Source organism: Rhododendron vialii, chromosome 8a (assembly GCF_030253575.1).
Source record: "Rhododendron vialii isolate Sample 1 chromosome 8a, ASM3025357v1".
NCBI classification, from domain to species: domain Eukaryota; kingdom Viridiplantae; phylum Streptophyta; class Magnoliopsida; order Ericales; family Ericaceae; genus Rhododendron; species Rhododendron vialii.
This window is the reverse complement of record NC_080564.1, coordinates 467548-594717: the sequence shown is the minus strand read 5'-3', so window position 1 is coordinate 594717 and position 127170 is coordinate 467548. Positions and strand designations below refer to the sequence as shown.

The window sequence follows — 127170 nt, the reverse complement described above, 5'->3', positions numbered from 1 at the left end:
GGTCTCTGAAACATCACGTGACAGTCTACACGAGTGCAGAATAATCATTTGCCCTACCAATCGATCTGAATTCGAAAACCATGGAGATTGTTATGTAGTAAATGGTTTGAGAGAGGTTATTGGAATAATAAGCAGAGAGAGATGAATAGATAAAAGTAACGGTGAGAAAAAATCATATTGAAAACCATGGAGTGGTTTTGGAAACTCTCAAGTGAACAAAACCCATTACTGATGGGTCTCCATAGGCCCATTACTCCAACTCCAACAAGGACGGGAACCAAGTTGTTTGGGCTTGTTCTCAAGAGGAAGCAGTCCTAAGGTGTAGAAAAGCCCAACCCAGCCATCTTTCAAATTTGGACCAACTTTAGAAGTGTGCGAGTTTTGGAAAAATGACGGCCAATGACGTGTTTTGATAATTAATATATGCCAATGACATTTTCAGCATTAACAAATGTTCTCAGCATGTCATTGGCGGGTATTAATTATCAAAACACGTCATAGGCCATCATTTTCCGTAGAGTTTTTGCTCCAACTCAAGAAAAGAAATTGATATTGATTGATATCTACATATTTAGGGCAGATTGGAAGTTTTAACTTTTAAATTTTTTTTTTACAAAGATTAAAAAGATCCAATGCATGAGAGCATCTTCAACCCAACATCCTTTATTGCTCCATTTGAGAGGATGAAATTAATATTTTTCAATAAAAAAATGGATATAGAAAAGTTTACTATTCATACAAACTCCTATCACAAATCTCTATATCTCTATATCTCTATATTCATCTATATTTCAAAAACTTCCTTACTTTTCCTACGATCATTATTCAATCTCAATGAAAATCTAATACTTTTTGCATTTTCTATTCAAAAAGTGGTTTTGGAGGATCTTCTATTTCTTTTTTCCATACTCTATATATGGAGTATCAAATTTTATCCTCCAAAATAAAGGAGGAAATTAAATAGAGGATGGGTTAGAATGGGGATTTGCTCCAAAATAGAGAAATAGTGAAAAAAATATAGAAATAGAAGATGGATTAGAGATGCTCTTAGATAGCATCACAACGGAGAGGACACATTCGATCCAACAAGATTGACACCCGCACACTCCGACACTCATTGCCCAAGACCGAATAGACCAAAAAACCAAGTTGACAAGAAACCAGCTAGAGTTTGGTGATAAAGCAAAGAAATCTGGCGAACAGATACTTTATCACAGAGATTTGAAAAAAAAAAGAAAAAGAAATTCATCAAAACAGACTCTAGCATCGATCACAAGATACAACACTGCTAGCTTTGTTGGAGTTGGTAAACGGAGCAGATTCAACAGCAACAGTAGTAGCAGCAATTCAAAGGCACCTTTCCATCCGGAACATCTCCACTTCTAGCAAACTGGAAGCAGACAGCTTTGATCAATACCCAGAAGCAAACATTAGCAGCTTTAGGCCCCATTTCGCTACGGTTCTCATTTTTTAAGTAGATATTTTCCATTTTACGAGACAAGTTATTCTTTCATTATACATCACCTTTAATTCAAAAAATAAACACTTATTTAAGTTAGCGGGAACAGGGCCTTAGTCCTAGAAACGTTTCCAAAACATTGTCCCATGACCATTGCTTGTCCTGAAACCAAATAGACCGTAAAAACATAGAATTCACAGCTCCCAACAATATCAAAAAGAATACATGAACACAAACCAGTAGCAACAAAATGCAGATGAATCACATGATCACTTATTCTTTGCTTGTGAGTTTTCTAGTGCGGTATGGGATATTCTCTTGCAACGGAACAATGTTAGCTGGAGGAGCTCTGGGTTGGCTGTAGAGATGGCTTGGGTTATGAATCATAGGTCTGACAACTCGTATTCCAGTAGAGTATACAAGCTTTCATTGGCTGCAACTATCTACTGGATTTGGGGAGAATGAAATAAGAGAATCTTTCAGGGTCGTGGTGTTTCTACTTCAGTTTTGGGTGGGCTGATTATTGAGGAAGTCAGTGCTTGTTTATGCTCGTGGAGAGGCTTGAGGCTATGTGATGGGACAAGGTTGTCAGCTCGGTCTTGGAGCCTTAGTTCTCGCATATTATCTCTGTGAATCTGTTCTTTGTTGGGTTTTGTTTTTCTGGTTTTCCAGCTAGGAATGTGTTAGTTCTGTCTGGATGCCCGTTGTATGTTGGGATTTCCCTTTGTTCTTGGTTGGTTTGCTTTATAAAATGATTTAATTACCCAAAAAAAAAAAAACCAGCAGCAACATATTAGTGTTGGGCTTGTGTAGCCAAACTCGATTTGGGTCGCGCTTCACTACGGTTCGGCGTTCGACCTGCCATACACTCGGATATTACATAGGTTAATTATAAATACTTGGCGATGTAAACCATAGATTATAAATACTTGTTATGCGCAGTAGCCGATATATTGTACTACTCTTTTCATTCGAATTACATAGTGAAACTGGTGTGAGCCGTAAGTGTACTCAACTATATTGTTGGGAAATCGCGTAAAAATCTCATGTGTTGTGTTCTTGTTCTCTGTTCTGGATTATTCTTTATGCGCTGTGTGTTTGTTGGTTTAGCTCAACGATTAATAGCTCGATATCACAAAGTTATCAGTCTGATCGATCAGAATCTCAAATCCATCTTTCCAAAGCATATTTGCTTGCAAATGCCATGATCTGACAATGATGTACATGCGAGAAAGAGTTTGGTAATTAAGATGGCGCAACAGTACAGTATGTGATTAGACAATACCAAAACAACTATTAGACATTAATTAAATGAGGTTACAAACTGATCATGCATGCAAGAAAATGCATGTTTCACAAGCATTAATTAATCAAATCGGTGCCTGCTTTTGAATGAAAAAGTTGCAGATCGATGGAACTAAATTATTTTGTTAAAAAAGTATCTTCACGTGTTGTATATAAGAGGGTATATACAACAAAGTACTTTCCTATGGGCCAACCTTCTTATTTCTTAAGTTGGCAAGGCAATGGACTGACTATAGCCTTATCGATTCACATGGAAGTGCATATGCATGTATGCTTTTGGGTTTCTTCTTTGCAGTACTCCATCTCTGACTAATGCATCTGCATGAATTTCTAACATTCACAACACATGTACTATATATCTTTCAAAAGCGCTTTTTCAAAACACTTCTTGATCACTTTCAGTGCTTGTGAAAATAACTCAAACCGGTATGCTTAATTATTAAGTTCACATGTGCGTGTTTGTGTGTTTGGGGTGGGATCGATCAAATCCTTTGTACCGTTTTTTCTCTGTACCTTCGTTCTCATGCATTTTTAGCCATTAATTACAAGGCAGTATTTATTTTATTTTTTTTTGTAAAAGTTTACGATGCAGTTTTTAAAACGCTGGAATTTTAAGACAGAATCTAACAACTCAAAACACATGGATATATACAGTACATGGGAACTGGTACTGTACGTACGTGGTTGATGGGGCGGCACTAGGAGACATGATGCATGAGTTATCACCACTCCTTTTTCTTCCAAAATTAAAGCTGTTTTGTAACCATCAAAGCAAAGCAAAGCAAAGCCCTGCAGGACCATAAAGACAATCAAACCAAAAGCAATGAGTTTACATAAATATAGTGCCTGTTTTTTTAAAAAAGCGAAAAAAGAAAAGAAAGCATACGGCCCCCCCGCCCGCCTTTAATTTTGAGACTCAACAACTCAACATTTGTATGCTATCTATCTACCTCATGGGAAGTTTATTAATCCTGACTAAATTGATCATAAGCCAAGCCCACATATTTTGACTACATTAATTAAATCTTTGAAATTTGTTTTACATTTAACCCCAAAAAATTTGGTATGGCCTTGTTGAATTGTTTAAAACACCAATGAGCTCTTAATGCCTCCTTCAGTGGAGGCATGACTCGCTGATGTATACAATATTGGTAAAAAAAAAAAATGGTTAAAACGTCCATTTATTGTACTAATATTTATCTTGCCATGCAAATCTTGCAACCTTTTTTTCCCCTGGGTTTTAGTTTCAAAATATCTTTGAGGACTATTTGGGCAACCCATGATAGTTCGTGGATAATGACTAGTTGAAAATATTATACTTTATCGCCGTTTTCACAGCAAACAATCGTACGTAACTAGTAACCTTAAAGTTTCCTTTCTAAAAGCAATTACGACAAATAAGTATTGTTTTACATTCTGCTTTGCTGATCAATTTCACGTACGGCTGCACAAACACCGAGGGCAAAGTTCGGGCCGGGCATATACTAGATAATAATAACAAGACTTATGCATGTCCAAGTCCGACTCATTAATAATCGGACTTCATTTAATATTCTCAAGCAAGAACCTCTTAAACTTTCATTTCCTAAAGCCCGTCCAATAAGCCCATTTATTTTTGTGAACTATAGCATCCAAGTAAAAATTAATTATCCCCCCTATAATAAATTGAAGTTTGCAATCATAATAATTATATTAATACGAAGACTAAGGATTGTATATGTATATGTATGCATTAAAAGAAGGGTGTTGTGTATATATAGGTATAGTAGTAGCTTTTATTTTCGTTCTTAATACTTTTTGAAAGTATAATTATATAATGCACATTATTGTCATTATTTTATCGGACCGGGCAGAGCCAGGCTTTATTTTAAGAGATATTCCCAAGCACATATTGTTAACTAAGCAGGCTTAAAAACTCAACCCAACCAAATCCGATAAACTTAAATACATATCTTAAGCCCTTAAAAAAACGAGCTAGGTTGAGCGGAATGAGTAATTCACCAACCATAAACTTTAAACCCGATAAGCATACACATCCCAAGCCCTTAAAAAAATGAGCTGGGTTGGGCCGGATGAGTAATTCACCAACCATAAACTTTCTTAAAAGCTAGACTTGAATTTTTATTACTAATAATAATAATAATAAAGTGTGGTTCTTTATGTGCTTATCTTTCCTTCTTTATTGGTGCTTATCTTTCCTTCTTTAGTAGTAGGAGTAGCTTTTATTTTCGTTCTTAATATTTTTTGATAGTATAATTACACAATGCACATTATTGTCATTATTATATCGGGTCGGGCTGAGCTGGAGTAAGAGATATTCTCAAGCGCATCCCGTTAACTAAGCAGGCTTAAAAATTCAATCTAACCAAACCCAATAAGCTTAAATACACATCACAAGGCCTTAAAAAAACGAGTTGGGTTGGGCGGGCTAATAGGCAGGTGTGCACCCCTACAGTTTCATTTGATGAGTAATTCACCAACCATAAACTTTCTTAAAAGCTAGACTGACTTGGATTTTTATTATTTCTAAAAAAGTGTGGTTCTTTATGTGCTTATCTTTCCTTCTTTATTGGTGTGATTTGGCAGCTGCATGGCTAGGGTCGTAAACGAACCGAATCGAGCCGAACCCAATTAAGTTCAGCTTGGATTCGTTAAGATACTAGTCTGGCTCGAGTTCGATTCGAGCTTAAACAACTTGGCTCGAGTTCGGCTAGTTAAAATTTTTCAAAGCTCGGGTTCGGCTCGGTTGGGTTCGTTAAGGTACTAGGCTGGCTCGAGTTCGACTCGGGTTCGATTTCGAACCTGAACGTCTTGGCTCGAGTTCGGCTTGTTAAACTCAAACGAACCGAGCCGAGCCAAATCTAAGCTCGAATTGAACTCGTCAAGACTCTGGTTTGGGTCGGCTCGGCTTATTAAACTCAAGAGAACCCAAACCCTCTCATTGATCGTATGGAATTTGGGAGAAAAATAAGTATTGAATTATATATACAACCTTAAAATTTTTTAATTTTACAAATAGACCCTTATTGAATTATTAATTTAATTTAATTATAGGTTCGCGAGCCTAACAGAGCCGAATACCGTTAGGCTCAGGTTCGGCTCATTTACGGAACGAGATTAGAATGAAGGTTCAGGTTCAGTTCGTTTAACAGACGAATCGAACTTGAACAAGCTCTTGCTGAACCGAGCCTCGAACAATTCAACAACTCAGTTCATTACAGCTCTATAGCATGCCTAAGAAAAGGACTCTCTCTCTGTGTTTTATTTAATTATTTTTTGCGTGAGAAGAGCAAGAAGGCCTTTGCTGAATTCTAAAAGGGACAAATAAAAAGAGGAAGATGATCCGTCATTGCATCATTTGAGAAAAGGGTGGGTGAGCTTCAATCGAAGTTATTTTCGTTCCATTTCTACTTCTTTTTCTTTTCTTTTTTTCCTTTTTTTCCTCGGCAAAGCGAAACTTTTTATAAAACGTCTCGAAGGGTATATCGAGGGGGAAACATAGATGAGCTTATACTTTCTCATCCACAAAAACGAAATACAAAGTAGCATAAAGGAGCATCCAACCGAAAGTTGGATGTTACAACACCTCGAATCCAGAATAAAGTTTCAGCTTTCGAATTCCATCTAGAATTAAAGCCCTTAAAATCCTCCACAGAGTACAACTTGATTTCGAACTTTGTTTTCATCCACATAGCCACCCTGGTTTTTATCAGATCCCCTACCTCACTGTCATTGTCAGGTTGTTGAAGATATATATTAGTCGTTCCTTGCCAGCCATAATGACCAAAGAGAGTGACATAGATCGAATGTCGCCTCCCGAATGTGTCTTTCCAAATTTCGAAACCTATTACCAAATCACCAAGTTGTTAAGTCTGCCAAAAAAGGACATACCTAGAACAAAAATGCTACTTGCACAACCGCTGTGTTGGTTGTGTGTGTAATTCTGACCGTCCAGATGTATTTGGACGGTCTAGATTTTAAAAAAACTCTTCCACACTTCTACTGTTTTGGTAACTGCTATAATAGGTGTTTAAGGCCTGACTTGGAAAAAAAAAAAAAAAAATTGGGGTTTTGGAGACTAAAGCTTTAGTTTAATTTTGCATCTAATTTATTGACAGTGAATATTTTGTTCGGAACGAACTACGTGCTGGAGTACTTTTCATTTTACATCTACTACGTACAACAATAACTTAAACATACCCTACGGTATACATATCAAAATCCAAAATACGTACTGTCCAAACCATATGGCCCAAACCAAGAAATAAGAATCTTTGATCAATCATAATAAACAAAGAGCCTCAAATAGTCAATAAAGTACAACTTAAACCGAATCAAGCTTCACAAAACTCAATAAATATAATCACGACTAGGGTTTTTGTTTTGCCGATTGAGTGTTTTGAGAGAAGGATGTTTCCATTTTGTAAAAGGCGCAGGGATACATAGATCGTGCTTTTGTGCTATGCCTTAGATATCATGAGTGTAACTTTTGAATTTTAGTACTCCAATATTCTTTATCGCCATTAAAGAGCCTTTGATAGGAATATGCGGCCGGGTACCTTTCGACAAAGACTGAAAATGTTGTGCCAAATTTGAGCACCTGAAGGACAAAGCCGGCTTTCTAGAGCCGAGTCAAATCTGATGTTGCTTTAGCTCCAGAGTTAGTTCGGTTAGTTGGTGAGTTTGCTACATACACAATTAAATTAGAGTTTGATTCATGGTGTCAGGTTTCGAGAAATAAATTTCTTGTGAATCCTCTAGTCCTAACTTGAATGTCTTGCCTTTGACCAGAACATGGAGGGGTTAGTCGAGGTGCGTGTAAGTCGGCTTGACACCCCTAACTCTTGAAAAAAAAAGAAATGAATCATGCATGTTGCTTTCTTGTAGCAGTAAACCTTTTTTTTTCCTTTTTTGTTTTGTATGTGTTGTTCGTATTTTCTGAATTTTTATTAGATTCGCGTCATATTTTTTGGATTAATTATCCATATCGATGAGAGGAATTTAAAAAGTTAAAAATTATGACCAAAAATAAAAAAAAGTTCATTAAAGATGAAAAAATACCAAACAATTGTATTCTTTTTATTTTATTTTATCTAAAGCTTCGTCTTATATGAACTTTTTTTTAACATCAGTCCACGTTCTTATACTTTTTTGATTCTTCTCGTCGAGAATAATGATTTACCTCAAAAATTACAGCAAAAAGCTCAACAAAAAGTTGCGAAAAATAAAAAATACAGATATAAGTTTTAAACAAAAAAGTTTAATTAGGAGAACACAGGTGTGAGAAGTTTCTGAAGACTTAAAATAATTTTCTGCTGCCTTCTTTTCTGCTATTGCTCTTGCTGTTTTGTTTCATCCAATAGTGTTCTTGGATGTTGTTTCTTTGGATTGTTTAGTTGTTATTTGCCTTTCATGCCAACATTTGTTGGGATGGTTACTTTAAAAAAGAGAGTAAAGAAATCATTCCTGGTTCGGTGCAGAGCCGGCTGAGAGGGGAAGCGGAGGGGAAGTGGGGCCCCAAATTTTAGAACAAACAAATTTGGGGCCCCACTTTGATATAAATTATCTATAAGTATTTGAAAGATTCCATAGGTAACATTTCTCTCTGACAATTGTATACTTTTAGGTCAAATTTTTCGTAACTTTTAGTAGTTTTATTGTGCTGTTAAAATAAATTTTTGTAGATGTAGGGGGGCCAAATATTGAGAGTTCGCTTCCAGCCCCTACCCATTATCAGAATCTAATAAGCTCATCTATTTTGCCCAGACGAAAGTTAAAAAAACTGTAAAGGCAAGAACACTACATGCATGCATCTGAAACATATATTTAAGGAAAATGCAAGCTAATTAAACCAATTGTCTGTCGCTATATATAAATCTTGGATTTGTTGACTAAAAATAAAAGACCCAAAAGGATAAGCTATTAAGTGAACAAATTCCAACGCCGATCAAAAAAAAAAAAAAAAAAAAAGTGAACAAATTCTAACGTTATATTAAGTGAAAGAGGATATATAGTTGAGAGAGAAAATGGAATCTCAATCCTGTTACTCATTGAACACATGCTTAAACAGCCATAAGCGTACGTTACAATCACGCACACATCCTAACAAGCACTAACTAGCATTACACCAAGATTATGATCCAGTGCCATTGCATGTGCACACCAGTGATACTGGACAGGACAGGCTACCAAAAGAAACATACGTACAGAAAATAAATCAACAATATTGAAAGAAACCAGTACACATTTATGCAAAAATTTCAATCAAAAAAACATTTTTATAAAACTGTTATGGATAGCTGCGTGGCGGTTATCAAGGCCTTGTTCATTTGCTAGTTTTGGTAGTGGATAGAGAGAGAAATAAGATAATGATTGGAGAGAGAGGTAATACATAAAGAGGGAGAGAGAGAGAGATAGAGAAAGAGATAAATTAAAATAATAATTGAAGAAATAGAATAATAATTGAAGAGAGAAATATGTTAATGATTAGAAAATAAAACTAAAACAAAGTTAAACCTACAAATGAACAAAGCCCAAGTGTTTCTACCCATTACTTATGGGAAAAAAAAGTGTTACTACATACCCATATATAACAACTAGTTCATGCATGCTACTTTAAAAGTAATTGCGAAAATCACTATTGCGACACAGCTTCACAAATACGTTTACACGAAAAGCACTTTCTCTTTTTTAAATCTATTTCCGAATCCAACATGATATCCATTTTTTATTTCTTTTGTGCATCTGTTACGCCATGCATCGTAAATAAAATTCTAAAAAAAACACGCTTTTCATTGATGTCGAGAGTTGCTTTTAGAAAAGCAATTTATTCTTCCCTAGAAAATAAATTGAATATTGCAATTTTTTCACATGTTGCTGTACTGTTTGGAATCTATGTATATGACCTCAAAAAGATGATAGTAGCCCAATAGCACCACTAGCAATTATAATGTCTCAATTATTGAGGAATTTGCATGATTCACAAACAGTATCCCCCCTCTCTCTCTCTCCAACCATAAAGAAGCCGCCGCCCCCATCTCCCTCCTTCCCCTCCCTCCCAGGGTTTTACGCCCCAATGGGTGACGAGAAGGGAGGGATTTCTCCCGATCCTAGATCTTGGAGGTTTCCTCTTCTTCCCCTTTCACCTTCATCTTCCTCCTCCCCAAACCAACATCAGCCGCCCCTCCTCTGCCTCTTCTGTCGTGTAGTCTAACGGCTTTTAGAGGTAGTGCCTTACAGATCGTGGTTGCCGAAGGGGGTGATCTAGGTTGGTAAATGAAATCTGCTCCGGTACGGCGGACTCCGTCCAGTTTCATTACTGTTTTTTTTTCTTCTGTTTTTTCTAGTTCTTTTCTTTGGTGCCTCCTGTGTGGGATTTCTCCCCGTTTATGGGGCTTTTATCACTCTTGTGGGTGTTTTTGGTTGTTTTCTGCAGTGCTCCGTTTGTTTGGAGCGATGGGTTTAGTTGGAGTTGGGAGTAGTCTTTGGACTGAGTCCCCTCCTGTTTGGTTTCTTGATCCCTTGTTTAGGGATGGAGTTTCCTCTTGATGTATGTAGACACCCCATTCTGGACTGTTCAGATAATGTTATTTGTCGATCTTTTGTCCCCCCAATGATGATTATGGTCAAAAACAGTCTAAGGACGAGGGTGTGTTTGAGCTTTGAGCGTCCCAAACCCCTTTTGAACCCATTTTAAACCCTTCAAACCAGGGCCAAACAGCCCCAGCAAAACCCAACTGGCCTACGCCAGTGCCTTGGAGGCGTACGCCAGTTATCTGCCACGTGTCAGTCATTGACCGTTGACCCAGTTAAAAGTGGCGCACGCCAGTCAAACCCAGTCAAATCAACTTTATTCAGCCACATGGACGAGACTTTTGTGCCACCCTGACGTCGGCCACAGTAGCCCCTGATGATTATATCGGCCAGGCCCGCTCCCCCTCTCTCCTACACTCCCCATCAACTAGTCCCATGCATTTAATGCATGGGAAGACTCCCTTCTTGACCCAAGCCAGCCAAACAAGCCTTAAACCAGACTGATCTCAGTCACTCCCCCTCTATAAATACCCCCCTTGCATTCATTTGCAAGGGGTTAGCCTCATTAAGAAGAAAAATCTCTCTTCCTCATTTCTTCTTGCTCTTCATCTCCTTTTCTTCCATTGAAAGAGGAAAGCAAGCAATCCACTTCCATACACCCTACTGGTACCCAGTCTCTACCTTTGCTTCCATCTCCAAGCCTTAAGCTCAAATACCACCTTCAATCCTCAAACAAAAAGGTATACCACCTTTGTGTTCTTTACTGTTTTCAACCCCTGAGGGGAACCAGTAAGGCCCAGACTGGTAAATAATACTAGTCCTGGCCTTAAACTGGTAAAATATAACAATCGTATGAGATGGAACATGGCGCACGCCAGTACTCCCATGCCGTACGCCAGTCATGGCAGTATGAGCACTACTGACGTGGGGATCATAGATCATCATTTCTGTCATTTTATCATTCTGTCAATCACCCTTGCATGCTAAATAACCAGTTTACCTCTTTCTGTATATTTAGAGCTGTTTAGATGTAGAAGTTATTGCTTACTTTTTTACCTGTTTAAAATGGCCTCTGGGATCCTTCTGGTCATGTTCCAGAGCCCAGATGATGCAAAGCCATGCACTGGATAATGGTCACACCTGCGTACGGCATTGTATGACTGGCGTACGACAGTTGTCCCACGACCCAGTGGCTGGCCCTTGCATCTTAGTGTGATCTTGGCCTGCTTCATGTCCCCACTCTGTTTAGGGGGTTTTCTATCTATTTTTATGGCTTCAAGCCATTTCATCAGTCTGTAAGTATATATTCTGCTTTATTTAACTGCATGGTTTGTCCTGGGTGTGCGCTGGTCCCTTTCCAGAGCCCAGAGGGTTGAAAACAAAAACTGAGTAAATAAAAAAGTGGAGTACGCCACTTATGTTGTGGCGTGCGCATGTTGTATCAGCATGCAGTGGCTCGGCCAGTGCATGCTGACACAGAATCTGCTCGCGCCCCTGCAAGGCAGCGTACTTTAAGTTATCCAATTTGCTCAGTACTTGTTCTCAATCTATATTTAGCATTGCAATCAAGTCATCCATAAACCATTTTGTCACATAAATCACAACTTGTTACAGCTTTTATCCCCATTAACTGTTCCCCCGCCCTAGCTGGCTAAAAAAATGATCAAAAGAGAGAAAAATACAAATGTTTTACAAAATGCCCGAGTAGAGACCGATCTCCGAATTGGAAGAGAGGGGTGCCATAAAACCCTTCCCCTCTCGTAACCTGGCTCCCGAACCTCAGATATCGAAGGTGACGATGGACCGGTCTACAAGCCTTTTTCAAATCAAACAAACGTGGCAAACGTTTTTCGAGTTCGGTTCCTTGGGTATTCTCACCGCTAAAACCCGAGTGGCGACTCTGAATCGAGGCGTTTCGCCACGTTTTTCCAACAAAAAGGGCCGCACCCAATTTTACAAATAAAAATTTCCGGGTAGCGTGCCCACAATGTACTGTTTCTTGGATCTATAATATCACATGTTATCGTTTTGGCAAAGAAATTAAAGGACTATCAGAATCGAGATCGAAATTAATATCGAAAAAATTAACTAGTTACTTTTTGCACCTTTTTAGCTTAAAAATGGATATTTTCAAAAATATTCGGATAAAAGTAAAAAAAAAATTTACTTTTTTCTAATTCCTCTCTTTGGGATAAATCAATAATTCACAAAAAATTAGCGCAAAACGCACGAACGCAATTTTTTTTTTGAATAATGACAACTTTCAAAATATCCTAAAAGTTAAAGCGGAACTCAACCTTGAGTAGGGGTGTGTGAAGTCCCATATCGGGAAAAGGTAGAAACATCAAGTGGTATATATATAGTAATGACCACTAGCTACTATTAACCTGTGCTATGACTTTTAAGCAACGTGATGCAGGTTAGCAGGTCAGTTGAGGCGGGTCATTACAGAATGCTAATAAGCTAAACCAGCCAAACACAGTATTGCTGAGGCTTTGCTCAACTATTTGTTACACATGATCAAGTATGCAAAGTAGCGGTGATTTGAGATTTTGAGGCATACAAAATCAAACAGGGCTTTTACCGTCCGGACGGGGTTTACGGAGCACCGAGAAATCGGGCCGAAACCAACAGAATCAACATGGAATTGAAGGTGCATGGACAAGAATATAGAAAGTTTTTTCAAAATGTACGTTTGATTGACCTTTCTCTGGTCAAGAAATAATACATAAGTCTAAAGTTTGTCCACAAGTGGTTGTTTCATTAATGGAGTAGTAAAGAAAGGGGAGATATCGATGAAAAGGGATATGAAGAATGTCATTCTTTGCTTTATCGAAGATCATGGATGCATGGATGGGAAGCATTTATAAAATATTCGCCAAATTGAAAAACTATAAATTCATGAAAGTAAGATAAAAAAAAGATGAACCAATGATTGATAATTAATTAATGTTGTACGACCTTATATAGAGAACTGGAAACAAGGATCATCATTATAATAAAACAATAGTAGCTTATGCTAAATTAATCCTCCTGATCAGGTGAAATGTTGGAAGAGATACCCCTTTTTAGGTAGACTGGTGAAAGAGCAGTTGTACGTGATGCAAATTCAAGAACAGAACCATGGATGATATATCTATCATCTTTCACTTCCAAGCACTAAAAATGGTGATATGAATTTACAAAGGGAATATTTGATGTTCACGAAAAGAGTTTACAAGGATATTAATTGGTCCTGATTTAAGTCACATAATGCACGTGCGGATGCGAGAGCGCGAAAGTGAAAACGTTTTTCAAAAACATCCCAACCCCCACTACTATTCGCGAGTGCGAGGATTGAGAGTGCAAACGCATAGCGAGGATTGAGAGCTGGTGCGAAGGCTATTTTAAAGGATTATGTAACTAATTAAGGTCTTGATGGCAGGTGGCAAGGGTATGGTTCAGGAGATGCAAGTGCTGGAACTGAGATGGGATTTTGCAGGGTTATATATATATACACGATGGATTGGCGATGCTGAAATATTTCTGGTATGGCGCCCTTCTGGTTGCAAAATGATTCAATATTTCTGGCATGGATTGGTGATCAAGATGTTTTGCTGGAAACAGATTGCAAAAGTACATCTAATGCTGCAGCTGTGTTTGGTTATCAGGTGGATCGGTTAATTAATGGTGAAACATTTTTGTGCCAACCATGCAGCGTTTGATGTTTATTTTGGTTTCTAGCTAGGTAAATCTAGGTTGCATATGATTGTCGGTGTGTGGGGCCAACATACGCTTGTCACTCGAAGTGATGCTGTAATACTTAGGGTCCTTATAATCCGTTTACAAAGATTAACAAATTCCTTTTTTCTAGTGAAAAAAAGAAATTGATATTCGTGCTCCACTTTTTACTGACGGCGCTCCACTTTGTTCATGAAGTTATTAGTAACTTCACGTTAAAATTGGAACACCATCAGTAAAAAGTGGAACGCGAAAATTAGTTTCCATGAAAAAATTAAGGTCATGGTTCTAAATAGCATGATTTGGAGACAAATCGGTGTTGACAGTTTCAAGCGATCGATTTGTAAATTGGGATTCACAAGTGTCTTATCAACCATATCTGGCTTGGGCACATACCATATTTTTCTACCAATATTCAAATTTTATAAGTTCAATTCGTGAGATAATTAAAAAATAAATGCTACATCAAACATTTGTACGTGGCAGGCACGATTCCCCATCTGTAATCGCTACCAATGGTGGTCATTCAAAGCCTTTTTTGTTTTTTTATAACCGAATGTCCAGACTAGCTTGCGGACACCTCGACTAATTCGAAGACCTTATAGTTAACGATCAGACAAACCCTACAATCACCTAAAGATTTAATTTGGATGTTTCCGTCTTTTATTGTACCCCTTATTGGACTGCCTGTATAATGCAAAACCAACTACATGAAAGTGATAGGATCCTAATTTGATCCACTTCCAAGCCAAATTGATGTAAATAATTCCAAGCTCATGCCGCAAATACTTTTCAATCCAAAAATTATTACTATTGCGAATGTGATCGAGACATGAGCTAACCATCTCCTCAGGATCCGGATCCTCTCTCCGGTTATATATGGACCGGAAGAGACAATCCTGATTTTGACTTTCCATTGGTAGATTTAATGTTTCAGATTTTCTCATAAAGTCTTACTGTAGAGAATTAACTATTATCGGTAAAAATTTAAAAATGCATTCAAACCATTGCTTGCCGCAAATGAACGGTTCCGTTCGGGACTATCTCCTCCAATAAAAAACATGGACGATAGATGATCGAGTTTCATTTTTTCCGCATGATATCTGTACTTTCCCTCCGTGGTGTATCACTTTCTGTTTTGGGAATACGAATAAATATGTAGACAGGCAAATCCATATATCCCCTTGTATATTTAGGTATTCCACGAGTACCTCGATAGTTTATGATATTTTTCATTTATCCCCCTAAAGAATTGCGCTATTGCCCCTTATTTGTCCCAATCACTATTGCTTCACTATTTTCTCTCTTTTAACACATCTTTCTGTGATAGTTGTATGTCAAAATTGAAAATTTTCATTGTGAATAACAAACCCATCTCAAAAATATGTTTTACTGACTGAAAATAGCATTATGCTTGATTGTGAAGAAAAAATTTCAAAATAATTAACATATGCCCCTTTTAATTGTCCTCACCACAATATATATGACTATCGATCTGTAGGAAACTCCAATTATGCATGCACCTATCTAGTCAACATATAATGATTCCTTATTTTAATGATACTTAACAAAAGAGTTGTGACAACATTAATATACATCTGTGAATTTAATGACACTAAACAAAAGTTCATATAAGATGCTCAAATTTTTGAGTCTTGACTTTTTCGACAGCTTAAACTTTGGTATATGTTTTTATACTTTTCCGATTACTCTTATATGTCGTGACGGAAAATAAGGTATAATAATTTGATACGAACCAATCTTGTAAAAATGAGGAGAAAATAACCAAAAACCACGTGCAAATTAAAAAGCCTAGAAACGTTATAGCTAGAGAAGAGAATCCCAATTTTGGGCACAGTGTATGCCACATATATCTGACCCTGTAGATCCGTCTAAAAGTGGGCATCTAGCGACTGTGGCCATGATCAAGGCTGGCTAGATATATATATATCGTATAAATGGAATGAATGCGTAGCGAATAGAGACACCACTAATTTAATTATTTAACGACTGCCTAGCTTTTCTGTGGTCCTTCACTTTCCCAATCAGCTTATATATATACACGTCTCGTCTCGTCTCTTCTCATTACACACAATAACAGGAGAGAGAGAGAGAGAGAGGCATGCAATTTTCCTTTCAACTTTGTCTTCATTGTTAGCTAGCTGCTATAGTTTCTGGTTCTTAGCTAGCTAGAGAGTTAGAAGAAAAACAGATGAAAATTATGGAAGCAAATAAAGCATATTTGGCTGTTATTCTCATACAGTCCATATATGCAGGCATGTTTTTGCTTTCAAAAGCCGCATTTGACCTGGGTATGAACACCTTCGTTTTCGTTTTCTATCGACAAGCTGCTGCTGCTGTTTTCTTGATTCCTCTGGCTGCTGCCTTCGAATGGTATTACTCATTTTCTTCGATCTCCAACATTGATGATATGATCTACTCTAGGAGCTGTTTAACAACTTAATTTCTTTTTAACGCTGGCCGGACAGAAACATGTTGTGTGTGTGTGTGTCTATATATATATATGTGTATATATATATATTTCACTGGTAATTTTTTGTCACCATTTTAATTATTTCACTGCTTACATACATGCAAGTCATGGCTTGTAACTAGTTTTTGTTTGGAAAGGAAAGACATTGAATAAATAGGGAGGACATATAAATAATTGCCACATGATTCAAGAATATATATATATATATATATATATATATATATATATATATATATATATATATATATATATATATAAAAGGGACCGATGATAATTATTGTACAAAATTTATCTTATTTAGCTTGCTTTTGTTGCAGGAAAAATGCACCACCTCTATCATTCGTAACCTTGTGCAAGATCTTTTTTCTTTCTCTTTTCGGGTACAATTTTAATTTCCCCATTTATATGATTTGTTGCGAAAAAACTTATAATGATGATGCCTTCATTAATTTGTGATTATTATTAAATTTCAGGATTACGTTCAGCTTGAACATATATGGTGTTGCATTGATATATACATCTGCAAGCTTGGCTGCCGCAACTACAAACTGCATTCCGATCATTACTTTCTTCATCGCACTTTTATTCGGGTGGGGATTTCGCTTCAATATTGTTTTTCATTTCAAATTATTATCGATCCGTATATTCAAATTCTGCTAACATATCTTTTTCAATTGATGGGACAACGCACATCGATCATTTGCTTAGTCTTAGTGAAGTTGGTGATGAGTTTCGAGAGAATAAGGGATGTGTATTTAGAACCTTATTATATATCATCGTTGGATTAATTATACACTTTTAAAATGTCCTCTATCGCCCACTACTTTCCCATGCTTTAATTATCGAGAATTTATCTTCAAAGAAATTGCTTCTTCTTTTTTTTTCAATAATAAAATAATACTGGGCTCCCTTTTTAAGAAGATTTTGGGCCTTGTTTCCTACGAGATGGAGCCTCCTTACCTTAGAAAAAATTAAGTGGGTCTTGAAAAATTGAGAGCCTTCCAATATTACAGGACTGGCGAAAGCTGTAAAGGCAGTGGCTTAGGTTCAGCTGAAGCTGCAGAGCTGCTAATTAAATGTCTTCATATCTATTGCTGCTTTGCTTAGCTTTCAATTGGATTCCGACCACAAAACGAAATGGAACAAGTCATATCGAGAAAATATATATTGGTGTATCTAGAATATTTATTTTGATAAACTGGAGTTCGAGCCAATTTACACATACCCTGAGCATACCTGCATGCGAACTTGATGGATCGGAAGGTCCCTTACTCGATATCGTGCTCCCTTGCACTCGACCAACCCATTGGAATTAAGAAGAAAAAAAAGAAAAAAACTTTATTGTTCTTATCTTACTGTCTCCCTAACATGTGGGCCCAAAATCATTTCCAAGTGGAGAAATACTTTGAGATGACTATAGATTGATATATAACTAACAGTCAACCACAAGAATTTGCAAAAGAGATTAAAAAAAAAAAAATCATTAACATTTGAGATCGATCACAGAAAGGGCGAGGCTCTAGAACGAGCAAGCTAGCTAGTAGTGGTGCCATATCATCTGTACTCTTAAATGCGCATGTCTTCACTTGGGTGCAATGTGACGTCGTTGGACCCCATGCTGTTGGGGGATCAATTTCCGACCCCACCCGCAACCTATGGAAGCGCAACACAAAATAAATAAACACATGCACAAATTAAAGACGCACAATAATTACACGGTTCGGCCCTAATGCCTACTCCACAGGAGGGAGAGAGAGAGAGAGAGAGAGATCATAAATTCCACTGTATGAAAAATAGAAGATTAGAATGTGAGATGAAAAGCCCTCCCCGAACTCATAACACCATGGCTCACACAATATTTTTTACTCACCTTCACATCTCTATTTTTTTCTCACATCTACTCTCCCCTCACATTATGACCGATGTATCCAGCAACCCCCTAAGGGGCTGCCTCCTCACACAGTTATACTTTAAAGCACACGACACCTTCTGGACTTGATCCTATGCCATGTATATAGATAGCCCTTGCTTAGGAAGAGATAAGAGCACAGAGTAAATGAGGAAGAAGTTTCTGAACCCAAGCAATGGTGGAGATTGTGTTTGCTTGGATCCAGAAACTTCTCCTCATTAATTTGTTGGGATCCATGCACCCCTCTCACTGCTGAAAAGTAATTGAGACTACTTAAGACTCTCTGTAAATGGACAGTAAGATTAAGCCCTAGATTACTTGAGGTACGCATAAACTCATGATCCGAACGATTGAGTTATCAAAATATATACTCCGTATTATAACTTGTATGGGTTTTGGCCATCTGCCACTGCTCGGGGACTACTAAATAGTTCTCAATTATGGGGTAGGAATGCGAAAGTAAATGTTTCACCTTATTAAATAGCCATGGTATACAATATTTTAGCACATAAATTTATTGGAGCCAAGCAGATAATTAGGTAAAAAATTACGTCCTTCCAATTATCGGGCCTAGCTTGCACGGGTTGATGCTAGTTTTGGATGAATGCAGGATGGAAATGGTGCGGCTGAGGACAAGTGGTGGGATAGCGAAGGTTGCAGGGTTAGCAATATGCCTTGTTGGTGTCACAATAATTGCCTTCTATAGAGGCCCCACCTTGAAACTCTTGGTGCATCATCACCTCTTGGGATCCTACCATAATACTATACAACAACATGGCCAGGTTGCAAGTAATTCTCACACAACATGGATTAAAGGGTGCTTCCTCATGCTCATGGCCAATATTTTCTGGGGCCTATGGCTTGTATTACAGGTACTTAATTTCTTTTTTTGTTATTTAAGCATCTGTTCGCAAATTTATATGGAAGAAAAAGAACAGAAAGAGTATATAAGCATGTTATTAATTATTATTAGTTTTGGGTTGAAATTATATATACAGGTTCCGGTGATAAAAAGTTACCCTTCAAAGCTAGTTCTCACGGCTCTGCAGTGCTTGTTTAGTGCAATTCAGTCTTTCTTGATTGCCGTTGCTTTGGAAAGAGACCCAAATCAGTGGAAGCTGGAATGGAATGTTCGACTCCTGGCTGTGGTTTACTGTGTAAGCGAAATCGCAAAACCATAAATTCCCATTTCATGTATTTTCTTAATTACATGGTTCCATATTAGATAACTTAAAAGTGCATTACTAATTAATAATATCTTGATCGATCATAGGGAGTAGTGGTGACTGGAGTGACATTTTACTTACAAGCATGGGTGATTGAGAAGAAGGGTCCTGTCTTCTTAGCCATGTCCCAACCATTGGCCTTCGCCTTTACTATCTTCAGTTCTGCTTTCCTCTTTGGGGAGACAATTAGTTTGGGAAGGTAATATTTTGATTTGATTTTCCATAGTCAATCCCCAATTGAAATTTATTTATTTTATCAGGATCAAACATTTGGACCATTTGGTGAAACAGTAACACTACCTCGCTAGTACCTACCATAGTGTTTCCGAAAACTCCAACATTCACACACACCACGTAGGATACATCGTATCGAGTTGTTGTTGTTGGCACACTAGTGTGTATCTTTAGGGAGAGTGGGGAACATCTTGAGGACCTGAGCCAATAAATTGATCAGAAAAGATCATATTTTAGGTTGGGTTCATCGATTCTATATAATTCATGCAAAAATAAAGTAGAACAAACATCTGAATCATTGTGATTGGATGACATTGAAATCATCCTAGTCGTTCATTTATTTTTTTCAAAACAAATATAGCCCTATCATGCATGGAGTGATCGATCCCGTATTAGGTTGATTTGTGTCACTGGACTATCCACTCGACTAGCTTACATATATGAATGGATGGTTCTGATCAACTCACTGAGGCCGGGGTGGACCACACTGATCTCCCTCACACTCAAGGCACAACAAATGCCCCACTCTGAAGCTAGCGTTGTGCTGCGTGTTGAATGATTTTAATCAGTAGCAATTTAATTTCCTCTCATTACTTTTTATTACTGATCAATTGTGTTCAATTCACTAATTAAATTTATCTTGAATGTTTTTTCCTCTGTTCTGTGCAGTGTTTTAGGAGCAATGGTGTTGGTTGGAGGGCTCTACAGTGTGTTGTGGGGAAAGAATAGAGAGCATAAGGTGGAAGATGGGATTTGTTTAACAACCAAAACCCCTGCTGCGGAGATAGAAAGCTCGGGGTCAAACTCAAAAGAAGCAATAGTAGAGGCGACCAAAACTGTCCCAGTTTGTATTATGGTGTAAGTAAGTATAGGCTTGTCAATTGACTGGATTCGAGCCTCGAATCCGATAAGATCCGAATCCGGCCAAATAGCTAGGTACACATTCTATATATGAATGGTTGAGCAGTCCCCCTCTTTGCCTGTGTCCGTTAAAAGCCATGGGTACCCAATCAGAGATATATAGGGCTGAATACTTTCTCTTTTTTTTTTTTTTGTATTTCTTCTTGTTAGAATAATTAATATTAGGAAATATTATGTTACCATGTTTTCGAAACTTTATTATTATGTTAACTGTTTAGGCAGATTGTTATTTAATGTTTCCTAGCTAGTCTAGGTTTTCTTGTTATGTGTATTTCCTTTAATTATTGGTTTAGGCATTTTGATTACCAAGTCTTTGTAGCCTATATAAAGACATGTTAGGGTTATGTTTTAGTTTTTTTAGACACAATAAATATAATAATAAATCATTTCGCTACACTTCTCGTGTTCTCAGAAACTGAGAAGGAAAAGTAAAAATGATGGAAAGTTGGAAAAATATTTGCCATTCTGGAATCATGTTCCGCTTAGAAATGAAACAGCGCGCTTTCTGAAAAACAGAAAAGGAGTTCCAGTAAATTCCATTATCTACTTTATCAGGCAGGACCTTGGACTATTGCAAATGCTTAAAGATTAGATACCGTACGTTGCGCCCAAGATCAACCCCCACTCATGAAACAAAGACAAGTGATTTTCTTGTGAGTCCCCCCCAATTGGGAGGATCGGAGAGTACTGTTACACTAAATGAGAAATACAAGATTTTACGTCGTGTATCTCTCTCTCTCTCTCTCTCTCTCTCTCTCTCTCTCTCCTTCCTGCCTTCACCTCACACTTCCCTCTCTCTGGCTGGAGCCTCGCCGGAGGAGCTTGACTACCTCCCGTCGAGTAGGTCTTGACTTTTTAGAAGCTTAAAGCAAAAAATAAAAAAATAAAGCCTTTTTGCTGAACTATTGTAAAGGGTTAAAAAAAAAGAAACAAGGAGAGCCTCATGAAATTCAAAAAATTTGAAAGACCTTAAGCGACCACAACATAAGTTTTAGCGTAGGACCGGCTCTGCACGGGCGCTGCTGGAGGAGGAGCCCAGCCCGCACTCCTCGACACACTCACAGATTTTGTCCCCACCCAGGATGCTGAGATAACAAGAGTATTCAATATTCATGGGCTTCTTGGGCCCACGGCTGGGCCTAACTTGTTGGGCTTAGAGATAATGTAAAGCCTAAATTATTCAACAGGAACCGAAAACATACATCAAACCTCTATTTTAATAAGAGAGCCTTGGAAAGTTTCCGTCCAACCAATTTGTATTGTTATTCGTTAATCGATTATATATTTTGTATTTCTATTACCGATATGCAACAATGGTCTGATATTAAAGGTATATGTAGAGTCATCATTTCATTTGATTCCAGCAATTTTAAGTCCCATAAAACAATGAATATGAATGCTCGAAGTTATATATATGTTTGTTAAAAAAATAATGAAAAGTAGTAAAAGGGGCATGCATGGCTTCTATTAAGATGAAAAAAAAAACTATACTCTATACATGTGGGGATTAAAACTAATCAATCTCCCAAAGAGACAATGAAATAATACTACTAGGTTTTATTCGTATTTTCATAATAAAGGACATGTTAGAATTCCCGTTTTTCACCAAACCATATTTATTATATACTGAAAACTTTCATTGTGGTGATGAGGTACCACTATGTGATGTCGCAGATCTCATTGTAAAAGGGTTCGTATACTTTGTTTACGATTCAAAGAGAATTTGAAATACCATTAATCGACAATGACAAAGGCACACTGTATAATCACTTGAGAAAGAATAGCTACAGTAAAGAGATTGCATTTCCTTTATTTGACCAATTAAGATGGCTCAATCCCAGCCAACTTGACGAGATGGGGCCCACGGAAATCAACTTCAGAACCTTTAGGTTGGATATACTCCATACTTCGTACTTGGGATGTCACATATTGGTAATTGAGAGTCTTTTTCACAGGACTCCGTGAACGGAATGTTCACAGAACTGTTTAATCTCGCGCGTTTATTTAGGTTTTGAACGGTTTAGATTTTAATAAAAAAATTTCTAAAAAAAAGTTAATCACAATCAATTATTATCGGTCACAATTGATTTTCAATCCAAATCGTTTAAAAACACTTTGGACGATCGCGATTGAACTCTATAACATCTTCTCTACGGAACCGCCCATAAAGGAGAGATTTTCTCTTGGTAATTAACGTTGTTGTCACGACGACTTGATGAGTATAATAGTAAAGCCGGCCAATTCTAGTTTCTAGAAAGAAAGGGTAGGGTTCACGTGACACGTTTGATTACTAGAACACAATTGTGGCCCTGGATGGTCTGAGTACATGGGAGGAGAGAGAGAGAGTGTGTGTGTGTGTGAAACTATGAGATTAATATCTAAGCAAGTTGACGTCCCAGATAATACGTCAAGCATATATGTACACCAAAATCTACACAGCACATATCCCGTTGAGTGTTTCAACAATTAGATCTATCAAGGAAACGGATAAGAAAAAATGAAAAAAAAAAGAAAAGAAAAGAAAAGAAAAGAAGAGAAACTTTAAGAGAATACTTAAGACAATTGAATTTCATTTCTTGAGAAAAAGATGAGAAATTTTTACCAGAACAGGAGAGAAAGTTGCAGTGAAGTGATGTCGATGATAGGATTCAGATGAATACCTAAGAATTTCTAGTACTCCTAAGGGCATAATAGTCATTTTACGTGGCCCTTCCCATGTATTCGGAATTTGTTTACCTCCATCTCATGTCTAGATGAATTCCACAAAAAATACTCAATAGCTTGAATAAAATGTCCCTCTTTCCACTGAACGCGAATTCCCCCCCTTCAACAAGGAGATACCTCGCCGTTAGTCTGGAATTTGTTGGTGGGTTTGCTCGTCAGATAATTGATCAAGGTTCAATTCTTAATGTCAAGCTGTGAGAAAGCAATTTTTTATGAATTTTTTAATTTCGGCATAAATAGCTTTTCTTTAACTAGATCGGAGAGAAGATTTGTTGACATGCGTATAAATTGCTCCGTACAGTGGTCCTCATTGACGAAAATTTGGACCCGTTTTTCTAAGATTCGATTATGCAACTTGGAGAAAATTACGTCACTAGGAGCAACTAAGGGTAAATTTCACTGACCTCCCCTCAGGTTTCTGACAAAGACAAAAACCTTCTTTGTGGTTTCTGAAATGTCACTGACCTCCCTTGCTTTACCTAACAATGTTCAATTACCCCCTTCTATTAGTTAGACTTCAAACGGTGTCTAATTTGGGGTTTGAATGACTTAAATAACCCCCCTTCTATTAGTTGGCTTTTTCTGGGAAAATATATGTAAACCATATTAGCACCTAAGTCCAACTCAATTGTTTTCCCGTACACTCTATATATTATTGATTGACAAAAATAAAAACCTCTACTTTTTTCCGTATAGTCTATATATCAAGCTCCATTGTCACCCATTGGATTGTCAACAACTAACCAACAATACAAGTCATCTCGTACTCACCCATTTATGAAGGGTATTTATCCAAAAGAATAACAAATTAATGAAAAAGAATTCAAAACGTAAAAAACAAAAAAAAAGGGTATTTACCCAAAATCAACTATAAACCAAAGTAATCAATCCCATACCGACAAATGTACCATTTTCTCTATTGGAATGGTACGTACTAGTATCGGTATATATCTCGGTACCGTTCCGGATTAACGATAATATATATTTTATATATTTAAATATATGTACAAAAAAAACTCCAAGTGAAGGTGTAAAATAAATTCTAAACTTTGTCATACCTTAAAATTAGTTCTAATAACAAATTAAGATAATTAACATATTATAGACTGTAAATTTTGTTGAATTGCCTTAAAATTTAAGCATATTTTAAACAAAAGAACAAAATACACAAAAAAAAATTGTCCAACTGGTGCGCCTGGTATAAACCCAATATCGTATGGTACAGGTCAGTGCCCAGTATCGACCGTTACAGGCCGATATTTGGGACAGTACAGAACACCTATTTTTATGTACCAGTTTATGTCTGGTACGAAACGTACCAGCCCGTACCGGTTGGAGATGCTCTAACATGAAATCTGTGTTTATTTATATTATCTTAGTCAAATATAATGGCATCGTGCATTTATTATGTAGAGACCCGTAAATTCATTTTATAATTTTATTGTTTTATAAATGAAAAAGTGATGGATTAATGAAAATATTAGAGTTGGGGGTCAAAATGTGAGAAGTTAAAAGCCATGGGTGTTCGTGTGATTAGTGCATGTGTGTGCCGTGTATACCAGGAGAAATCCTTTTCTTTTTTTTTCATTTTCATCTCATCACTCTCTCGTCTCTCGATCTCTCTCACTCTCTCACCCAATCACTCAAAGCTCACAACAATCAAGCTTAATTCCATCGTCTACTAGTATATTCAAGCTTGTATCGTGTTGGACAAAGCTTGGTTCGGCGTATTGTTGCTTGATTTGGACTCCGAAAGCTAGGGTTTGCATAATCTTCTTGATTTCGGTTTGGATACTTGAGGTAGAGAATTCTACCTCTCTTTATATGTTATTTGGGTTCTACTAAGTCTTATTTGAGTATTTCCATGCTTTGTTTGAGCTTGTATTGGTTGTTGTTTGGTCTGGATCAAAATCTGTTATCTGATGAAAAATCGTCAAATTCTGGATTCCTACCGGTAGGATATTTTCCTCTACCGGTAGAACTTTGTTGTCGTGAAAATGTGTACTCACTGTTTTGATTTTGTACCGGTAGAAGCTATTTCCTACCGGTAGAATTACTAATTTTTCTCGGACTCCTACCGGTACCATTTTTCCTCCTACCGGTTGAATTCTTGTGGACCAAAAGTTTGTTTCTTCTATTTCCGGTTTGTACCGGTAGTCCTCCATTCCCTACCGGTAGACCACTAGTAAAATGTTCAACTTTCCTGTGTCGTTGCAATTCCACCTTTCCAAAGCCTTATGCCATTTCAATGAGTTATTATGATTATTTTATCATATATAATAAGAATATTGGGCAATCATGCGTGTTCTTTGATCAATGGGAAATATCTAATGAATTTGTTCAAATAAGTGGAACTATGACATGATAAGTATGGGCTTCTTGCACGACATTTGTACGAACGATACACTTGAACTTGCAAATGACGCGCGAACATTCAGGGCCCATCGACGGGTGGGTGTCTGGCAGGGGATATCAGGGTCCCATAATTAGCCTGGCAGGAGCTAATGCTCAAAATAATTACTCAAGGCCTAACCTTCAAGGTGGGTGCTTGGCAGGGGATATCGGGGTCCCAAAATTAGCCCGGCAGGAGCTTCGGCTCAGACACATAAACGACACGACATGTTGAGACATGAATTGAACGGGTGTGATTTATGGATTGAATAAAAGAAAAATTGGAGATTTTGGGACACTTGTTCATGAAAATTGTGCTTCCTCCGTTGTCTTGTGATCTTTTATCATTCGTTCATTCGTCTCGCTCATTTGCATATAGAGTTTGCGTAGACTTTTCTACTGGGCTAGTGTAGTTCAAGCCTTATATTATTTTCAGGTGCTAACCCGGGACCATAGCTTGCATTGCTTGGCGTGCTTGGAGTGTGGACATTATTTTTGAAAGCTAACCGAAGGAGTTACTTATTCATCTTTGTAAACTTATTTTGAAAGATGTATTTGTAACTTAAATTGTAATTCTTTTGACTCGGGATATTGTAACCATTGATTCTCTTTCGAACTTCACTACTTATGTTAAATTTGGGGCCGTCGAGCCAATGTTGTAATATTTTGGAACCTTATGGATTTGGAAGCGTAATTAAGGGAATGAGAACACAGTGATCTTTTGGGTACCGTACGGATATTTGTGAGTATTTTTATTATGTAAATCACTTATAATTATGTTTAAAATCGAGTATGTGACAACTTGGTATCAGAGCATAGGTTTAGAACACCTAGAGACCGTGGGGAGATGTTTTGTCTCATGGGTTCAAAATGTCGCGCCTTCTAACATAATTTGTGCATGCTTGTGTGACTAACATTCATGTGATTACTTGGCATTGCATTTTCGTTATCGTAGAGTGTCGTAGAGTTATTAACCCGTGTTAGGAAGTTGAGGGCTTCGACCTCATAGTAATAATGTTGTGGTTAATGGTTTCTTTTCTTATATCGTGTAGTAAGATGCCTCCGAAGACCCGTGTCAGACGAGTTGGGGCTGGAACCCGGGGTGGTCGAGGCCGTGGTCGTGGCCGTGGGGTACCTCTTGAGGACGAGGTTAGTCAGCATGGGGAGAACCCAGGTGGGAACCCGGGGGCTGGGGCCGGTCGAGGTGCAGGTGTACCTCCTGCTCAGAACCAATTCGCTAGGGACCTCGTCGCAGCACTTACAGCTGCAAATCTTTTAAACCAAGCACCTAGAGAGAATGTCGAGGATCGAGCTATGGTGGCGATGCGAGAGTTTAGCCGTAGGAATCCACCGGTGTTTGATGGAACCAGTAGCGACCCTTTGGTGGCTGACCATTGGCTAGCCCAAATCCGTAAGCTTTTTAGAGCTCTCAATATCACCGAAGATAACATTAGGGTAGGTATCGTGGCGGTGCAACTAGTTGGGGAGGCCGGTGAATGGTGGGAATCCGTTCTTGAAAGCAAGAAAGACGCAAGGAGAGCGGCAAGGACCGCGGCTCAAGTAGATGAGCCAGACATTGAGAATTTGACATGGGCTGAATTTGAGGCGTTATTTGAGGAGCGGTATTTTCCAGAAACTAGCCGTGAGCAATTGAGGGACCAATTCGAAAAGTTAGAGCAAGGAAGCATGACCGTGTCGGAGTACGCACAAAAATTCCAATCTTTATCTCGCTTTGCGCCAGAGTTGGTGGCGACGGAAGAGAGGAAATGTAGACGCTTTGAGAAAGGACTGCACAACACCGTAAGGAGGATGGTAATGGTACAACGCAAGACAAAATACGCCGAGGTAGTTGAGTGTGCGAGGAGCATTGAGATACCGAAAGAGGCGCAACGTAATAGAGGGGTTTGGGAACCACGACAACCAACCGTGAACACGAGTTCTTCATCGGGGAGCTTTGGAAGCCAAGGGAGGAAAAGGACAAGGGAACCATCTCAGACACCGCAGAGTAGTTCGTCGAACTTTAGGTCGCAACCTTCTTCTTTGGGGACTCGGGCTGCTTTGTCTAGACCTTCGTCCGTGTGTTACAAGTGTAATCAACCTGGACACGTTCGTGCTCAGTGTCCACGCCTCGGGGAAACTTGTTATATTTGTGGTAAAACGGATCATTTCGCAAGGAGTTGTCCTCAGGGGTCGGGAGCGCGCAGTGAGTCAGGTTCTGTGCAGCAGCCGGGAACGGGGCGTAATGTGGGCCAGCCGTTTAGGGGTACTCAGAGGCAGCAGCAGCCTTACTTTCATCAGACTACGTCAGCTCAGAGTTCCGGGGTTGATAAGGGAGCGAGTTCTTCCGCGCCTGCTCAGGGTTCTGGTCAGAGAGGGGGTTTTATGCAGGGTCAGGGTACCCAGGGGCGAGTTTTCAACATCACTTCTGCTATCCCACCTACCACTTCTCAGGTTCCGGAAACTTCTGTTGTGAGGGGTACTTTTCTTTTGTTCAACTCATTTGCTAAAGTACTCTTTGATTCTGGAGCATCGCATTCTTTCATTGCTGCATCATTTGTGTGTACTTTGGAATTGGAATCGGAAACTATTAGTCCTCCTTTGTTTGTCGAAACACCTCTAGGGGGTAGAACACCTCTTGACCGTATTTGTCGAGATTGTGAGTTGGTTATCCGTGATTGTCGTTTCATGTTCGACTTCATCGTTTTAGGAATGTCGGGGTTTGATCTTATCTTGGGAATGGATTGGCTATCCAAATTTCATGCTACCATCGATTGTTTTAAGCGTCGAGTTCGTATTTGTCCACCCGAAGGTCCTTGTTTTGAATTCTTTGGGGAGCGTCGAGAACCATTGGAACCTTATTTATGTGGGCCTCGTGAGCTAGGGTCGGTTTATTCATTGTTGGCGAGTTTGACGTTAGATGAGGATGCCTTCATGCGTGGGGAGTTACCCTTAGTGGTTTGCGACTTTCCGGATGTATTCCCGGAAGAGTTACCTGGTTTACCTCCCAAGCGAGAGATTGAGTTCACCATTGATCTACTTCCCGGTACCGCTCCTATCTCCGTACCTCCGTATCGTTTCGCACCCGCCGAATTGAGAGAGCTAAAGACTCAGTTACAAGAACTGGAGAACCTAGGATTCATTCGTCCAAGTACGTCTCCGTGGGGAGCACCGGCTCTTTTTGCGCAAAAGAAGGATGGTTCACTCCGTTTGTGTATTGACTACCGTAAGCTAAACTGAGTCACCATTAAGAACAAGTATCCCATGCCTAGAATCGATGATTTGTTCGACCAACTTCGGGGTGCCACTTGTTTTTCTAAAATCGACTTAAGGTCCGGTTATCACCAATTGAGGGTTCGTAGAGAGGACATCCCTAAAACCGCTTTCCGCACTCGTTATGGCCATTATGAGTTCGTTGTTATGCCTTTCAGACTAACAAACGCTCCAGCTACATTCATGGACTTGATGAATCGTATTTTCCGTGCTTATCTTGATCGCTTCGTCGTCGTCTTTGTGGACGATATTTTGATCTATTCGCCTACGGAGGAGGAACACCAAGCCCATCTCACCATCGTTCTTGAACTCTTGAGAGAGCACCAGCTATACGCTAAACTTAGTAAGTGTGAGTTTTGGTTATCCGAAGTTAAATTCTTAGGCCACGTGGTTTCGAAGGGTGGAGTGTCTGTTGATCCCGGAAAGATAGAGTCGATTATGAATTGGCAGCGACCAAAGAACGTATTCGAGATTCGAAGCTTCTTGGGTTTGGCTGGGTACTACCGCCGTTTCGTTTTAGACTTCTCTCGTTTAGCGGCACCAATGACTAGATTGACACGTAAGGGGACCCGATTCGTTTGGAGTGACTCGTGTGAGACAGCCTTTGAGGAGTTAAAGAAGCGATTGACTACCGCGCCGGTTTTGATTGTGCCCGACCGTGGAGTTGGCTACTCTGTGTATTGTGACGCGTCTAAGGAAGGGTTGGGATGCGTGTTGATGCAGGCGGGACGAGTGGTAGCGTATGGGTCACGACAGTTGAAAACACATGAGCGGAATTACCCGACACACGATCTAGAACTTGCAGCCGTCGTATTTGCTTTGAAAAGTTGGCGTCATTACTTGTATGGTGAGAAGTTTGAAGTCTTTTCCGATCATAAAAGTTTGAAATACTTATTCTCTCAAAAGGAACTTAACCTTCGTCAACGCCGTTGGATGGAGCATTTGGAGGATTATGACTTCGAATTACAATACCACCCGGGGAAAGCGAACGTTGTGGCTGACGCATTGAGTAGAAAACCGACACATCTAGCGAGCCTAGCGATTCATGAGTGGAAAGCAATGAACGACTTGGGCTCCTACGCCATGCACTTTGAGGAAGTTCGGGAAGGGGTCACGTTATGCAACTTGACGGTACAATCGACTTTATCGACGAGAGTGATTGAGGCCCAGCAACATGATGAGGAAGCAGAGGAACTCCGTACTAGATTCCTTAGTGGAAACGCTCAAGAAGGGTGGATGATTCACGCCGACCGAAGCTTGCGCTATCAAGGAAAGTTGTTCGTACCCATTTCGTGTCGGGAAGAAATCTTACGAGAGTTTCATCATTCTCCGTTAGCCGTTCACCCGGGAGGAACGAAAATGTATCATGATTTGCGTAGACAATTTTGGTGGTCCGGAATGAAGAGGGACGTTGTGATTTTCGTGTCCAAGTGTCTCACGTGCCAACAAGTGAAAGCCGAACATCAACGACCCGCGGGGGAATTGCAACCATTACCAGTGGCCGAGTGGAAGTGGGAGCATGTGACCATGGATTTCGTTACGGGTTTACCGAGATCGCCAAGGGGGCATGATGCTGTTTGGGTAGTTGTGGACCATTTGACTAAAACCGCTCATTTCCTACCCATTCAAGTCACCGATTCCGTTGATGCGCTTAGCCGTTTGTATATTCGAGAGATCATTCGACTTCATGGGATTCCCGTGTCCATCGTGTCCGATCGAGATCCGAGATTTACCGCACGTTTTTGGCAGAGTTTACAAGCTGCTTTGGGCACTAATCTTCTATTTAGTACCGCGTATCATCCTCAAACCGATGGGCAATCCGAGAGAACGATTCAGATTTTGGAAGACATGCTTCGGGCTTGCGTGATGGATTTCCGGGGTAGTTGGGAGGACCACTTGCCATTAGTTGAGTTCGCGTACAACAATAGCTATCAATCTAGTATTGAAATGGCACCGTATGAGGCTTTGTATGGAAGACCGTGTCGATCGCCTGTGTGTTGGACCGAATTGGGAGAGGCTACGTTTGTAGGACCGGACATGATTAAGGAGACCTCCGAGAGCTTGAAAGTAATTCGTCAACGCCTTAAGGAAGCTCAAGAGAGAACGACCGAACAAGTGAAGGTGATTCGCCAAAGATTGTTAACCGCGCAAAGTCGACAAAAGAATTATGCCGATCGTCGTCGTCGCCCGTTGTCATTTGAAGAAGGGGATCATGTATTCCTCAAAGTATCGCCGCGTAGAGGTTTGTCTCGTTTCGGGAAAAAGGGAAAGCTATCGCCGCGTTATATCGGGCCGTTCGACATCATTGAGAAAATTGGGGAGGTTGCGTATCGTTTGGCTTTGCCACCAAGGCTATCGGGTGTTCATGATGTGTTTCACGTGTCTATGTTGAGGAAATACGAACCGGATCCGTCGCATGTGTTAGAATGGTCCGAACTCGAGTTAGAGGCCGATGCGTCTTATGGGGAAGAACCGGTCCGTATCTTAGATTCGCGCGATCAAGTGTTGAGGGGTAAGACGATACCGTTAGTGCGAGTCTTATGGAGAAGTCAGGGTAACGAGGATCAAACTTGGGAACGAGAAGATGAGGTTAGAGAGAAGTATCCGCACTTGTTTCAGGCATAAATACCGACGTGAGTATCCGAGATTGAAGTATTTTAATGTTTAACATGTTGCATAATATTGGTGATTGAGGTTTTGCATGCATAGGTGATATGTGTGTTAACTAGTTTTGGCATGAAAAATTTCGAGGACGAAATTTCTTTAAGGAGGGTAGGATGTAGAGACCCGTAAATTCATTTTATAATTTTATTGTTTTATAAATGAAAAAGTGATGGATTAATGAAAATATTAGAGTTGGGGGTCAAAATGTGAGAAGTTAAAAGCCATGGGTGTTCGTGTGATTAGTGCATGTGTGTGCCGTGTATACCAGGAGAAATCCTTTTCTTTTTTTTTCATTTTCATCTCATCACTCTCTCGTCTCTCGATCTCTCTCACTCTCTCACCCAATCACTCAAAGCTCACAACAATCAAGCTTAATTCCATCGTCTACTAGTATATTCAAGCTTGTATCGTGTTGGACAAAGCTTGGTTCGGCGTATTGTTGCTTGATTTGGACTCCGAAAGCTAGGGTTTGCATAATCTTCTTGATTTCGGTTTGGATACTTGAGGTAGAGAATTCTACCTCTCTTTATATGTTATTTGGGTTCTACTAAGTCTTATTTGAGTATTTCCATGCTTTGTTTGAGCTTGTATTGGTTGTTGTTTGGTCTGGATCAAAATCTGTTATCTGATGAAAAATCGTCAAATTCTGGATTCCTACCGGTAGGATATTTTCCTCTACCGGTAGAACTTTGTTGTCGTGAAAATGTGTACTCACTGTTTTGATTTTGTACCGGTAGAAGCTATTTCCTACCGGTAGAATTACTAATTTTTCTCGGACTCCTACCGGTACCATTTTTCCTCCTACCGGTTGAATTCTTGTGGACCAAAAGTTTGTTTCTTCTATTTCCGGTTTGTACCGGTAGTCCTCCATTCCCTACCGGTAGACCACTAGTAAAATGTTCAACTTTCCTGTGTCGTTGCAATTCCACCTTTCCAAAGCCTTATGCCATTTCAATGAGTTATTATGATTATTTTATCATATATAATAAGAATATTGGGCAATCATGCGTGTTCTTTGATCAATGGGAAATATCTAATGAATTTGTTCAAATAAGTGGAACTATGACATGATAAGTATGGGCTTCTTGCACGACATTTGTACGAACGATACACTTGAACTTGCAAATGACGCGCGAACATTCAGGGCCCATCGACGGGTGGGTGTCTGGCAGGGGATATCAGGGTCCCATAATTAGCCTGGCAGGAGCTAATGCTCAAAATAATTACTCAAGGCCTAACCTTCAAGGTGGGTGCTTGGCAGGGGATATCGGGGTCCCAAAATTAGCCCGGCAGGAGCTTCGGCTCAGACACATAAACGACACGACATGTTGAGACATGAATTGAACGGGTGTGATTTATGGATTGAATAAAAGAAAAATTGGAGATTTTGGGACACTTGTTCATGAAAATTGTGCTTCCTCCGTTGTCTTGTGATCTTTTATCATTCGTTCATTCGTCTCGCTCATTTGCATATAGAGTTTGCGTAGACTTTTCTACTGGGCTAGTGTAGCTCAAGCCTTATATTATTTTCAGGTGCTAACCCGGGACCATAGCTTGCATTGCTTGGCGTGCTTGGAGTGTGGACATTATTTTTGAAAGCTAACCGAAGGAGTTACTTATTCATCTTTGTAAACTTATTTTGAAAGATGTATTTGTAACTTAAATTGTAATTCTTTTGACTCGGGATATTGTAACCATTGATTCTCTTTCGAACTTCACTACTTATGTTAAATTTGGGGCCGTCGAGCCAATGTTGTAATATTTTGGAACCTTATGGATTTGGAAGCGTAATTAAGGGAATGAGAACACAGTGATCTTTTGGGTACCGTACGGATATTTGTGAGTATTTTTATTATGTAAATCACTTATAATTATGTTTAAAATCGAGTATGTGACATATTATTTATATGCAGACACATCTATTATATCAATTATTTTATAATTACACATATACACAAACACTTTACACATATACTCGCATCTTTTGGTAAGTCCCACACACACTGAAGGTGTAGGTGATGTGGGACCCAATGTGAATATGAGTGGATTTGTATAAGTGTTTGTGGTTGTAGAATGATTATTAGTATTATATATATAGTATGTGCAATTAACACAAAAGAAGATGAGGATTTAGAGTATCCACAATGGCATAACCAAAAGTGCTAGGTTTTTAAAGTTAACAATATTTGTGCAAAATATGGCTCAAAATATTATAATCAAACTTAGTAACCTCTTTAGAATAATCAAATTTTGGATTTTGGATAACCAAAACTAACAACCATTTGCAAATAATCAAATTTAATGAACCTTATATTCTCAATCAAATGCACACATCATTACAAAAAAAAAAAAAAATGTTCTATTTTTTCCCTTTTCCCCTCTCTTTTTCTTTTTCAACAATGTTTTAAAAAAAATTTCTTAAAACTTTTTTTAAAAAACAGTTTTCCCCCAAAAATTGTTTTTTTACTGTTTTTAAAAAACATTTTTACACAAAAAGATTTGTTATCTTTTTTTGAAAAATTGTTTTGTATAAGAAAATATTTTTTTCAAAACCTTTTCTTATATTAAAACTATTTTTTCCAAAACCATAATTACACAAAAGCTGTTTTTCTTAAAATTGTTTTTCTTTTTTTAAAAAATTCAAAAAAGGTTCAAAAATGTTACCCAAATTATGCAACCTAGAGGGGGGGTGAATAGGATTGCTAGTAATAATTACCAATAAAAATTTATCTCTAACAATATATGCAAACAATAAGTATGCAATCAAAATAGAGAGATAGAGAGATAGAACCCGTTTATAGTGGTTCGGTCCGGATTTGTCCACGGTCCGGCCCTACTCCACTTCTCCTCAAGCAATTACTTGAAGGTTAGACTAATCTTTAAAAGATTACAACTTGTAAGTCTTGCGGGTGCTTACAAGAACCGAATGCCTCTAGCTTTCCCGAGGAGCTAGCACAACCGCAAGAATTTTCTCCGAAAACTTCTCAAAAATAATAACACCCAAATTCCAACCCGAATTGTCTTCTAAGCTTTCAAGTGTTTGACTCAAACACTCACTTAGGAAATACAAGTATGTGAAGAAGGTATGAAAATTATCGCTCACGACTTGTACAAATTTTCTCTCAAGAATAATATGAAAGTGGAAGAACAATGAGAATTTTTGGCTTTGATCTTTTGAGAATTTGCTCTTGCAATAATATGGAATGTTGTAGCTTGTGTATGTACTCATTAATGAGTTCTTGATGCCTTATATAGCCATCCATATGCTTCCTAGCCGTTGGAAACTAGCCGTTGGAACTAGCCGTTGGAAACTAGCCGTTTGAAACTAGCCGTTGGAAACTAGCCGTTTGAAATTAGCCGTTGGAAACTAGCCGTTTGAAACTAGCCGTTTGATAGAGTGGTCATCCGGGTGGTCGTCCGGTTGTCACAGCTTTCTGTTCAGACAGCCGGCTTGTCAGCCGGTTCGTCAACCTGTGGCTCACAATTTCATCTAAATAAACCGTTAAAGCATGTATTGAGCTCAATAAAGTCTTTGTAAATATAAATCATGAATCCAAGAGACTTTATGCTATATTTCAAGGTCACGAAAATATTTAATTCGGGAATCGACTTTTCGATAATTTTGTATTTGCCGAATAAAAATATCATTGAATTAATCATCAAAATAATTAATAGAGATGCATATAAATTTTCACAAATTATAATGCATACATTTTTCAACAAAAAATTATTGACTATTTCTAATAAATAGCTTTATTAGTCTCAAAATTATTTTTAGAAAAACTATTTCTATGTTCACAGTTATTAATTTTTTTTGTAATTTAAAAAGGTAATGTGACAATTTTCGATTATTCAATTTTGATTATGCCATTGTGAACCTTTACATTACTTACCTTAACAATCTCTTAAATGGATATCAAAAACTGATGTGACAACTTTTAATTATTTATTTTTGATTATAGCATTGTGGATACCCTTATGATGGAGGTAGAGTGTTGTCATGGAGTGAAGCTACACGTGGTTCACTGTGAAAGTGGTGTTTGGTTATAGTGGGGATAGGTTGTGGGAAGGGTAATCTTATCATCTAACCATTAAAAGATGCTAACATCATTGCTTTCCGTAAAATATCTAACAGAAAGTTAAGTGAATGGGATATTTGCACATTGTCAGGTAAAGTAAGGAAGGTTAGTGACATTTTAGAAATCTCAGAGGAGGCTTTTGTCTTTGTCAGAAACCTCAAAGGAGGTCAGTGAAATTTGCCCAAGAAACTAATCTTAAACAGTATGTGGAATTAAATTGATATCCTAAATGTGAAATCAAACAAAACGATCAATTAACATGCATGTAAACGGTCATATCTGAACATAATTTGCTAGGATAGTAGCAATATTAATTCCCTGATAACAGTGGTTCTTATATATATATATATATATATATATATATATATATATATATATATATAGACATATATATATAGACATGATCGATCGATGTTGGAGGCTGTCATGTTGATGTAGACACCTCCCGAACAGGGCATCGCCGTACAGATATTCTATTTCCTTAATTCCACTTCATAAATCAGGATCGTGGATATTCTCATGGCTAGGAATATATACACACGATAGTGGTTGTCATCAAAATAGAGTCGCCACTTAGTTTATAAAAACTAGGAAAAATAGGTAGATATTTCGGGTACGAGAGCCAATGGTACAATAAGAGAAAGGTGTTAGGCACCCATCGTTACCCAGTAATGAGACCGGCCCATAATCATTCAAAATAAAAATTAATGTTTGCTTTATTTAATTCTAAACAAGTAATCTGATTTTAGCATTTAAACAGTTAATATAGTGAGTCAGGATAGTAAGTAAAGCATGTATCATAGACAAACAAGAAACAATAGGTTGTCCCAGTAAATGGATTCCACGGCCGGTGAATTGATCTCACGGCCATGGGATCCCACTGGTTCAATGTATCGGCCGCGGAAATGATGTCCCAGCCGATGTTCTTCCTCATACCAGAACACGAACAGTTTAAACAGAAATCGATCAAAATTTTAACACTACGATTAAAAATACATAAGGATAAGCAAACCATAAGCCTATGAGCCTCACCATCTTGATCCCTTAGTAGCTTGATTGCTTCGAATTGAGGGTGATTGACTGACTTCATTCTCAAAACCTTAGGATTAGGGTTTGTACTTCGGGGGTTTGATCGTCGGGGTGCAGCTACTCACGGGAAGTTAGGGCTTTTGTAAGAAAGGTATGAAAGAATATTTTTGCAGAGATTCGTAGCTAGAGAAGATGAATTGTATTGTTAATTTCGAAACCCTAAGGCCTCTTTATATAGTCGTGAAATGACTCACTCCGGCCAATCAAATGGAGTGAGTCGAAATGGAATTATAGGTTAACAAGATCTCTATTCCGAATCTCTTTCATAGCCTTAAAGAATCGGAGAATGACCGCTAGAGTTTTGAGCACGGATCAAACGATGACAGAACATTCCATAATTCTGGAAAAAGACTATCTGGCGGCCGCCAGAAATGTATCTCGCGGGCGAGGGATCGATCTTTCTTGGAGATTTTCAAACACCATATTCCACGGGTGAAAGAAAGAAGTGGGGGCCATGAGATAGATCTTGCGGCCGACAGATGGATTTTTCTAGGATGCTGTATTTCTGTCTGAAAAGCTATTTGGCTCTGAATTGGGTCCTCTAAGTGGCTAAAAATACTCACCAAAGTCCTCAGGTTTACGAGAATTCAATCATCAATTATTGTATTCATTCATCATCGGGATAGTCCCCAGGGTGGGACTTGAAATAATCGTTAAGCTAAATTGGGATGTCTATAGTTGACATATCCACACTCAATTATCGGTATTTGGAATTTTACGAAATTTGTTTTGACTTTTGTTTCCACGTACGTACTAATACTAAAATAATGAACCAAATTAAGTCGATATCGTAAATGTGAAATCAAACAAAACGGTCAATCAGCATGTAATAGATGGCTATGATTTCTTAGAAGTGCTAATATAAGATTCCAAAACAATATTGTACTCAAGTACTTAAAAAAATACCTATATTTAAAAAAAAATCAAAGATGCACTAAGAAATTAATTCTATCCATTATCAGCTAAACCACAACACACAATCTACGAATAGCTTCCAATCAAGAAAATATATAATGCAAATAAAAAAGATAGGGTGTGTTTACGTACGTGGTTTTCTAATTGTAGGGAACTGATGAGTACGTCCACAATTTACACTAGCTAGCTAGTTAGTTATATGTATCGAATGCAGAAGAATACATATTATAACATCGATCGACTCCACATAGCGTGTATATATTTTTGGGGCGCTGCAAAATCAGCAAAATGGCGACGCACGCAATCCTAAATTAATGTTGAATCAAAGCTTCCTAAGTCCAACAGTAGAAATAGCATTTGTCCACGTTTTCCATCAAACACATAAGAGACAGTTAACTAGTGAGATTTGGCGTTCTGATTTGTATCCACTTACTCTTTTGAAGGGATCAGACAAAAAAGACTTAAAGAAAGTCAATCTAGAAGGTCGGCCACATCGAGGTTAGCGATTGAGTGTGAACTCCATTCGTGATGCCCAAGGCACCGTTGGAGCTAGCAACCATATCACTTCCTTAATTCTTTCTTTCTATTTAAGGGTGTGGTGGTCTATGTTTAACTAGAGAGAGAGAGAGAGAGAGAGAGAGAGATCTAAATTTCTACACAATTTTACCAGCATCAGCACCAACACCAACACCAACACCAACACCACGTTTGAATATATATGTTTCCTACTGTGGCAATGGATTCTTCTTCTGATCAGAACTGCCACTTCTCCCTCAGCCGGCCGAAACCTGTACTTGTCATGATTGTTGCACAGATAATCACTGTTGCAAATAACATATTCTACAAGCTGGCTATAATCGATTCTATGCCATCTTCCATTCTTGTTGCTTACCGATTCATCTTTGGCACCCTCTCTCTCGCTCCGTTCGCACTTTATAATTCAAGGTTGTAAAGTATATATATTCATCTTAATTAATTGCTTGAATACTGCATGCATGCCACTTGAATATTTATTCTTTTTTTTTTTTGATCAGCAACTTAAATTTTTCTTGATCGGCAATGATTTCACTATCTTAAAGATAAGAAACAAAATCATTACATTAATATGCGTAAGAAAATACAGTGAGAGAGCTTAATTCTAAGAGTAAGTAACTCTTCCAAAGCTATCTAGCTAGCTGCAACTCGCAAAAACCTCATACTGGACTGCAGCTTAATTATATGCCACATACACCATGATATATATATATATATATATATATATATATAGACACACACACGCACATACGTACATACCTGAATATGTTAAACCTAAAAGTCGAAGATATGAACTAGAGTACGTAAAATCTAGCCAGCCAAATCTCCATTTATTTTCTGAAGGACGACAAGAATATTAATTCACTTATTAATTTATCTGCAATGGTTTGGTCGATGCATGGGTGGATATCATGTAATTAATCTCTTGAAATTCGATCTCTAAGTATGCCAGGAAATTAAGCTAGTTAGCTAGCTATCTATCTATCTACCCTTCAACCAAGTCAACAATCTTTAACGTACAGTTGCATGAATATTATGTCTGCTTCCAAAATCCAAGAGGCCAGACTGCAGTACTCATTTTCTAGTACGTGCGTCGTTTTTAAAAGTACATCATGTCTCTCTCTCTCTCTCTCTCTTCTAAAGTGGAGATAACAAATGAATGGCTGCAGCTGTAGAAATCAAGCTATAATTGTGTGAAATTGGGGACTTCGATTGACCTAATTTTTCTTTTGATTTCTTTAATTTTCTCAGGAAACAAACACTAGTCTAGCTAGTTTTTGTTGCATGCATATGATCTTATCTTATATATGTAGTAGTGATTTCTTTTGCAGGACAAAACCAACATGGAAGCAAGCATACCTTACGTTTGTCTATGGATTACTTGGGTAAGTACGTACATGAACCAACAACATTCATTCATTCATTCATTTCAAGGACGGACTTAATTAGTTCCAAAACCTAGCTACCATGCAAACTACTCCATCTGTCCTTTTACAAGTTAATTTTCTTCATATGATTCAGTCAAAAATTTTGGGAAAAATTATTCATCAGCTATGTCAATTGTCATAATGTTTTTTTTTGCTCGGCAAACGAAATTTTTTATTAAATTCGACGGGGTACATCGATCAAAAACAGTAACTATTACATGAAACTACAGAGCTATATCCAACCAAGATTGGATAGGAACACCTCACTGACTACCCTCCTTGTCTACCTCACCCTACAATTTCACTTTTCGGATCCCATCCAAATATCCTTTGAAGTCCTCTACCGTGTAGAGCTTGATGTCAAATTTGGCCTTCGTCCACATGGCTACCTTAGTTTTAATTAGGTCCGCCACCTCCACAGCCTCAGTTGTTACCCTGTTAAAGATATACCCATTCCTTGTTAACCAAATTGACCATAACGTTGCAAAAAAACACACTTCCCAAATATTTTTCTCCAAGTTTCGGAATCTATTCCCAAACCACCAACTTGCTAACTCTTCCAATGAGGCTGGACAAACCCACTGGATGTGCCACCAATTCAGAATTTCGGACCATACCACCCACGAAAATCGACAATGTAATAGCAAGTGTTGAGGAGTTTCCACATGAAGGGCACACAAGGGGCATGCAGCCAAGTGAACCTCGGGGATTAGATTCCTATCAAGAAGAATCGACCGTGTTGCAATTCTATTCTGAATGGCCATCCATGAGAAGATTTCCACTTTAGGAGGGCTCAAATTTCTCCACACCGATCCCAGAGTAGTATGGCGTGATTGCGACTGCATTTCCCACTTCTGATAGACCGACTTAACAGAGAAAATTTTGTTTGCCGTCCAGTTCCACTGCATCAAGTCAGATTTTGAAGGATCTAAGGTCACCCCATTCAATCTTTGTTTCAACTCCTCAAATTGGTGATGCTCCCGTACACGCAAAGATCCCCTAAACAACAGATTCCAGTCACCATGACTCCCTCCTCCACAAATATTACTTAGTACCTCATTCTGTTGGGTAGAACGACCATATAGTCTTGGGAATTCATCCTTAATCGCAGTATTGCCCAACCACATATGCTCCCAGAATAGTGTATCGCAGCCAGAGTTTACTTGCACCTTGAACCCCTCCCGAATAGAAAACCCAAGAACCGAGTCATTTTCCCCAACTGAGCATATGTCCTTCCATATATTAGAAACTGATCCAGAGAGTGGAGTATATGGGAGCCAACTCCTCCGATCCAGATTATATTTCCCACGAATAACCTTTACCCACAAGGAATTTTTATCGTTACTAAATCGCCACCACCACTTAGCAAGTAGAGCCAAGTTCTGTTGAAGCAATCTTTTAATCCCTAATCCCCCATTTTCCTTCTTCAGAGTAATCCTCTCCCAATGGACCAGGTGCATTTTCTTTTTATCCGGTGTATCTCCCCAAAAAAATTGCCTTTGTAACTTCTCCAGCATTTTTGCAACTGCCACTGGCATTTTGAAGAGGGACATGAAATAAATAGGCAGAGTGCTAGAGTTGTGGTTGATAAGCGTAAGCCTGCCCCCTGTAGAGATGGTTCTCGTTCTCCAAATACTTAGCCGCTTTTGAGTTCGTTCTAGAACAGGCTCCCACGTTTTGATTCTCCTCGGATTAGCACCCAACGGAAGCCCAAGGTATTTAATTGGCAAAGATTCCACCCTACACCCCATCACTCGTGCAAGTGCTTGAACATCCTCCCGTTGAATCTTTACACCACAAACGGAGCTTTTAGAATAGTTGATCTTCAAACCGGACATTAACTGAAAGCACCTGAGAATTCTCTTAATGTTCCCCATCTCCTCCAAATCATTGTTGCAAAAAAGGATTGTGTCATCGGCAAACTGAAGGTGAGAAATAGTCACTCCATTACTCCCTAGCTTGACGCCTTTAATTATGTTTTTCTCTCGAGCTCTTTCCAACAAAATATTGAGTGCTTCAGCTACTACGTTAAACAAAAAAGGAGATAAGGGGTCCCCCTGCCTCAATCCTTTCTGAGTTTGGAACTCCTGTGTAGCTGACCCATTAATCAAAACAGACATAGAAACTGTGGAACAACACTCTCTGATCCACCCACACCACTTATCCCCAAAACCTGCCTTCTTAAGCATATAAAGTAGAAAACCCCAATTTACACAGTCATATGCTTTTTCAAAATCCAATTTAAGAATGAGACCTCCTTGAACAGAGTGTTTCCAACTATGAATAGCTTCATTGGCAATCAAGACCCCATCCAATATTTGTTTACCCCCAACAAACGCAGCTTGAGCCTCACCAATGATAGTAGATAGCGGTTCTTTAAGCCTATTAGCTAACACTTTGGATAGGATCTTGTAAATGCTTCCCACCATACTTATAGGCCTAAAATCCTTAAAGGTAGTGGGACAATCAATCTTAGGAATCAAAGCTACAAAAGTAGAGTTAATACCTTTCGTGAGCTTTCCATTCTGATGGAATTCTGAGAAGAATTGAGTTATGAGGTCCTTCATGAATTCCCACCCTTTCTTGATAAACGAGAAGTTGAAACCATCCGGACCTGGAGCCTTTAGACTGTTACACCCTTTTAGAGCCGCCACAATTTCCCTTTCCTCAAACGGTCTTTCCAACTGTAATGATACATCACCGGGCAAATGTCTCTGAAACTGTCCCCCTAACGTTGGCCTCACCTTCCTTGCTTCTGCGAAGTTATTTTGGAAATGGACTACGGCAGCTTCCTTAATTTCCATTGGGTCCTCCATTACTCTACCATCAAATTTGATGGACCCAACCAAATTCCTCTTAAATCTGTTATTTGCCATAATCTGGAAGTATCTTGTATTCTTATCCCCCAATTTGAGCCACCTAACTCGTGATTTCTGCCTCCATAATGATTCAGAAAGTTTATAGAGTCTCCAATATTCTGCTTTGGTTTTGCATCTCAATGCCTTTTCCTCTGGATCAAGTGGTCTGCCTTCAGCCACAATATCAAGCTGATGGAGTTTAGCTTCATTGTCCTGAAGGGCAGAGTTGACATCCCCAAATTCCTCTTTGTTCCAGACTCGCAGCCTAGCTTTCATGGCCTTCAATTTCTGGACGAGAACAAATCCAGCCCACCCTACCACTTGTACCTCATTCCATGTTTCTTTGGCCAAACTCATACATTTCGGGTTGGAGAGCCAAATATCCATAAACTTAAAAGGCTTAGGACCCCAATCCCTACTATCATCTCTAATTGTAACCGGGCAATGATCAGAGATTGGCCTCGGCAAGCCCCATTGCAGAATATTAAACTTTTCAAGCCACTGTTGAGAAACCAAGAATCTGTCCAGCCGGCTATGAATAGCATGGTTTTGATAATTGGTCCAGGTGTATTTTCTGCCAAGCATGGGAATGTCTATCAGCTCCATGCCATTGCAAAAATCTATGAACTCCCTCATACCCCTATCGAGACGTGAGCATCCCACCCTTTCAGAAATCGCCCTTATCTCATTGAAATCCCCTCCTACGCACCATGGGACATTTGAACCAGCCTTAAGCTCTACCAATTCCCCCCAGAGTACCCTTCTAGCCACAGAATCACTAGGAGCGTACACATTTACAATCGAACACGGAAATTCATTGTATAGCAGTCCAGTCATGAGAATAAATGATCTTTGGACCACAACATTCGAAGCAATAAAGAAATCCTTACTCCAAATAATTAGCAAACCCCCCGACGCACCCACCGAGTTGGAACACACAAACTCCATATTGGCATTACCCCAGATTTTTTGAATAGCCAAACTCTCCACTACCTCCAATTTGGTCTCTTGGACGAACATCATATCCGGTTTCCGTCTCTTAATAAGCTTAGCCAAAAAACGTTTTTTAACAATACTCCCTAACCCTCTAATATTCCAAGTTATAATCTGCATTTAAAACAAATAATACCTTTCTTACAGCTCCACAAATTAGTTACACAGATAACTAATTCCCTTCCGCCCTCTCCTTCACTAGAGAGTATTCCTTAATCTCCATTTCTATCATTCTTTTTAAAGTTTCAGAATCATCAGGTAAGAAATTGATATCCAACTCACCTCCAATGGCCATAGTAGCTCTGACCTCGTTAACAATTGTCGGGCTTACTTCGCTGAAATCCTCTGAAGACGAATGAGACCTTTCCTCCGAGCTAGGATCTCGATCCAAATCCTCACGGATCCTTAGCAGATTCTTCAGCTGTCTTCGCCTTCTTTTCCTGCATTCCATATTGTTGAGGTCCACCAGGAGGTTAATGCCAGGAATTTGAGAAGCTCTCACCGCCAACTGGTTCGAAGAGCTGCCCTCTATTGACTTCAAGACTGGAGACAACATGCCCAACTGAGGGCTAGCAGTTCGAAGCCCTAAAGGAGAGCATCCCCTCTGACTACAATCCAGCTCTTCATCCACTCCTAAATGACCCGCTGGCCCCTCAGTTGGTTTAATAGAAGTCTGAATTTTGTTTTGGACTTTGGATGGAGGAATTAAGTCTAAGTGGGCCAGGAGGCCCAATTCAGTTTCTTGGACCACTGAGATGCCCAATTCCGATTCTTGACCAACCGAGAGGCCCACCTTAGATTCTTGACCAACTGACTCCTCTGCCAGCAATTCAAAATCTTCTGAAACCAACTCCATGTCCCCTTTGTCAACCATTAAATGCCCATCTGTTGCCACATGCTTAGGGCCACCAACCCTATGACCTTTTTCCTCCCCTTGAACCGTAGCATAGTCAGAGTCCCCTGCACCCTCACCTACCCCTTCTATATCATTGGTTCTACCCTTTGGAAGTATTGCCATGTCATCATCTTCTTCCACCACCCTTTTTGCAACAGAGCCATTGCCAACCTGCTCCTGGGTTTTGAAACTCGATTTGTGAGCAAGATGAATCACCTGACTTGGGAGTTCAACGTCATCTGGGTTAACAAACGAAGAGATTTCCTTAACCAAAATGTCATACTGAACTCCTTGAACCACCAGTTGGATCCACCGTTCTATCTTGGAAACTTCTTCCGTTGCTATTAAAATTTTCCCTTGTGCAAAAGACAAACTTCTCAATGTATCCTCATGCACTGAGATAAAATGACCCCAAATTTCACCAATTCTCTGAAAAGTGGTGTTGTCCCATGCATTGAGAGGAATCCCATGACAGCCTAACCAAACAAACCGTTCATGGCTAGCTGGTTCTCCACTCCATGGTTTCACCACCTCGAACCATCTTTTCATCCACGGCCCTTTAATAAGATCGTCCCTAACTTCTTGGCTTTGGAAAGTTATTAGAACAGACCTCCCTCCTAGAGCTCTGAAATCAGCAACCTTATCCGTTTCCAATCCGAAACTTACCTTTAAAGTCATCAATGGAACCACTCTGTGCATAACCGCCACCGCGCTCCGGAAAAGCCACCCATTCCCGACGGGATTGATCTTAATCGAGACATTAGTGCTGGGTTGTTTAGAGGACTCGCCATTTACCACATCGGCAAAAGACAAGCCAGTAGGCTTACAAAACCCCACTGGCCCCAATTGGCCAGCCTTCTTAATCATCCCTTGATTAGCCGTTTGGTTTGGTCCGCCCCTGTTCCTGTAAGCCAGCTCTCTGCTTTCAGGAACCATAGATTCCTTCATCTTAGCAATCCGACCGAAGCTTGCCTCCTTGACAAATAGCTTTTTGTCCTCCACCCATAACCCATTCAATCTAGACACTGCCATGGAAGCTGAAACATGACAATGAAACCTGACAAACCCAAATCTATTCCCCGTACGTTTGCTTCTCTTCCATGGGATAAAAGCATCCTTAACTACTCCGAACTTGTTGAATGTTCGTTGTAACCACTGTACATCTTTGTTGTCCGGAATATTGTCGACAAACAGCGTAAAGATCTCCGGAGCCCCGCCTCCATTGGTAGTTTGAACCCTGTGGCTCTTGATCACAGGGATCCATCCACCTCCATCTCTGGCCTGTCCTCTCTCTCTCTCTCTCTCTCTCTCTCTAGACATTTTTCCCTAACTAGTGAGAAATTACAACTTACAGCTCCCACCGTCAATTGTCATAATGTTAATATAGCTTACTGGGCTGATACTTTCAATGGGGGATACTGTCACGGCAGCGTACGACGGCGGCATCACTGGGCGTTCTTGAGGAGGGTATGACTCCTCCTTGGCGGTGGGAGAACTTGTGGTGTTCGGTGTTTGTGTCTTCGTTGTTGTCAATGTCCGGATCTCACAATTGGCCATGATGGGTTCTATGGTGGTGGTTTGGGTGAAGGCAGGATGGTACTCGCGGCGGCTAGGGGTTGGTTTTGGGTTATTGGATGGATTTGGGCCTTTCGGCTCTTATCTTGTGTTTAAGGTTTTGGGTCCTTTTGACCCTTGGATGTGTCCAACTTTTTGTTGGTTTTCCCCTCCCCATTTTCCGGGTCTTTTGAGACTTTTGAATGTCGAGAACCAGGACTAACTAAGGTTGTTGGTTTTTTCTCGTTGTGAAGCCACCACTCTTTGGCTCCATTTAATTGTTGTGACTCATTTCAATGATTAAAAAAAAAAAAAATCTTTTGCTGATAAAAAAAAATGTTAATATAGCTCAAGTGGTAATTACAGGGATTCATTATACCACAATTTGTGCCTGGCAAGCTTGTTGTGACTCATTTCAATGATTAATAAAAAAATTCTTTTGCTGATAAAAAAAAAATGTTAATATAGCTCGAGTGGTAATTACAGGGGTTCATTATATCACAATTTGTGCCTGGCAAGCTTGAATTCTGCTTCAGCAACATTCGTCACAGGCATCATCAACGTTACTCCAATAATCACTCTGGTCCTTGGGCTCATTGTTAGGCGTAATTCAAAATCGTGAGCTCTTTTTTCATTTTCCGCTTAATTTTGATCAGCCAAGAACAGTGATGACTCCATAATGAAGTTTTCATATGAAATATTTTCCTCAACAGGGGCAAAAAGAGAGAGAGAGAGAGAGAGAAGAAGAAGAAGCTACCCTAGACTAAATGAATTTAATTTTCGTTACATAATTTATTTGATATAATTTTGTTTAATATGTGTTGTCATATATATATAATATTGGCGCGCAGGTTAGAGAGCTTGGCTTATGGAACATGTGCAGGGAAAATAAAATTGGTAGGGATAATGTTGAGCATTAGTGGAGTGATGCTACTTGCGTTCTTCAAACGCGTTGAGATCAACATTAATGTTTCCCCAACCAAATTTAGCCTTCTTCCCCAACATTATCACAGGAGTACTCGAGACCATAACGATCAAGTTCTTGGCTTAGTTCTCGCGATCATTGCTGCTTTTAGTAATGCCTGCTTTCTAACCATTCAGGTGAGACTTTTGCAAATATATATATATGTGTACGTATTGTTGTTGTATATATACTCCTATTTAATTATATAGTTAGTAGACCCATATGTATTTTGTCTGGTATTTTGTCTGGTATATATATATATTGATGCTTGCAGTACATGATCAAACAGTACCATAAGTTATTTTCTCGATCGGACATTAATTAATTAATTAATTTGTTCCTGGTTGCTTATTTTAATTTGCAGGCGAAGTTCAAAGAGGATACCCAAAACATTTACTTGATTCCATTTATGATGAATCTCATGGGTGCAATTCAGGGAGTTGTTTATGCACTAGGCGTTGAGAGGGACTGGGAGCAGTGGAAGCTTGGTTGGAATATAAGGTTTTGGGCTTCATCATTTGGGGTAATTAACCCCATTTTGCACTACATATATAATCAGCTGTGGAGAGAGAGAGAGAGAGAGAGAGAGAGAGAGAGAACATGATAGGGTTCAAAAAAAACTTGGGCTTTATTTATCGTCCAAGCAATTTGATCTTCAAGGGGTTTCAACCAACTAGAAACCTAGTGCAAAATTACCAGTGGCAAATTATATTGAAGTTTGCCTTAAACTAGCATAATAAATCTATTTTGATGGCTCGCTTGGAGTGCCTATTGTTGACACGATACTTCAAATATGGTTATTATTATTATTTTTTTAATTTTGCTACCTTCTTCGGAGATGCTCTAACGTGTCTTTTCTTTTCTTTTCTTTTTTTTATCTTTTTTCTAGGGAGTGTTCGGTTCTGGATTGACTACGACTCTGATTACATGGTGCATTTCAAAAACGGGCCCACTATTTGTATCCACTTTCAACCCAATTGGGCTCATTCTTATGGCCCTGGTTGGGTCCTTGGTTCTCCAGGAGACATTATACTTAACAAGGTAAACACGGCTTGTTTGAATTTAACTTTTCTCGATTTTAAAGGGATTTTTTGAGATTGTTATCACGTGCCTTGTCGCAATTTCGGAATCAGATCTTTTCCGGTCCATTGATAGGCCTACTTGTTAGAGAGCCATGTGCAGTTAGCTAGCGATAATTGTTTTCTTTAATCGAAATGTTGTTCTTTAAATTTCTCTTAATTTCATTTTTTTCCTACAGCGTGGCAGCAATAGTGTTGATAATTGCAGAAACATTATTGGTGCTTTATGGAAAACTCAAAGAAATGGAGAATGAAGATGAGGTTGTGGACTAGTCATCATCATAGAAAAGAAAATTGGTGTTCATACGTACATATGGGGGCTTTCCAACATGGCATGTATATATAATAATATGGGCCATGAGAATTAATGTCCCGTGCAACCACTTGTAATATAGATTGTAATTCAATTCCTGATGATGCAGAAGATGTATGTATATATATATATATGTACATATACATGTGGGAACATGCAAGATCTGTAAAATAGATTGACCATGATCAGAATGTCCCATGCAATTAACCACTTGTAAAATATTGCCATGCTATACATACTATACTAGTTTTTATAATCTAGGATGTCTGAACCAGTTTATGCATCTTCATCTAATTCATGAAGAACTTTCACTGTCTACTAGAGATGGCTTCGATAAAAGCTAGAACATTATTCTTCATGAACTGAACTAACAATAATTGATAACATCTAAGATGTTTCAAAGCCGATAAATTTCCGAATGCTGGGCGCTGACCATTCGGAAATTTATCACCAATAGTACTGTGATACTACAATATTGGGGTTTTCAAATATTCTGGAGAGACTCATAAATATGATGGAGTACGTACTGTATTAATTAGTGTCCGTTGTTCAGAGTGCCCATAAAATAACTCAATTCAAAACATAGCTTTAAATCTATATTAAACTGTAAAGATCCGGATTTTTTTTTTTTTTTTTACAAATTTTTAATATTAAATTTTTAATTCAATAACTAATTAGATTGAATTATTAATTATACATTATTATGTATATAATTGATATTATTTTCACACTTATATATGATATATTTATATTTTAGATATATAAGTATCCATACTCATCTCTTATCCTATCTAACCAAAATTCTATCAAAATCAATCTTCCACTCCCCTTCAAACTATCCCTAAAATATCTCTCTCTCCTTCCGCATTCCATCACATCCATATTTATCCCCAATCCCCACTCCTCTCTCACAATACAACACTCCTAGTCCACTACATAAACAGAAACAAAAAAAGAGGGATCACACCCTTTTAATTTTCGTTCATATCACGTCCCTTTGTTCACGGCTTGTTTCTTCCTAATTGCTATCTTTTTTAGACCTAAGTTTCTTCACGAATGTTGTAGAGGGCGTCGAGAGTTTCGATTTCGACCCAAGAATCACCCAAAATGGTCAAGGATTGATAGAGTCATCGCTGTGCAAAGATCAGTGAAATTCTCGAATTTCTGTTTCTAGACAGCAAACAGGACTTATGAAAACCCCCACTTTTCTCCTAGTTCGAATGGTTTTCGGGCTTCGACTTCTTCACAAAAGTTGTAGAGCGTTTCAAGATCTTCGCGTTAGACATAAGAATCGTCCAAAACGGCAGAGGTTTGGTCAAGTTATTCCAGTCCAAAGTTGCTGCTAGAATACCGACCTTTCGCCGCCAAACGAAAATCCACCGGACTCCACCAAATCGTTTTGTCCGGATTAAAGGTATTATAATCCCTCTCTTACCTCTCCCTAAATATAAAAACATCCTAATTGTTAATTGTAACGAAACCGGCAGCCAACGAACCGGAAACAAGTTTCTTTTTTCATTTTTTCGTTTGCCACTGTTCTTGGGCGTGTGTTTTGGAAAAATTTACATAGAAATTACAGTTAACCCCTGGAGATATTTAATGTAGGGTGCCGCTATTCGCAGCCTTTTATTTTCTCCCGTAGCCCACTACATTTCAGTAAATGGTTATTGAAAATCATAAATAACATTTCGGTAAATTGCTGTTGAAAACAAGATTATATTTCGGTAACTACATGTCGAAAATATGTTCAACTTTCGGTAAACAACTGCCGAACATGCATTTTCGGTAAACATCTGTTGAAAAAAATATTATATTTTGGTAATTGGATGCTGAAAATATATTTCAATTTCGGTAACTAGCTGTCGAGTATAATTGAAAATTTTTAACGGGCTACGGGAGTAAATAGAGGGCTGCGAATAGCAGCGCCCTTTAATGTAATGTTTCAGCCTAAATCATTAAATATGCTGGTTATCTTATTGCAGTTACACCCCTGAGGTTGTTTAATATAGAAATTTGGCCCAAATGAGTTATTGACTTAAAACGATTAGGCCCTTAGGTTACTTGAGTGTACAGTTTCGACCCCATTTTTATATTATCACTTATATGTTAATCTAATTTCATAAAATACAAGCCTAGACTTACTAGTAATTGAACATATTAATTTTCTTTATTAATAAAGATTTCTGTTAATAATATTTAACTTCTTGGCCATATAAGATAAGAGCAACGGCCCACTCATAAAATGTTACGTGGATTTTATTTGATATTATCTTGTTATTGTTGTTCTAATAAAATCTTATCTTATTTATCTTGTTTCGAAATCATGATTATTGTGCTAGATTAGACCCTAGAGACATGGGGTGGTATGCGAAATAGAATTCACTTAGACGGTACTAGGTAATGGATAAATTGAGAAGTTTTTCTTTTTAGAAATTGCCTGCAGGCGGGATTTTGAGATGTAATAAGATTTATGATGAGATTGAAACTGGCGGGAGTCTAGTGATGAATTGATAGACTGGCGGGAGTCCAGTGATGATTGTGAAGTAATTTGTGAAGTGATATATAAGATAGGCGAACCCTAGTTGTGATTCAGGCATGATAAGCTTTCCACTTGTTGTAGTTATTGGGGGTGCACACACGGTATATAACTTAGGTGTATCTGTAACAGCAAAGGGAAGTGATCTCATGGGACCGAGCATGGCTAGTGGTTGGGGGAGGAAAAATCTCGTGGAGAGATCTTAGATCACACGATAGGTTAATGGATAGTAATGAACTAGCTTATGTGAAAAATATCTGTTTGACTTCTTCGATTCAATATTATCTTGTTACCTGCTAGTTGTATAGTAGGAAGGGTGGTTGGGTTAGATTATTCTACTGGGTGATTTATCACTCACGGATACGTCTGTATCCTGGCAAATCGTTTGCTTCGGCGATTAATTTGCCAAAGGGCGCAGGATTCAATAGAGAGGATTCAAAGATGGTGCAGTTCGACACGAAAAGAATATCAGGAACGAAGATCAAGTATGTTTCGGATTTGTATCAAGCCTCGAGTCAGCTCTGAAGTTAATGTATTTTGAATCAGTAAATTTATCTTGTGACTGTAATAGCTAAACTTTATTTTGAAAAATTATATTTATTTAACAAATTTTCTTAAAATTTTATTTTATATTTCTTCCGAAAAATCGGGGCGTTACATAAACATGAGCAGATATAAAAGAAAAAAAACATGCTACCCTCCTAGAGTAGTAGTGGTAATTAAGATCCACAAATACTGATCATAGAAATGAGTACTCCTCCAAATTAACCCTGAAAATCAATAAATATGCTACCTTAACTAAATATTAGTACTCATGAGATCCGGCCAGTACCACCAATTAACTCTGCATGCCATTAGGAACTTAACCCACATGATCGAGGATCATATTTATATATATCATACTACGTACCTTGTTATTTCAATTTTGGTTCTTGATATCATGAAGTTCACGACTCAGTACTGGATCATAGTAGTACTCATCCGATATCTGAGAAGCAGCTGTTGCATGCAGTATTTGAGAAGAAGAAGCACTTGCCATTACTGGATATTGCATATAAGGCGCCACAAATGGTTGTACGTTCGAACCGTAGTACCCGGCCAGTGGCAGCCGCGGAACAGTACTACTACTATTAGTATTAGCCACCACCACCATATTATTGTCAATCATGCGGCGTTGATGATCTTCATTATGATGATAGTAATTAATTTGCTTGTCAAAAGGATTAGTATTATTGTACACATAATTAATATTGCTGCTACTACATCCATCGAACTGATCAAGTAGTGTTTGCTGATGATCAAATGGGTTGTAGTACTGATGCATGGGCATTAGGTCGACTTCAAGTGACTTCTTCATCTTTTGGTCATGTGCAACTTCCCATTGCATGTTTCTTCTGTTAAATAACCCTGGCATGAGTGGTGGCAGGAAGTAAGATTCATTAGGGTTTGATTCCATGTTTACGCGATCCACCATAGCCGCTGCTTCCAACCTAGGGTTTGATTCCATCTTTACGCGATCCACCATATATAGCCAGTGCTTCCAATCTAGGGTTTGATCCCATGTTTACCCAGTCCATCATAGCCGGTGCTACCAATCTAAGGTAACCATTGATGAACTCAACCCTAGACTTCACTTCTTGAATTTTATTTTCCAATATGGCGAAAAAGTTCATCAGATCTTCCTCGGTGTACTCATTGTAGCGATCGTCCAATGTGGGGTACTTGGCCTCATTGTTCTTCGCCCTCAGTTTCCCTGTCGCTTCTTCGACCTTTCTGTGTCGATCTTCCAAAATGTTGGGCACGCCACTTGTCCTCCTCTTACGCAATAATGGTCTCATATTAAAGGTATGTAGAGTCATCATTTCATTCCCGCAATTTTAATCTCATAAAACAATGAATATGAATGCTCGAAGTTATATACATGTTTGTTAAAAAAATAATGAAAAGTAGTAAAAGGGGCATGCATGGCTTCTATTAAGATGAAGAAAAAAAAAAAAAAACTGTATACATGTGGGGATTAAAACTAATCAATCTCCCAAAGAGACAATGAAATAATACTACTAGGTTTTATTCGTATTCATAATAAAGGACATGTTAGAATTCCCGTTTTCCACCAAACCATATTTATTATATACTGAAAACCTCCATTGTGGTGATGAGGTACCACTATGTGATGTCGCAGATCTCATTGTAAAAGGGTTCGTATACTTTGTTTACGATTCAAAGAGAGTTTGAAATACCATTAATCGACAATGACAAAGGCACACTGTATAATCACATGAGAAAGAATAGCTACAGTAAAGAGATTGCATTGCCTTTATTTGACCAATTAAGATGGCTCAATCCCAGCCAACTTGACGAGATGGGGCCCATGGAAATCAACTTCAGAAGCTTTAGGTTGGATATACTCCATACTTCGTACTTGGGATGTCACATATTGGTAATTGAGAGTTTTTTTCACAAGACTCCGTGAACAGAATGTTCACAGAACTGTTTATTCTCGCGCGTCTATTTAGGTTTTGAACGGTTTAGATTTTAATAAAAAAAATTCTAGAAAAAAGTTAATCACAATCAATTATTATCAGTCACAATTGATTTTCAATCCAAATCGTCCAAAAACACTTTGGACAATCGCGATTGAACTCTATAACATCTTCTCTACGGAATCGCCCGTAAAGAAGAGATTTTCTCTTGATAATTAATGTTGTTGTCACGACGACTTGATGAGTATAATAGTAAAGCCGGCCAATTCTAGTTTGTAGAAAGAAAGGGTTGGGTACACGTGACACGTTTGATTACTAGAACACAATTGTGGCCCTGGATGGTCTGAGTACATGGGAGGAGAGTGTGTGTGTGAAACTTTGAGATTAATATCTGAGCAAGTTGACGTCCCAAATAATACGTCAAGCATATATGTACACCAAAATCCACACAGCCCATATCCCGTTGAGTGTTTCAACAATCAGATCTATCAAGGAAACGGATAAGAAAAAATTGGGAAAAAAAAAAAGAAAAAGAAAAAGAAAAGAAAAGAAGTGAAACTTTAAGAGAATACTTGGACAATTGAATTTCATTTGCTGAGAGAAAGATGAGAAATTTTTACAAGAATAGGGGAGAAAGTTGCAGTGAAGTGATGTCGATGACTGGATTAAGGTGTTCGGACAAATAAGCCACTTTGGCTTATTTTTTGTCCTTATTCAAATTTTTTTAGTATCACTTGGCTTATTGTCATTTTTTTTTGGATTATTGCATCCTCACGTCAAGAGGAATCTAAAAAGTAAAATTTTTTGACCGAAATCCAATTTTTTCATCTTTATTCAAAAAAAATTGGATTTCGGTCAAAAATTTTAACTTTTTAGATTCCTCTTGTCGTGAGGATGCAATAATCCCCAAAAAATGACAATAAGCCATGTGATACGAAAAAAAATTTGAATAAGGACAAAAAATAAGCCACTGTGACTTATTTGTCCGAACGAGATGAATATAACTAAGAATTTCTAGTACTCCTAAAGGCGTAATAGTCATTTTACGTGGCCCTTCCCATGTATTCGGAATTTGTTTACCTCCGTTTCATGTCTAGACGAATTCCACAAAAAATACTCAATAGCTTAGGAATAAAAAGCCCCTCTTCCCACTGAATGCGAATTCCCCTCTTCAACAAGGGGATACATCGACGTTATTCTCTCAATCAGTCATCACGGGGGGGGGGGGGGGGGGGGTTAGTCTGGAATTGGTTGGTAGATTTGCTCGCCACATAATTGATCAATATTCAATTCTTGATGTTAAGCCGTGAGAAAGCAATTTCTTATGAATTTTCTAATCGGTATAAATAGCTTGTCTTTATCTGGATCGGGAGAAGCTTTGTTGACAGGCGTGTAAATTGGTCTGTACAGTACTGATTGACGAAAATTTGGACCCGTTTCTGTAAGATTCGATTCTGCAACTTGGAGAAAATTAGAGTACATCACCAGTAGAAACTAATCTTAAACAGTACGTGGCCAGTCAGTACAAAATAGTACTACTACTTCAACTTAATGCAATGTAAGTCAAACGTTCATATAAGAACGTAATTTGCTAGGTTAGTAGCAATATTAATTCCCTGACACATTACGTGGTTCTTATATGTCAACATGATCGATGTTGGAGGCTGTCATGCATGACATATCCACGCTCAATTATCTGTATTGGGAATTTTACGAAATTTTCACCCCTCGTCTACTAGCTGTTTGGACTTCTGTTTCCACGTATGTACTAATACTAAAATAATATATGAACCAAATTAATTAAGTCGATGTCGTAATTGTGAAATCAAACAAAACGGTCAATCAGCATGTAATAGATGGCTATGATTTCTTAGAAGTACTGCTAATATAAGATTCCAAAACAATATTGTTCAAGTACTTAAAAAATACCTATATTTAAAATAAATCATATGTAAACCAAATCGAGCTTTACGTCCCAATCACTTTGAGTCGGTTACATGAATCCGTTTTCTTCATTGAGCTCTGTCAATGGTCACTTGTTCACACAAACCCATTTTACTCATATCTTTATGCACTACAGCATTTAATGTCAATTTAGGTTTATCCCTCCCCGTAATATTGCTACCTAGAGCTATCCTATCCGCTCTCTTAATTACTGCATCTTCTGATCTACGGTAGATATGTTCAAACCATCTTAGCCTATTTTCCCTCAACTTCTCCTCTATAGGTGCTACACCTACTATCCCATGAACTGCTTCATTTCTAATCTTGTATCGTCTAGTCTTACCACACATCCACCTCAACATTCTCATTTTCGCTACACTCATCTTGCTCACATATTGTTTCTTAATAGGCCAATATTCTGTCCCATAAAGTATCGCTGATCTTATGGCAGTTTCATAGAATTTTTCCTTCAATTTTATGGGTACCCTTTTGTCACATAGTACACCAGTAGCGTTTATCTACTTAAGCCACCTCACTTAGATCCTATGGGTCACATCATTAGTAATCTCTACATCTCTACTAATAATTGAGCCTAAATACCTAAAATGATCACTCTTTGGTATCTTCTAGTTTTGGATCATCACTTTTTCTTCATACGCACTACTGGTACTACTAAACTTGCACACCATATATTCAGTTTTACTCCTACTTATCCGAAAACCCTTTGACTCTAATGCTTCCCTTCAAATTTCTAATTTCGTATTAACACCTCTAGCGGTTTCATCTACGAGAACAATGTCATCTACAAACATCATACACCATGGAATATTCTCTTGAATTTTTTTAGTCAATTCATCCATAACTAAGACAAAGAGGTACAGGCTCATGGCTGACCCTTGATGCAATCCTATGGTGATTGAAAATTCACTTGTTTCTCCTACTGGTGATTTAACGGTAGTGACGGTACCTTCATACATGTCTCTAATCACCTCAATATACCCTTTGGTCACTTATTTTCTCTCCAGAACCCACCATATGATGTCCCTAGGCACCCTATCATAAACATTTTCTAAGTCTATTGTAGGGGGATGAAAACAATTGACGCTTCGGATCAACTGGATTGCAACGGCTTATTCGTGCCTCTTCACCGGAACCCTAGCTCGACGTCTGAACCCTAATCTGCAAAATAGACAGGGGGTGAGTGCACCTTTGCCTCTCGTGGCAAAGGCCCTCCGATGCTTTTGTTAGTATCACGTACTAGAAAACTCAGCCCTAATTATCAGTAGGAAAGCAATAATAATGCAATATTGCGTACCTCTCACCTCTAGGTTTTCCTCATATTTATAGATTTATGGATGCTTGCTGTCCAAGCATCCTTATTGCCATAGGATTCCTAACTCGTATAGGAAACCCAGGATATCAAGAAGTCTCGTTTCCTTTATCAGTTTATGGAAAAGAGTCCTTTTAGGATTCTTTTTCCTTTAAGAGCCGAACATCCCATACTTGTTGGGTATCTTTCTCAGATCCTATATTCTTGGGATCTTTATCCCTATATGAGACATGACTATTCTGGAATCTTCCAGAGTATTCTCTCTGCTCCTACTCTCGATTGGAGTTCCATCTTTGTTCGGCCGTCTTATAGCCGAACAGACGTCTTGGACCAGTTAACTCACATGTAACTGGTCCTTGAGCCCGTACAACCTTCCTGGACCATTGACTTCTCATGTCACTGGTCCATATTGCCGAACACTTGTTTAGCATGATGACTGTCCTGTCTATATTCAAACTATGGTTCCACGTACCATTTATTCGGATATCGATTGCATTGCTTTCAACCCGTGATCACTCGTATCACGTGCTAGGTTCTTTACATCATCTGTTCGGCTGTATCATAACCGAACAGTCTATTTATAGCCATGACTTCTCATATCACTGGTCCATATCGCTGTTCACCGAACTACTCGGCGGTAAGTCTAGTCGTATTTACCACGTGTTCCTAGACATCACGTGTTCGATAACTAAATGTACCTGCTCGGGAATACCTCCCTACATCTATGAAAATCATATGGAGATCATTCTTCTTTACTATGTGTTTTTCTACCAATCTCCTTAATAGGTAGATAGCTTTCATAGTTGATCTTCCTGGCATGAACCCAAACTTTTCTCTGACACTGTAGTAACCATCCTCAAGCGATTCTCAATAACTCTTTCTCACAATTTCATCGTATGACTCATCAATTTAATATCTCTATAATTGTTGCAGCTTTGAATATCCCCTCTATTCTTATAGATAGGTACTAAGGTGCTCCTTCTCCATTCGTCGGGCATCTTCCTAGTCATAATCGTAATAATATTTAAATTCATGTCATAAAGATCTGACGGATTTTTTTTTATGTGCTGGCTGTCAGCTACCTAATGCACAACCCTCCTCCTTTATCCGGATTTGGAACCGGCTGAGAAATAAAGATAAGACTCTAAACACGAACCAGCGGAGTTAAAATAAATCAAATATGCACTAAGAAATTAATTCTATCCATTATTAGCTAAACCACAATCTGTGAATAGCTTCCAATCAAGAAAATAATTCAAATAAAAAAGATAGAGTGTTTTACGTACGTGGTTTTCTAATTGTACGGAACTGATGAGTACGTCCACATGCAGTTTACACTAGCTAGCTAGTTATATGTATCGAATGTAGAAGAACACATATTAGTACGTACATCGACTCCACATAGCATGTATTTTTGGGGCGCTGCAAAATCAGCAAAAATATGGCAACGCAATCCTAATTGTTGAATCAAATAAGCTTCCTAAGTCCAACAGTAGAAATTGCATTTGTCCACGTTTCCATCAAACACACATATAGACATGGAATATTTCACATCAAACGGTACTGATCGAAAACAACTAGTGAGATTTGGCGTGCTGATTCATATCACTTACTCTTTTGAAGGGATCAGGAAAAAAAAAAAAAAGACTTAAAAGAAAGTCAATCTAGAAGGCCGGCCACATCGAGGTTAGCGATTGAGTGTTGATTCGTGATGCCCAAGGCACCGTTGGAGCCTAGCAACCATGTCACTTCCTTAATTCTTTCTTTCTATTTAAGGTGGTGGAGGTGTGGTTGTCGTCTATGTCTTACTAGAGAGAGAGAGAGAGAGAGAGAGAGAGAGATCTAAATTTCTACACAATTTCACCAGCACCAACACCGGCCAACACCACGTTTGAATATATATCCTACTGTGGCAATGGATTCTTCTTCTGATCAGATCAGCTGGCTGAAACCTATACTTGTCATGATTGTTGCACAGATAATCACTGTTGCAAACAACATATTCTACAAGCTGGCTATAATCGATTCTATGCCATCTTCCATTCTTGTTGCTTACCGATTCATATTTGGCACCCTCTCTCTCGCTCCGTTCGCACTTTATAATTCAAGGTTGTAAAGTATATATATTCATCTTAATTAATTGCTTGAATACTGCATGCATGCCACTTAAATATATTTGTTCTTCTTCTTTTTTTTTTTTTTTTGATCAGCAACTTAAATTTTTCTTGATCGGCAATGATTTCACTATCTTAATTAAAGATAAGAAACGAAATCATTACATTAATATGCGTAAGAAAATACAGTGAGAGAGCTTAATTCTAAGAGTAAGTAACTCTTCCAAAGCTAGCTAGCTAGCTGCAACTCGCAAAAGCCTCATCCTGGACTGCAGCTTAATTATATGCTACATACACCATGGTATATATATATACCTGAATGTCATTAAACCTAAAAGTCGAAGATATGAACTAAAGAGTAAAATCGATCTAGCCAAATCTCCATTTATTTTCTGAAGGAGGACAAGAATATTAATTTATCCGCAATGGTTTGGTCGATGCATGCATGGGTGGATCGATATCATGTAATCTCTTGAAATTCGATCTCAAAGTATGCCAGGAAAGCTAGTTAGCTAGCTATCTATCTACCCTTCAACCAAGTCAACATTAATCTTTAAGAGTACGTTGCATGAATATTATGTCTGCTTCCAAAAATCCAAGAGGCCAGACTGCAGTACTCATTTTCTAGTAGGTACGTACGTCGTTTTTAAAAGCAAGGACATCATGTCTTCTCTGTTCTAAAGTGGATAACAAATGAATGAATGGCTGCAGCTTTAGAAATCCGGCCGGCCTGCTATAATTGTGTGAAATTGGGGACTTCGATCAAGTACTTAATTTTTCTTTTCTTTTCTTCTTTAATTTCGATCTCAGGAAACAAACACTAGTTTTTGTTGCATGCATATATGTGATCTTATCTTATATGTGTAGTAGTGATTTCTTTTGCAGGACAAAACCAACACGGAAGCAAGCATACCTTACGTTTGTCTATGGATTACTTGGGTAAGTACGTACATGAACATTCATTCATTCATTCATTTCAAGGACGGACTTAATTAATTAGTTCCAAAACCTACCCTGCAAACTACTCGATCTGTCCTTTTACAAGTTAATAATTTTCTTCATATGATTCCGTCAAAAATTTTGAGAAAAATTAATCATCAGCTATGTCAATTGTTATACTCTTTCATTTTCTTTTCTTTTCTTTTTTATGAAACAATTGTCATAATGTTAATATAGCTTACTGGGCTGATACTTTCATTGGGGGATACTGTCTCGGTGTACGACGGCGGCATCAGTACTGGGCGTTCTTGAGGAGGGTATGACTCCTCCTTGGCGGTGGGAGAACTTGTGGTGTTCGGTGTTTGTGCGTTCGTTGTTGTCAATGTCCGGATCTCACAATTGGCCATGATGGGTTCTATGGTGGTGGTTTGGGTGAAGGCAGGATGGTACTCGGCGGCGGCTAGGGGTTGGTTTTGGGTTATTGGATGGATTTGGGCCTTTCGGCTCTTATCTTGTGTTAAGGTTTTGGGTCCTTTTGACCCTTGGATGTGTCCAACTTTTTGTAGGTTTTCCCCTCCCCTTTTCCCGGGTCCTTTGAGACTTCTGAATGTCGAGGGCTGGGACTAACTATGGTTGTCGATTTTTTCTCTTTGTGAAGCCATCACTCTTTGGCTCCATTTAATTATTGTGACTCATTTCAATGATTAAAATAAAAAATTCTTTTGCTGAGCAAAAAAAATGTTAATATAACTCGAGTGGTAATTACAGGGGTTCATTATACCACAATTTGTGCCTAGCAAGCTTGTTGTGTCTCATTTCAATGATTAATAAAAAAATTCTTTTGCCGATAAAAAAAAAATGTTAATATAACTTGAGTGGTAATTACAGGGGTTCATTATACCACAATTTGTGCCTGGCAAGCTTGAATTCTGCTTCAACAACATTCGTCACGGGCATCCTCAACGTTACTCCAATAATCACTCTGGTCCTTGGGCTCATTGTTAGGCGTAATTCAAAATCGTGAGCTCTTTTTTCGTTTTCCGCTTAATTATGATCAACCAAGAACAGTGATGACTCCATAATTAAGTTTTATCAGGTGGGGTCATATGAAATATTTTCCTCAACAGGGGCACACAAGAGAGAGAGAGAGAGAGAGAAGAAGAAGAAGAAGAAGCTACCCTAGACTAAATGAATTTAATTTTCGTTACATAATTTATTTGATATAATTTTGTTTAATATGTGTTGTCATATATAATATTGGCGCGCAGGTTAGAGAGCTTGGCTTATGGAACATGTGCAGGGAAAATCAAATTGGTAGGGATAATGTTGAGCATTAGTGGAGTGATGCTACTTGCGTTCTTCAAACGCGTTGAGATCAACATTAATGTTTCCCCAACCAAATTTAGCCTTCTTCCCCAAAATTATCACAGGAGTACTCGAGACCATAACGATCAAGTTCTTGGCTTAGTTCTCGCGATCATTGCTGCGTTTAGTAATGCCTGCTTTCTAACCATTCAGGTGAGACTTTTGCAAATATGTGTACGTATTGTTGTTGTATATATACTCCTATTTATATAGTTAGTAGACCCATATATATTTTGTCTGGAATATATATATATATATTTTGATGCTTGCACATGATCAAACAGTACCATAAGTTATTTTCTCGATCGGACATTAATTAATTAATTAATTTGTTCCTGGTTGCTTATTTTAATTTGCAGGCGAAGTTCAAAGAGGATACCCAAAACATTTACTTGATTCCATTTATGATGAATCTCATGGGTGCAATTCAGGGAGTTGTTTATGCACTAGGCGTTGAGAGGGACTGGGAGCAGTGGAAGCTTGGTTGGAATATAAGGTTTTGGGCTTCATCATTTGTGGTAATTAACCCCATTTTGCACTACATATATAATCAATTGTGGAGAGAGAGAGAGAGAGAGAGAGAGAGAGAGAGAACATGATAGGGTTCAAAAAAAAAACTTGGGCTTTATTTATCGTCCAAGCAATTTGATCTTCAAGGGGTTTCAACCAACTAGAAACCTAGTGCAAAATTACCAGTGGCAAATTATATTGAAGTTCGCCTTACTACTAGCATAACAAATCTATTTTGATGGCTCGCTTGGAGTGCCTACTATTGACACGATACTTCAAATATGGTTTTTTTTTTTTTTTTTAAATTTTGCTACCTTCTTCAAAGATGCTCTAACGTGTCTTCTCTTTTCTTCTTTTTTTTTTTTATCTTTTTTCTAGGGAGTGATCGGTTCTGGGTTGACTACGACTCTGATTACATGGTGCATTAATTCAGAAATGGGCCCACTATTTGTATCCACTTTCAACCCAGTTGGGCTCATTCTTATGGCCTTGGTTGGTTCCTTGGTTCTCCAGGAGACATTATACGTAACAAGGTAAACACAAGTCTCTATTTTTTTTTTTATCCGAACACGAGTCTCTATTTTGTTTGACTAGTTTTTACAGTATTTCTAAAAGCAAGGGGCAGCCTACGGCTTGTTTGGAGATTGCTATCACTTGTCTTGTCACAATTTCGGATTCAGATCCTGTCTGGTTCATTGATAGGCCAACTTGTTAGAGAGCCGTGTGCAGCTAGCGATAATTGTTTTCTTTAATATCGAAAAATATGTTGTTCTTTTTCTCTTAATTTCATTTTTTTCCTACAGCGTGGCAGCAATAGTGTTGATAATTGCAGCAACATTCTTGGTGCTTTATGGAAAACTCAAAGAAATGGAGAATACAAATGTAAATTATCAGTCAGAGGGCTCTGGAAGAGATCAGGAAAACGAAGATGAGGTTGTGGACTAGTCATCGTCATCATGGAAAAGAAAAGAGAAATGATATTGGCACTCCCAAAATTGATGCAGGCACTCCAAAATCAGTGTAACTCCAAAACCACCTTTCTTTGTTTTTTGGAGTGCCTGCATCAATTTTTGGAGTGCCAATATCATTTTCCAAAAGAAAATTGGTGTGTTCATACGTACATATGGGGGCTTTCCAACATGGCATGTAAATATATAATATGGGCCATGAGAATATGTCCCATGCAACCATTTGTAATATAGATTGTAATTCAATTCCTGATGCAGAAGATGTATGTATATATATATGTACACATACATGTGGGAACATGCAAGATCTGTAAAATAGATTGACCATGATCAGAATGTCCCATGCAACCACTTGTAAAATATTGCCATGCTATACATACTATACTAGTTTTTATAACTTAGGATGTCAGAATCAGTTTATGCGCCTTCATCTAATCCCTGAAGAACCCCTACTGCACTGTCCACTGGAGATGGCTCCGATAAAAGCTAGAACATTATTCTTCATGAACTGGACTAACAAATAATTGATAGTATCGATCTAGGATGTTTCAAAGCTAATAAATTTCCGAATGTGGACCGGCCATTTGGAAATTTATCACCAGTACGGTAGTACTATGATACTACAATATTGGGGTTTTCAAATATTTTGGAGAGACTCATAAATATGATGGAGTACTGTATTAATTAATTAGTGTCCGTTGTCCAGAGTGCCCCCATAAAATAACTCAATTCAAAACATAGCTTTAAATTAATATTAAACATGAGCAGATATAAAAGAAAAAAAACATGCTACCCTCCTAGAATAGTAGTGGTAATTAAGATCCACAAATACTGATCATAGAAATGAGTACTCCTCCAAATTAACCCTAAAAATCAATAAATATGCTACGTACCTTAACTAAATATTAGTACTCATGAGATCCGGCCATGCAGTACCACCAATTAACTCTGCATGCCATTAGGAACTTAACCCACATGATCGATGATCATATATATCAGTACACTACGTACCTTGTTAGCCTTTCAATTGTGGTTCTTGATATCATGAAGTTCATGACTCAGTACTGGATCATAGTTGTACTCATCCGATATCTGAGAAGCAGCTGCTGCTGCTGCATGCAGTACTTGAGAAGAAGCAGTACTTGCCATTACTGGATATTGCATATAAGGCGCCACAAATGGTTGTACGTTCGAACCATAGTACTCGGCCGGTGGCACCCGCGGAACACTACAACTACTATTAGTATTAGCCACCACCATATTACTGTCAATCATGCGTTGATGATGATCTTCATTATGATGATAGTAATTAATTTGCCTGTCAAAAGGAACAGTAGTATTGTACACATAATTAATATTGCTGCTACATCCATCGAACTGATCAAGTACTACTGTTTGCTGATGATCAAATGGGTTGTAGTACTGATGCATGGGCATTAGGTCAACTTCAAGTGACTTCTTCATCTTTTGGTCATGTACAACTTCCCATTGCATGTTTCTTCTGTTAAATAAACCTGGCATGAGTGGTGGCAGGAAGTATGATTCATTAGGGCTTGATTCCATGTTTACGCGATCCACCATAGCCGCTGCTTCCAACCTAGGGTTTGATTCCATCTTTACGCGATCCACCATAGCCAGTGCTTCCAATCTAGGGTTTGATCCCATGTTTACCCAGTCCATCATAGCCGGTGCTACCAATCTAGGGTTACCATTGATGAACTCAACCCTAGCCTTCACTTCTTGAATCTTATTTTCCAATATGGCGAAAAAGTTCATCAGATCTTCCTCGGTGTACTCATTGTAGCGATCGTCCCATGTGGGGTACTTGGCCTCATTGTTCTTCGCCCTCAGTTTCCCTATCGCTTCTTCGACCTTTCTGTTCCGATCTTCCAAAAAGTTGGGCACGCCACTCGTCCTCCTCTTACGCTCTTCTATTGGTTGCTTTCTGTATACATCGATCAATTCTTGAATTTCTTCGCGATCTTGGGGCCAGATTTCAGGCTCAGGTTGGCGGTCGTCAATTTTAGGTCCATAAATAATCAAGCACACTTGAACACCACATAGGGTTTTTAGTTCATAGGTCTTCTTCTTTAAACCCTTCTTTCTCTTTTGGAAGGTTGTGTATCTAGCCTTTTCGCTGTTTATGAGTGCCATGCTTAGTTTTGCTCTACCCATCTGCAAATTTGAAGGATCGATCGCATGCTTTCAATCATATGATTAAATTTTTTCCTTCTGCTTGAAGAAGAAAAATCCTTGGAATTCAAGAACCGGATTCATTTTTTATGGATCAAATTTTTGAACAAAGTTGAATCAGCATTAGTATCATGGAGTAATTAAGAACATTATGAGTCTTGGAAGAATTTAAGCACGACAGTTAACTATCTAGCACTACTCTTTCTCGTTTTTTTTCAATGTTCAAAACAACTCAAACTAAATATGAAGAAATTTATTCGCATAGTAAACTACTGAAAGCCCTAAAAAGGGCATATACGAACATAAGCCGAACACCGAATTAAAGCAAAATATCAAACATCGAAAGCACACTATCGTGGATGTGAGAGAGGCGGATTAGAAGGTAGAAAGTCATAGTAATTGAAGAAAGTACCTTGAGTTGTCTTTAATGATTTCTGCTCTTTGGATTAACCAAACAAAACTGGGGAACTGGGGAGTTTCTTTCTTTCTTAATAACAACTTTTAGGATTATAGCATTGAGGAAGGAATAATATTGATTGATAACACCTTTTTGGAAAGTGAATCAAATTCACGCAAACTTCCAATAAAATACAAAGATACGATTCTTGTGAAAGTTACCATTTTTGTTTGTGAAATTGAAATCAAAAAAAGTTCCTTTTATAAACTTTGATTTTTGTTTATTATTAATTGATTTTTCCGAATTAATCTTTTATTTCATTTAGGGAAGTAATTTTCATGCTCCTTATCCACTCTTTTTCTTTTTTTTTAAAGTATCGTGCATGAATTTTTTTGTTTTTTGTTAAAAAAAAGAGTGAATATTTTTTTTAAAAAAAGAAAAGAGTGTGAACAAATTTTCTCATAATTCCTAGTTGTATTAGTAATCAATTGTTCGACGATGCTCGTGGTGTGAAATACACCCATAAAAGTTTATTATTCTTTTCCATTGTACAGCACAAGTAACTTTTCACTCGATTTTTTGATTTGACTCAAATGCGAACTTCTTCTTTGTCAATTTCCATGAGTTGGGCATGAAAGGGATCAAGTTTTGGTAAAAAGATCGATGATTATGCAAAACAAATTTATCAACTGTGACAACTATTGATCACACGTACTTAATTTGTAGTTGAATCATAGTTATTCACTCAATTTAGATGCCCATCGAGTCGCATTGAAGCATAAGTAAATCATTACATACACATGCTCCAACAATCAGTATGTTTTCCTGCTCTACATTACATCATCACCCGTTAAACAAGAATTACGCCGACGTTAACCCTAATACCATCACTTATCTACGTACGTTTCGACAAAGATGATTAGCAGGTTGATGATTACAAGAAAAAGAGCTTCTTCACCCTACTTCTGTTGAACTTGAGAGAGCACCTGTATGCCTCTTAAGGTTAAATTATACTTCACCGCCTCCAATGACAAGCAGTTCCTGCTGTTCAAGCTCATAAAGCATGAGGACTGCAGCAGAATCAAACGAACTCTTTTTATCTGCTCTTGGATCACCACTGAGTTCAATCACTCCAAAGTCGGGTATTGTCAAGGTTATCGTAGATGTGAAACTGCTAAAGCCCGTCCTCTTTTCAGAGCCTTCACAAAATTCAATGGGAGTTCTGTGCAAAGTACTAACAGTTAAGCTAATATTCCAACAGTTGAAGGTCATTAAAATGGAAATATTCACAGAAACAACTATAATCCCTCATTCCCCATTTGTTTGAACAGTTTTTTTTTGCAAGTGAGCCCTTAAATTGGGTCAACAAGTGATGGAAATTCCTTTTCTTTTTTCTTTTTTGTTGATCTGGAAGAAATTTAAGTTCATGGAAAAATCATCTACAAATAAATATATTAGCAAGAAATAGAAGATCTTTTTAGGAGTCCAGATTAGTGAACTGAAAATAGGCACAAATGGGAGAGTAACTTCTCAAAAGTATCATGAATGAATAACAAGATTGATTGATAAGCAAAGATTTAGGGAAGAACCTTGATTTGTCCTCTGCTGATTTAAAGGTAGGCATGGGCCACTGCAATCTCTTGCAAAGCTCAAAAAGGGATGTTCGAGGTCCTCCTTTCTTCATGTTAATGGATGAAAGAACTGTCCCAAAATAGGAATTGTTCTTCAAATATCCAAGAAATACAATACTTATACGAACTTTATACGATACATTAGGTTTCATGGAACAGACGCAACTAGCTATATTTTGAAGAGAAACAATGCACAAAAAGAGGCAATCTCGTGAGCAAAAGCTAAATAAGAACAAGTGGAGGCAATCTAGATGAAGTGGTTGGTCGTCCTTTTGTATTCAGTTAGTTCAGAACAAATATACTATACACCACTATTTCTTTTAATGAAGGATAATGTGATTAAAGGAAACGGTAGGGTGTCGTTATGTCGAAAAGGTATTAAAGAAATCTAGTCAATTTTGTTTACATGTTGAATTTTCTTGAAGTCCCAACACTTGAATTATTGATGAGTAAGAATTTTCACATTAAAGAATTTCGTGTCTTTCTCTTTTCCAGTTGAAGCTACGAAGATAATGCACTATATGCACTTATAACCATTTACACTTGTATCATCCATTTGCTTGAATGTAAAATGTTGTTTAATAGAAAATCCTCCGAATGGGAAAAAGTAAAACATCATCCCTTCTGACTTCAACAGTTAGTTTGAGGTAATAAGGAAATGCATAGTAGCTTGGTATTCATGAGTATTACTAGTAGCAACTAGCAAGCACAATTGTCCCACATCCATCCTTCGAAATTAGGCAAGGACTTTATTACATGTCAACCTGCACCCGCATTTTAAAATACCATTAACACAGACGACTTGATGTCTAGATGTGGTCTGGGAATTCCTTTCTTGAGAATACCGTACAAGGAGCATATGATATTCGATAAAAGTTCACATGCTCATGTTTGTTTGATTCAGAACCTCTTGGAGATGATAGAAAAAGAATAATACGTACCTGGGATGGAACCACTAGATTTCGTAGAATGGTCATTGCTTTGTGAAGTTTTAGTTTTCTCTGAATGCAACCCATTTATTGTTGTCTTTTGCTTTTTGTGGGCAGGCTTTGAAGATACAACATTTGTTTGGCTGCAGATATCCTTACCCAGGTCTAGGGTAGACAGAACACCAACTGGGTCAGGACCTTGTTTTCTCCTTTTGGAGGATGAAATTCCTCTACCCTGTTTAATGAACACTTGAGATGAATATCAAACTTTAACCAACCTCTGGTCTAGATATGCTTGCAACCGATCAACACGTAATGTGAGTTTAAAGTAAATTCATGATTAGAACAGCATCAAAGACCAGCACTGATCATGAAAGTGAATTTAAATCAATTGTTCTTGTTGGTCTTATCTCACAAAGCATTCAGAATGTCATCTCAGTAAATCCACATTAAGAATATGTTCTATTGGCAATTAGTCAATTTAATCCTCAGATAAAGCTTTTGCTTAAAGCAGTATGCACAATAATATTAATCAAAACCATTCTCCATACAGAACCAAGTGAATTTTTGTGTGTATGTGTGCATGGGGGTTGGAGACCTTAAAGGAGAGCTAACAAACAATACCTGGGTAATTTCCAAAATGAGGTTTTTAGTAGCTGTAATTTTCTTTTCTTTTTTTATTTTTGAAAAACACTTACAGAAACTATTAGGACAAAAGTAACTAAGTTAGAGAAAGCATCTATGAACCTCCAGGTCCTTCAGCAAATGAAAAGCTGCTTGTCCCTTTGCAGCTTTTCTATTGGGCCCAAATCCTTCTCCAACCAGTAGGACGTCTTCCAACTGTAATCTAAGCTCCGCGTGGGATTGTTCTCCCTTTTTAATACAAGTTTCTCTGATGAAGTACCCAAGAGAGTCGCATAATTCAATCAGTTCACGCAGAGGAGGCAGTTCAAGTTTATCAGGAGTCACAATTGGAGATAGTATGGGTTTAAAGATTCTCCACACTTCATCCAGATTGAGCTTGGTATCAATAAGTATTGCCCCTGCAACACTTTCTACCATATCTCCAAGAGCCTGTAGCAGAAAATGTGTGCCAATACAAACTTATCATTCTTTAGTATGCCAAGAAAAAGTGATTCTTTGTATTGAAAAACGGAAAAGCAAGACATGCCAGTAATTCTTCGTATACACAAACTTGTTAATCTTTTATAGAATCCTGATGTTATATGATTTATCAATAGATAATTGCAACTCCGATAAGGGGAATCTGGTAAAATGTTTCTTATATTGAACCATTCATGTTTTCTAATGAATGTGCATATATGAGGGATTACAGATAACCAAAATCCGAAAGCATGAAGTTATACATGGAAATATCCAAATTTGTGTGTTTTCATTTGTAATACAACTGTCCAGCTTTGCAGTGGAAAGATTAAGGTCCTGTCAGAATTTTGTTTTTTCAAAACCAATTTTGCATAACAATTTCCACAAATTATTTCGGAAAACTAAAACACTCATTATTTTCTTGTTTGCGCATTATGAACGGGAAATGGTTTTCAACAATTTGATAACACCTTTTCAACGTCTTATAAAATGTGGTACTTCTTTAAAACTAGAAGACCAATACGATCCAAAGTGCGGCAACGAAACAGCAACCAAACAAACTTATGAAAGTAAATGTATACTTTTTTTCAGGAGAGGCAGAACAAAATGTACCTTGGGACCATTCACGCTTTGGAAGGGCTTGGTGATGCTATGAGAATCATCAACAGACTTCACATAATCTTTAATTTGATCTGAAAGAAATCCAGAGCTATGTTGAAGATGTGGATGAAGATTTCGTCTCACAGCCGCATGAGCAAAATTTTCATTATTCACGGAGGCTGAACGCAAGTCTGTCAATTCCCCTGGATCAATCTCTGTGTGGCTTTGGTACAGATGCCATGTGATAAGTATGTCTAACACAGAGTCACCAAGAAATTCAAGCCTCTGTCAATGACAAAAATGAAAATTAAGATAATATAGAAGCATAAATGGCATTGTGTAAACCCAAAAGTATGTACACAATGCCGTTACTCACTCAAAAATCTAAAGAATACAGGCGATCTCAAATTAAAGTAATGCATACAACCAACGATAAAAGTTTTTCCATTCTATGAGAAAAACTAAAGCGCGCAAGATGCGAGAGCAGAAAAGTAGCCTACAGTTAAGCTAGAACACCATCATAATACACGTAGATCGATGGATGCACATGGAAGAACACTTGTAGACACTTTATGTTGTATCTATATACGAAAATTAAGTTTTCACACAACTACACTTTGAGGAATAAATTTGCAACAAATTAGCTGGCGGCCAACTAGCCACAGATCTGCGGTCAATCAAAAAATCCATGGCCTGGGAGTCAGAGCCTGAACCTTCTAGGTAGATATATGTTCAATTAAAATCTCTAAACTAAGTTAAAAACAGTTAGTAGGCATCAACCGAAACATATTTTATTTTTTGATATGTTTATATGCTCTCATTGAAATAATGAAAGGATAAAGTTAAAGAAACTGCAAATTACCCATCACTACCTGGTAACAGTAACCAACTTCCAGTTCTTGCTGAGATGCATGTGTTATCGCCTCTAGTAACAGACCCTTGGTAGAGAACTCATAGGCAATCTTTGATTCTAGAATTTCAATCTCCTTAGCTTTGGGGATGTAGGAGTGGAGAGATGCACTTGTAATGGCTTCATCTACTAGTGAGGGCTCAAGTTCAGAACAAATACTAAGCCATTTCATCAAGTAAAGAGCTGCAGTCAATCCACCACCAACATAGTATGCACCTATGAGGGCTTCAACACAATCAGATATCGTTTTTGAGCCCATCCACCTATGACCCCCGTCGCAACACTTCCCAACAACAACTTTGGTATCTTCAGTTTGAAACTTGCTATCAAGAGGCACTTCCGAACTGTCCACTCCACATGAACAAGGATAAGGGCGGAGAGAACGCTGACCTGGTGCAACCCATCGACGGGGATCAAATGCACCGTCTCGTATATACCCCTGTCAGCATACCATAATAACACATAGAACCGATTAGGATACATAAATATTACATTTGAAAGGTTAGCAAAGAAGATTTGCACAAGACCAAGAAGCCTGTTATCTTTTAGAACTAATCCTCAACCAAAATTACATATTTATTAGATTGTTCACCACCAACTCATCTGAAATCTTAAGCTGTTAAGAGGGAGGGCCAACTTTATTATCTATATTTCCAACACTCCCCCTCGCGTGTAGCTAGGCTCTCCTCCATAAGCGGGCTAAACACATGTAAATTTTAATCATTAGGTAGGCGGTGAGGTTCAAACACATGATCTATTGCTTGCTCTAATACATATTAGATTGTTACCACCAATTCATCTAAAAGCTTAAGCTGTTAGAGGGAGGGGCAACTTTATCATTTATGTTCTCAACAATACTTAAGCGGCTTAAGCCATTGAAGACTCGGTATCATAGTATTCCAACTCAGAAGCACCTAAACTTGAGCTGCACTTCTTAACTTGAACTCCAACTGCACAAGGTAAGCTCACCTATGAAGCCCTCTAATGCCTACTAAGCAACAAGTTTCGTTGATAAGGTTTTCTGGACCATACGATGGGCATTAGGTGCAATATAAAATCAGGATGTACTTGCACCAAACTAACTGCCAGGTCTGATCCATAAACAGACGACTAAAATGGCACCATGAAAAGAAAGTGTCTGAAGAACGGAAAATGAGTGCCAGCCAAAAGTCCCAAACAACAGATGGACTAAAACAATAGAAGTCACCAGCAAGTTTACACAATTTCTACCAGAGAAATTAAAACCTGTAAATTGCAATCAATTCCGACTTTATATAGGGTTGCATTACAAACAGCCCATGAGCGCTGAGAAGATAATTGTCCTTCATGCTTCTCGGGGTATTTAAGAAACAGATGACAGCTCACAGCATACTTCAAAACTGAATCTCCCAGCAACTCCAAACGCTCCATGGAAAAACTTTCACTACATCTCAGAGTTGTGATGGCTTCCAGAATCTAATCAAGAAAAAGATGAAGGATAGTAAGAAAATGTTTATTAAAAAATAGATAAACAAGAAAATGTTTCCCCCAACATAATCACAAACCAAAGAGCTAGATATCCGAAAATCGCTCAGAAAGGAAATCTCTTCTCGAAGCTGACTGGCCAACATTAGAGACTCCACTCTGTGCATTACTGATGGTAGCAAGTAAAGTGATTTTATAACAGAGATTGGTACTTCAATGCTGACTAAGAGTTCCGGTGGCATATGCACATGAGTTTGGGGCTTTTTAACTACCGGTTTATTGCCTGCTTCATATCTCTTTCCACATGCACCACCTGCTAATTCAGATAACAAATGTAGAGTTACGCAAATTACGACTGTGAATCCATATCACATCAACAGTTGTACGAGAGTAGCTCCAAAAAAAGATCAGACAAAAAGCTCAGTTACTTTACAATGCAAACATGCCCGTTAAGTTTTTACCCTTTTCTTCTCCAGGATAGCCTTTGTTCAGTTTGTTTTAAGATCTCTACCAGTTGGTAACATGTCAATGAAATCCTTAAGCAATAAACCATTATCTAACATATTACGAATCGAGTTCACAATGTGGGATATTTGAACAGCACGATTTGAGAGGTTTTACTTAAGAGAGATTCTAGTTCCGCCGGACACATGAGAGTACCTTTCCAAGAAATGAGTCACAGCTCATTAACAAGAACTCAGTTCAACACTAGAAATACCACAGAAGATGCCCACTCCCACTCATTTTCGATGGCCTGTTACCGAACAGGATAAACCCAGATTGATTTAAAACCCAAAAAATATCAAAATATCATTTACTTGTTTAATTGTTTTTTACTTCTTGTATTATAAATAAGCTCAATAAAAGGCCATGTATCAATTTACCTCAGCGTACGATACGAATTATCGTTTTCTGTATTAAACTGAATGGAATCAGTAGATACATGGATTTTCCAACAAATAAGCTTCAGAGATGACATTCATGATGTGTTATAACTAACATATTCAAAAGCACAAAACCATATGATAGCAAGCATAAACAGAAAGACAGTAGTCACTTAAAATAAGTCTAATAATACAAAATTTACTTTAACTTATCATGAGTGATGTAATTCACATCCAGATTGTAAAACAACAAATACGAGTAGGCACAAATAAGTCACTTGGTTGTTTTAACTAATGTTAGGAAGCTGGGAAGAAAACCTTCACTCCTAAAATCCACAAGAAGGTTGTGTGCATTGTGACTTTGCTTTAGCAGCAGCAAAGGCTGTCCAGGATGCATTAGTGTTATCCCATACCTAATAAGGTAAAGAACAACGTCTGTCATTGATAAATTAGAGTCAAAACTGGCCAATGCATTGAAGACAACATTACATTTTGTAATAAAATCACCTACTTTTTGTGGAAGTACACCGCAAAGGATGAATAACTAGAAGAATTTGCGTCAGTATTTCCATCAAAAGGACTTTCAGCAGATGTGTTATTGACAACATCCAGCACTGAGTAAACTCTCCCTGTATGTATCGCCAAGACCACTGTTTGCCTAATGTTTTCCAAATCAACTGATTTATTAGCCAAGTGGATAAGATTTGTGCTCTTGTAGCCATTCTCAGTTGAATTCGTGCCATCAACTAATGAATCCCCCATGTCAACATCAGATTGCTTAGCACTTAACCAAGCATTTTCCTTCATATATTCTACCACAGAGAAACACGAGTTGATTCCCATCCAATTGATTTTCCACGCATCATGACTACAACCATTTGAAGATTCCACTGGTAGGAGCAGATACATGTTGGATGGGTCCCACAATGATTCGCCCTCTGACTGCAGCAAAAATTTCCTTCCTCCACCAGATGATCTCGATCCAACAAACAATTTCCCAAATAACCCATTAAAAAATAGTTCATGAAAACACCTCGCTTTCATCACCTGGTAAGAGAGAACAACATTGCGTTGGCATTAGTGGAAGTGTTTCACATTAACAGAACTCATTATTTAGAAGTTATGCTCGAACCTGCTCTGCGTCTAATTTTACTTCGCCGCATGAAGAAACAGAAGATCTTACAAACTTTGAAACTAAGTACAGTTCCACTTCAATGTTTCCGACATCATCATCTAGTCTTGACTCCATCAAAAGAATAAAACTTGAGAATTTCTCTTCAGGTTTATTACAAGAGAAATCTATTTTATAGGCTTGAAAGGTGGCGCCTTCATGTTTTAATCCCCATGTTCCAGATAGTGCCTGAACACAGGTCGTCCCATGTAATTCCTTCCTTTTTGTTGTCCCTACAAACAACATGCAAGGAACACAGAGTGTCATAAGACAAAAGATGATAAAATAAAATAAAAATTAGCAAAGGTATGATTTGGACATAAGGCTCGGTTTGGTTTGGTTTGGTTTGGTTTGGTTTGGTATGTTTCCAAACCCGATAAGCCAGCATAATCCTAAGTCATGATTACATCCAAAGGTCCCATTATTTGTATACCATGCCAACTTAGGCAGTGTAATTCAAGAGAAAGCCAAACCAAGCAGAATTGCATAGTAACTTTCGTAGGCATCAATCATTACCCATGGAACCCTGTCAAGTATGGAGGATTATAGCATCAACATTTTCTCATGTCCGTATTCTACACCTGAAGACCATAGTGGATGGAGTTATTAACATTTCGCGGTTTTGAGTACAGACTATTCAGTCATGGACAATATAAGCTTGAGCATCTCCCTCGAATTTTTTTGCTCAATTATCTACCAAAGTCATATTTGCATAAACATTTATGCTCCGTTTAACAAGTCATGTTATAAATAGTAGAAACGCAAAATGAAGCGAGTATTTGACACCCATCAAATAATTGGAACTAATAAAGTGAGTATTCAATTCTAGGAAGGAACTCATGCATACTAATACACTCCAGAATCCCTAGGGTCCTCTGGCTGCAAAAATCATCAAATTTACAGCATGTGGGGTTCGATCATGACTCCGAAGCAAACAAAAAATAGACTTCCATATAATCCAAGGTTCAAAAGGCATACCTGCACCTGAAGCTGATTCTCTGCTCTTTAAAGTGGCGTCACTTTCTGAAGGCTCGTCACTAATAGGAAGAAGATGATCACTAAGAGCTCCCATCTGATGCAATTTTTTACATGCAGCAAAGCAGACAAGCTGCTTCGATAAATGAGAATTGCTGCTTAGTGGACCAACTAAAATTTGAAAAGCTGCACTTGGGGGTAATGATAATTTACATTGATATGCGTCCCCTGACAACAAGAACTGGAAAATGGGCTTTGGAGTGAAGTACCTACATTAAGACATCAAATGGATAGGACTTAACAAGCAGAAGTTTCCGTGCTATGCACAGGACAGGACCAATACATGATTTTTTTCTATAGTTGATAGAACTGTAACCAAATAAGTTTATGTAACAAAAAGTATAAGACTCAATATTATACAATAGATTCCCGTAAAGGAACTTTTTACAGGAATCTCCAAAGTCAATATTCGAACTAAAAATCATTCAGATCTAAATGAGATTAATAACTTGACATAAAGACTTTCCTTTTTCATAATCGGTGCTACTCTTTGATTCTGAAACATTATTTAGATCCTAGTATTAGGTATTAAAATCAATCCATTACCATTAATAAATTGGAGTTTTTAAGAGTAAAACGAGAGGAGTAATAGAATGTCCGAAGTGGCCACGAGGTTAAAAATGCAAGGATTTTACTGGAATCCCAGAAGTCCATATTCAAACTACAAATCATTCAGGTCTTAATGAGATTTATAACTTGACTTAAAAACTTTCCTTTTTCATACCAACGATAGACTTTGATTCTTTGACGTTATTTAGGTGGTGGCTTAGGAATTAAAATCAATCCATTGCAATTACCAAATTGCAGTTTTTAAGATAGTGAAAAAGAGAGAGGTGACAGAATGTGCCAATGTGGGAAGTAGGCACAAGGATTTTTCCCTAATTTGTTCTGATTTTCTTTGAAATATATAAGGATACCACATGGACTACACGTGCTTAGTATAAAGTATACATAGATAGATGCTGCATAAGTACTGCACGGTATTAATGTGAGAGAGAGAGAGAGAGAGAGAGAGAGAGAGAGAGAGAGAGAGAGAGAGATGACAGAAAAAAATGTCCATACTTATCTCTGGGGAGCTTTTCACAATATCGATGAATGAGGTTCACGCTAGAATCTTGAGTGACTGATGCCCCTGTCGCATCCACATAATATGCATCTATTTCCTTGATCTTACATGCTCTTAAAACGCAGGAATCAGGGTCTCTATTTGCAGCTGTATCTGTCATTGAGTATTCACTCCTAATAATATCAAATATTTGATCTCTCTGCTTTATATTTCCCCTACAAGAATGCATAATTACACTTAACAACTTTTATCATGCTTCAGTAACGGCAGAATAATGAACGCCTGAACTGGAAACTTCAACAAATGCACAATATCTGTCAATGCTAATGTGAAACTATGCAAAAGCTATAATCTAACACATAAAGAACAGAAAACCTGAAAATTGCTCCACCTTACCTCTCAAGCATCAGGACAAATTGGGAGTCATTTTGACGAGCTCGCCCACGTGATTGGATGTAGCTACGAACTGTCTTTGGCAGGTCAAATCGTATAACAGAAGAACAGTTCGGTACATGAATTCCCTCTTCAACCACGTCAGTAGAAAATAATAAGTTGACCTAAGAAACAACGTATCACAACCCATTTAGTAAGAACTTGCACAAAAAAACTTTCCTTCAGGTATAGTTTGTTTTGTTCAGTTTCCTTGGCTGCCGATCAAAGAAAATGAAAAAATGGAAATACCTTTCCAGAGCGAAATGATGCCAAAGTTTCTTGCTGAACTTTCGGTGCCACTGCATCAACTGATGAATTACTTCCGGTCAAATAAGAAACAGTGAAATGAGACAAGCTTTTAATTCTCTTAATGACTCTTTCAACAACTTTAGCAGCGATAATCCTCTCAACAAAAATGAGACACAGCACTTGTCTGGCTTCCCTGCAACCGCAAATGAGCACGGTAAGTTGAGAATCTTCTAAGTTACCCAAATAAGCACAGTACTAAATGAAGAATCAAAATTGGATGTTCTATTACCCAAATGATTGAAAAAGTCGAAGAAGTTCATGAAATTTTGGAGATATGCAGCCCATAGCTACTGTATTCGAACAATGCGATCCGATATCCCAAAGGATTTCATTGCCTGACAAAAAACAAGCAATTAGTATGAGTACAGAGCTCAAAGTAGAAAGGAGAAACCAAATCCCCACCGGAGAGGGTATATGGGAAATGGAGAGCATTTTGTGTGGGGTTCTAGAGTCTAGACTTTTTGATCAGGCAATGGAGAGCATCACACATTTTTATTTTACTTTTCTTGAGAAGGCATACAAAACTAAGAGAACCAAAAGGGGATAGCATCAGAAATTGGTATCCTTAAAGTCAATGTTGATGGTGCCTACAACGCTTCATCTGGTAGGGGAGGAGTAGGAGTTGTTATAAGGAATTCTTTTGGGAAATTGAAGAGGATGGAAGCCATTCCAGCTGTGGGTGTTAGTTCAGCTGAACTGGTTGAGGCATTGGGTTTCCGACATGCGATCTCGACAGCAAATATCCACGGTGCAGGTGATTATCTACCAGAAGGGGATGCAAAGAACATTGTTCAGATGCTACAAGGAAGATTGAATGCCAAAGCAAACCTGGAAGTTATCATCAGTGATTGTTTTAATTTAGCCAGTTTACTTAATTCTTGTTCTTTCAATTTTGTTTCGCAAACATGCAATAAGGCGGCTCGCGTTGTTGCCAAGTATGCCCTATCTCTCGAGACCCCTAAAAACTGGCTAGGAGCATTTCTGAATTGGGCTATGAGGGAAGTTTGTTCTGATTCTCCTATTTTGCAATAATAAAATACCAGCTTTGTCGATTGAAAGAAAAAAAGGGGGGGAAACTAAATAAGTGAGTAAAAAAGCCTCAGAAATGTATTAAAATAACTCCTTTACGTACTTCCCTTCCACCCTTCCCCTATCCATACACCAAAAGCAAAGCCAAATAGAGTGCAAAAAAATATACAAAACAGAAAACATAAGGCACCCAGAACTAATGTGACAACTAACAACATGAAAGCAATGAAATATTGCTTATACAACAAAGAGAAAATACACAGTAGCAACAAAGAAGAGCAAGTACAAGAAATGTTAAGCTTTTACTAATGCGTAACAAGTAAATAAAAATAAAAGCTACCAATATACGCACCATGAGGCAATGATGTGCCAACTGCAGCTAAAACTTCCTCAAGAAAATTATTATACTGCAAAGAACTTTTTCTATAAAATTCACATTCTTCTGTCACACTAGGAGCATTCTCTATACAAACTTTAACAGCCTACAAACAAACAAACAAAAAAAAGAAAATGGATATCAAAATCAAACCGATAAGAATACATAAAAAAACAAATATTTAGGGAATTCAACATGGAATATAAACAACGAGAAAACAAAATATTACTCTGAACTCTGAAGCGAAAAGGTCATAGTCTAAATAATCAGGAAGAAAATGGTTGTTATAAACACCAACAGCATCAAAAGCAATTCATGTTCGTTCTTTTTTTTCCACTTATATCTCCTCTTTTGAAGCATTTCCACAATATAACTCTACCTCATGAGTACACAGGAGGCCAAGGTCGTCGAGACAATACAAGAACTTCGCATGGTCATTCGCCAGTCGTTTTCGAAGTGCCTTGTACTTGTCCTGTGTGTCTCTGTATTGACTTGGCATTGACCCTTGCAAGTCAAGCAACAAGGCATCAAACTGTTGATGCAGAAACACAAAAATGCTTTAGTCAACCACATCTTTGAAATAGGAAAGTGCATATATGCAACGTATGTATATACAACTGTCTACAATAGTTGAACCGCTGTGTGCTCAACATTTATGCACTTGAGATACCTTCTTCCATAATGATTCCAACTTTTCTTTCAACTCCATATCGAAAGACACTGCTGGGTCATAAAAAATACAAGTTTCTTTCGCAGATGGGATAATTTCTTCCAGTTCTGTCCTATCGTCTATCGTATAGACCTGCACAAGCACATCATGGAGAAGTAAGAAGACCACTGCATAGTTCAACTCAACTTAATAACACTAACTTGTAAAAAAAAAAAGATGCATAAACAACCTGGGAATCCAAGATGCCTTCAAGTTCCGATATTTGCTCCTCACAATCCGTAATGGATGAGACACCTGTTGCGCATATCAAAAGAACAAATAAAACTCTAAAACAAAACTATGTAGATCAAAAATTAGCAATTGAACAGTTTACTAGAACTAGAAGGAAAGTAAGTGAAGTAGACAAATTCTTCAAAGATGTGAATGCAATTAAAAACGATATTTCTTGTAATGGTTAAACTTTCGAAAACGTGAAAGAAGTTCAACCTACCACCCAAAATTCGGGGAAGAAACAACAAAATTAAAAGGTAAAGAACTGGTTTTAGACAAAGAAAAATCCATACAAAAAAGGCAACAATAGCCTCCAACAATTTCTTTTTGCAAGTCCAACCACAAAACTGACCGTGCAGATTAGTCTCCAAGACTACTTGGTCCAGCATTTACATGCATACACTTTGGATAATATCTCACGAAAAGCAACACTTTGTAGGGCCAGTTCTGTGTTTGTCTGGTTGATCGGTAACTCAGGGAAAACAATGCAACAGCTGAATATGATAACCTCACAGAGGAACAATATCTCAAGTGTCTATGATACATTAATATAACAATTAAAGTGTTCAATAAGACTAGTTCACCAACTTCTTGGTAGGAATTTTCCCCTACAAGTCTCCACTAGCCTCAAATAAGATTTTAGTTGATGGCATTACCATTTTGTCAACCAAAATACTGCAATACTTGTCAATAAGATTGTAATTCAAGCTACTACGTGATGAAATAGGCTCTCATTGTCCTGTTTCACAAATCTTTCATTTGTCGATCTCAAGAGTTTAACAAAATTGAGTTTTGAATTCCTAACAATTACATCACCCCTTTTGGGGGAAAAAAAAAAAACAATTTAATCACTGGGACTATCTTCTTAGTTTTCAAGATGGGTCTTTTATCTTTTTATCATACTCTTTTATGCTTTAAAAAGAGCATGACAAATAATACTGCACCATTTTAAGATAAGTGTAGAAACACTATTTTCCCTTTTTTCTATAGTGGTTATTCTTTCCATACTGTATTGTACATGAAGAAAGACAGTAACTTCATAGAGCAGTACGTACTACATACATAAAATCACACTAGAAGAAGGAAACCAGAAATACAGTATGTTTTAAGACTCCGGACTAATTTATCCGAAGCCCTCCAGAACAAAGAGTTCAAAATGTAGTGCTTCAGGAACACTTTTGTTTGATACCTCATACAGAGCAATAGAAAGACGTACAAACATGTAAACATAAAACCATATACGTACAGGAGTAGACCCGGTGAAGGAAAGGTGGACGGACGATCAAATAGGAACAGAGGGAGTATGTTCTAAGACCCTGGACTAATTTATCCGGAGCCCTCCAGAAATAACTAAGACGTTCAAAGTGTAGTGATTCAGGAAGGTGTTACGTGTATCTACAAAATTATCAAGAAAACAAATGGGCAAAACATATCACAAGGAGATAAACATAACAACAAAAGAGTTACCTTTTCTTATTACGGGGGAGGCTGTCATTCCAAAAATCTTGGGCTTGTTTCCACTCTTATGATAAAATTCCTTCACCAAAGTTCCATTATAAGAATCAAGATGAGATAACCAATGAAGGAGTTTCTACACACAAGAAGAAAATTTATACCTGCATAATTTTTGCGTAAGGATGGTTACCAGTAGCACGATGGCATTCGTCAACTATCATTAAGCATACCATATCCAAACTCAAGAATGCTTTCCTCAAGGCATCCAATAAAATCTGGGGTGTCATAACCAATACCTGTAACAAAAGTAAAACAAGAGATGATTGATGAGAACTACCATTGTGCTGCAAGCACTAACATATGACTTGAGATACAAGGTCTTATCTGTATACAACCCTTAAGAAGGAATCCAAAGAATAAATGAGGTCATGTACCACATAAAAGTAGGTTTGCAATGATTTCGGCAATAGATAAAGGCAACCCACCCACCTTCCTAGCCAAAAACCCCTTCTCACGTCTCAAATGCAAACCAAAAATCAAATGTCAATGAGAAGCTCAAATGGTAAATACTTTCCTCACCCCAGATGCCATTGCTGGGCCAGGAAACTAAAATGAAGATATGTGAAGAGTATCATACAAGTATGACGTAAATCAATTATCTTTGGAAACTGATAGTGTGATTCTTATGACATTAATCAGAAACAAACCAACAAACAAACAAACCAGATAATAAGAAGAAAGGACAAAGGGTGGACCCATTAAAAATAAATTTGTGGCATTTTCATTACAGTGTAAGTATGAGAAACAACATGAGGAGGTCTTGAGCTGTCCAACTTACATCATGTTCATTAACTTCCTTTTCCCAACATTCAGCATTCCAGTCATCAACCCCTTTCGCTCCATAGTATTTTTCCACCTTAAGATGTGTGTGGAATCTTATAACTTCAAATTGCTGCAATGAAGAAGAAAAAAAAAACAGAGACTTCTTCTCAACAGATGAGGGTATCACAAAACCACATAGCATTTAAATTTCACTCTAGTTTTTTGCTTGTCATGTGACATCAGGTATGGCCTCCAAGGAAGTTGGGAGGGACGACGGCCGGCCAAGAATTTCACAAAAAACCATGTTAATGCAATGGGATTATTTCAAATTATATCGAACTACATTGATTGGCCCCCAAATTATTAGTTGTTTGGAGTAAATTAATTAAACTTTAGCATATGTTTGGTCGTTAGTGAACCTCTTTTAACTTTTGGTCACAATATTTAAAATCAAGCACCCGTCTTGACAATAAAATCTAAAAAGTATAAAGATTTGGGCCGAAGTTGAATAAAGCTAAGAAAGGACCAACAAGCCTTATTGGCCATTGCCTCAAAAAACACGTTTTTTTGCCTCATTGTCTTCTTTACTGAACTTTCCCTAGCTTTTGGTGACAATATTGTCCTTTACAGAATCATCCCTCCAAGATGAATGTTTAATCCAAACAAAATTGATGCAAAACTAATAAAAATTCGGAATCTACAAAAATGAAGACACTTTACATTATAACACAAATAAGCTCTAACACGTTTGTTAAAACTCCTTTTAATGAGGTGAAAATTCTATGTCCGTCCTTACAGAAGACTTAATATAAATGTGGGAAAAAAAAAAAAAGAACTTGCCTGGTGAACAAGGTGAACAGTGGGAGCCAAGAAAACAATAAACTTCTTCTTTTGAGGAGGAGAGGGGTCGAGCGATGGAGCAAGGTCTTTGATGATCATAACGGCGATCATAGTCTTTCCAGCTCCCGTGTCCAACACCGCGATCGTGTTTCGCCTCATTGCTATCTGAAACACTTTGGTTTGATACCTGATACAGAGCAAGAGAAAGACATACAAATCCATAAACACAGAAATACACATATACATACACAAGAATAAATACATTGGATGAAAATAGTAATGAGGCGCGTTGTGTGTACTCTCGTGGCCGGAAGTTGTCGGTGTCGGTGGAATGCGGCTTCGAGTTCATGACTTCGAAGCTCCTCTTCAGGGGATTGACTGCCGCCACCGCCGACGTGGAATGCATGTTGAGGATCACTTTCTCGCTCGGTATCTGTATCTATCCTTCCCGGTGAGTGATTTGATATGTGTTTTGTATATCAATGGAAGAGTGGAGAAGGATCAGTGATGATAATCATGAGAAGGGCGTGGAGGACTCGATTCCCCATACGTTTTACTTTCTCTGTCTAGATAATGTTGATCTTTTTTTGAAAAAAGATACTCCGTACTAGTAATGTTGATCGAAGGGGGAGAATTGAATTGGAGATTTTCAGAAGGAGGAGTGAGAGAGAGGAAGAGAGTGAAGAAACCCTCTCGAGTTTGAAGAAAGTGGAATCGAAAGAAAGTACCGAATGAATAAAGGCGGGTGGGTGAGTTTGGACCCGCGAGTTGTTCACGACCTTGTGAGTTCGACTCCCGGGTTCGGTTTTTGTCTGCTTCAGTTTGGACTTTGGAGTTGAGGCTTCGGAACTGGGTAAATAACACTTTGCCTCCTTTAGGTTTACTCTGTTTTCCACTTTCGACCTTTTCTCACAAGTTTCATCCATAGGTCACCCATTTAGGTGGTGTTCCCCTTTACTTTTAGAGAAATAAATTGGTTTTGTCTTTATTTGAATTTTTTCTGTATTTGTTAATTTTGCGTCAAAATTTTTGTGAATTATTGATTCGTCTTGACGAGAGAAATCGGAAAAGTATAAAAATTTTATTTTTACCCAAATATTTGACAAAATAACCACTTGTTAGCCCAAAAAATAAAAATTACTTTTTGACTTTTTAGCTTAAAAAAACCACTTGTTAGCCACAAAAAAAAAAAAACTTTTTGATATTTTCTAAAATATTTGGGTAAAAGTAAAAAAAAAAAATTACTTTTCCGATTTCTCAAATCAATAATACACAAAAGTGTGGCGTAAAACTAACGAACGCAAAAAAAAATTTGAATAAGAACAAAAAACGTTAAAAATGCTGAAAGTTAAATAGAACGGGGTCTGAATTGTCTGTTTGATTTTTCGAAAAAATAAATCCTCTTTTAGGTTCACAACGATTCTAAAAAATGAGCGACCCAAATAATATGATGTGTTATAATTCTTTCTTTTTTAATAAATGAATGTTTAGACCAGGTTGCGCACTTGACTTGTTCTAGGCCTTTGAAGTATATAACAGGACAAATCCTCAAGCGACAATGTGACATTAAAGTTGAAAATGTTATAATCACTTTTTTGCGGATGTAACACGTAAAAATGCCACGTGAACCTTTGAAATTAACTAATAGTAGGATTTTGCTATTTGGGTCTAAATCCTAACCAACTATTACCTCCATCAACATGGCTATCACTGACCATCTTACTCTCTCTCCAACCCATATCTCGTAGCTCTGTCACCTTTCCAACCATCAACATCTCTCATCCTTGCAGGTTCAATCTAGAACCACTAGCACTTGGGCACCTCTACCTTGCCGCCAATGATCCTATTCACCTCGCTTCCCTCCCTTTCAGCAAATACACTACATCACTACCATTGGACCCTCCTATAAGCCGGAGATTAATTACCTTAATAGGGACAAAAGAGGCACCATAAGTCCCTAAGTAAATATACACAACATATGTTCTGTGTTTTAGTTATACCATATTTGAAAAAACGTGTGTACATATTAGAAAAACAATAAGCAGCCACTAAAAATATTGCAAATAACCCAATCCGTGAAATCCCACAAAAGAAAAGAGAAAAAAACAAAAATAACCCTTTAGGACAAGAGAGTGGAATTTAATCGGGGGACTTGCCTAATGGTTGCATAGCTGCCCTTAAGTGCCATGAGATTATTGGTCCACCTCTTAGGAATAGGAATTTGAGACCTCGTTGATGGTTTGGGTAGGATTTGATTTAGCATAAATTTTTCTTAACACATAGTAGCAAAAAGAAAAAAGAAAAAAAGAAAAGAAAAGTGGGTGAATTCGTTAAATAAGGCCAAGGCCCATGAGCAAAATATCGTATCAAGAAAGAGATGGATTCTGTTGATCCAAGGCCCATGTGCAACATACCATATACCCAGCCCATAAATTCCCACACCCATCAGACCTCGGAGTCAGCTAAAACAAGAGACAGAATCACAGAGGGAGACCTGCGGTACCTCTCCCTCCAAGGCTCCAACCACCACCAAAGGGAAAACCAAATTTTCTGCAACCACAATCATTTCACGGAAGAGTAGCCCAGATTCTCGCAGATACCCCTATATAGCACCAGTGTACGAATATATGCATATTGGTCTGTATCAGTATATGTTGTTTGGATTATAGTTGCTTTCCAAATTCGTTCGGCTGAGATAATGCAAGTGAGATGGCGAAACGTTTTGATTCTCAAGAATTCTGTTATTCAATCAACGTCAGTGGCATCATCACCTTCGTTGACCCATTTGGCTTCGTTTCACTCCACGCCCATTTCATATGAGAAATGGAAAAGCAAATGGAATTTCGTGAATTATGTAAGATTCTTTTCCTTTTTTTCTTTTTGGGTGAGCAATTCTTTTCCTTTCTAATTCGTCAAAGCTTATGTATTTGTTTTATTTTTTTCCCGTCCTGTCATTCTTTTGATTCCCTTCAAGAACGAAATAGTTATTCTATTTGTTCTCCTCCATTCGTTAAAGCTTGAGCAAGCTTTGAAGATGGTAATTTTGATGATACTAGCGATTCTGATTTTAAAGAACTTTGCTTTGTTGATTTTAAGTATTCGTTTAGTTTTTTTCTTTTGGCTCACTAAAGATGGTTCTTTTCATGGGCTTGGTATAGACTTATTGATAAGAAACCTTGAAATTTTGGAATTAAAAACATCGCATGATTTTCTTTTCCGCGTTATGTTGGTATCTGAACGATTGGTGTAACTTTTAACAGTGTAGTTGGATTGGCAATTGACGAGTTGTCATTCAGCAAGTTTGTGTCTTTCAATGTGGCAGTTGCAGGAATATGTATTTGTATATAACTTTGGCCTTGTTGAGATAAGATAACCAACACATATGCCTAAGGAGCAAACACACTGTCCCTCAAAACCCTCCAATGTTTCATGGAAATTTCATTCTTCAGAAGAGTGGAAATTTTTTATTTAAAAGATTTCCACTCTCCAATTTGTTCAGAAGTTTATATCTTCTACTCTACTGATCTTATCAGACATGGTACCATTCTGTTTTATTTTGGTAGGAAACAACATTTTAAGCAATCGAATGTAGTGTAGCTGAGAGGAGAATGATAAATGTCAATTTTAAGTAGAAAAGAAATTCTGGAAAATGGACCGTTGCTCCTATAGTTGGCAGAATATGATTATGAAGCACTCTAGTCCCTAGCAGTTCTTGTTAATAATATCAGCAAAGAGCTAACGTGATAATTGGAGGACTAAAAAATGACAATTTGAACAGTTCGTTCCTTTTGGTTCCTTGATTTAACTAAGTGTATTTTTCCCGTCAAACAGAATAAAGTAGTTTGGCTACCTTTGGATAACTGTTCGTTCGTTTTACATTACCGAAACTTTTGTTTAAGCTGTTATTGTTCCATTTAATACGCAAGTCATTCAAGTACTTTTGCAAGCAATGATTTTACTGCATTCCAAGTATAAAGTTTAACTAGCCAATGGTTTTTGCAGGATGCGAAACGAGGTCCACAGCCAACAAAGGTATTGAAACTTTCCATTAAGCTTTCAGATTCCTATACCATACGACATGAATGCCTGTCACTGGTTCCCCAGGTAGAGCAATTGGATGTGTAGCATGCATATAAGAGCCCAGAATATGTCCTTTTCTAAGGGTGTTTCCAGTATATATCTATTGTTGAACTAGATTTCAACATGATTTCTACATAGTACACTACAGTAGATTTGTTGTCCTTGATGACACAAGAGGAATATATAACCTTTACAGGATTCATTCGTCGTTTGTTCTACTTAGGTTCTGAGGGATAGAATTTTTTCTTGTGGTCCTATCAGGGATAATGGATGTATCCTGTCAAACTAGCACCACATTGAGCTTTGGGACAGGTCCCCGTTGCGGGATAGGTAAACTACCTCTAATGACATTTTCATATCATAGGACAACCACACATCCTTCATTGAGGGAGATATTTGACTTTTGCTTTGCATTTCTCTAATACATGTCTAGGATAGTTTACAAATTACAACTTTCTGATGCTTCCATTGAATCATTAGTCTTGTTGCTTTCTCGTAATCTTTTCCCCTCATTCCTTCTTCATGTTTTTCCCGCCTGTAAACTTCTCTGATGATGTAATTGTGGATACAGAATCATATCAAATATGAAATTCGTCAAAAACGTGCTGACGCAAAAAGAGCTCTAAAAGATCTTCTCTTCAACAGTGGTGCCCCTAAAATTACAGCTGAGGTAACAATGCTTAAACCGTATTTGGTAGAAAACCACGAATCCATTGGGTCACAGCTGAGGTAACAATGCTTAAACCATATTTGGTAGAAAACCACGCATCCATTGAGTCAAATGCAATGTATCGTGTTATACGCATGGGGTATGCATCTGCTTCTTATTCTTTGTAGTTTTTCATATAATTTGATGCTTAACTCATGTCATAGAAAATATTTGAGTCAGCCTGAAGTTGGCTAGACACTATTTTTGTTTTTTGTTGTTTGGGCTTTTTGGGAGAAATGATTATCACCTCACTTTCCCACCTAAAGTAGATAGGCTTCAGCATTCTATACGGAAGCAGTATTCTTATATGCAAAAGACCTATGATTTTTTGAATAGGAAAGAAACTGAACACAATCAACGTGGTTATTGTGTTATTTGGATCCTAAGTTCATAAATGTTGTCCAATTATTTATTGTCATTGCTTTACCACTTTTCTAATTTCTCTATTTCACGGTAGTGTTAACATGCGATTGGAGGCATTCCTTTTCTGATGTATGAGTACAACAGAACAGAGATGTTATAGCAAATGTAACTAGACGAAGTAGAAGGGTTTGAACATAGAAGTCTGGGCCTCACACCGAAGTTACCTTAGGCATCAATTTCTTTTCCCATTCTTTCATGCCTCAAATTCCTGAAGTTAAATCAATTTAAGGGCCTCCCAAACAGATTGTTTAATAGATGCATACATTGAAAACACCTACAAATAAACCTACCAATGGCTACATTAAATATTTTTTTGATAAGTACCAATGTACGTTAAATATGTGGTCAAATGAACTTAAATAATGAGTAATGTACTTTGTAAGTCCATTAGATGGACCCTTGGGCGACTCCTAACAAATTACCCTTGACTTGTTATTTGGGACAGCATCATTTTCTATAGTGTCCTTTTAACTTAAAAGTATCCTTTGTATCTTGATATTTGAAGAATAACTTTTATTACCTTTAAGTTAGAACTTTACCAAACTGCTGGTTATCCAGAACTTTACTCCTCATTCAACAATCCAAGACCCTAGGTTTGTGGACGTGCCCTCCATAATTATCCAAATGTCCTTTATTTGGTTCCATTCTGTCAGTTCTTTGGGTTTACTTTGTTATTGATAGATTCTCCTCTTTTCCCTCTTATGTTTTTACCTAGAATTACTCCTCAAGGGTGGAAGAAACAACCAGCTGGAACACTGAGCATGCAGATCATTCTGACAGTTCGGAAAAGAAAAGTAGATCAAAGTCTTCTGCTCGACGTGCCAGTAAAGCTCAAGCCAAGAGAATGAAACGTGAGCCTGGTTTTTCTTGCTTTTGTTCTTCTTTCTTGTGTTTGCTGAGTTTTCTTACATGAAAATGGTACCAGCCGCCTGTAGTATGGTGGTTAATGGGTAGAAAGTGCATTGATACTTATGAGAAGTGTGTAAATATCCGTGAAATGAGTATAGATTTCTTACATTGTTGGCACATATGTGTGCGGTTCACTGCCTATCAGGCGGTGTTTAGCAATTCCAGTTTTTTTTTTTTTTCCTTTCTATATTGGATTTATAGTTTTGGAGTTTAGGGCTAAAATGTTTGTCTTTTGTTTACATGTTCAGGGAAGTTTAGACAAGAAAGTTTCTCTGATGATTTTGATGCACATCCTGAGAGAATGTTTCAAGCAAAATTTGGAAACAGATGGTATACTTGGTCATTCAAGTTAGGGGAAGAGTCTCATAATCAAACTACAGCAAATGGATTTGAGTGGAGAGACCATACAAACTGGACTAACAGTAAATATAGAGATTGGCGGAACACTAGTGATATCGAGTCTGATGATGAGTTGTGTGTTGTTGGTTCATCTGCTGACAGAACAATACTTGGTCTACCTCCTAAAGGTCCTTTAAAGATAGAAGACGTCAAAATTGCGTAAGTTCTGGTTGCCTTTGTTGCACTTCAAGTATGTTCTTTACAAGTTAAACAGCATAAGCTGCATAACTTATCAAATAGAAAAACACATATGATTTAGCGGTATGACTGAGCTCTCTCTTTTTGCAGTTTCCGCTTGTCCGCTTTAAAGTGGCATCCTGATAAGCATCAAGGCTCCTCACAGGTAAGTTTGTACGCCTTCTGGTTCCCAATAGATCATCTATTTTACTTTTTGGTGGTTGGTGTATTGGCAGATTTTATGCATGTAGTTATAGATAAGAAACTATGAGAACCTTCCTCGTTAAGGTTCCTTGGGTAGATAAGATTTCTCTAGGAGTCATGAAGAGGTGCCTAATTCTTTAAAGTTTGATATATCTTTCGAGCACATATTTGGTGTAATATCCAACATATATTACATGGGTTCTGTTATTGTTGTTGTATCCAACGTATAGATGTTGCTGACGTTTTACTTGATTGGCCTTGACTTTCTGACACACTAATGCTTTACTGTGGGGGAAGAGGATACTTGTGTTTAACCATAATGGTGAGGCTATAGTTGTTTAAACTTCTTAAACCAATTGAGAAGAGTAAGAGTTAGTAATTTATCTTCCTCACAAGCATCCGTCAAGTGAAACCTTAATATCGGGGACCAAGGTTGACGAAGTGCTTGTTTGAGTAGGAAAGAAGTTTCATTTGTTTTAGACATATTGGCTAGGGAGTTCTTTAGGCTGCATCTGACCATACAGCTGACGTTTTCCAGGATTCAACTAATTGTTGAGATCATTCCAAGATGTAGATTGTGGCCCTTTAAGAATTTCCCGATGCCATAAATATAGTCCGTGGATCATAGTTGCCTAACCCTCCGTACTGTCAAAATAATCCAAGGGAAGAAGTGTTGAATCAAACCGGGACTTGGAAGAAATGTTTGTCTTAGTCCAGGAACAGGGTGCCCACCCAGGATCTGGTGATGTAATAGGAGACGCTCATTACCTTAGGCTCATCAAGTCGGTCACCCCAAAATTCAGACATTGGTAACCATATTATATTCTTTACTTATCCAGAATTGTATTTTTTGTAAACTTGTGAAATTTTAAAGTAATAGCAAGCGCACGAATTATATCGAAGTATAGTTATGAAAGTGCGAGGTCAAACCCACACGGACTTGTGTATTTTTATCCCACAGGGACTTGTGTATTTTTATAGGAAAATTAAATAAACTTAAACTGATTGAACTCTAACCTAGTTGACAAAAGTTGTGATTGATTTTTAAACTTAAAATTGAATAAAACAATGACAAAATGCTAATGAAACTATCACGAAAAAGTAATGGAGATTACCGGTTGAGAAAAGTAACTAAGGTATCGATATCCACACCCACAAATATTTATCAACTATTCTTATGCATTGATTTTTCCTTGATTTCTATACAATGGTTTAGAGGCTAATCTTAACCACCGTGAATAATGTATCATTAAGCCCTTTTTATTTATATAAAAAATATGTTCCTCCTTTGCTTCAAAGATTAAGCCAAAATCAGGAATTGTATTCGCATAAAACAAATCACAGTAGATATCCCGTACTTAGATGTTAATTTTGATAAACCAAGCAATTTGATTAATAGGGTGATATCAAATCATGGAAAAAAAACCCATTTCGATTGAATCCATATCCGAGTTTCAACCTAATTAATTTATTGAGTCAAGAACAATAAACATTGAACGCACGTAGGAAAAATAAAATGCATAAAATCAATCAATAATTTTATAGGGTTTCATCCTCAACCCTAGTTGAGGATTTTAGCCTATCATAGGTAACAACATATTAAGTATTTGACTAGAATCCATAAAACAAAACCTCACAAAATATTCTTTTGCTCGTCTCATTCTTCCGTTCCGAGCCATGCTCACTGCCAACTCACGGTTCTCTCAAGCCGCAGCCGTGTTCTAACAAAGTCAAATACTCCCATTTTGTAGTTCAACTTTCGGTAGAAGTAATATAACAAGTGGGGTCCCACCTTAACATCTCATAAAACTGCCCAGCACAACTAATTTGAATTCTCCATATGCACTGCTCGTGCATGATCAATTCCTCCGTGATGGAAATTATATGTGGTGAATTTCTCCTTGCTTGCCCATGGTATACTCACCCCACCTCGTGAATTAATTTGATCACAGGCTTTACATTGACACCAAATAAAATTTGACTTTGCGCTTTCTGAATCCAACGATCGAAACATAAGTTGTTATCATTTTTTTCCAGCAAATTAATAATTCAACGTAAATGAACAAAAAGATAATAATCATAGCCAATTATGCGCAATTGAGGACTTGACCATATGATATTGGGGCTTCTTTATGTCAATAGCTTGTGCTTATCAATCAAATACGCTAGACCTGGTCAAAAAATAAATACCCTAAACTCTTACATACGGTTTGGATTTGTGCAGGCAATGGCAGAAGAGAGATTCAAGCTGTGTGTCGATGCTTACAAATCACTTTGCAGTGCGCTTTCCTCAGCTTAGGTTTTTCAGCTGGTTCTGATTTCCATGGCTCTTAAGGACGTTTTCCTAGCAAATTGAGCTCCGGTTGCAAAGTAGTGGGTAAATTATTTTTTTAGCAGTCATACGGGTCAATTTCTTCGTAAGATGTTATTCAAAGCATAAAAGTGCCATGTACCATTCAACCTGTCAGGTGTTCTAGGAACTAGGTTTTTCCATTTGCTGAGACACCCATCGTAACCCCCCGAGAATGAGACTTTTATTTTCTTTTAGGGATCATTAGAATAACATCACATTATAACATTTATAGGAGGAGGGAAGTGTGAGGAATAGGGCTAGTGCTCTGCTTGAATGTATTTGGTTCAAAAAGCAGGGTTTTTTTTTTTTTTTCATGGCAAGGTTTGTGTATTTAATTGCTAGTGTGTATGTACCATTGAATTGATCAGACTACAAGTGGTGGGAAACCCATTTGGAGTCTGGACAGTGGATTATGTAATCAAGTGGTGGGAAACCCCTTTGGAGTCTGGACAGTGGATTATGTAATCAAGTGGTGGGAAACCCCTTTGGAGTCTGGACAGTGGATTATGTAATTTGGTGGAAACATTTTTTGGGCCGTTAAGTGAATAAAACAAGACAACTACTACTAGTACATAGAGCAGGGTTCAATTTCCATCCTAGCAAGTTGTTTTTGTTCTAGCAATTTCATGCCATCGTGGAGGGCTCGAATGTCTGCAAACTAGACCTGATATTCTAGCCAATTTGCAAGAGAAAACCCGCAATCCATCCACCATTCCAATGCATTGCCTTTCAAAAGCTTTACCGATGATGGAGTTGATAATGGGATTTGCTGTGAAGTATATTGATCCAATGAGCATTATCGGTGTTGAAGGAGGAAGAAAGGACAGTAGGTATATGGTTAAGGCAGATCAGATTTTGTGCAGGTGGTCCTTTGCTGGACATTATATGTTACATATGTTGTAGGTCTCTGGATTTGTAAACCCCAACATTTTGGGCCATTAAGCAATAAGTGTCACTCCATGAGCTCGCGTGTTTCATTCTTAGGGAGACCAAACATTTTAAACATTGAGGCCACTGGAGGTTTGTCTGGTTGTTAACTTGGCTTCGGAATTAGTCGAGGTGCGTACAAGCTGACCTAGATATCTGCATTTTGGGCCGTTAAGTGAATGTTGAAATCCCACTGATTATTTTGGTGTTTTCCATTGTATCTAGATTGAGAAAGAAAATAAGACAAATAAGGTAATAATTAATACAAACCAAACAGGCCCTAGGGTGATCAGATTCGGGAACCGATTTATGTAACACTTTTCACATTAACTATGGATCCGAAACGTTCGCACCAGCTATGAAGAGAACAGCGGTACCCAATGGTTTGATGGGATCACACATCGCTATCAGAATGCACGATCTATGCCCAAGTTATTTGTGTCCATAGCACCTCTGATATTGTCACCTGTTTACCAATTTTTCCCTTGATCGAAATTGACGCGAATGCGGCTATGTCTTCCACAAGACGGATCCGTGGTTCCACGCCGTATTTCAGGACTTCTCCGGAAGAGAAATGGCAGTCGAGTCAAATGTGAGATTAAGAACGAAATTGAAGACAAATGGAAGAGACTTCCATTAATCTTCAACGATTGATCCATCGCCGTGAGCGACACATCGAAGATCCTAAGTTAAGCTTAGAATATGAAATTCTACTCCTACTCCTAATTATAACCCGAATGGGTTAGTAGTGCAAAAAATTAAGACAAATAAAGATAGACTTTGATTTGTTGGAGAGAGATTACAATGAAGTCTTAAAAGACTATTTATAGAAAACAGCAAACGTAGGAAATAATCTCCTAACTTCTCCACTAGTCTTCATTCAATCCTTTGCTTCCACTTGTCAAAATAACTTCCCACTTCCCTTTAAATGTGTAGGAGCATGACAAGTGTCTTTTTAACTTCCACATGTGTAGGAGCAAGCCAAGCGTCCTGCATGTAAATAACAATAATAAAAGAAATACTAATACTAGTTCTAATATTAATATGAATACATAATAATAATAAAATAGAAAGCATTCTCATAATTGCCACCTTTCGGTTGATTATTGACAGGCGGTGAAATATGCTGTAAACACACCCCCACTTTTATCCTTCCCAATTCCCAAACTCCAATTTTGGTTTTGTTCAAAAAATGAAATTAAAAAAAAAAACCATTTTGATTTTCATTGATACAAACAACCACTGAAGCGCAGACCATTTTTTTCTTTTACACAAATTCATATCCGTTCCATATAGATAAGCTCACCAATATAATGGGGAGTTGTTTACACCCATTTTTGGCCAAAATTCAGAAAATCAATTTATTGGTTAAAAGAAGGCCTTGAATGATAGTTTCAGGCTTTGAGAAGCCTTATAAATCGGTCACCTGTAGAATTGGGCCTTTGAAAGAATTTAAAGTGGCAGCAATTAGGCCAAATTAAGTTTGGAAAGGCAAGAGAGAGTTTGAAAATTGATTAGGCCACATTAATATTTGGAGCATGGCCTAATTAGTCAAGGCCCAAATTGATTTTTAGATCTAGGCCCATTTTCAAGCCTCGGCCCAACTAATCAAAGCCTGGATTAGTTTTTCAAGCCTATCTAGCCCAATAAGGCCAAGATTCGTTTTTCAGGTCTAGGCCCAGTTTTTTGGATTTATTTAGGCCTAAAACTGACCAAGTCAAGAAGGCTATAAGCTGCTTAGTCATGCTTGGTAAGCAAGCTGCTCACAAGCAGCTCAAAGGCCTAGAAGCTTCTCCCTAGCAAGCTGCTCAAGCAGCTCAACCAAGCCTGCATTTTTTGGCCTTGGTGGGCCCAAATCTCCATTTTTTACAAGCATCCATGCATGCAAGCAGCTCAACTAGACCAAGGACACGTGACAGCCATGCATGGAGACATCCCAAGCAGCTCAAAAGCCTAGAATGTTCTTGCTGGGCAGACCTGGGTAAGCTGCTTACAAGTAGCTCAAGGTCTGAGTGGACCCCATCCTTCAGCATAAAGCAAGGCCAAAGACAGGTGGCGCACATGCAGCCCTTGGAGTTGCTGATGAATGATTCATGCAAACCTAAGCAAGCTGCTCACAAGCAGCTCATCCAGGTCTGGTTGATCCTTAGTTTCTGGATCCTTCTTCAGTGAGAGATCAACCTCAGAGGATTTAGAGGGCCCACAAATTATGCAAGGTCCAATAAAATGATAAGAAAGGCTTGGTGAAGTATTGGTCTGCAGCTGTGGGGGGGCCCGGAATGGCCTGGATATTGCAGGAACTGAAATTTTCTTTGCCCTTTTTCAAAGTTTTATACAAAGAAGAAGGATTTTTTAGGCCTTTGCCCTTTTCTTGGAGTAAAAGACACGTTTTGTTCAGAGAGCAGCCCCTCATTGGAGCATTTTGAAGCTGCTCAAGCCTAAGCCTTTACAAAGAGGACACTTGGCAGCCAGGCATGAAGGCCTGTGGAAGTAGCTCTAGCAGCTCAAGACCTGGAACATCTGCCTATAAATACCAGAGTTGAAGGCCTTGGCAAAGGTCCCCGACCATCAAGCCCCCGGCTTATGCAAATTTATGTTTTAATTATCTTCTATCTTTCGGTCCCCGACCATCAAGCCCACGGCTTATGCATATTTATTTTTCCTTTATCTTTTATTTTTAGGTCCACGACCATCAAAGCCCATGGCTTATCCAAATTACATTTCAATTATCTTTTAACTATTTTTATTTTTCGGTCCCCGACCAAACAAGCCCACGGCTTATCGTTCAATTACCTTTACTTTCTAGAATTGTTTGTACTCAATCTAGCCAAGCCTAGATTTTATTTCATTTCCTTGTAATCAGACTTTGTTAAACCGTTAATAAAGTCCATTTATTTCTGTTTTAGGCCTTACTCTACATTTCTTTCCATTTTTCACACGATTAGAAAATTTTAAGTCCTTAGCCCGCAAAGGCAAACCACGAACCTCCTCACGGTCTCCACCCTTAGGCCGTGCACTTTCGTCCAGTTAGAAGTCAGATTAAGGCTTCCAGGCCTTGATACGAATTTGGGCAGCAATCCTGCCCTGGCACGCCCGCATCAAGCCTAGAACTGCACTACTCGCTGTTCCTAGGCCAATTTTTACTTTTTCGGAAGAAACAGGAGTGTATTTTATATCAGATGATTCTGAACACGTGTATCTAATATGTACGAAAATTTATACGTAGCATTGCTTTCGGGAAAGAAAAAAACACAAATTTATAAGAACACAAAGTGTATTGATTTTCATACTCTTTTTTTTTATTTTATATCCACACTCTTTGTTTTATCTTTAAAAAAAATACACACATTTTAAACCCTAAAAAACAAAAAAACAAAAAGTGTGAATATAAATATAAACGGGGCAGTTCCGGAGACACCGAAAAAAATACCTAAAAAAACACCTCATAGTTTCCGATCAAATTTTGATGATCCGAGCCGCTCAATGTGATCAGAACGTGATTTTAAGGGTACCCACGAAAAATCAGCAAAAAAAATGACCAAGAAGAACTTGGTCCGAACAGTTTCAAACAGTTTTTTATTGAACGGTTCAAATAAAACTGTTCAAATCAAGCCTTTTTCGATCATTTTTTTTGTTAATTACTCGCGGGCACCCTTAAAATCACGTTCTGCACACATTGAACGGTTCGAATCATAAAAATTTGATCGGAAACTATGAGTTTGAGATTTGGGGTGTTTTTTTGGGTGTCCCTTGAACCGTCCCGAAATATAAATATATATATATATATATATATATATATATATATATATATATATATATACTAGTGTTTGCCCGTGCCTACGGCACTACGCAGCTCGGTTGAAATTGAAATTGCCCTTTGAATTTTGATAGTGGCTCAAAACATTATTTCAATTTGTAGGTAGCTAAAATTTTTTGGGTAGTTCCAAATTGCTGGAAATTAATCCATTTTTCTTGAATGGCGAAGATTTTTTTTATTGATATAAAAAAAAAGGATTACCCCGCGACAATCATTTGCAACTCAGCACAAATTTGATAAAATAAAAAAGGAACAGTACAAAGCAAAAAAGGAAAAGAGTTTTCAGATCACAACCCTACACAGAATGTGCATGAACCCAACTAAGAGATAGGAGAGCACAAACCAACTTGAAGTATTGATCCAAAATTAGCCCATGTCTGCTTGAAGCATGAAAATGCCGAGCACCACCTAGAAATTAGTGCAGCAACCAAAATCAGTATTGATCCAAGCTACCAGGGTATTGTCCATAAGCCATAGCAACCAAGCATTTTGGTACTGAATCATGTAAACACCATTAGGTGTCCTAGAGATAAGAAAATTTCATAAGAGTCTGAGGTACATCAAAATGAGAAGCTAAATAAATATGACAGTTCAAGTGTCGGCCTCCAAAAGAAATCACCTCAAAAAGGGAATCATTGAGCTAAGATCTCCAAACAAAAGACCAAAAAATTATAAGAAAAAAAATCACCGAACCACCACATAAGCAACCCACCGAAATAAATAGAATTTGTCAATCTTTATTGTCAACTCAGGCCAAGAATGTAAGAGCGCTAAAACCATCAAGGAAGAAGGATTATTGGTAATCATTAAAGCAAAATTGGTCCCCATCCAACAATGTACAGTTCCACAGCATCAACCAAAAGTTATAATGTATAAAAAATGTGTGAAGATTATTACTCGAAACAGCTGACCTGTCAACTTGTATATGCAAAAATAGGCTTCTTGACCACAATTTAAGGGAACAAAAGGAAAAAGATTATTGGATCAAGTGAATTCGAGCTTCTGGGTCCTTACACTTCCCGCGATTTCTTTCCAAAACTGTTTTCTGTTTTTCCTCGGGGCCTATTCTGCTTAATTAGCTGAAGAATACTTCTCTTGCACCAGAATTGCCAGTAAGTACTGATCAAAAAAATAATACTGGTAGGTCTTTTTTCCTTTGAGTTCTTCTTTTCGTCTACAATTTGCTGCTTATTTCATTTCATTTTGTTGGGATGGGAAAAAAGAGCCTATAAGCTGGGGAGTTTTGAATGATGTTTGGAATTTGGAGAGCCCATAATTTTTTTTTGCTTTTGTTTCCTTGGCTTTTTTTAAGATGTCTGAATGGAGTTCATTCTATTTCTACCATACATTTTAACAAACATCTTGAAAGCAAACGTATGCCATGGGTGATTAATAAGAAACCGAAAATCCAGCAATAATTGCAAACTTCAAAACAGAAAAGGGTACTAAACGAATAAAACATTGAACTTACAAAGGAGGGAGAGAGGACGATGGTGATGGAGGTGGTGCCTTGAGAGAGAGAGAGAGAGAGAGAGGAATTCTGGCATGGGAGTTTCAAAAGACGAAGTACGGTGAATACGTTTTGGAATGTGGTGGCCAGGCATGTATGGCAGTCGTGTTATTAGCTTTAAAATGTGGGTTCTTTAATGAAATGGGCTCTTTAATGAGACGAGGAGAATGCTTCTTAGCCCTTGGATCAAATCAATCATAGCCATTCCAACAACTTGTCTCCACACCCTTCTGTTTTATATAATATATATATATATATATATATATATATATAATTTGTAAAATAATACTGTAATTCTTATACACAAATAGTAAGATTCTGGATGAGTGGGCCGTGTCGACGGTCCACCCAAATAGAAAATCTCCTTTCACGCTTTTATTTCACGCATCGCCGATATATACAGGAACCATATATACACGTTCGCATCGCTGCGGCTAGTGTAAAGAGTTCAGAGAGAGAGAGAGAGAGAGAGATGGGGGTGACGAAGGAGGTGGTTGAATCTTCATTGACTTCAAAGCTGAACCCTGCTCATCTTGTAAGCGTCTTATTTCCTTCAATTAAATCTAGTTGTTAATATGGCTCCGCTCCGATTTCATCTGTTGTTTACTAGGAATCAAAACGTCGTTTGAGAATTCAATTACCCACGTTGGTAATATTGAGGTTTTACGTTTCCTCAAGCAAACAAATTTTTAAGTTAGAGGATTTTCTTCTAGTCGCACATATATGTAGATGATTACTGATGAAAACGAGAATAAAAAAGTAAAATTTGATTTAGTTTATATCAAGATTTCCAAGAAAATTACCGAGGTAATATATGTACCTTTTTTCTGTTGCTTCTTCACATAGGTACATCATACATGTGTCTTCTCGCAGCTTCCCTTCTCCTTGTGTTTCGTTTTTTTCCAAGTTATTGTGGGTTTTTTTTTTTTGGTAACCAAAGTATTGTGGTTTTTAGTATGTTCGATTGTTGATCATCAGAAGTTTGAATATGAAAACCCGGCATTGGGTAAAACCTGTGACTAGATTTTGATACTCATGAATAAGTTCAGTAATAGGTGACAATGGTTTGCTACAAAATTTCCCATACGTGGTATAGATTGAAGGAACTTCCCAGACTGATTTTCTTGAGGGGAAATTTTGGTGCCAACTTTGATGTTTTGGGAAAATTTGAGAAATTTAGTTCAAACACTTTCTTAACTTGCTTTCAAATCTGCTGAGCAAAAAAAAAAAAAAAAACTTGCTTTCTAATCTTCCAAGTTGATGGGTAGTAGCTAGTGCCTCTAATCTCTGATTCTTTATGTTGGAACGTTACCGTGAGAACCTGATTGAAAGAGAGATGAGCTATTATGAGTTGGTGGATCTCAGGGTTGCTCCTTGGATCTAGTCTCAATTCATCTATCTGAGTTGTCGTCTGCTTTGCCAAGGCTGTAGTGGTTTTCTTGTAGTCTGGCAATGATGAAAAGTAGTAAAAGGTTTTCGAAGTGAAATCAGCTTTGAGCTAATGATGCCAATTGTAATTCTCTGTGTCTGCAATCTGTAGCTCCAATGTATGGACCCCAATTGAATTCTAAGAAGCATCAACCTTTACTAACAAATTTAACTAGACTTTTAAATGTTAGGTTACATGTCACTTTTGTTGTAAATTTTCTCCCTCTCCTTCGTTGAATGGGAATTTGCAGACTATGAATTTGCTGGTCCATAACAGAATCTTCTTGATTGGTTATTTTGTTTAGACATGTAAGTGATTAATTGTTCAATATCTACGAAAAGGATTGTTTCGTCAGCCTCATGCCTCGTTGCAAGACTAGCAATTTTCTTTTTTGTCTCCCACTTATGAGTTATGGTCCTATGTCTCTTCCACTGTTTGTTACTCTTATTAGTTTGGCAGAGTTGATTTGTGCTGGAAACTGTTACTCGGATGATTAGGGTGCATTTTATGCAAAATTTAGGAAAGATGACCCCTGATTGGCTGATCCAATCTGCTGCTTACTTGACAACTGTTAAAACGTTTACCTTGATCGTATCATTCCTAGGAAGGCAAATACACCTACTTTCTGGGGAAGTGCGTCCATCCTGAAACTTGTTAAAGAAATTCTTCCTATAGAGTTGTAAACATTGTGTTCCTATCCTCATTGCAAATTAAGGTCATCACTCTCTAAACATAGAGCGTTCATTTACTGCCAATGACAATACCATTGTTAATCGTGGACTCAACTGTGAAGTCTGTTTGCTATACTACTGTTTATTTTACGGAAGGAAACAAAAGTCCCAACTCCTAAGGTTGGGTGGCATACTGGCATGTCAAAAATGGCATTTGTGAAGACCAACCCTGCGGTGATAATGTGACATGATAATTGGATTACGTGCAAGATGCAACGAATTTCCAGCCTTTGTTACACGTATAGCCTTTAAATGGTGCTGTTTTCTTCACATCGAAATAATCCAAGCAGGGGCAGAACCGTCCTCCTTTTTACGTAACCCCAAAATTACAGTTCTGCCCCTCTTGGATTATTCCCCGGAAATTGTAGTATTAATTCCTTTTCTTTTTTGTCTATATTTTTTCAGCCTTTGTTCTTCATTTGTATATTATTGTGCTAGAAACTTTTTCTTCAATGATCAACATTTTTTTTTTTGCTTTTCAGGAAGTAATCGATACATCTGGAGGGTAAGTTTATCTTATGCCGTGTTTGGATAATGGAAAATCATAGGATTTAACTTATTTATCTTTGTATCTGTTCTTCACCATGTCATTTCACCCCATATTTCCTTGACCTTTTCATTTCCTTTCACTCCATAAATAGCTTCACGAATCCATGATCCAAGCACAGCCTCGTGAATAGCTGCACTTAGTTTGTAGAGATCACTCTTCTCATTTTCTTTCACTTGAACCGAGCTTCATGCTGTTATCAGGTGTGGTGCAAGCTTTGCAGTGGAGATTGTATCAGAGCAATTTGCAGGGAAGAGGTTGCTGGAGAGGCATCGAATGGTGAATACTGCATTGACAGAGGAGATGAAAGAAATACATGCACTTTCTATCACCAAGGCTGTTACCCCTGAGCAGTGGAAACAGCAACAAGAGTCTGAAAAATCTCAATCCGCTGCTTAAACGTCATGCGTTTTTGAAGTTAACTCATCTGAGATTTTTAGATACAATATGTTTATGCAGTTGAATCAGAACCAATGTTTGTGTGGGGAAATATTGTGGACATAAATCAATGTATGGTTTTGTGTCTTCCAGCCATATGGGACTCAGGAATTGGATTTCTCCTTCAAGGTGAGATGGTAGGGGTTTTGAGCTACCATTATCTTCAGTGGCCGAAGTAAGCTAACCGAATCAAGATTGGATTTCTACTCCATGGCACTTTTTTGTTTTTGTGTTGTTTTGCGCTCTGTTCAATTGGTAGGAATGTCATGCAAGTAAATATTTAGTGGGGACAATGAAGTAATCACATCAAAAGAGTTCCAAGATATTTATCTTTTCAAGGTACGAACCTGGATTATAAAGGGGGGAGGTCCCATTGCTTTAATTAGTACTCAATAGAAATCGATACTCCGCTGCGACCCGTTTCAGAGCACCTTCTTAAAAAATAAGTACTTATTTTATATTTTTAAACTAAAAAATAATTTTTACGTAAATTTTTTTTGCACCGTATAAAAGATCTCATCAAGATCTTTCAAATTAGATCTATATTGTATATTTTTAGATTTTAATAAATTTATTATTTTTGAGCTTGAAATTGCCTTTTTAAAAAATAAGAACTTATTTTACGTTGCGGAACGGAGCCTACTTATCATTGCTAACTTTTGAGAAGTACTTGCTGTATTTATTTATTGATAAAACCAAAGAAATGTATTGACGATGCCTCAAGTTTCACATGCTGCACCACAACATACAGTAAGAACTAGTCAATTCAACATAAATTCATCAGGTAATGGTTTCTCTTCATCTTTTTTAATTCTCTTCGGAAGTCTCTCCACAAATCCTTGATTCAAAAATGCACTCAAGGGTAAACAAACCGTGCAAGCAAGTATCATTAAGCTCAAACCATTTACGTCAAATTTTTGTGGATTATTGTTTCGTTTGGACGAGAGGAATAAAAAAAATACTTTTACCTAAATATTTTGAGAAATATCAAAAATAGAGCCCAAAAAGTCGAAGGTCAAATATTCAAAATCTTGGGGTCACTAGATGCTTTCCTGGTCGCTAATTTCAGGTCCTAAAATTAGTCAAGATGTGAGCACGCTGGCCGGGCATCTGGTCATTAGAAAAAGCAGGACCATTTGAAGCCGCACGATGTAATTTGAGTATCTAAACGTGAACACAGTTACACAGGGTACCATGATTGTCATGTTAAACTGTTTTAAGGGTGGTAAGTGTAATTTAACCTTTCTTCTGTAGTATACTCAGTATTTGACTTGGAACTAAGGCGGTAAACGAATCGCGTAGCTCGCGAGTTTGGCTTGACTCGACTTGTTAAGGTTTGGTTCGGTTTGACTCGTTTAGTAAACGAGTCAAGCTCAACTCAGTTCGGCTCGTTTGACAAAAGCTCGATTAGTTAAGTATGACTCGGCTCGATTAAAGAGGCTCGTTTAGTAAATAACTCAACTCGACTTGATAAGGGCTCGACTCATTAAGGCTCGGACTCAAATTTTAAGCTCATTTAATAAATGAGCCGAGCTCAAGCTCAACGAAGATCGGCTGAGCTCGTTTACAACCCTACCTAAAACAACGCCACTGCCTGTCAGTCGTAGGTCTTGACTCTTGAGTAGGAAATCCCAATCCCGTGCACCATCCTATCCTCAAATACTGTATATATTATCAGCCATGTGCAGGAAACTCACAACCTCATGTGGCAAAGCCTATAATTTACTACTCCACCAGTTATTCAAGTATATCTTGACGATACTAATCTACTCAAAATAGCATCTCCTCTTCTATAAACAAAGACCTCGTTACTGACAATTCAAATTTCAGATCTACTTGCGAAAAAGATACGAAGAGACATCTTCATTTCCCTGATAACATTAACACAAGAGAATCACATATCCTGTTTGGGATTGGTCATGGCTACAAAGCTTGTCCACCCACCAATCCCAGCTTCCCAACTGGTCCCGCAAATGCCCAGCTTCACAAAGATGATGAGAGCTGATGTTAGAGCACTTTCAGCCACTCACCCAAGAAACCAGAAGGCCACACCAAGATCCACTGGAGATCACCCTTCTGGGTTTAGACCGATTAGAGTTGCAGACCAAAGCTCTGGTTTGATTGGAAGTACTGAAGAGCAAGAAACAGCAGAAATCAAGGCAGTGCTTTACGAGGCAATACAAGGTAAACCCACATCAATTTCCCAAATTTATGATTTTTTTTGTTCAAGGGCTTAAATGGGTTGTCATTGAAAATGTTCAAAAAAGGCATCAACAGAGGTATATTTGGTGTTCCATCTGCAAAGAAATCTGAGATTGAAGGTTTAGTTAAGCAGCTGGAGACAAGGAATCCAACTCCGGAGCCAACCCTGTTTCTAGAGAAGGTGAAATCAGTGCTGTCTTGAAGTTTTGAATTTGATATTAAAATTGGAAGTTGAAAAGTCTATAAATAATTGGTTTCTTTTGTTCTCTGAATTGGAAAGGTGGGTGGATGCTGGAAGCTAATTTATAGTACGATAACAATCCTCGGTTCGAAAAGAACGAAGCTTGGATTAAGAGATTTCATCAGTTTGGGAGATTTTCTCCAGACCATTGATGTTGCTGAGGTATAAATCTTCTCGTACTACTCTTTAATCTTCTTCTTATTTTTCCATTTAAGTAAAGGAAATAACAATTTTTCTGCGGAATGATTCTATCCCGGTTAATAATAACAAATTGGAATGACGGAGTTGTCACAGACTCACAATGTTGACTTTTGCCGATCAAAAAATAATTGAAGGCACATTCTAATTTTGTCTTTACAAAATAAAGAGCTGATAATGACTAGAATACGTTAGGCATGAAAGTTTCACAGTTGCAGAATCATCATTTCATTGGTAGTATTTGATTCAAAATGAAAGAGGGAGCAGCTGTTGAACTATTTCTCTATTTCCAATACTTTCTTTTCGGATGTATCCGTAAAGCAGATTGAAACCTGTTTAGTGATAACTAATTTGCTAGTTATCAACTGAGCTTTCGCAAGTGTGGTGATAGCTAAATTGGAAGGTGCCATATATTCTCATGTGCAAGCCCAAAGGTCATATCCCACTAACAATAACTTACAACTAACCCCAAGGGATTGGCAAAGTGGGCATAAAGAAGCAATAAGTGCTTGACTATGAGGTCGCATGTTCGAATCCCACGGAGGCCAACCATTCCAAACCTTGGGGCTACTGGAGGTTATGCCCGGTCATTATCTTCGGGGCCCAGAATTAGTCGAGGTGTGCGCAAGCTGACCCTGACATCCGATTATAAAAAAACAATAACTAACAACTAACACTTCTTGCATGTCCTAAAAAAAAAAAACAGAACAAAAAACTGAGCTTTCGAATGTCTATAAAGTGGATCCATATTCTGTCATCTGCATATGATCCCAGGCACTTTCTTAGAATCTGAGTTACAAGGAAAAATGAAGTTACTGTTCAGTAATACTTTCTTTCCCTTTCCCTATCCATTTTCATTTTCATTCCCTCAGCAAATTCATGGAATATCCAGAGATATGCTAATATCACATTACATAGTGGGACACAATCCAAGCTTGTTTACGATCAAAAGAACTTTCCAATCGACACTACTGTGTTTGATCGTAAAGTTGTGGATGGAGGAAAGGCAAGATAGGGAAAAGGATAAGAAGCTAATGAAGTCAAGAAACGAATTATAGTTCCTCGGATCTCTTATCATTTTTCTTTCTGTTGATAATTACCACCGAACATGTACAGCATAAATATCGCGATGAGTTTTTTGATGGTCAGCTAAGTTTGATTATGTTTGTGGTGTGAAAATGGAGGGAAAAGCAGTTAATGTGATCATGTTCAATGTAAGGGGGCTGAATTTGTTCAATGGACAGCTCAAAATTGAAGCCTCCTTCAAGACTGCATCCAAATCAGTTGAGTCTCTCAACTCTTCTTCCCCTCTCATGTCCATACGCTTCGCTTTGCACGCATTGATAAAAGCCTATTAATTTGTTCCATATCTTTAACAGAGAGTTGATATTAAATACAGCAATTCCACAATCACCCCTGACCAGGTCTGCAATACGAATCAATATTAATTTTCTCGAAGGCCTTGTTTGGATCTTGGATTTGTGAAGGGAAATGGCGGGAGAAAAGATGGGGAAAATATTGGATATGTTTTTCCTCACTCATTTCTTTTCCCTTCTCAAATTCCTCATACACAGATGGAAAACAATATGCTCAACTACGTCTAAACTACTATATATGCAGTTGATGAATGTTTTCCGGAAAAACTATGACCTTCTTCTCAGCATCTTTGATCCAGAGGGCTGGCTCGAAATTACGTATCCTTAATTTACTCGCTTTCAGCTAGTTTGTGACTTAATTCTATTTTGAGGTGCTAAGTATACAATTGGTATTATTGTTGGTTCCTTAAACGAAGCACATAGATATGTTGATGATAGTCTCAGGATAGGGAGAGATGATAAGGGAAATATCTTTATATTGGAAAGATATGGAAAAGAGTAGGAGACTTCTTTTTGCAGCTCATAAACCTCTCCAATTGAGGTTTGGGTGTAGTAAAGCTACTACTACCTCTTCCAATTTTCCTTAGTTTACAGAAGAGAAGATACTTTTTGTAAATGTAACTTATGGCATTCAAAAAGTTGATTACAGGCAAAGATGAAGAGCACTAGCTAGACTTAACTCGCAAGCCAGCCGGGTTTTTGTTTTTTGCTTATATATAAACCATCTAAATGGAGGTTTTGTTGTAAAGTTGGTTATCTACTGGACTGGAGTACCTCTCTTCTCTTGAGACCTTGTTGTAGCCGGGAGGAGCATGCATCCTACTCCACTTTCTAGATAGGAATACTCCACCAAGTTAACATATGCAGGGATTTTCTAAGTTACTACTAGTTTGAAAGCATTTCGATCAAGGATTTTCTGAATCCATCAAGTTTTCAACGAAAAAATTTCTAGTGTTTAATAAGTTTGCACATCTCCTCAAAGACTTTCAACACAAGCAAAAAAAGAGGAAAGAATGGCAAAGTTCTAGGCATAACTACAAGCAAGCAACACAGATTCTTGGTCCCGTCTGGCTTCGACTCCAAATTTTGAATCTAATACAAATGGAAATTGCACACGTGAACGATAAATAACACAATAAAATCAAACAAATGATATAGCCATAGGGCTGGATATGTTGGGCCGACTAGAACGACGTTGAGCAGGTTGCTTTGGGCACTCGCGTCTTATACACCGGAGGTTCCTTAAACGACCTGGGTTTCATTACCTCGCATTTAGAACATGCGAGGTCGTTTGGAACGACGTCGAAACAGTCGAACCTCCCTACAACGAGACTGCAGCTTGTAATCGGTAAATTGTGAACTCATGTTGGCTTATTTCTATGATCCGAAATGTTCATCTTGTAGAACATGCGAAGAAGATGAACAGTGTTGAAGATCATAGCAATAAATTACTGAATGATACATAATCGTCGAAAATAGGTATGGATTTCATTTTAGGAAAATAGATTTTGCTTCACTCGATCATCTCCAAGAAGAGAGAGAAAATGTAATGTGCTTGTCAGCAGGAAAAGGAGCTTTTGGATTTCAAGAAAGAATGGCTCCGTCGAAGAAAGGGAAGGGGAAGGGCAACCCAGTTGAGTCCACTCAGTCTCAGGCAAACACCACCCAATTCCCCTCTTGCCTTCGCTTTCTCCCTCCTTCCTCCGTCGCGATCACCGTCCACGCCAAGCCCGGTTCCAAGCTTGCCACCATCACTGGTTCTCTCTCTCTCTCTCTCTCTCTCTCTCTCTCTCTCTCGATAGTTAAAAATGAGTTCTTTTTCAATGGGTTTTTTTGTGAATTCAGATTTCAGCGACGAGGCATTAGGAGTCCAAATCGACGCTCCTGCAAAGGACGGTGAAGCTAACGCTGCTCTTCTTGATTACATCAGCTCTGTGAGTCATTTTTACCCAATCTTTTATTTCGTACTTGTAAATGTAATCCTATCTGGTTTTATATAGGAGTAGTGTTTATGTATTTGAAGTGACCAAACAGTATTGGGAATAAAATTCATTGATCTTCTTGGTAGAAAACATTCGATGAATTAATAGTTGCGAAAGCATTTGATAGGGAATTTGGATTTCCACTCTGCGTTTCGGTTGTCTGATTCTCTGTGTCAATTTGTGATCCCTTTCAATTCTATCATGACGTAGAATCTACGTAGCATGTTATTGTAGTTTCATAGTTTGGGAACGAAGTGAATTTGGTGCCAACTGCCAATTGAACATTTTTCTTGGGCATTGCGAAGAGAGAATTTCTGTGTAGAATTGTCATATATGCGCAGGTATGTGGCATTGTGGCTTGAGGAGGAGGGTACTCTCCCTCTTATGGTGAACTGCCCTCTTTTTCTTCAAAGCAAAAGAAGATATAAGTTCCTTTTGCTAGAGAATAGACTTAGGCCCCGTTCCAGAAACCTTCTTAAAAAATAAGCAGCTTATTTCACATTTTCAAACTCAAAAATAATGTAAATGAAAAATAAATTTTCAATTTTTTTTGCATCGTATAAAAGATCTCAATGAGATTTTTCAAACAAGATCCATAATGCATATTTTTATATTTCAATAAACCCCTCATTTTTTAGCTTGTAATTGCCATCTTAAAAAATAAGAATTTTTTTTGAATTCTGGAACGGAGCCTTATTTGAGATCATGAAGTGTCATATAACTTGCTGTTACCTTGATAAATTGTCCATAAACAACTAAAGATCGTTATCCTCATTGGCTATGCGTCATTTCCTATCTTCACCAATCCTAGGTTGAAGAAATCCAATTTTCGTTGACACTATTGACCAACCAAACTAACATATTAACTTATCGGAATGATATATAATGCGGAATGCAATATCTCCACCGAATTGTTCCAGACATTGATGCCTAGGTTCGAGATCTCCATCACCACCCGAGCTTGTAATTCTGGCTCATTTGTGAAGGAAAAGGACACAAGTCTTTGCGAAGCTAACTCAAAACCTTTGCCCAAAAGACTTTTCAAGTTCTCTGTACACAATTCATGTGCCTTAGTGCTTTCACTGTAGACAGTGTAGAGTAACAAGCTCCACAGTCAAAGCCATTCCACACCAACAAGCTTGTACTTGCGAAGATTAAATCTTTAGATACAAAGTCTGTTGAGATTTATTTGTCATTTCAAGGTAATTCCACTGCTTCAATCATTTCCAATCTTCTGCTCAATAAAGCTTTGTTAGCTTTTGACTGGTTTTCTTTGAACTACTCAAGTTTGAAGACTCTTCTTCTCAAACCAGTTGTTCCGACAGCCAGCTTTTCTGGTGGTCGGATTTCAACAGGATCATGAGATTGATCCAAGGTTTACGATTGTTGTTGGTGTAAAATTAGAGGAAGTTCCAGTTCTTTCTCTTAATCAATACACTTGAGTTTTGTGACCCCTTCATGTACTTAAACCCAAAATTTCTGTGCACGATCTGAAAATGCCCGGCTGAAGTATGGGTGTGGCTTGGTTGACAATCACTGAGTTCGAAACCAAAAATTCATGCCAATTAGAAACAGACAATGATCTGCTAGGACCTTGAATGTGATTGTTGGCAAAGCATTCTCATCTTTTTGACATCACTGGAGGGGCATTGTTTCTGCCTGCTTAAGAAGCAAAGTTTATGAGAGATTTGCAACTCTTATGATTCAGGGTTTTAGGAATTTGGCTGTTACTCTTTTTGGAATCTGGATTATTTGTTTTTTCTTTTAGGTTGCAGAAATCGTGGTAGTGAAACTAATAATATCTTTCCCTTTGCTTAAATTATCAGTCATTATCCGAAAATAAATTCAAACACATCATTTTTTTTTATCCTAATGAGGTATATCTGGAGCCCTTGTCACGATCTACTAGGCTAACCTCTTGAGGTTAAAACCACATTATGTTGTGCGGGTCGCTTTCTTTTTATGGAGTTTCAATTGTTTTCCAGTAGCAATTATTCTTACCATTGTCAGCATGTGGCATGAAAGCTTAAGATTTGCAATTGTTGGTGTTTATTGTTACCCCGGCTCACAGCTTAAAGTCCTAAGTGGCCAGCTAAATCTTTATTATCCTCCTCCATTTGGTAATGTCAAATGAATAATCTTGTCCCCATGTTCTTCATAGCGTCATTTTGCTTTATGTGGCATGTCAATGTGCATGCAGACTTCAAGATTTTCATTTCTCATGATAAGCAGGTTATTGGGGTGAAAAGAAGGCAGGTTTCAATAGGATCTGGTTCTAAATCAAGAGACAAAATTGTGGTTGTGGAAGAGGTAACTCTACAGAGCGTTTTTGATGCTTTGGACAAAGTTTGCAAGCGCCAATGATGGAAGAAACAGAGCTGTGACTTTATGGCCCGGAATTAGTTGAGGTGTGCGCAACCTGGCCCGGACGTCCGGTTTATATCAGCGCAGTGACTTCCATATATCAGCGTCATCTAGTTTCTTTTTTCCTTACTCGACCGCCTGACAATGTGTTATAGGCTTTTAACTGTAGATTATCTACTTGTATGTCATGCAACGTTCTCCTACTGAAGTTACGGGGATTAACAAAATGGTCTGTACCCCCTTACCAAAAATGTTACTTTTTTTTTTTTTTTTGGGTAAGTGTACCATTTTTATAACCAACCAAACCAGAAAACAAAGGGAATAAATCCCAATACAAGTACCTATACACAGAAGTATAACCTCACTACAATCTACATTTGTAGAAGCAAAGAGAGAACAAAATGTTACTTTGTTGGCCATTATTGACGTCTTTTCTTCTTTCAATGCGCATTCTTCAGATTTACTTTCAAAGTTTGTCCTTCCATATTTTTTTTTGTATATAAGGCCATTTTTTCCCATGTACTACCTATGAATATCTCAGGCTTCGTTTGATCATTGATCTATTGAGCCATTCATGAATGAAATAAAGATACTGGATGGGTTTACAAAGAAATAAATATAGCTCATTCTTTTCTCTTTCTTTACCTTCACCTTTTCCTCTTTGATTTGGCCATAAATACATTATGCAAACACGTCGGTAAGATGTTTGTTAGATTCTGGTAGAATCGTTAACAGCCTAATGATTCTCAAATGCCATCAGTCCACCTAGTTTGGAAGCTCGTTTCATTCAAAAGATAAATTTTACTGTCATGCAGTTTGTCTTTTACGTCTATTATGTGGTTTTATTGGTCAATTCCAAAGTAATTCCCGAGAACTCGGTACTTTCATGGCAAATGGAGTATAAACGGCATAAAGGAATGGGATCCCATTAGAGTATTCAGATTTCCCAGAGAGAGAGAGAGAGAGTCGACTCTCAACGGATTTCTGTGTAGAGTATTCAGATTTCACAAGTTCCAACGAACATTGAGAGGACTCATCAGGACTTCACAAGCTGTAACTTCGTGGATGAATTTACAAAATTACCAGTCCACGAAATTTTGGCAAAAATAACAATCACATCAGTTACCATAAAAATAAAATCATGTGTCACACATCGAGAATCCCATGTTCTTGCCATTTTGTATCCCCGGCGTTATATACCGTACATCGCAGTGGCATGATCAATGGAAACACCCAACACTGGATGCTGAATACAGTTATGGACAATCAGAACAAAGTGAGTGATTTATACTTACAAGTCATACCGTGTAGATCACAAATGCTACAGACGTACTATATCAACATATATACACATACCAGACTATATTCACAAAATTGCCAGAAAGTCGGAATTCATGGCATGAAACTCAAGTACCAAACCGAATTGCTGTACATAACTTCAAAGGATTTAGAAACATAGCACCGAAGTTTGGCCTAAGTGAGGTTTTGCTGAAGCAACAGGTCTTTTAGCTCTGTGTATCCCCGGAGCTCTTCAAGTGCATCAGCTGTTGTTTTGGGTAACACGAGCCCAGAAGATACTATGCCCAAAGAAGCAGCATTTTGAACCCCAGGCTCCTCAGATGAGATAATAGAATTGGTGATGTCCTGACGGAGAGGAGGGGCTTTCTTCAGCAAACGATGAGCACTAACAGCACCATCTTGGGACTTTTTTACTTGAAAAAATCCTCCCCGCTCAAGTGGCTCACGTATATGTGCTTGCTGATCAAAAGATCCAGGTCTGCGAGATATACGGATAGAATCAGTCAAATTTTATATCCGTCAAACACAGAAGAGAAAATCTGGTAGTAGCATTTACAATTGGCAATAAAAGGAATTGAGCGATCACCTCCGAAACTAGTTAATCGGAATAGAAAGTCCTAGAGAATAATCCCTTGAGCATCCAAAAGGATGGTTTAAAGATTTTATGCCAAAGGATAGCGAAGCCATACTTGCCAATACGTGAAACAGAAATGTGATACATGGTCCAAAAATGTGACCTGGAAGGGGAAGCACAAGGTGACAAAAGATGAATAGGATATGTGTATAGGAAACTATTCAATATTATATGTATAGTAATACAAAGCACTAAAATACTTTCATGGTCAATTCAAAATAACATTGCTAGACAACAATTTCAGAAACTTGTAAGAACTATTACATATTCTCATTTCTCAATGGAAATAACCCATGGTAGAAGCATGGAAACATTGTAGAAACTATGAGGGTGTGCCTAAAAGGCTCCCTCAAGATTTCCCGAGATTTTCTAACAAGAATTTGGTGAAATATTTTAGGGGTTTTGGGACCATCATAGAAAAGGTTCTTACAAATTTCCCTCATAAACTTCTTGAGAGTTGTGTGCAGCAACAAGTTTCCCAATTCTAAAGTGAGTTTCCCCGAAACTATAGTTTAGAGCCTCAAGATATTAGTTTCCATAAAGGTAGAAATACAAGAGCAGGTCCTACTTAAAACCCATAGGGCAAGATTTTAGAATCCTCTTCCGCCAATAGAATCAGTAATCATTACAATTCAACAAAAGCGAGGAGTGAACAAAGTGAAAGTGAGCTACCGAGTTTACGAGGTGAAGAAGCATAGCCAGGAGATTATATAAATATTAGAGAACTCAATTTCGCACCTTCAAAGTCAGATTACCTTTACAGGACACTAATAACTTATTAAAAAAGTTCAATCACATCTTGCCAAAGAATAGGCTGCAACAGAAATTTGCACATTTAGATTCTAATCCTCTGAATCCAAGATTGCATCACCAGAGTAGCGACAATGTCACAACTTCCTCGTACAGATTCATGAACAAAAGACTCAAAATTCAATTTCAACGTAAAAGAACAAATATAAATAGTAAAGCCCCAAATCCAATGACGAAAGTACTAGACCTTCAACTATAGGTCCAGAGAGACCGATCAGAAACAAACATATATGTCCAGAGAGAGAACATTTCCTCTGGTATATGCATGTAATGAAAGGGGTCAAATATCCTTCTTTCATATTACATATAGTAACTTGTAAGGTTTTTGTTCCAGGTATAGCCATAGCAGATAGTAATGACTGACCAAGAACAGGACGACACTGTTTCCAACACTTCTTCATGTTCTGACAATTAATTTGATAACAACAGTCAAGGCATTTTTTTGATAAGTCAAAGGCATTTCATCAGTGATCAGAGTGTTATACATCCAAATAGGAGGAATTTCAACTCGGTGCAAAAACGTTTCATACTAGCAAATTACACAGAAGCTGTAAAAGAAGAAGCCAGGAACATGCTACTCTACTGTATTACATAAAAACAAGAAGATACTGATGCCGTGTCTCATCCATCTCTTCCGACGGCAGATGAAAGTTGGTATTACGAAGTTAAGGGCATGCTATAGAAACTAATGTAAAGTCAAAAGGTGAGATTTTTCAACCCGAGGGCGCTAAGCCAGGCAACCTGACAATTTCCTAACTCCAGCCTCCAACCCACAACAAGTTTTCTGACGATGGAGTACCTAGGTTCTGATCCTCATATGCTTTGCATTCTTAATTAAGCGCACTTGCTGCCTACGGTGGCTCAACCCGAATGGAGGAGACGACATAACCATCTTTCATTGGAAACACTTGTGACCTCAGGAGGATAAAATCTGGTAACCTTGTTCAAAGGAGTTCATGATTACAAGAACATGGTGGGCCCATATGGTGGAGCTAGAATGCCAGATGTCCGAACCAACAAGAAACAACTAAGAAATCACAAGGGCCAAGCTCTCGTAGAGATAGGCATACAAATTGATAGTACCTAAAATAAATAATTGGCTAACAATACAAAATTGGCAGCATTAACACCCTAATATAAGTCTATGAAGTGGGATAAGTTCAAGATTTAATAGGAGTAATCAAATTAAAACTTTCTCTACCTGCAATAGTTTCTAGATAAGTTGGTTGCCAACAACTTAACGTTGTATTACAGCAGGCAATAGACAAGTACATAAAATAGTTGCGCATGTTGGGCCTCTTATAGAGGAAAGTATGACCACACACTCTCCCTAAGAGCTTAAGCCTTTCAATCAGTTGGTGTTAATAGGTAAGAACCTTAATAAACCCTAGCGTAAGCAGCAGAGTCAAATAAGCCCCAAGATTGAAGTGGCTAACAACATGAAGGCAATAGCAAAACCCCAATAAGAACAATGTAAAAAGAACCAGCCCCTACTTATGAAGTATACAATGGGTATATGCAGTACATACACTCGGACATGCAAATCCACCAAGAACTCACTCGAGAGTTAGAACAAGCACTCAAATAATAAAATGATTTTCCGGGTGATAAGTGCAATATTATTAGTGGTCCAGAAAACGCATATATACAAATGAAGCAAAGAATAAGGTAACTTCAAGAAAATAACTACATTGCTAAGCGTCCTCGTTAATTCATCACAAAGGTACTTCTCAAATCATTTATTGGACTCCTCATAGTACTAATGCCTATTGTCTCCTGCAAAAGTGTGGATGAAGCACAGTGCACATTAACTAAATCTTCTTCTTCTTCTTGTTCTTTTGTTTTCGTTTTCAACAGAATGAATGATCTTGATATTATGGAATCTTGATATTCTGAAAGAATAAAGTTTATGGTTTATCTTTCACCCACAACTATGAATGTCGTAAAACCTCCCAACCATAAGCATGCAGGGGAAAAAACCATTCTTAGAAGAGAGTGGATGGCACTATGGCAGCATCTATGAATACTATGGCAACAGCAGGAACACTGAATTAAAACCACTACCAGATCAATATGTCCCACATTACCTGCTACCTGTGTCAGTAAGGTCATCATCATCCACAATAAAAGGGCCAGAAAACTCAGAATCATCAAAATCATCCTCGAGAGATAACCTACTGGAGCTTCTGGATAACGATTTCTGAGGTGAGCTACTGGATGATATCCTCACCCCAGAATACCTTCCAGTTTCATGTTTTCCGAAGGTGAACTACAGAAAACAAAAATCAGTGAGAGAATAAACAGGAAAAGTCAAAAAGCTTGGTTCACCATTATCAAGCATCACACCTTGTCAACAATTGAGTTAGTCTGAACCAAGCCTGAACTTCTCTCCACCCTGGAAGCAATAGGTCTTGAGCCCTTAAAAGGAGGGGAAGGAGGCAAAATTTGCCCCTTGTTTGATGAAGAGGCACCACCAACTTTAAATCCAGGTATGCTAACAGGCGCACTTTCAGACCGTAAAAGAGTTGTAGGTATTTGATTTCCATGAAAGTCGGCAGGTGGTGATGGGGACGTTGAGGGAGAAAAGGCAGGAGACGGGCCAAACTCGTCAAAAGTTTTATGCTCTCTCTTAAATGGAGGTGTTCCAGGCAAATAGCGAGGTAAGCTAGAAGGGGGGAGACGATGGGAACTTGGTTTAGAAACTGAAACACGCGAATCTGAGTAAGTGGGTGAAGGTGAGGGAAATTCTGAAGGTGGTGAGGCCGCATAAAGGTCATAACTCCAGCTATGACGCCTTCCAAATGGAGACAAAGATGGGAACCTCTTTGATCGATCTGCCAGTGGACTCCCTACATAATCTGGTATGAACTGCGGCGTGATAGGTGTTGACGGTTCAGAGCTAACATCCGAAAACGATGAGCGATACAACACAGAGAGGCAAAGCCTACCACAAAAGGTGTCCACTGGTGTGAACTCAAATCGCTGCATCCCTGACTCTTCTCGGCGAGTGAAAGGCTCAACAAAAGACGAAACGCGATGAGAGAGGTTATATGTGAGAACTTGGCTCGATGAATTGAGGTCACGGAAGAGTTTATGCACGGGCAAAAGTCTAATCATTGCATACAGCGACCTCAAAAGCAATATTGATTTCTTATACAAAATGTGTGAACTAGTCCCACTTGACCTCTTGGTTCCAGAGCTACTATCCCTACCACTTTTTCGACTCTCATATTGCACTACCCATCTCTCTATGATCTTATCAGCCTTTGTCTCAAACCCAAAATCATCATTGTCAGCATTCCAAAAACTAGGAAACCGGTCGTTTGACGCGTTCCTGACCAATCCCCTTCTTGGGGAATTACTCACAGGATCCAAACTATTTGGTCTTTTCACTAAAATCACATCAACCACCATAGGTTCAAGATTACTGTGACGCCAAAAATCTGTACTCTCTCGCACTCCAGGGCAATCCCTCAGTGCTAGGTTAAACCATTTGTCCCTCGGCTTAATGCTGGAAGACGAAGATGATGATGAAGAAGGGGATGACATCATTTGTTCTCCGCTATAATTACGTGATGACACGTACGGAGCCCTAGATTCAAGTATAATTTGAAGACTTTTCGTAAAGAACTCCGTGATTATTTGTTCCATTTTCGCGGGTTCTGACTGCGAGTGACCATGATATGATGCCATACGTTTAATACCAAAAATTTCAGCACAGCAATGGGCAAACTGAAACTCTAAAATTACCAACTAGAACCCTAGACCTCGACTACAAAAAACACTCCAAAGATCATTCGTGAACACCAACGAACTCACGGTGCAGGGGGGTAAAAGGTGCAAAATTTGGGGTGTTAAGCTGAGCACGAGTAGCCAAAACGAAATTCAATATACAATAGTACTACAGAACAGAAGTGGGTAAGATGGACTCACTGTTGTCCAGCGATTGCTTTGCAAGAGATCAACAGGGTTTCGAGAGTGCTCCTGACGACACATGTATATGGACAGGATTTCATGAGTGCAGTTTTAATCTATACGTATATCGGTATATGCGGAGATATCTACTATGAACATGGCACGGATAACTTGTACGTATTGCACTTGTGAATTTTTGGAACCCTAAAGAAAAAAGGGCGAGTTGGAGTGTGGAAGAGAGCAGATGACGGGATTAAGCAGCTTCTCAGAAACTGCGATGTGAGAGAGAGAGAGGGAGAGAGACTTTAGAATATGACGACGATGATAAGCTTCGGATCGTGTGTGTGTGTGTGTGTGTGTTGTGTGTAAATTTGATACAGGAATGAGGAAACTGTGGTTATGATATGGTGGGACCATGGGCCCAGATGGTGCCACGTCGTACTCGACTCTTTTGACGTGGGACCAATGCAATTTTGTTCACCTTTTTTTAAGGGTGTTTCCTATTGGTTGAAATGACGTGGATTCTACCACAAAGTGATAGTGTGAATTCCATCACAAAATGATATTATGCTTATCATGCAATACACTTTTTGGTAAGCATGTCATCACTTTATAGTGGGATCCATATCATTTCAACCAATAAAAAAAAGAGTAATGTTCACCCTCTTAAGAGACGGAAGGGTGAACAAAAACTACAAACCTCAATCACTGTGGGACCTCATTCCTGGACGTCATCAATGTGTTGGTTAACTTGGTTTCGTGAGGGAGACCAATGCCCTGTTTGGAACTCGAAGAAGACGAAAGGGAAAGGAAACTTTGAGGAAAGTGTTAGGAAAATTCACCATGCTAAACCAAATAAGGAAAATTTATTTTCCTCTCCTCTCCTTTCCTTTCTTTTTCTAGGTGCCAAACATCTTCTTGCCTCGAGAACAACAATCAAAATACTGCCACGTCATCTTCTCCATCTCATCTTTCACATAAAAAGCTCATACAACGCCATTTGACGGTATTCCAAAAGCACCGGATAATCACTAATTTTCCAAGGGGTTTTTTGTTTTTTTACGCGTGCAGAAATGCATGTATGGTTTCTAATAAGATTACAGAGTATCCCCTACTCCACCTTACTTGTCCTCACAATCACAAACCTCCTCTCCATTAGTAGACCATTACTGAATCAACTGGAAAAATTGAAATTAGCTTATGCGCCTGCCAGAGCGAAAGCGCAAGCGGACGACTTTCAAAAATACCATAAACTACTGAAACACATGAGAACGAAAATTGAAAGCCAGAGCACAAATGGAGGATTAAAAGAGAGCAAAGGGTCTCCCTGAAAGATTACACCAGACAGTATATAATTATGACGTAATCCCTGCTGAAATATGGGACTATATGTACTCCGAATTGATTAATTGAAGTTGTTTTCTACTCCTCCCGTCCCAAAATGTCGTATACAACTTGAAGTGAATAATTTTGTTACTCCATAAGGTTCACAATTTTCTCCTAACATTGAAAAAACTTACTCCATAAAGAAACAAGAATCACCTCAAACCGCCCCATATGGTGGGCCTCCATCCTACCTCTCTACATGAAGAGGTTGGGGCAAATACCACCTTACGAAGTGAAGATTCACAATTTTTTTTATTCAAATGGGAAGGAACCAAATCAGCATCATTCTGCTACAAGATACCTGATGAAACTTAATAGAAGCAAGCAAGACAAAAACAAAATACAACAGATCATGAGACCCTAACATCCAATTTTTGAAGATGTAACAATCATTGCATTTGCACCTCCCAAGACTTGAATGAAACATTTGATCAAAACCCCGCCAAAGAAGTCTTGAATGAAACATTTGTACGAGGATTCTGCTTCTGATAACTACTTAAATAGAGTCCTCAAGAACTCGAGAGGAACAGATGCAGAGTTCTCCTTTTCGATAATGTCCAGGCAGGGAAGTGATTCGTCTTTATCATCATCTTCCTTATCATTGCTTCCAAACTATGAACATTGAAGTTTCCACCTATTTATGTGATATGTCAACCATAGCAAGAACCCAGAGCATGTCTTGCTCATGCCTTTTCTTTTTCTTGTATCATCAACTGTACGAATTCCGCAAAAGCTGCAACCAGATAAAAATGCATAAGAAAGAACTACATTTCCTTTGAAAATTACAGTAACAGAAAATTATTCAAGAACTTTCGCACAAAAAAGACCTGCTACAACATTGGATAATAAGCCCTGTTTTTCTTTTTTTCAGATTGGGAATAATCCATGCTCCTAGTTACATATTCTGTTGTCATTGAGTGAAGCAGCTCACCAAAGAGAATTGGTTTGTTGAAAACTCCACTGGGTAAGGTGTCGTCTTAAGTGAGAATAGTGATCCTTTCTTATAAAATTCTCCACATCTAGACACATACACACATTATCCTGTTACATAGGCACGTATACTATATTGCACGTGTAATGTTTTTTCCTGACCAAATACAATTATACTATTCTAGTACTTGACATTATGTAATATGATGAAATTGTAAACCATGCAGTATGTATCTAGACAAGCATCAACAGTTGAGGCCTATGTTTGTTATCAATGGATTCTGCCATTTTGCTGCTGATGGTGCATGGATCACTGAACTATGACACATTTGATATCATAAAATACCCAGAAGTGTGTCATTACCAATATCCGAATCATGAGGTCCCGGGGATGCTTCGGGATGGTATTGAAGAGACATGAGTTTTCGTTCAGGGAAGGCAAGACCAGCACAGCTTCCATCATTCAGATTAACATGAGTCACTTGCACACCCTTGGGAAGGGATGCAGGATCAACAGCATAGTTGTGATTCTGCCACGACACAATTTAAGGCCCAACATAAACCAAATATTTGGAAGAAAAGGAATTGACTAAAACATGCGTGAATTTGAAGAAATGAGCCAAATGCCACATCCAAGATCATAAACATCACCAAATATATTATTCATGGCATAAGAACAGAACCAAAACATCAATATGCTTTTGAAAACACGAGGCATATCAACTAATCAACAGAAATTGATAAAGAGGAAGTCCTATTTTTTGATAGTAACAAAGATGAAATCTTATTATCAATTTAAAAAGGGAACAACAGTCTACTAGAAGTGGTAAATTAGATGTTACAGGGACTGTAAGTGGGTCAGATACAGGTTGAATCCATGAAGAAATACAGACAGCATCCAATCAGCTAATCAATGGACCACAAAAAGTCTGTCCAAATAGAAAGGTTGTTTTATGAGATCAATTAGAGAGAGAGAGAGAGAGAGAGAGAGAGAGAGAGAGAGAGAGAGAGAGAGAGAGAGAGAGAGAGAGGGGTACTTTTATTCTTAATTTTAATATAGAAGAGTCCACCCTAGCCCATTTTAAAGCACGCGCCACATTACCATTCCAACCAGAATGGCCCATATTCCAGGTAGCAAAAATTAGAATGTCTAATTGGATATACCTAACCGTTTCAAGCACCTCAAGCCAAATTCAGATTAGAATCCAAAACACTGACATTGCTAGGTGTTATGGGCATGTCTATATGAAATCACACAAGGTCAATTTAGTAATCTTAAAAGAAAACAAACCTGAGCACTGATCTCAACACGACCACTCCGGAGGTTACGAACTGGATGATTTCCTCCATGGTGACCAAACTTCATCTTAAAAGTTGTACCACCCAAAGCTTGACCAAGCAACTGATGGCCCATGCAAATTCCGAAAACTGGAACCTTTCCAATTATTTCCTCGACTGTTTCTACAGCATAAGGAACTGCAGATGGATCTCCTGGGCCATTGCTGAAGATCACTCCATCTGGTTTCATCTTTAAAATCTCTGATGCTGGCCATGTGGAAGGAACAACGGTGATTTTACAGCCATAAGATGCCAAACGCCTGAGTATATTGTGCTTGATACCAAAATCATATGCAATGACCTTCAATGAACATAGAAAGGTACATATGAGTAAACAATTACTCTGCAAGTATGTTTATAGTAGACTAAGCACAAGCTCAATAAAAAAGCGTACTGACATGAAAAGCTTCTCCTCTCCCTTTGGCGTTAAACTCCCACTCTGACTCCGTCTTGTCAACCCATACATAGGGGACCTTACAGGACACTCCACTTATCAAGTCCACACCTGCAGCATAGTGTCAACAAACTAAGGCACAATGACTTACCAATGTTCCCAGATGCCCTTTGAAAGCTGAAAATGGGTCCTTACCAACTATGTCCCATGTACGAGACATTTCCAAGAGCTCCTTATCCGTTTTGGTTTCTTCGGTGCTCAATACGCCTATAAGGCTACCATCTTGTCTTAATCTTCTGGTGATTGCACGTGTGTCAACATCATCTATGGCGTCACAAAACAGTATGAAAAGCAATGAGAAGTCATTACCATCTAGGGGTAAAAGTTTAATTGATTCACAAAATAAATGATACTATTGTCAAGAAAGTCTGGGAATGATAATAGAACTTACATATTCCCATTATATTCCTTTCTGCCAAATAATCTCCTAGTGTTTCTGTGCATCTCCAATTTGAAGTGCTAGCAAAGATCAATGTAGATAGTCGACAAACAAAACAAATTAGAAAGGAAATGTCATAAGTTCTTGGAGCCACATCAACAAGGGGCAACATCAAATCAGAAGGAGCTGGGTAAAATGTAATCAAACCAATGAAACATTAACTGCAGCAGTACACGAACTTTTTCACTTAAAAAATCACAAAACTTTTCCTACTTACTGTTGAATTGAAATCTCCCAATTTGGAAAAAGCAACATACCTGATACTTAAGCTTCTAATAACTAAACCTGCTAGGAAACATTGTCTCGACTCTTCATCGTCTGCCAGCAAAGAAAACCTGATTCAGCTTTCATACATGTTTTGGAGGTGGAATATATGCACAGATAGGAAATGAAAACATCACCCACCAAAATTAACACCAGTATTGCCAATATGTGGGTTAGTCATCAGGACAAACTGGCCAGCATAACTAGGGTCAGTAAGAATTTCCTGATACCTGCACAATAGTAACCATGCCACATATGTAGTCATGCACAACATGTAAAAACATTAAGCTGATTATTTTAAGAATACATACTTTCTTTTTACAGCAAATACAAATACATTAAACTCTAGCAGGATAAAATAAGAAGATGAAGTTGAACCAATTTTCATTTCCGCCACTACCAGCAAAGCATATTATAAAATCAGACCAAATTTCACGAGCTATTAGCTGATCCAAGAATAAAGTTCCCCGCAACTTTATGCGCATATCAAACTAGCTGACACAGTTTCCAAGTCATACGAGGCTAGACACAGACAATTATACCAGACCTCAACCTGCAATGTGAAACTACTACATTCTATAGTGGTACATATTGCAGGAACCTAGCTATGGAACTGTAGCATTATATAGCCAGTGATTCCCACGCTAAATCCACTCCTGTTCCTGCCCCTGGAAAGAAGGGGGGAGGTAAGGGTGGGGATAAGGGTCTTCCCAAAGGGAGCAGGGGAAAGCAGGCCAACCATTGAAGCTCAAGATAGTCAGTTGGAATATAAGGGTTATTAATAACCCCATTAATAACCCCATGAAACAAAAAGAGATTCGATCTCTTATTGACATTCAGAGATTGAGTCTCTGAGGTGTGTTGGAAGTTAAGGCTAGGAAGGACAATCTTTCTTCCATTTGTGGTAGATGTTCTCCTGTTTCTTGGAGTTTTTTGGATAATTCTGGTTCTCAAGAACAAGAAGTAGCTAGGATTATCCTTGGTTGGGATCCTAGTTGTCTGCAAGTTACTTTGGTGTTCAGCTCTTCTCAGCTTCTTTGTGTGCAAGTTAACTGTTTGAGTACTAAGAGGTTATTTTTTGCTTCATTTGTCTATGGAGCTAACTCGATGAGTGATAGGAGACCTCTGTGGGATTCTACGAGATCTCTGTCTTCTGCAATTGGTGACAACCCTTGGATTCAGATGGGAGATTTTAATGTTGCCTTGAGAAGCTCTGAAAGAGTTGGTGTTTTTTACAGTGCTGCAGCTTCTGAATTCTGTCAGTGTCTGATTGATATTAATATGGAGGAACTGGTTACCAGAGGATGTTGGTTACCTGGTCCAACAAGAGAGGTGGTGGTGGTGACAATTTGAGTAGGATTGACAGAGTGGTTATTAATAGTGGTTGGCTGGATTTGTTTCCTGAATCAGAGGCTATAGCTCATGTTCCAGGTATCTCTGATCACTGCTCCATGTTAGTTTCTGTTTTTGAGGAACCTAGATGCAAAAAGCCGTATAGGTTTTTCAATTTTTTGATGAAACGTCATCAGTTCAAGGACTTGGCTCTTAGCTCTTGGGTTCAGCCTCAGTCTAGGTCAGCCATGCTTAGACTTTCTCTTAAGCTTAAAAGCCTAAAACCTGTTTGAAGGAGGTTGAACACTCAGTGTTTTTCTAATATCTCTGGTCCGGTCTATGATGCTAGAGGCCACATGGAACAGCTCCAAACTTTGTGTTTTCAAAATCCAGGTGACACTAGGCTTAGAGATTTGGAGAAAGCTGCTGTTTGCAATTTTATGGAGTTACGTGCAGCAGGAGAGTCTTTTAAAAAACAAAAATCTAGAGTTAATTGGTTGGCTCTTGGGGACTATCACACTAAGTTCTTTCATCATAAAGTCAGTTCTCATCAGGTTAGAAACAAGATTCTCAGTCTGGTCAATGCTGATGGTATTAGGTTGGAAAATCCTGAGGATGTTCAACAGGAAATTATCCAATGCTATAACAGGCTTCTTGGTGCTAAGTTCTTACACAGGCAGGATGCTGGAGCTTCCTTACAGAAGATTATTAGACGCAAAGTTCCAGCTCACGTGCAAGTGGACTTGATCAGGCCAGTGATGGTTGAAGAAATTCAAACTGCTCTTCATTCTATCAAAGGTGATAAGGCCCCAGGACCTGATGGATCTTGTGCAAGCTTTTTCCAATAGAACTGGAATATAGTGGGGCAGGATCAGATTGCAGCTGTTTTGTTATTCTTTGAGAATGGGTTTACTCTTAGGGAATGGAACTCTACTGCCTTGACCTTGGTGCCTAAGATCCCCAATCCCTCTATGGCTAAGGATTTTAGGCCTATTGCTTGTTGCAATGTGGTGTACAAGGTCATTACTAAGGTTCTTGCAAATAGGATGCAACAGGCTTTACCTTTGGTTATAAGTCAAACTCAATCTGCTTTCATTAAAGGGAGGAGTATAGTGGAAAATGCGCTTCTTATGCATGAGTTGATCAGGAACTATCATCGAGATGTAGGTCCTCCTAGATGTGCTTTCAAGATTGATCTCATGAAGGCCTAAGACTCTGTCGACTGGGATTTTCTGTTGGACACAATGGAGGCTATGGGGTTTCCTGATATGTTTGTTAGATGGGTTAGGGCTTGTGTGACTACCCCTATGTTTTCAGTGATGCTGAATGGTGGGCTAGTAGGGTACTTTCCTGGGTCTAGAGGACGTAGGCAGGGGGATCCCATCTCTCCCTACCTGTTCTTGCTAGTTATGGAAGTGTTTTCTTCATTGTTGCAGTATAATATTGAGAATGGGAACTTTAGATTCCATCCAAGATGGCAGGAGTTGGGGATCTCCCATGCTATGTTTGCTGATGATCTATTTGTTTTCTGTGGTGCTCATGAGGAATTCTTAAGAATTATTATGAATACCCTTAAGGAGTTCCATGGCTTTTCTGGATTACAACCTAATATGATGAAGAGTGCTAGTTATTTTTCTGGTGTTCCTACTGCCCTTAAACTGTCTTTTCTTGAGTTGATGGGCATTTCAGAGGGTCAACTTCCTGTCAAGTGCTTAGGGGTTCCCTTAATCAGTTCAAGGCTTACTTCTACTGATTTTCTAGTCCTTAAAGAGAGGATTTTGGTAAGAATTCAGAGTTGGTCCCAGAAATTCTTAGCTTATGGGGGATGTGCACAGTTGATTCAATATGTTCTTTGTAGTACCCATACCTACTGGAGTTCTATTTTTGTGCAGCCTCAAAAAATCATCAAGGAGATTGAAGGTGTATTGAGTGCTTTCTTATGGTCTGGTATTGACATGAAGCATACGGGTGCAAAAGTCAGCTGGGCTCATCTTTGTGTTCCTAAAAATGGAATAAAGGTTCCAGCATCAGACATCTTTGGGCTTCAAGTCTAAAAGCTGATTCTCCATGGGTCGAGTGGGTGCATACGTACATTCTTAAAGGGCAGAGCCTATGGGGGATAACTGTTCCAAATGATGCATCTTGGGTGACGAGGAAACTCCTCAAGTTGAGTGCATAAGGTAATGAGACAGACCCCTGCCAATTTCCGTCCTAACCCATCTGTTAAAGATAAAGTGGTGTGGACCCTTTCTCCTAATGGATGCTATTCTGTCAAGACAGCGTGGGAAGCATACAGGCCCAGGTATCCCATTAAACCTTGGCACTCCATTGTTTGGTTTGGTCAGAATGTGCCATGTTGGAGTTTCATTCTTTGGCTTGCAATTCTGTCAAGGTTGTCCACTAAGGATAGAGTTGGGGGCTCTCTTAAACCTTGTTGTATTCTGTGTATGACTCAGGATGAGACCCATGCCCATTTATTTTTTGATTGCCAATTTTCTTCCATAATCTGGAATCATGTTCTGATTATGAATGACATATTCAGAGGTCCTCTCCCTTTCCCTTTGACTCAAGAACTTGGCTGAGGCAGAAGGTTTTGTAGTACTATATACAAGCTTTCACTCGCAGCTACTATGTACTTTCTGTGGAGGAGTGCAATTCAAGGGTATTCCAGAGTAAGAATAGAGATGTGAATGGGTTAGCGGTTGCTGTTCTTGATGCTATCCGAGCTAGACTCAGCTCTTTGTCCTCTGTCAAACTCTTTTCTCACGATAGGAAACTTTGTGATGATTGGTTACTTGATCCCAAAACTTTCAGGATAAACAATTGTTGATAGAGCTCCTGTATAGGTGGTTTTGTTTCTTGTATTGATTGTTCAGGGGATGCCCCGTAGATTTTGTAGCTTCATTCCTTTTTTGGTGAAATGAAATTACTTACCAAAAAAACAGCTGTGGTGTGGCATAGGAGCACATATGCGATATCTGCTCCCTATAGTCTCGTTGGACTTATGAGCGAACCACTCGCTCTATATGTTTATCCAAATAAAATTGTGAATTCGCAAAAAGAGCTATAGACAGTTTTTCAGAAACAAATATGCAGAAACGTAAAGGAGTACACACTACGAAGGCCAGATAAAAAATAAATCCTGAAAATTGGTCTCCACTCCTTGTAATGTTACATAGCAGGATATTCATTTTGCAACCAAGAATTATGTTCACCTAATATTTCATATTAATTAGAACACAATCATCATACCCCGTCAAAGATGTGTTGAAGACCACTTCACCAACTTGAGTTCCCGAAGCACCAAATGATTTGGCCCGCCAAATAGAACCATCTTCAAGCACAAGTCTCGCATCCGCCACCTTCCAAGGTCTTTCCACCAAACCTATATGGCCAAGAATAAAACTTGTCATCGCCTCAAATCAAAATTGGTGTGTTTTCATGAACATTGGATTACAGATATGAATGGATAGCTAATGCCCCCAACAAGAAATGATCTTTTCTTGGGGGTAGGGCTGCAAACGAACCGAGCGGCTCGCAGCTCGGCTTGTTAGTGGCTCGTTCAAGCTCGGCTCGGAAGCTAAACGAACGAGCTTGAGCCGATTTTTTCAGCTCGTTTTGTAAACGAGCCGAGCTCGAGCTAGGATAAGTTCGGCTCGAGTCGGCTCGCGAGCCGGGATATATATACACTTAAGTTTAGGATTTTTATTGTTATTTCATAGTTTGTTCTTTCCGTTTTCACTTTCTAGTCAACCAAGAGAAGCGAGAGCACACGCACATCAGTACACTCCCGCTCCATAGGAAAATGAAAAATATATACCTTCATAATCAAAATATTTTTGGTTGTATTACGCCTATGCGAGGATATATATACATTTTTCATTAGTTCGTTAAGGCTCGTGAACGAGCTCGAGCTCGAGTCAAGCCAAGGCCTGCTCGGCTCGAGCTCGACTCGTTAAGTTTTCACTAAGCTCGAGCTCGTGTTCGTTAAAAACTTAATAAACAAGCTTGAACACCGTAAAGCTCGGCTCGGCTCGTTTGCAGCCCTAATTGGGGGTAAGCCTCTAAGACAAGCCAGTATCTATAAGATCAAAAAACGTATCCTTCACTTCTTCTTTTCTCCTTTTCTTTTCAATATCGTAGGTAGGAAAATGAACTCCATCAAAGTTCGCATTTTAATAAGACGTAAGATGTGACAAAACCGAGACCTAAAGATAAAATCTGGAAGCAAAACATGAACAAAAAAGCATCCAAGCTTCCTTTGCAAGAAAATCACAACATGCAGCCCGCTCTATCACCCAATTGCGGTGAATAAGAAAGAAGCAATCTAATACGAAACTGAAAATTGGATTCATATGGATGCATATAGACGTGTGTGTGTGTATATATATATATATATATATATATATATATATATATATGTGTGTGTGCGTGCGCGTGTGCGTGCGTGCGTGAGTGACGGTGGAGGTTACTTACCAACGGCGGCAGCACCGTCGGCGGAAAAAGGAACAGAAGAGCATCTGACGGAAAAGGCCCTAACTTTGGAGGATTTTGAACCGAAACGAGTTGTGAATAGTTGGCTTCCGATAGAGCAATCCATTGATGTGGCGGCCATCTTCTCTCTCTCTCTCTCTTGTTTGCAGAGCCCTCAGTGAAGCCGCAATCGGTTGGTAGATTTTGTGTGACGACTCTGGGCCATCGTAAGGTACGGCAAAATGTTGAAATGGGCCGGTTTGGATTTGGACAATCAATTTCAACTACGGAATACTACAACTCTTTCTTTACTCATTTTGCTCGGAAATTTTTTTCAGTGACAGGCAGCTAGTATGTGGTGTCTGCTCGCATTCGAGTTATTCCTTGTATTTTTTGGCGATTCGGATTTGGAGAGAGAAAGTGTTGGGATGAGAAGAGAGAAAAAGAGTTTCAATCCAAATTCAAAAGTGTATTAGACGGCCTGAATATATTGAGCGGGTATCGGACGGCCTGAGTATATATTCACCCGACACCGAAAAAATCCTCTTTTGTTA

At 38.3% G+C, this 127170-nt stretch overlaps 10 protein-coding genes across 21 annotated transcripts; 6 read left to right on the top strand and 4 right to left on the bottom strand.

Moving 5' to 3' along the window:
• The first annotated feature begins 16101 nt into the window (after window positions 1–16101).
• Window positions 16102–21030, top strand: LOC131298974 (WAT1-related protein At5g64700). Its single transcript, XM_058324492.1, has 7 exons — window positions 16102–16411; window positions 16829–16891; window positions 16985–17101; window positions 19031–19292; window positions 19419–19577; window positions 19694–19845; window positions 20550–21030. Exons 1-7 carry the CDS (start codon window positions 16230–16232, stop codon window positions 20740–20742), a joined length of 1128 nt encoding a protein of 375 aa, XP_058180475.1. The 5' UTR covers window positions 16102–16229; the 3' UTR covers window positions 20743–21030.
• Window positions 21031–38109: 17079 nt separating this feature from the next.
• On the top strand, window positions 38110–63136 carry LOC131298973 (WAT1-related protein At1g25270-like). 6 transcript variants are annotated; one of them, XM_058324487.1, is made up of 12 exons: window positions 38110–38125; window positions 39738–39852; window positions 46681–46812; window positions 47046–47295; window positions 47523–47681; window positions 48048–48199; window positions 59843–59896; window positions 60785–60916; window positions 61165–61414; window positions 61621–61779; window positions 62150–62304; window positions 62575–63136. In XM_058324487.1, the coding sequence occupies exons 2-12, from the start codon at window positions 39752–39754 to the stop codon at window positions 62714–62716; spliced, it is 1686 nt and encodes a 561-aa protein (XP_058180470.1). In that variant the 5' UTR covers window positions 38110–38125; window positions 39738–39751; the 3' UTR covers window positions 62717–63136. The 6 variants fall into 6 exon arrangements, with proteins under 6 accessions (XP_058180470.1, XP_058180472.1, XP_058180468.1 ...); XM_058324485.1 differs by lacking the exon at window positions 38110–38125 and having other exon boundaries at window positions 39692–39852; XM_058324490.1 differs by lacking the exon at window positions 38110–38125 and having other exon boundaries at window positions 39693–39852; window positions 47078–47295.
• Window positions 63137–63762: 626 nt separating this feature from the next.
• LOC131336214 (agamous-like MADS-box protein AGL90) lies at window positions 63763–64914 on the bottom strand. Its single transcript, XM_058371960.1, has one exon. It carries the CDS (start codon window positions 64912–64914, stop codon window positions 63763–63765), a length of 1152 nt encoding a protein of 383 aa, XP_058227943.1.
• Window positions 64915–66048: 1134 nt separating this feature from the next.
• LOC131298972 (endoribonuclease Dicer homolog 3a) lies at window positions 66049–83032 on the bottom strand. The gene is made up of 25 exons (XM_058324484.1): window positions 82626–83032; window positions 82327–82513; window positions 81503–81616; window positions 80826–80960; window positions 80677–80746; window positions 79169–79233; window positions 78940–79071; window positions 78649–78801; window positions 78246–78375; window positions 77094–77199; window positions 76805–76997; window positions 76520–76680; window positions 76120–76338; window positions 75001–75266; window positions 73984–74255; window positions 73363–73898; window positions 73170–73264; window positions 72048–72280; window positions 71749–71958; window positions 70466–70942; window positions 69606–69878; window positions 68637–68963; window positions 67902–68124; window positions 66919–67030; window positions 66049–66551 (listed from the first exon to the last, which is right to left on the bottom strand). Exons 1-25 carry the CDS (start codon window positions 82730–82732, stop codon window positions 66338–66340), a joined length of 5010 nt encoding a protein of 1669 aa, XP_058180467.1. The 5' UTR covers window positions 82733–83032; the 3' UTR covers window positions 66049–66337.
• Window positions 83033–84756: 1724 nt separating this feature from the next.
• On the top strand, window positions 84757–92131 carry LOC131298975 (uncharacterized). Of its 4 annotated transcripts, none has more exons than XR_009190580.1 (8): window positions 84757–85180; window positions 86329–86430; window positions 86978–87076; window positions 88254–88389; window positions 88696–89005; window positions 89135–89189; window positions 91452–91955; window positions 92051–92131. XR_009190580.1 is itself a non-coding variant. In XM_058324494.1 (7 exons), the coding sequence occupies exons 1-7, from the start codon at window positions 85025–85027 to the stop codon at window positions 91524–91526; spliced, it is 861 nt and encodes a 286-aa protein (XP_058180477.1). In that variant the 5' UTR covers window positions 84757–85024; the 3' UTR covers window positions 91527–92131. The 4 variants fall into 4 exon arrangements, 2 of the variants coding, with proteins under 2 accessions (XP_058180477.1, XP_058180476.1); XR_009190579.1 differs by having other exon boundaries at window positions 92004–92131; XM_058324494.1 differs by having other exon boundaries at window positions 86329–86358; window positions 91452–92131.
• Window positions 92132–98179: 6048 nt separating this feature from the next.
• On the top strand, window positions 98180–101075 carry LOC131298976 (protein BOLA2). Its single transcript, XM_058324496.1, has 3 exons — window positions 98180–98369; window positions 100477–100499; window positions 100745–101075. Exons 1-3 carry the CDS (start codon window positions 98307–98309, stop codon window positions 100938–100940), a joined length of 282 nt encoding a protein of 93 aa, XP_058180479.1. The 5' UTR covers window positions 98180–98306; the 3' UTR covers window positions 100941–101075.
• A 1563-nt stretch (window positions 101076–102638) lies between these two features.
• Window positions 102639–106475, top strand: LOC131335070 (fibrillin-5, chloroplastic). 3 transcript variants are annotated; one of them, XM_058370254.1, is made up of 7 exons: window positions 102639–103163; window positions 103247–103362; window positions 103462–103584; window positions 104865–104903; window positions 105000–105044; window positions 105241–105314; window positions 105420–105784. In XM_058370254.1, the coding sequence occupies exons 1-7, from the start codon at window positions 102899–102901 to the stop codon at window positions 105496–105498; spliced, it is 741 nt and encodes a 246-aa protein (XP_058226237.1). In that variant the 5' UTR covers window positions 102639–102898; the 3' UTR covers window positions 105499–105784. The 3 variants fall into 3 exon arrangements, 2 of the variants coding, with proteins under 2 accessions (XP_058226237.1, XP_058226236.1); XM_058370253.1 differs by having other exon boundaries at window positions 102640–103163; window positions 104805–104903; window positions 105420–106475; XR_009202414.1 differs by having other exon boundaries at window positions 102641–103163; window positions 104805–104903; window positions 105195–105314; window positions 105420–105495.
• LOC131335071 (uncharacterized) lies at window positions 106338–109786 on the top strand. 2 transcript variants are annotated; one of them, XM_058370256.1, is made up of 4 exons: window positions 106338–106475; window positions 106562–106753; window positions 106842–106930; window positions 109211–109786. In XM_058370256.1, the coding sequence occupies exons 2-4, from the start codon at window positions 106591–106593 to the stop codon at window positions 109340–109342; spliced, it is 384 nt and encodes a 127-aa protein (XP_058226239.1). In that variant the 5' UTR covers window positions 106338–106475; window positions 106562–106590; the 3' UTR covers window positions 109343–109786. The 2 variants fall into 2 exon arrangements, with proteins under 2 accessions (XP_058226239.1, XP_058226238.1); XM_058370255.1 differs by lacking the exon at window positions 106338–106475 and having other exon boundaries at window positions 106546–106753.
• A 651-nt stretch (window positions 109787–110437) lies between these two features.
• On the bottom strand, window positions 110438–116341 carry LOC131335069 (autophagy-related protein 13b). The gene is made up of 3 exons (XM_058370252.1): window positions 114432–116341; window positions 114173–114354; window positions 110438–111119 (listed from the first exon to the last, which is right to left on the bottom strand). The coding sequence occupies exons 1-3, from the start codon at window positions 115776–115778 to the stop codon at window positions 110816–110818; spliced, it is 1833 nt and encodes a 610-aa protein (XP_058226235.1). The 5' UTR covers window positions 115779–116341; the 3' UTR covers window positions 110438–110815.
• Window positions 116342–117401: 1060 nt separating this feature from the next.
• LOC131336366 (carbamoyl-phosphate synthase small chain, chloroplastic) lies at window positions 117402–126966 on the bottom strand. Its single transcript, XM_058372167.1, has 10 exons — window positions 126620–126966; window positions 125396–125528; window positions 120953–121041; window positions 120805–120865; window positions 120500–120567; window positions 120244–120372; window positions 120053–120159; window positions 119608–119955; window positions 118681–118846; window positions 117402–118119 (listed from the first exon to the last, which is right to left on the bottom strand). Exons 1-10 carry the CDS (start codon window positions 126756–126758, stop codon window positions 118070–118072), a joined length of 1290 nt encoding a protein of 429 aa, XP_058228150.1. The 5' UTR covers window positions 126759–126966; the 3' UTR covers window positions 117402–118069.
• Between the last annotated feature and the right edge of the window lie 204 nt (window positions 126967–127170).

Excerpts from the sequence above, each read along its gene's own strand:
- LOC131298974 (XM_058324492.1), top strand. The coding sequence starts at position 16,230 with ATGAAAATTATGGAAGCAAATAAAGCATATTTGGCTGTTATTCTCATA. Across the intron at positions 16,412-16,828 it reads CTGGCTGCTGCCTTCGAATG|GAAAAATGCACCACCTCTAT; the intron begins GTATTACTCATT and ends CTTTTGTTGCAG. Across the intron at positions 19,293-19,418 it reads GCCTATGGCTTGTATTACAG|GTTCCGGTGATAAAAAGTTA; the intron begins GTACTTAATTTC and ends TTATATATACAG.
- LOC131298973 (XM_058324487.1), top strand. The coding sequence starts at position 39,752 with ATGCATATGATCTTATCTTATATATGTAGTAGTGATTTCTTTTGCAGG. Across the intron at positions 46,813-47,045 it reads GTTAGGCGTAATTCAAAATC|GTTAGAGAGCTTGGCTTATG; the intron begins GTGAGCTCTTTT and ends ATTGGCGCGCAG. Across the intron at positions 61,415-61,620 it reads CCTGCTTTCTAACCATTCAG|GCGAAGTTCAAAGAGGATAC; the intron begins GTGAGACTTTTG and ends TTTAATTTGCAG.
- LOC131336214 (XM_058371960.1), bottom strand. The coding sequence starts at position 64,914 with ATGGGTAGAGCAAAACTAAGCATGGCACTCATAAACAGCGAAAAGGCT.
- LOC131298972 (XM_058324484.1), bottom strand. The coding sequence starts at position 82,732 with ATGCATTCCACGTCGGCGGTGGCGGCAGTCAATCCCCTGAAGAGGAGC. Across the intron at positions 76,998-77,093 it reads CGACTTTTTCAATCATTTGG|GGAAGCCAGACAAGTGCTGT; the intron begins GTAATAGAACAT and ends TTGCGGTTGCAG. Across the intron at positions 66,552-66,918 it reads TCAGCAGAGGACAAATCAAG|AACTCCCATTGAATTTTGTG; the intron begins GTTCTTCCCTAA and ends TACTTTGCACAG.
- LOC131298975 (XM_058324493.1), top strand. The coding sequence starts at position 85,025 with ATGCAAGTGAGATGGCGAAACGTTTTGATTCTCAAGAATTCTGTTATT. Across the intron at positions 86,431-86,977 it reads GCCTGTCACTGGTTCCCCAG|AATCATATCAAATATGAAAT; the intron begins GTAGAGCAATTG and ends TTGTGGATACAG. Across the intron at positions 89,006-89,134 it reads ATAGAAGACGTCAAAATTGC|TTTCCGCTTGTCCGCTTTAA; the intron begins GTAAGTTCTGGT and ends CTCTTTTTGCAG.
- LOC131298976 (XM_058324496.1), top strand. The coding sequence starts at position 98,307 with ATGGGGGTGACGAAGGAGGTGGTTGAATCTTCATTGACTTCAAAGCTG. Across the intron at positions 98,370-100,476 it reads AGCTGAACCCTGCTCATCTT|GAAGTAATCGATACATCTGG; the intron begins GTAAGCGTCTTA and ends TTTGCTTTTCAG. Across the intron at positions 100,500-100,744 it reads GTAATCGATACATCTGGAGG|GTGTGGTGCAAGCTTTGCAG; the intron begins GTAAGTTTATCT and ends TGCTGTTATCAG.
- LOC131335070 (XM_058370253.1), top strand. The coding sequence starts at position 102,899 with ATGGCTACAAAGCTTGTCCACCCACCAATCCCAGCTTCCCAACTGGTC. Across the intron at positions 103,164-103,246 it reads GCTTTACGAGGCAATACAAG|GCATCAACAGAGGTATATTT; the intron begins GTAAACCCACAT and ends TGTTCAAAAAAG. Across the intron at positions 105,045-105,240 it reads CCACAATCACCCCTGACCAG|TTGATGAATGTTTTCCGGAA; the intron begins GTCTGCAATACG and ends CTATATATGCAG.
- LOC131335071 (XM_058370255.1), top strand. The coding sequence starts at position 106,546 with ATGTGCTTGTCAGCAGGAAAAGGAGCTTTTGGATTTCAAGAAAGAATG. Across the intron at positions 106,754-106,841 it reads CAAGCTTGCCACCATCACTG|ATTTCAGCGACGAGGCATTA; the intron begins GTTCTCTCTCTC and ends TTGTGAATTCAG. Across the intron at positions 106,931-109,210 it reads TTCTTGATTACATCAGCTCT|GTTATTGGGGTGAAAAGAAG; the intron begins GTGAGTCATTTT and ends CATGATAAGCAG.
- LOC131335069 (XM_058370252.1), bottom strand. The coding sequence starts at position 115,778 with ATGGCATCATATCATGGTCACTCGCAGTCAGAACCCGCGAAAATGGAA. Across the intron at positions 114,355-114,431 it reads CTAACTCAATTGTTGACAAG|TTCACCTTCGGAAAACATGA; the intron begins GTGTGATGCTTG and ends TGTTTTCTGTAG. Across the intron at positions 111,120-114,172 it reads CTTACTGACACAGGTAGCAG|ACCTGGATCTTTTGATCAGC; the intron begins GTAATGTGGGAC and ends TATATCTCGCAG.
- LOC131336366 (XM_058372167.1), bottom strand. The coding sequence starts at position 126,758 with ATGGCCGCCACATCAATGGATTGCTCTATCGGAAGCCAACTATTCACA. Across the intron at positions 125,529-126,619 it reads CGACGGTGCTGCCGCCGTTG|GTTTGGTGGAAAGACCTTGG; the intron begins GTAAGTAACCTC and ends TTGGCCATATAG. Across the intron at positions 119,956-120,052 it reads GGAGAGGAGAAGCTTTTCAT|GTCATTGCATATGATTTTGG; the intron begins GTCAGTACGCTT and ends TGTTCATTGAAG.